A 144,179-nucleotide genomic window follows, 5' to 3' on the forward strand; every position below is an offset into this window, starting at 1 on the left:
CCAAAGGTCTTTACAACCAACGTTTGAAGTCTTGTAAGTAGGGGACCCTGAAGCCAATTTGCGCACAGCAAGGTCCCACAAACAGCAATGTGATAATAACCAGATCATCTGTTTTAGTGGTGTTGGTTGAGGGATAAATATTGGCCAGGACACAGAGATAACTCCCCTGTTCTTTGAAATGGTGCCTTGGATCTTTTACATCCACCTGAGATGGCAGACATGGCCTCCGTTTAACATCTCGTCCGAAAGATGGCATCTCTGACAGTGCAGCACTGCTTCAGTACTGCACTGAAGTGTCAGCCACAATCATCTGACTCAGAGGCTAGAGTGCTACCACTGAGCCAAAGCTGACACATAGAAAGGATATTTTCTTGAACCTTGAACATGTCAGACAAATATAAACAAAACACATTCTTAAAAAGCAAGTCTTTGCAAGTCTCAGCTTCTTCCTCTGAGTCAGTTACACTCTTGTCCACTTAGTGAATAAACGGAATTCCTCAAATGTACAATCAGCAAAAAATAAAGTCGATTTTTCACAGACTTAAACGAAAAGCAAACGTAGAAGTAAAACTGGTTGATCTGAAAGATGATGAACCAGTTACTACCAGCGTCAAAAACTATGGGCAGCTCATCTGGATTTTAAAACTACACCCTCATCACTCTTGTTGAGAGATTATGTCACTGTAGACGGGCACGTGCCCGTTTGGAAATACCAATTACGATATAGAATTTTATCCTGCAAAATCTTTTAATTATTTTTTCTTGTGTGGCGTAATAAACTTTTTATTAATAATGAAAGTGACAAAATAATTGCAACACGCCTTCTACCATGGAAAATGCTTGGAACAAGGACATAATTTCTTCAATGTCATAATCCCCACTAAACACAGCTCAATGCCAATAACCAATTTAATGGAAAATCGACTGGTTGAAGGAGAGTTATCGTACCATTCATTTTTCTTTACTGTTAGTCATTCACTTCGGAGAGAAGTCTATTGCTCCGGTTAGATTTGGAGCGCTGTGTCTATAAATTGGAACAGTAGGGTTTGCTTGCACCACTCTTGGAGCAAGGAAATCAGAGCTTCATTTACCAGTATTAACCAGTGAAACTTTTACAGTTAGGAAATAACTACCTGGTCAATTGTTAAACACGAGGCGATTCTTTTTAAACTTTAATGTTAATGTTTCGAAAAACCAGCCTTCCAATGCACAGCTCAAACCTTCCGAGTTCATCTCATCCAGGTCGCCTCCACTTCTCGGGAAAGGTGAAATGGACGAGTTCGGCAGGGTTGTACTGCGTCATTGCATCACCTCAGAATAATTGCAAGGTTACTGAATTAGAACTACAGTGAACAGAGTACCTCTTGGATTAAATGCCGCATCGCCAATTATATATTACTGAGATTATAATTATATTCCTTGTTTTCTTTCTTTGTAGATACGTCAATAAAGGGTTAACGGGGAAATAAAGCCGCCCTCGGCCAGCTGCATGCAATTTTTTTGCACCAGCCATCACCCAGCTGCACAAAAACTAAAATGTAATGAATCTTAATTGTTGGTGACCTTCAGCCTGCAGAGAGTTTTAATTTGGGATTAATTTCCCTTTAACAACTCCTCCAAGTATAATCCACAGCACATCAAATTAATCAGAAAGGGAAGTTTTACGGTCAAAAGGATTCATGTGCATATTCGGTTGAAGTGAGATTCTGACTTTCTGGTAAACAACTGGGATATTAAGGAGACCGTATACATTTACACTGGTCCCTCCAAATTTTGCAATTCAAAACTTATTGGGCTTTTAAAAATTTGCAGAGTATTAAGTTAATAAGATTTTTACACACAGATTATAAAGACTAATGTGCATTTGATCAATGTGTTAACAGATGTAACTGGCAACTAGAATATACATTAAATGGTCATTAATGTGCTGCTGTTGATGCTTTCCAAAAGCAAGCTCCCTAAATGTATAGAAGGGACTGTGCTACAATAACAACAACTTGCATTTATATAGTCTTCCCAAGGCCCTTCACAGGAGCACAACCAGACAATTATGAATGGGTTTGATAAGGTATCTGTAGAGAAGATGTTTCCACTTGTCAGAGAGTCCAAAACTAGGGGCCATAAATATAAGATAGTCACCAATAAATCCAATAAGGAATTCAGGAGAAACTTCTTTACTCAGCAAGTAGCTAGAATGTGGAACCTGCTATTACTTGGAGTAGTTGAGATGAGTAGCATAGGTGCATTTAAAGGGGAAGAGGGAGAAAGGAATAGAAGGATTTGTTAATCGGGTGAGATGAAGTAAGATGGGAGGAGGCCCATGTGGAGCATAAACACCGGCATAGACCTGTTGGGCCAAATGGCCTGTTTCTGTGCTGTAAATTCGATGTCTATGTAATTCTATGACTATGTCTAAAAAAGATGACACAGAGCCAAAGGAGATATTAGGATGGGTGACTAAAAGGTAGGTTTTCAGGAGTGACTTAAAGGAGGTGAGAGAGGTGGAGAGATTAAGGGAAGGAATTCCTGACTTGAGGGCCAAGACGCCTGACAGCACGGTCACCAATGGTGGGCGAAGCGAATGGGGGATGCATAAGAGGCCAGAGTTGAAGGAACTCAGAATTCTTGGAGAGTTGTAGGGCTGGAGGAGGTCATAAGGATCGGGAGGGGCGAGGCCATGGAGGGATCATGGAGTGATTTCAACATGATGATGAAAATTTTAAAATCAAGGAGTTGGTGGACTGGGAGCCATGTAGGTTAGCAAGCACAGGGGCGATAAGTGAGGGGGCTTGGTGCTGGTTAGGATATGGGCAGCAGAGTTTTGGATCAGCTCAAGTTTATGGAGGGTGGAAGTTTGGAAGCTGGCCAGCAGAGCATTGGAATAGTCCAGACTGGAGGTAACAAAAACATGGATGAATGCTAGTCAATCTCTTAAGTTTGAAGCACAGGTTTTTGGTTGAAAACCATTTTAGGTATTTATATTTCAGAGAATACTTTTCACAGCCTGTATACTCCCACAGTTTCCTTTGATAACACATTTTATCTTTCCCCACTGAGAAGTTTCAGGGCAAATGTCACAAAGATTAAGATCAGAAACATGAGTATAGATTAGTGAAAGCATTCAGACCATTACATTTAACCTGCTTTAAAAAAAATCATATTTAGTATCACTGGTGTTAAGCAAAAATATCCCCTAGCCCCAAAACAGCAGATACTATACCTAAAAGATGGATACAATTTTTAAAAGCGCATTTCGGAACTGTTCCTTTCTGAACAATAAATTACCTGGTTGTTCTGTTGACCTTGTTGACTTTGGGATTCTCCATCTGGAGGGTCATCAGTTTTAATACCAGTCTCTCCTTACTTAATGGTGTGTGTCTTTATTGAACAGTTCTTATTGAAGCCCCTAGGTGGAGCACTATCTGTTCACCATAGTACTTCCCGGGCGGGAGGGATTCCTGCTCCACTGAAGGACACTGCCACTGCCTGTTGGTTGACCACAGTGTAGCATTGATCTTCTCCATTTTATTTCACCCTCTTGCATACGAAACAGATTTGTCGATGTATTGCATACAGAATAGTAATGAGGAAAAAAGTTACCAGTTCACAAACCAAGTTTATCTACGTGGCTGAATTAACTGGTTTAATATGTTTAAAGACTATTTGAACGGAATCCTCAATAGGAATAATTGCTTCTTTGGTAGAAATGCGGAGGAAGTCAAAGTGGGGTACAATTGAATCAGACCATAAGACTGATTGCAAGACAAAGCATAGAAAGAAACATAGGATTAGAGATGGAGGAATAGAGTCACTGGCAAATTGGTACATTACCGTTTTTCAGCTCTTTCAAAGCCGATAGAAATGCTGTCAGCTCCGATATGCAGAGTTACTTATTATTTTGCTTGATTTTTTCCAACCAATGTAAAACATTGAACAGCAAAACGTGCGTCCAAAGATATCACTTTATACTAGCGGATGGCATGGCTCAAGGTAAGATGGATGATATCGCATTTAGTAAGGACAGGAGCATTGTACTCTATTGTTCACAATGCATTATTCTGCTGCTCGGGTACAACGGTGTCTCTTTAAGGCCGCAAATGCTATTAAGTAAATACAGGGTGAGGTTTGAGTTTAATTACAGGTTCAAAGCTGCTGGTTAATTTCAGGTTCCATGTCAATGAGTCGCTTTCTTTTTTTTGAAAGATTCTTTTGTATTTGTAACAAAGTAATATTTGTTGTGTGGCATATGCATGCTAGATACAAAACATTCGCTCATACTTTCTGTGCGATATGATATATAGAAAAGAAAATCGTGCATGTCGTGCACGCTTTGTTCATCCCACTTCAGGCCTCTAATTTTTTCATATACAAGTCTTGTATGGTATGCACTTGATTGGCTGAAATTTCATATTCATAAAGAAAGATGTATTCACATACCATTTCACGACCTCAGGACGTCCCAAAGTGCTTTACAACTAATTAAGTACTTTTGAAGTGTAATCACTCTTGTAATATAGGAAACGGCGGCCAATTTGTGCACAGCAAGGTCCTGCAAACAGCAAATGAGGTACTGACCAAATAATCTGTTTTTAGTGATGTTAGTTGAGAGATAAATAATGGCCAAGACACCGGGCAGAACTCCCCAGCTCTTCTTCGAATAGTGTCATGGGATCTTTTACTTCCATCTGAGAGGGCATCCTTTCCGATAGATGGCAACTCTGAAAGTGCAGCACTTCCTCAGTATTGCACTGAAGTGTCAGTCTCTGGCTTGGGGCTTGAACCCACAACCTTCTGACTTAAAGGTGAGAGTGCTCCCACTGAGGGGGACTTCAATGTCCATCACCAAGAGTGGCTCGGTAGCACCACTACTGATTGAGCTGGCCGAGTCTTGAAGGACATAACTGCCAGACTGGTCCTATGGCAGGTGGTGAGTGATCCAAAACAAGGGAAAAACCTAATTGACCTTGTCCTCACCAATCTACCTGTCGCAGATGCATCTGTCCATGACAGTATTGGTAGGAGTGACCACTGCACAGTCCTTATGGAGACGAAGTCCTGTCTTCACACTGAGGACACCATCCAACATGTGTGGCACTACCATCGTACTAAATGGGATAGATTCAGAACAGATCTAGCAGCTCAAAACTGGGCATCCATGAGGTGCGGTGGGCCATCAGCAGCAGCAGAATTGTATTCCAGCACAATCTGTAACCTTGGCGCAGTATATTCCTCACTCTACCATTACCAACAAGCCAGAGAATCAATTCTGGTTCAATGAGGAGCGTAGAAAAGCACGCCAGGAGCAGCACAAGGTGTACCTAAAAATGAGATGTCAACCTGGTGAAGCTACAACACAAGACTATATGCATGCTAAACAGCAGAAGCAATATGCTACAGGCAGAGCTAAACGATTCCACAACCAATGGATCAGATCAAAGCTCTGCAGTCCTGCCACATCCAATCTTGAATGGTGGTGGACAATTAAACAACTAACAGGGGGAGGCTCCGTGAAAATTCCCAATCTCAATGATGGCAGAGTCCAGCATGTGAGTGCAAAGGACAAGGCTGAAGTGTTTGCAACTATCTTCAGCCAGATTTGCTGAGTGGATGATCCATCTCAGCCTCCACCCGAGATCCCCACCATCACAGAAGCCAGTCTTCAGCCAATTCGATTCACTCCACGTGATATCAAGAAACGGCTGAGTGCACTGGATACAGCAAAGGCTATGGGCCCCGACAACAAGACTTGTGCTCCACAACTAGCCGTGCATCTAGCCAAGCTTTTCCAGTAGGCTACAACACTGGCATCTACCTGACAATGTGAAAAATTGCCCAGGTATGTCCTGTCCACAAAAAGGACAAATCCAATCCGGCCAATTACCACCCCATCAGTCTACCCTCAATTATTAGCAAAGTGATGGAAGATATTGTCAACAGTACTATCAAGCGGCACTTACTCACCAATAACCTGCTCACCGATGCTCAGTTTGGGTTCCACCAGGACCACTCAGCTCTAGACCTCATTACAACCTTGGTCCAAACATGGACAAAAGAGCTGAATTCCAGAGGTGAGGTGAGAGTGACTGCCCTTGACATCAAGGCAGCATTTGACCGCGTGTGGCACCAAGGTGCCCTAGTAAAATTGAAGTCAATGGGAATCAGAGGGAAAACTCTCCAGTGGCTGGAGTCATACCAAGCACAAAGGAAGATGGTAGTGGTTATTGGAGGCCAATCATCTCAGCCCCAGGACATTGCTGCAGGAGTTCCTCAGGGCAGTGTCCTAGGCCCAACCATCTTCAGCTGCTTCATCAATGACCTTCCCTCCATCATAAGGTCAGAAATAGGGATGATTGCACCGTGTTCAGTTCCATTCGTAACCCCTCAGATAATGATGTAGTCCGTGCCCGCATGCAGCAAGACCCGGATAACATCCAGGCTTGGGTTGATAAGTGGCGAGTAACATTCGTGTCAGACAAGTGCCAGGCAATGACCATCTCCAACAAGAGAGTCTTGACATTCAACGGTATTACCATCGCTGAATCCCCCACCATCAACATCCTGTGGGTCACCATTGACCAGAAACTTAACTGGATCAGCCACATAAATACTGTAGCGAGTGATTCACCTCCTGACTCCCCAAAGCCTTTCCATCATATATAAGGCACAAGTCAGGAGTGTGATGGAACACCCTCCACTTCCCTGGATGAATGCAGCTCCAATAACACTCAAGAAGCCATCCAGGACAAAACAGCCCGCTTGATTAGCACCCCATCCACCACCCTAAACATTCACTCCCTTCACTAACGGCGCACCGTGGCTGCACTGTGTACCATCTACAGGATGCACTGCAGCAACTTGCCAAGGCTTCTCCCAAACCAACGACCTCTACCACCTCGAAGGACTAGGACAGCAGGACATGGGAACACGACCACTTGCACGATTCCCTCCAAGTCCCACACCACCCTGACTTGGAAATATATCGCCGTTCCTTCATCGTCGCTGGGTCAAAATCCTGGAACTCCCTGCCTAACAGCACTGAGGGAGAACCTTCACCACAAGGACTGCAGCGGTTCAAGAAGGCGGCTCACCACCACCTTCTCAAGGACAATTAGGGATGGGCAATAAATGCTGGCCTTGCCAGCAACGCCCTTATCCCATGAACGAATAAAAAAAAGGCAGTGACAAGTCACGACCAAAGATGTAGGGAATGCATGAATCATATGCAAGTAAAAAACCACCACTGAGGAACTCCAAGTAGATATAGCAACAATGAGTCAAACATGAACAGTCTGCAAAATCCACCAAAAGGGGAACCAAATCACTCCAAATATTTTTTGAAAATCTTTTCAGCTCCCATCTTGGTTTCTCCAATAAGATGGAGTAACATAGTTAACATAAAAAATGCCCAATGTACAAGAAAATGCTAAAACTGACCTATATATATATTAGCATTTTCTGTGTTTGAAATGCCAATTGCCACATTTTCACTGGAGGACTGTGCCTCTCCGAGAACCATGAGGCCGCAGTTCATGACCTCCCTGACCGCTTAATGGCAGCTAAATAAGGCAGTGGACTACTACTCCCAGAGTGCACCAGGACTCGCTGTTTGTGTATAAAAGCAATAAATAGTGGAATTACATTTTCAACTTTTCCTGAGGTAACTTTGTTAAGATGTAGGTTAGTATCTTCAGTGGGACGTTTATTTAGCAAATGCAGCATGTTATCTGTGTGACAAATGAAAAATTGTCATTTAATTTTTATATTTTGTAATGTAATATATTTTAAATGGTTACAACAGTTTTATTTCCACATCTTAGGATTCAAACAACTAGCAACAAAACAACTTGAGAATTCTGGAAGGACTGTACCATTATTCTAGTTTTGAAAGGTTTTTCTGAATAAAAATCCTCTATACATTTTAAGGAGAACATTTTAGTAACACAAAGTACTAAGATTAAGTACCAAGTACAATAATAGATGAGGAAAGATCCAGGGGATGGGATTATAGTCGACAATTCTAGTTGAAGAACTAACATTGGTACAGGTATGATGGGCCAAATGGCCTCCTTCTATACTGTAATTTCTGTGGTCCTAGGATACAGTTGCAGAGATGTAAGATGCAAATTAGTTTATTTTCTGGAGTTGTGTGTGTTTTTTGACCTTCTCTATAAATTCCATTTCCTAAATTGATGGACAATAAGGATAAAGTACAGCTTCTCCCTGTAGTACTTTGAGATTTATTTATGTAACTGTGGTAGATGAAGGGAACAAGTGTGTTTTTTCCTGGAACAAATCAAAAATACTTACTTCACTGTCTCCAAAGAGATCTCTTACAAACCTCTTTCCAAATCCTTTAAGTGGAGAAATCTACACTGCCCTAATGCAACAGTGTAATCTCTGACCCAATACGAAATCCACTAGTAATTATACCAATAAAATACAACATTTAGTTTACTTTTGACCAACCTATTCATACGAAGATATGACTTCAGATATTCTAATGTCTGATCGGGAGCAATATGGTTTAGGCAACATTTTTTTTTACCATTCCATTTGAAAAAGAAACCTCCAAATAACGTGCACAGTTCTAACAATGGTTTGGATTACACATTCATGTTGGAGCTTAAGTGCTACAATAAAACTTTATACACTGTATAATTCCCCTTGCCCTACTTTGCAAAAAAGCAGAATGTGACTGCAGATCATTTTGTTCTGTTATACTCATTTATTATGAACATTAAAAAAATCATGACAATATAAATCAAATATTTCATTTGCTTAATACATTTATGTTCTGATTCCAGTCTTTTAATCACATTAATCATTTATTGTAGGTCAAAAGTGGCAGTGAATGATAACTGGAGGGTTACTTTTCATTTTGACCACATTTTTCATTTTGAATAGCTACTGGTACATAATTATGAAAAAAAAAATCACTTTTTGCATTAGGCTGCATGATTGACACTAGAATTTTAGTAAAATGTGATGGTGAATGTGTAAATTTTTTGTTGTACATCCACTTGAAATCTAAAATTATACTACTTATAGATTATGTCCATCCTAACTTTTGCAGAAACAATATCTGAGCTTCAGTGAGGTGCTGGAATAGTTTCAGCTATGGCTCAGTTGGTAGCACTGTCGCCTCTGAGTCAGAAGGTTGTGGGTTCAAGAGTGGAAGGCTGTTTCTAGTGGGGTCCTTCAGTACCAGGTCCCTTGCTTTTTTGTGATTATATATTAATGATTTGGACTTGAACGGAGGTGGCTTGATAGTGAGGAGAAAAGCTGTAGACTGCTGGAAGAGATCAATGGACTGGTCAGGTGGGCAGAAAAGTGGCAAATGGAATTCAATCCAGAGAAGTGTGAGGAAATGCATTTGGGGAGGGCAAACAAGGCAAGGGAGTACACAATAAATGGGAGGATACTGAAAGGATATTGCAGCGGTTCAAGAAGGTGGCTCACCACCACCTTCGCAAGGGCAACTAGGGATGGGCAAATAAATGCCAGCCTCGCCAGCGACGCCCACATCCCCTGGACGAATAAAAAAAAAGAGGAAGTAAGGGACCTTGGAGTGCATATCCACAGATCCCTAAAGGTAACAGGACAGATAGATAAGGTGGTTAAGAAGGCATATGGAATACTTTCCTTTATTAGCCGAGGTATAGAATATAAGAGCAGGGAGGTAATGCTGGAACTGCATAAAACACTGGTTAGGCCACAGCTTGAGTACTGTGTACAGTTCTGGTCACCACATTACAGGAAGGATGTAATTGCACTAGAGAGGGTACAGAGGAGATTTACGAGGATGTTGCCAGGACTGGAGAATTTTAGCTATGAGGAAAGATTGGATCGGCTGGAGTTGTTCTCTTTGGAACAGAAGAGGCTGAGGAGTGATTTAATTGAGGTGTACAAAATTATGAGGGGCCTAGAGTTGCTAGGAAGGACCAATTTCCATTAGTAGAGGTCAATAACCAGGGGGCATAGATTTAAAGTGATTGGTAGAAGGATTAGAGGGGGGCTGACGAAAAAAATTTTCACCCAGAAGGTGGTGGGGGTCTGGAACTCACTGCCTGAAAGGGTGGTAGAGGCAGAAGCCCTCAACTCATTTAAAAATAAGTACTTGGATATGCACTTTAAGTGCCGTGACCTACAAGGCTACGGACCAAGTGCTGGAAAGTGGGATTAGGCTGGGTGGCTCATTTTCAGCCGGCGCAGACATGATGGCCTCCTTCTGTGCCATAAATTTTCTATGATTCTAAGTCCCAAGGACTTGAACACATAATGCAGGCTGACACTCCAGTGCAGTGGACGTAAAAGACCCCATAGCACTTTTTGAAGAAGAGCAGGGGAGTTCTCCGCAGTGTCCTGGCCAATATTTATCCCTCAACCAACATCACTAAAACAGATTATCTGGTCATTGTCACATTGCTGTTTGTGGGCCCTTGCTATGCGCAAATTGGCAGCCACGTTTCCTACATTGTAACAGTGACTACACTTCAAAAGTCTGGTTGTAAAGCACTTTGGGACGTCCTGAAAGGCACTATATAAATGCAAGTCTTTATTTCTTTAGTTACAGGTCTGACCATTGTGGTAGCAATTTAAGATGATGAATTAAAAGTACCACAATGTACCAACTTAGTTGTGATTGTTACTAGTGTATTGGTACAATAAATAAACCTGGTGACAACATGGGGTGTGATTTAGATAGTATTCCTTTTATGTAGTTCCATAATGTAACTCCCAACATGAGAAATGGAAGATTCTGAACTATCAGTTTCGGAGAACATATTCAGCAACATCAATTGTTGACTGACTGTAGTTAAGCCAGACTTAGCAGAATGTGGGACGGATGCATTTCAGGCACAAGGACATGAAATAATAATTCCAAATCAATACTGAAAAAATAACTTTAATGTTACAATATAAACCGTCGCAGCACTCCTGAACAAAGAGTCATTGTTAACTTCAAACTTTTGGTTGGAGGAGAAATGCCTTGAACATGTTCTAGAGTGTGGTTGGAAGTCTCAAAAGGTACTTCCAACAGATTAATACTCTGGAGTGCTTTCAAAGTAAGTGCAATTAATTGAAGTGCCACAATTCTGGGGGAATTTATTTTATTTTTTTCTGGAAGCACACATCTGAACAACGTATTTTACAATTAGTTTTAGGAACACACAACATTTGTTGTGCAAATCACTGTCCACAGATTTTTCCTGAAATTCTGGACAATACTTTACAATTTTCTCTGGTGTTCAAAAGCATTCGTGGTACTTTCATTTGTTATTGCTGTGTATATGTAACGTGACTTTAAAGGATACCTTATAGGATCTGAGGCCATAATGTAATGTTAAGGAACACATCACAGGATCGAAAGCCACAATATGACTTCATGGACACAATGTGGGAGTTGAAAATGTGGGAGATGATACCGGGGCTTGAGGGTTAAATTATGAGGACAAGTGGCATAAACTTAACTTGTATTCCCTTGAGTATAGAAGATTGAGGGGTGATCTGTTCGAGGACTTTGAAATGTCAAAAGGATTTGATAGGGCAGATACAGAAACTATTTTGTCTGATGGGGAATCAAGAACGAGGGGACATAATCTTAAAATTAAAGCTCGGCCATTTGGGAGAGAAATCAGGAAGCACTTTTTCACACAAAGTAGACATCTGGAATTCTCTCCCCCAAAAGGCTATTGATGCTGGGACAATTGGAGCTTTCAAGACTGAGATGGATTTTTGTTAGGTAAGGGTATCAAGGGTTAGGGAGTCACGGCGGGTAAATGGAGTTGAGGTACAGATCAGCCATGATCTAACTGAATGGCTCGAGGAGCTGAATGGCCTATTCCTATGAAAATGAAGAAACCAACTTTCATCTAACATTACGGAATCACATACAGTAATACCATACAACTTCCAGGAACAAAATCAGTGCATCCCACTTGATGGGGCCACAGCAAATTACACAGAAATAGTCTTTGCCACCTTTTGAAGATTTCTTAATAAAAATGAACGTTATGCTTGCATTTCTGTTTTAACTTTGCGATGAGCTATGCCCTCATTTCCAACTAGAGATTTCTTGCAGGTCAGCATGAGGAGCAACAACATAGGGAGATGCCAGAGGCTGCAGAAGAAAAGTTTTCGAGCGCTGCTGCGGCTTGAGTCCCTGTAAAATCGATAGCCGAGGTAGCTGATATACAAGTTGATTGGGAGCGAAATGAGTGGAAAAGTCCAAGTGGTTACATCAAGGACAGGAGACAGTGTTGACAGTCCAATGAGTCCAAAGCAGTGGCGGAGTGCTACCCGTTTGCAGAGTGCTGGGTGTGTGACTGACATCATGCGATAGCCGCCTCGTGAGTAATCTTCCCGAAGGTTCCAGCTTAAAGCATTGAAATGTGGGAACTGCCAGGAATACAGGATACCACCCAATAACAAGGCACCTAAACAAGGGGACAGGGAGATGAGTATAAGATTTCATACAATGGCAAACTCATATTACTTTCCCAAAGCGATTAAATTCCATGAAGTTTATCTTCTACACATCAAATATATCTAAAAAGCTGACATAAGTTTGCACACACAATTCCTTGCACAATGATTTCCCAATCTTGTGGGTTGAAGCCTTTGCAAAGTGATAGGGAAATCAACATGGGTCATCCTTTCACACTTTTCAGTGTCCAGTTACACAGTGGTTTTGGCACTGGCGAACACTACGTACTATCCACATGAAAACCGGAGAAAAAAATGTAGACTGACACTCCATTGCAGTACGAAGGGAGTGTTGCATTGTTGGAGGCGCCGTCTTTCGGATGAGATATTAAAGCGAGGTGCCGTCTGCCCTCTCAGGTGGATGTAAAAGATCCCACGGCATTATTTCGAAGAAGAGCAGAGGAGTTATCCCCGGTGTCCTGGCCAATATTTATCCCTCAGCCAACATCACGAAAAACAGATTATTTGGTCAATTTCAAATTGCTGTTTGTGGGAACTTGATGTGTGTAAATTGGCTGCGGTGTTTTCTACATTACAACAATGACTCCACTTCAAGAATACTTAATTGGCTGAAAAGAGCTTTGGGATATCCTGAGGTGGTGAAAAGCGCTATATAAATGCAAGTCTTTCTTTTTGAATTAAATCACAATGCTTAAAAGAACTACAGATGAGACTGCATCATGAATTGTTAAACCTTTTGATTCACAGTATCATTTTTTAGCTAGTCTAAGGTGTTAGAGGATTCTTAACAATGCATGTTGACAGTGCAGCCTTCCCTCATCATTCCCCTTCTATTATGTCACTCTCACTGGCACCTGCAAGAACATCAGATAACACAAACTGGTATTGGTTTGTTGACTTGATCCTCAAAATAAATGTTTCTATGACCACTAAGTGAGCATGCCACATTTTGTAACTATATTACATTTGCTGGTAAGGATAGAAATGTAGGAACAAGTGACAAATGTGGTTCAATCTCAAGGGAGTCATCAGAAGAATCTTTCTACACCAGCACCCACATTGTATCTTCAAAATGTGGTAGAACCTTACCTTTCAGTGTTACAAGGCAGGACTTTACTTTGTTAATACAACAATGAATATTTGTTTTTTCTGCCTGACTTGAACACATCTCTCAAATATAAGTCCGATGTCTCATGTAGTTGGACTATTGCAATAATCTATTTATAAAACCCTCAGTAGGTCGACGTCAATTTCACATTAGACCTGCTATTTGGAATCATAGAATCATGACAGCACAGAAGGAGGCCATTCAGCCCATCGAGCCTGTGCCGGCTCTTTGTAAGATAAATGTATCAGATTTAATCTACTTAAAATGTCAAATATTGAGGAATGATCCAGAATGATAATAAAAAGTGTACTGGAGATATCAATTTGTTTTAAAATACATTTTGACAAAGAAATAAGATAATGATGTTATAGATGTAAATAGTGGAAATAAAAAGAAAAGGACTGGGGCAGTATTATGACATGATATGTACCATTATGTCAGTTAATTCCAATACATGGGTTTGTATTCAATTCCACACTCAGCAAGCTCACAATTGGGCTCATAAGAGTAAGCACAAAGCTGAGGCGAGGTGTTGCTGCCTAGTGAGGGAGGGAAAACTAGATGCAGATTCAGGCTGATCTTTTGTGTTATACCTGGGCAGAGACACAGCGATCCTCTTGAGTGGGGACTGGTGTGTAATGTGGCATGGTGCGGCACAGACTAGGTAAAAATAAAACATGTCATCTGATAAGGGAAATAAAACAAGCATGAACAGAAGATCTAATGGCAGGTTTTAGGAAAATTACATCAACATTTTGTGTCATTTAAGGTGGAATCTCAGCAATACCAATGGGAGGTCCTTAAAAGGCAGAATTATTTTTATCCTCCCTTTTGTCACCAATATTGGAAATTCCCTAAACAGGGATGCACATTTTAATAAAATGGTGACTTGCAGTCCCAAATATATTTTTATAGTGCTCATAGGCCCAGCATTAATAGTTTACTACTACCATTATAAATAGTTATCTCATTTTGTTCTGCAATGAAGACACTTTAAAGGTCTATAATGAAATTAATACCATGCTTTGAAGCAAAGTATTGACCTGTTTCTAATATATTGGAGCTATGACTGATTTGTAGTCATGGAGTTTAAAGTGTTAACTAGTTCTGTGACAAGCTTTAGAAATCTGCTAATTTAGATCTGCAGCAACCTAATTTTCATTTTGTCCTGGTATGATTTCCACTTCCGATGGCCAAACATTTCAGAGGGCACACAAGTCACCTCATAATTTCATGGAGTACTAATGGAGCTCTAGCATATACAGTCTTTAGTCATACTTAACATTTGAAAAAAATGAATGGTAGAAATAGAATACTTGATGAGCAATTATAGAATAGAATTTGATAACTCAGTCATTGTGATTATAATTCTCCTCACTCAAGGGATAAAAATAATATTCTGTAATTACTCTTTGACTATCCTCTTTACAGCTCACAGCATGGAAGTGACAGGATGCACAAGAGTCATTAGCCCTGTTTACATTAGCAGATGGAATGACTATCTGGTCAGTGGGATTGACTGAGCCTGGAGCTGCCCTGTTTACATTACAGTCTCAGAGTAGGGCAGCCCTGATGACAGATTATGAGTTGCATATGCTAGATTCACTTGGAAATGTGTCAAAGGCTACAATATGTCAGATACTTCCAGCAGCATTTAGCTGGCTTCGCTGTTGCTAGGTAGCTCATAGGCCACCATAGTGAGGCCACATGAGGTAGCAGTTTATATAACACTTATTCTGATGTCAAACTATTACAAAGCGCAGGGAAGGAAAATGGTTGTGGTTTCCGAGTGAAGTGATTATACTACAAATGCAATGCTCATAGTGTCGAATGGAGGTGGAATGGGACCAAAATCAGCTGAAATTCAACCTTGATTTTAAACAATTTACATCTGCTGAATTAGAGGCTGTTTAAAATCAGACCCACTTTTTATAACGTTTTTAGCAAGTACTAATTCAGACACACATTTTGAATAGTAGCTGGAGTCATAATCCATGTCCCTACACTCCATTTGTTGGACTGTAACCCCACACATTACCATACTACCTGCCAAAGCCAATTCAAAAGCTGTCTGTTCTGCTAGTTTTAATGGAAACAAAATTTGTTTGAAAAAAAATGTTTTTACACATTATTGCAAGGGAGCTTGTCTAGCTGAGAGCCAGTGGTAAAAATGCTGGCAGCTCCATTCAAAACTGACCATACAATTCAAACAGGGTTCCTGGGGTCACAGCATATACAAGATATGAATTTGCCCCAATCCTGAATCTATGCTGTATTCACTCTGCAAACAAGCATTATAGTTTGAATGTAACTATTGGCAATTCATGCTAAGGCTGGGCAGAAGATCCTTCATCAATGTACTTTAGACAAAGCAATGTTATTTTCCATGACTCTGAAAACTGCTACAACTTTATGTATCATTAATATCTGCAGTAAAACAGTGTTCACTGGAATACTGGTGATCTTAGGCCACCAAGGCTGCACACTGTCTAGTGCTCTTCTGCTGAGCCACCACCCACTATGAGAAAATCTCTTTATCTGATTAACAATTAATGATAAGGGCCATCATGTGTCTACTGGGACCACCTTAGATCAGTTGCTGGGTGGTTTGTGCATTTGTTATAAGCCTTTAATTTGTGCCTCACCCAATTCCCGAGATTTGGTCCAGCAATGATGTGACATTTAACAAGTGGGTCAAGTGCATTCTATGATTTGAATTCTTGCCAGGAAAACATTCATTCATCTGAATAGTTGCAGACATTCATTTTTTTTTCATTTATACCTCAATGGAAGAAACAGGCAGGTTTAGAAACAATCATGTCATGACTATGCGCAGAACAAGCATTTTGACCCTCACAGGAACAGAGGCCCAACGATGTCTGGCATAAACATCCGATTGTGAACTAATTGGTTTAAATTATAAAACAGTTGCCTGTTAGAAATACACTGAACAACTGACCGAGCATTCAGAAGCTACAACCATGCTAACATATATGGGTACGACGGCTCTGCACTATGGAGTGGAGCCACATAAATCTATTCAGTCTTAAAAAATGACTAAATTAATAGAAACTAGGTAACCATTTTCTGTAGTATTGCTTATTTTACTGAAATAAATGTATGCTTATGTGATTCCCAATAGATCACAAGATAGTTATGGATGAGAAAGGCCATTCAGCCAACCTTAGTTCATCCATCCAGAATGACTGTATAAAGTCCTCCCACTGCAGCATCAAATTGGTTCTTAAATGATTCCAGGAGTTTCACTTCCACCGCTCTATCTGGAAGTCCACTCCACTTGATCACTCTCTACATGAAGAAAACACTTTCTAATTTAAGATCTAGCGGCGTTCCTAAATTATTCAACACTACAATGTTTGGCTATTTCTACTTGCCGAGAATTAATGAACATTTGTGCCCAGTTGTGGGAGAAAGAATTCCTTCCTAAACTATTCTTGCCTGGTCTTTCAAAAATGATGATTCATAATTTATACAGGTGATGAGTTTGTAGGAAATCAAACTTACTGTACATTCAGTGCACATCCTTACCTTTCCCAGGAAGCTTTTGTAGGACAGACTGTTGAAAGGACTCACCTGCACTGATGCTACCAGTGGCTGCTGTCCAGCCCATGACTGGGGGAATGGCTCCAACCACCGACCCTACCCAGGTGTTAAGGATGCTCAACCGTTTCATTGGGGTGTAGCAGCATGTGTAGAGGAAAAGGTTAAAGGCTCCCAAAGCTCCAGTCAGTGGGTTAACTCCAAAGGTCAATAGAGCTATGCCAGGCACACTGCAGGCAACTGCAAAGGACACTGCATGGAGAGGACTGAGGGTTTAAAATAAACATAAATCAGCAAATTGCATAAATTATGCTGCTTACGCAATTCTTTAATTTCAACAGGTTTCCAGCAAAAGCACTTGTCAGTTAAAGCTGTTCTACAGTTTCATTGCTGCACTTAAACATCTACATACTAAATAGAAAAGTTGTCTGCTCTCTCCCCACGACCTACCATTCTCTTATAGTCAAGTCACTGAGCCACATTTATGTCAGCAACTTCGGTCTAGTCTGTAATTATGACTATCTGATTCTGCCACACTACTTTGAGTTTATGTTGGGGCAAGTATTATTGCATGTGGATATGGTGGAATTTAACTAATTAATATAACAAGTACTTCTTTTTTTGCAAATTGTGCACCATAAAAATAATTTAAAATAACTTACAAGTTTTCTTTTTAAGCTTCTAAAATTAAATACAGTACACAGTCATTAGCACAAGTCTGCAAGAGCCATCGGAACAGAAAATTTTGGGAGGGTGTTTTACTCAGGCTATTTCATGACCTGCCTGGACGTGACAAATATTGCCACTTGTGAGACTGATTGGATACAAACTCAACAGTGATTAACTGAATTATGGATGCCCCCCAAACGGAGGTATTCATCTTACATCATGTTTGTCTATTTATACCACTTGTAGGTTTTCAGCAAAATATACTTCAATTATACTTATAACCCCAGGATAATCAACAAAAGTTGCGCTGTCTTTGGAAATATGATTCTTATTTCCATTGTTATTTTTCCATTGAAGTGATACAAATAAGGTTTCTGCATGTTCAAGGAATCTTTGGTGGGCTCCCGATGCCTCGGTGAGTTTACAAAGTGACCAGCTGAGCCATATGGGCGAGGAAGATTCTTGGATCAATCCCCGTTCTGTGCTGAGTTAGCTGATTTCAGCTGCCCCAGGTTCCCGTCCCTTATTGCGACTCAGCGACCCCAGGTGAAAGTGGATATGTTTGGGTGTTGGCTGAGTACAGGATGCAGCTCGGCTATGAGCCCCTGCCATCGAACGCCTGTTCACAGTTACCGCCGAGATTCATGCCTGGGTGGAGTACTGGAATGCAACTAACTTTCCGCAAGGGAAAAAAAATAGGTGAGGAAAAATAAAATTAAAAACACCACTGCTCTATTACATCAGTGGCTATGATATAATAGACACTGATTTAACGAAAGACACATTGTCCCAGAATTTGCTCCAAAACAACAGAGCTGAACAGCGCTCAGCATTATTGAACGGCAAATGGAAGAGCAACTTCTGGCGAGTGTGCATGTGCAGTCAAACGCCCAAATCCGGAAGTTATTCTAGGAGATTCCCTGCTCGTTTGAAAGCTGCGTGGGAAGGACAGCTCACCGGTGAAATAAATGGACCAGCGTCAAGTTGCTGCACTGCCCAGCTGGAAACAAACAAATCTGCACAGAATAAGGCACGCTAGGCTTTTTAGGTCTAAACTAACTTTTAATGGCGTGGTAAGTTTTAATGACTGCCAAACAACCTCACTGGCACTGAAAATTAACTTTTAAAAATTCCTTCCGATTTTGATTGTCAGAGATATAAAAACAAATTAATTTTTTTAACTTTTTATTTCTGTCTGTCTCTTTTATCTCTGTCTTTTAATTCAATATTTCTTACTCTCTCTTTATTTCGCTTTCTCTAACTGATTTTACATTGAATTAACTGTTGTAGCTTTCACTTCCTGGTTCTGATTGCACGGCTTGTCAAGGATGCTTCAATCAGATTGGTTGAGGGGACGGAGAGATCCTTTCCCTGTTTACAGATGCCCGGGAGAGGACGCTGCACTTTTTGCAGCTCACCAATGGAGGAAGTTCCCGCACTAAAGCCCGTGGATTGTTTGTGGGCAAGTTTAAATCTAATGAGCGGCGGGTGCGTTCACTCACCGCTCAGAGCAAATTCCGGGCCAAGCTCGATTAGTGACTTTTACAGCACAGTCCCACTGTGGCAAGCGAATTGTTTCCGAGTTCACTACAGGTTTGGAAAACTGATTCATACGAGTGCTCCCAAAACCTGATCCAAGTTCCCTTGGAATCAGTGGTGTAAATCCCCTAGAAATTGCAACGTTGTAATGTTTGCATGATGACGTGGGGCATGATTTTGACCCCGAGCCATTAAGGGGATGGGGCGGGGGTGTCAAATTGCGGACGAGAAACCCGGAAGTACGGGTTTCCCGGATGTTCTTACGATTTTGACGTAAGGACGTCTTTTTTTTTGTTGGTTTGCCGTCCGACTGGCTGGCCTGATTGACAGGCTGGTCTCAGTCGGACGGGAGACCAGCCTGGGAGAGGACGTGTTCAGGTAAGTCTTTCTTTGTACGGATAGGGGGGGAAGGCATGGGGGGACATGGGTGGGCATAGGTTGACACGGGAATCGTCAGTCATGGGGGGAGGGATTGGGGTCAGTCACGGGCAGGGGGTGGCGGGGTCATCGTGGGTGTCCATGATCGTGGTTGGGGGGGGGGATTGGGGATCCGCGATCGAGGTTTGGGGGAGTCCGCGATCGTTGGGTGGGGGGGGGGGGGGTGGTGGCTGCAGGTAGGCTTATTGGGCCTGGGGAAGCACTCCTGCTCCTCCCGGCCCACAAGCTGTGCCAGAACGGCACCCGTTAGACTTGGGCCTTCTCGCCTCCTTTCACGAGGTGTAAAAGAGAAAAATGAGAAGGTCCGGGAAACCCGGCAAACACCCCCCACCACCCCGGGTTCAAATCAGAAACTATAGGAAAATGGAGGGCCGAAGCCTCCTTGAAAGGTCCTTAAGGCCCGAACCACCTCCTGGGAGCGGGTTGGTCGCCCGTCCCTCACCCCGCCCCGGTAAAAAACAGAAATGGGCGGGTTGGAGGCAGGTCTGAAATGGTTGAAATTTTCAAAGCTCCCCCACCCTCAACCCACCCGTTTTTCACAGTTAAAATCATGCCCATGATATTTGGAGTACAAAGACCCTGATAGTAATGTAAGTAAGCTGGTCGAAAGTTACTAGAGCAAAAAAAAATATTTTCATGAAAGTAGATAGGAGGAGCTGGATCAAATGATCACATCATCCATTCACCCCTTCTTCTTCACTTCCTGACCCTGAACTACACAAGACTGTGTATACACTGCAGCCTGTAGTTCAAGTGCGAATCCATCAGGTGCCAGGAATTCCACTTCTGAATCTGGAGCTCAATGTGACCTCAAATTGTTTCAATGCGACACTAAAGTTGGTGTGTTAAGGCACCTTAAAAACATAGTCGGATGCTGGATACCAAGTGCACCTTATGTACCTTAAAAATAAGTACAGAATCATATGACTTTTATCATGTAAATCAACTTATGAGTCATATGCAGGCTTGTTACTCAGTCATCACATATTGTCTACGTAACATACTATTTAAATGCATTATTTCCCTACATTAGAACAGCGACTACACTTCAAAAAAAAATATTTCATTGGCTCTGAAGTGCTTTGGGATGTGTTGAGGTCAGAAAAGATGCTATATAAATGTATGTTCTTTCTTTTATTCCATTTTAGGCTGTCCTTTAAGCGCAGCAAAATGTACACACAGGGATTTATGATTGCAACAGTGCTGCAGTTTATGATGGTAAACTAAGTTGATACATCTTCATTTTTAATTTCACTATGGTAGATGTTACTACTAAGTGCTGACCACACACATTCCACACAATGCAAGGGAAATTTAGTATTACACAGACAAGGAATAAAAATTAAGGAAGATTTTGAGAAATTATATGAAACTGAATAGATCAGTTTGAAACTAAAGAAACTATTTTGAGGGAATTCCAAGAAGCTGCCTGCTATCACACACTGTCCAAAGATTGAGGCACAAATCTCGAATCATTTTTTCTGACGGTCTGGTCCTTTCATTGTAAAACAAGTAGTTGAACACGAAAGTAACAGAGTGTGAGGCTAATGAAACAAAGAAATAGAGGCTGCAGAGCTCTCTTGTGTGGTAAATGTTGATGACAGTATCTTTTACAAAAGTTTCTTGGGGGCAGATGGTGTTGGTTCACAATTGCATAGCGTGAACAGGTTCTGGTGCACAGCCAGGCATGATTTCCTATCCATCATCCCGGACCTAGCCAGGAACATTGTGGAGTTTCACCAGCCTGTCAGTCAGGATGGCAAGCAACTTTCAGCAAGTGAAGGATGGGCACAGAGTGTTGTGATGAAAGAGACTCAGTTCATTCAGGGCAGCCACTTATCCTTTATCCTGCAAGATTCTACAAATCACAGCAGGGGAAATGTTAACTTTTAAACTAGCAGACAGTCAAGTAACACTTCAACCCACTTAATTACAGATTTTTACACCTGTAAGCACTTTGCGGCAGGGCCTGCTGCACTGCAGTACTTTTACAGTTTGCCTTTTCAAAAGTAAAGAATCTTACAACACCAGGTTATAGTCCAACAATTTTATTTGAAAATCACAAGCTTTCGGAGGCTTTCTCCTTCGTCAGGTGAATGTGGAAATCCTTGAACGTTTCGTATTTATATTCAGAGAACAATACCTGGTGATTACAGATAATCTTTCCAACTGCCCATTGTCAAGGCAATCAAAGCGTTCAGACAGAGAGGTGTTACCAACAGGACCACCGAATATACAAACGGCCAGAACACAAAACAGAGAGAGAGAGGGAGAAACATCCGAAAGGAAGAGAAAGACAGAAAATGACCCGTTGTATTAAAAACAGATAACTTTTATTCGCTGGTGGGGTTACGTGTAGCGTGACATGAACCCAAGATCTCGGTTGAGGCCATCCTCATGGGTGCGGAACCTGGCTATCAATTTCTGCTCGACGATTTTGAGTTGTCGTGTGTCTCGAAGGCCGCCTTGGAGAACGCTTACCCGAAGATCGGTGGCTGAATGTCCTTGACTGCTGAAGTGTTCCCCGACTGGGAGGGAACCCTCCTGTCTGGCGATTGTTGCGCAGTGTCCGTTCATCTGTTGTCGCAATGTCTGCATGGTCTCGCCAATGTACCATGCTCCGGGGCATCCTTTCCTGCAACGTATGAGGTAGACAACGTTGGCCGAGTCACAGGAATATGAACCATGTACCTGGTGGGTGGTGCCTTCTCGTGTGATGTTGGTATCTGTGTCGATGATCTGGCATGTCTTGCAGAGGTTGCCGTGGCAGGGTTGTGTGGTGTCGTGGACGCTGTTCTCCTGAAAGCTGGGTCATTTGCTGCGAACGATGGTCTGTTTGAGGTTGGGTGGCTGTTTGAAGGCGAGTAGTGGAGGTGTGGGGATGGCCTTAGCGTGGTCTACCTCATACGTTGCAGGAAAGGATGCCCCGGAGCATGGTACATTGGCGAGACGATGCAGACACTGCGGCAACGGATGAACGGACACCGCGCAACAATCACCAGACAGGAGGGTTCCCTCCCAGTCGGGGAACACTTCAGCAGTCATGGACATTCAGCCACCGATCTTCGGGTAAGCGTTCTCCAAGGCGGCCTTTGAGACACACGACAACGCAAAATCGTTGAGCAGAAATTGCTAGCCAAGTTCCGCACCCATGAGGATGGCCTCAACCGGGATCTTGGGTTCATGTCACACTACACGTAACCCCACCAGCGAATAAAAGTTATCTGTTTTTAATACAACAGGTCATTTTCTGTCTTTCTCTTCCTTTCGGATGTTTCTCCCTCTCTCTCTCTGTTTTGTGTTCTGGCCATTTGTATATTTGGTGGTCCTGTAGGTAACACCTCTCTGTCTGAACACTTTGATTGCCTTGACAACGGGCAGTTGGAAAGATTATCTGTAATCACCAGGTATTGTTCTCTGAATATAAATGCGAAACGTTCAAGGATTTCCACATTTACCTGACGAAGGAGAAAGCCTCCGAAAGCTTGTGATTTTCAAATAAAATTGTTGGACTATAACCTGGTGTTGTAAGATTCTTTACATTTGTCAACCCCAGTCCATCACCGGCATCTCCACATCATGCCTTTTCAAAAGGTATTTGTTTTCCGACAAACCATAATTGAGGTTTAGTTTCTAGATTAGAAACTATTAAACATGTTTGAAAGATCTGTTTACATTGTGATAAAACGTTAAAATTTAACGTGACAAGTTTACAATTTCACTGTAAGGGAGAGCCACAGGGATGGGATGGCGTAGGGAAAGAAATCTCATGTAAAAAGTCAATCCGAGCCATTGCTACGCATCTCCTAGGGGGCCAGCAAGAGCATCATAGTTTCGGGTGCAGATAGCTTGCTCACTCTTTTGGCTGGGGAACGCAGCGAGATATTGAAGGAACCTATGGTGCAGGGGGAGGGAAAGTCTAAAAAAGTTACAAGTTTTGAATAGCTCATCCTGTTTGAAATTAAATTTTTTGTTAGTTAGATCTGAAGTCACTGGGGCATTTGATGCACTTGCGGTAATTGCTGACGGCTTACTTGTTCTGCCAAACCACACGTAATACTATCAGAGGAGCGACAGAAACTAGATGGATCTGAATATATTTTCATAACCATTTACTAATTACAGTAAAAAAGCAATTCCATACATTCACACATGATTTTTTTTTACGCAGTTTGGCCATCAACACTTTCAACTGTCAATCCACACTTAGGGTCGACTTCCAACAGTCTGCAATACTGCTGTCATATCATATGGATAATTTGGTAAAAGGAACATGAACTGAAATGATTTGCTGAGTCCTGCATGTGTTGATTAACACTCAAAGCAGGGCTAAGCACTGTGCAATTACAGTTTTTAGTGAGGTCTGCAAAGGCTCATTTTTAAATGCCTTCCATCCCATCCATCTGTGCTGCAATCATGATGTCTGTAATTGAGACAGATAACTGGAGTAATGTGTGTAGGGGATAATATTTTCTACAAATAGGAATGGATGTGAAATAGAAGTCTTTGATTACATAGAAGGCGTGTCTGACGCCAGGCAGATGTGGAAAGATTTAAATGCAAAAATATCGCTTAAGATGAAAAGTGTAACAAAGTTAGGGACAGAATGGTCAACTGAATGCTTCACCCCACCATAAATCCCAAATAAAACTGTCTTCAAGACCCAGCACCAGCTCCTATCCTCAGAAGAATCTCTCTTCTACCTTATCCGCAAAGGATTCTTGTACTAATTTTCTCTTCAATTAAATACTTCATGCAAATATAATCGGAATAGCTTTAGATTCCATAGACAATTGACTGATCAGAATAAAAATAATCAGCACAGACTTCATAAACAAAGTGCTATTCGAGAAATATGACAAGTTACTGTGGGATGGAATTCAACTTGAAAGTGGAGGAATTGTTTGCAGCAAACATTAACAAACAACATTTTTAACAGCTTCATAAATTATCAATTTTTTTCAAGAGGTTTGATCTGTTCTCTTCAATAAATCATTCTCAAGCGTTAAAACAATGGGTTATGAAATGTGCCCTTATGGGAATAATGAGCACATTTCTCTCAGTTTGTATAATAAATTCCTATTTATTTTGCTTTTACAATCATAGAAGCACAGAAGGAGGCCATTCGGCCTGTCATGCTTGTGCCGGCTCTTTGAAAAAGCTTTCCAATTTAATCCCATACCCCAGCTTTTTCCCCATAACCCTGCAAATTCATCCTCTTCACGTACATGTCTAATTGACTTTTGAAAGTCCCAATGGAATCTGCTTCCACCACCCTTTCAGGTAGTGCATTCCAGACCTTAACAAACCTCTGTGTGAAAACATTTCTCCTCATTTCCCCTCTAATTCTTTTGCCAATTATTTTAAATTTATGACCTATGATTACCGACACACTTGCCAGAGGAAATAGTTTCTCCCTACTTGCTTTATCAAAACCCCTCATACTTTTGAATACCTCCATTAGGTCATCCCTTAACCTTCTCTGCTCTCAGGAGAACAATCTCAGCTTCTCTAATCTCTCCACATAACTGAAGTCCCTCATCCCTGGCATTGTGGTAAACCTCCTCTGAACCCTCTCCAAGGCCTTGAGATTCTTCCTGGAGTGTGGTGCCCAGAATTGTAGACAATACTCCAGCTGAGGCCTAACCAGTGATTTGTAAAGGTTTAGCATGACTTCCTTGTTTTTGTATTCAATGCCCCTATTTACAAAGCCAAGTATCCTATATGTTTTCTTAACCGCCTTATCAACTTGCTCTGTTACCTTCAAGGATTTGTGAATATGTATCCCCAGGTCCCATTGCTCTTGCATTCCTCTCAAAATGGTACCATTTAGATTATACTGCCTCTCCTTGTTGTTCCTCCCAAAATGCACCACTTCACATTTATCCCCATTAAATTGCATATGCCGTGTGTCTGCCCATTTCACCAGTCTGTCTATGTCCTCCTGAAGTCTGCTACTATCCTCCTCACTATTTACTACGTTACCAAGTTTTGTATCGTCCGCAAACTTCAAAATTGTACTCCCTATACCAAGTCCAGGTCATTTATATATATAAAAAAAGCAATGGTCCTAATACCATCCCCTGGGAGACCCCACTGCATACTTCTCTCCAGTCAGAAAAACATCCGTTCACCACTACTGTCTGCCTCCTATCCCTTAGCCAATTACGTATCCAAGTTACCACCGTCCCTTTAATGCCATGTGCTTCTATTTTCTAAATAAGTCTGTGATGTGGTACTTTATCAAATGCCTTTTGAAAGTCCTTATATACAACATCTACTGCACTACCTTCATCAACCCTCTCTGATACTTCATCAAAGAACTCAATCAGGTTAGTCAGACATGATTTGCCTTTAACAAATCTGTTCTGGCTGTTCGTTAGTAACCCATGCTTCTCCAAGTTAGAATTAATTTTATTCTTGACAATGGTCTTTAGTAGTTCTACCACCACTGACATTAGACTGACTGGCCTGTAATTACCAGGTTTATCCCTCTCCCCTTTTTTGAAAAGGGGTGTAACATTTGCAATCCTTCAGTCCTCTGGCACCACTCCCATATCCAAGGAGAATTAAAAGATTGTGGTCAGAACTTCTGCTATCTCCACCCTTGCTTTCCTCAGCATCCTAGGATGGACCAGGTGACTTGTTAACTTTTGAGTGATGCCAATCTATTTAGCACCTCCTTTCTATCTATTTTTATTCTATTCAATATCTCTACTCCCCACCTCCTCTACTGCGACATTAAGTTCATCCTCTTCTTTTGTGAGGACAGATGCAAAGTATTCATTCAGTACCTCAGTCATGCCCTCTGCCTCCACAAGAGGATTTCCTTCTTGGTCCCTAATCGGCCCCTCCATTCCTTTAACTATCTTTTTACTTTTTTCTCTTTATAAAAGATTTTTGGGTTCCCTTTTATGTAACCCATTAATCTTTTCTCATAGTCTCTCTTTGCCCTTCTTCTCTTTTTTCAATTTCCCCCTGCACTTAATGTTGACTTTCTTCCAAAGAAGTATATGCAGATGCTGCATTAAGTATTTAGTTGAACAATAAGAGTACTTGAGGACAACATGGTGGTGCATCACATTGAATGTGGGAAAGAAAGAACTTGTATTTATATAGCGCCTTTCACATCTCAGGATGCCTCATTGTGCTTCACAACCAATTAAATAATCTTTGACGTGTAGTCACTGTTGTAATGTAGAGAAACATGGCAGCCAATTTATGCACAGCACAGTCCCACAAACAGTAATAGATAAAAGATCAGATAATCTGCTTTGGTAATGTTGCTTGAGAGATAAATAATGGCCAGGACACAGGACACAGAGCTCTGCTGCTTTTCTTTGAGTACTATCATGGGATCTTTTACATCCACCTGAGAGAGAAGATGGGGCCTCGATTTAACATCTCAGCCAAATGATGGCAACTCTGACAATGCAGCGCTCCCTCGGTAGTGCACTAAAGTGTCAGCTTAAATTATGTGTTCAAGTCTCTGGGGTGGGCTTGAACTCAAAACCTTCTGACTTAGAGGCAGGTGTGAGTTTCTGATTTGAGTTGTGCTTTCAACGAGAGGCAATGAGCAAAGGCCAGGTATTTTTTCCAAAAGAAGTCAAATAACCAGAGGGAGAGTCACACAGCGTTGTTCCAGGACCAAGTATGGTGTGTACTAAAAAGACTTGCATTTATATAACTCCTTTTATGACCTATGAATGTCCCAAAGTGCTTTAAAGCCAGTCACTGTTGTTATGTAGGCAAACATGGCAGCCCATTTGCATGCAACAAAGTTCCACAAAATGACCAGTCTGTCTTTTTTTTGCATGATGGTTGAAGGATAAATATTGGCCTGATCTTTTATGCCTACCTGAACAGGTAGATGGGACCTCAGTTTAACAGTTGCAATCCCTCACTACTCCACTGAAGTGCCAGCCTAGATTATATGCTCAAGACCTGAAAGTGGGGCTTGAACTCATGACCTTGTGATTCAGAGGTCAGAGTGCTATCACTGAGCCAAGCTGACACTTATTATAAGATAACCCAGAATGGGAAAAGCTGGGAATACGAGTACCCGACCAAAAAGAAAATAATTGGAATTGGTATGGTAGGAATTGCACTCCTATTTAGAGACAGATCCAGCCACATATTCAAATATCGAAAGGTGGTGGCAAGGAAAATCCCAATCAGGTACAGTGGCCACATTCGAAGCATTAGGAAACTCCCCGAATAATTACTTACAGCTTTGGTCAACTATACACACCTTCTCAATGGAACACAGAAGAAGCTATTTGAAAAGTATTTGGATTAGGCAGTCATGAATTATAGGTTTCCTATTTAAACTTTCAAGTTAACAATGACTGAAGAAATCACTATTACATCTTCATTGCTAGTGAAATATATCTAAATTGGCTTTGAAATATAACTTCACTAATTCCAACTAATGTAAAACCAAAAGTACATCACATTGAGGCTCACTACCAACTCCAGCCCCCAATTTATCTAATATGAATTCAGTATAAGTGGGACAAGTAAAGGGGATACCTTAAAGAAATTGGATTATCTTATCTAGTAACACAAAACTGGATTGCTTTCCTAACTGGGCTTGATTCTGAAATAGTTATAATTAGAATTGAGGAATTTTAGCTTAGAAGTTGTCCCATATTAACCATCAGATTAGACCACTTTCCTCAGCAGGGAGTGAAACAATACAAAATGTAAATTTAGGATTGAAATCAGGAACTTCTTCACAAGAATAATCAACACGTAGAATGGACTTCTGGATAGAGCAGTGGAAACGAAAACCCTGGAACTATTTACATAACAACTGGATTCTGCAATGGGGGAGCATTTTAGGGACTTTCTGGATGGATGAACTAAGGGGTCAAATGGCCTTCCTCATCCATGTTTGTCTTGTGAACCTGGTATGTCTTTGAAACATCCGTTGCTTCTGCTTTTTAAGAGGGTATGCAAATTTTGTTTGACGCATTCCAATAAGCAAGTTTTCTGAAACAGATTGAATGACTGCACGACAGATCATCCAATTATTTCATTTTTCAAGGGGTAGGGGAAGAGGAGGACAAGGGATATTCTGCATCCAGGGTGCTGAAAATTCAAATTTAGAACAAATTCCCCTCCTGTAGGCAGTCAAAGTGGAGGAACAGGTTGTAGCTCAAGAGATCAAACAGACAGCGACATGCTTTTAAAGCAGAATAATGAGGGTAAGTATAGAAGGTAAGATCAATGGAATGTGCCATGGAAACCGTCTAATCATGGAGTACGTGGAAAAGACTCAATGATAACAGCAATAGCTCGGCACTGACTATCAATATATTAATGGCATTTCTCCATTTAAATCTAAATCAGCAAAGTTAAATTAAGTAAAATCTCTTTAATTTTTTTGTGGTTAAGGTTTTTGGATATTTTGGGGTGCATTTACACGACAAGTATAGTATTGGTGTGAAGTGATTTTTGCTTCATATTGATGCTGAACTTCTAAAACGTAAATCCAGAATTAGGGTCTGACTTGACTCTAGAAAATCTCACTCTGCTTCACTCTGGTGTCAGGTCAAGCCCTGACCTTGGATTTAGGCTGCCATTATACTACAACAGTAGAATGGTGTGAAGCAAAACCACTGTGAATTGATGCTACAGTAATAGTGTAAAGGCACCCTTAAATTGAATTAGCTTCAGGATTTAATATTTATCAATCTTTTCATTAGTTTTTTGAGCTCTATGGAAGTAAACACAGGATCAATATTGGCATCTGGCAAATGCGTTGCATTATAAAATCGTACGATTTAAGTCTGTGATTATCCTTGTTGCAAGTTGTCAATTTAAGCTGTGCTGAAAAGGTGAGGCAGGAAGCAGAGGCAAAGGGAAGGAGAGAAAATTGAACAGTGAGCCAATCCCAGCCTGCACTTGCACATTTTATTTTAACTAGTTCGAAAGCGGTATTTGCAAAGACCTGGAAGCAGGGCACATGACCATTTTCTTGGTGCGTCACACAAGTTGAGTTTTTAAAAAAGTACATTAATAGATGCATTGCATTATTCACAATTTTTTTTTAGAATGCATCGCTAATGACATGCAATCTAAACAGCCTAAATTTCAATCTAAATCAAAGGACCCAACATTTAGGCCGAGTTGCAGCAGTAGTGGAAAAGTTTATGGAATAAATAGCACTGGAACCAAAAAGGAAAGCATAGTGTTCACAACAGCGCAGAAAATTTAACATACAGGCTATAGCCAATGAAATTAAAAAACATTTCTCTGAATATACTCTCAACAGCTCTGGTGAGTTGGGTTATTAGAAAGGCATCAGAATAAAAACCTGTATGTATTTATATGAGATGCAGTGTGTAAGTAGAATGAACCTGGCAAGTGTGGTGGTCTGTGTCCAATGGAACCAAAGTAGGAAGGATAAAACTAATAGCCACAGTCTGCACATGATGGGCTCAGTAGGGACAACAATGATCGTAGGTTTGGTGTCTGCAATGGATACTCAGAATAGTACATGGAAGATGCAAGACGATGACGAGGGTGTAGGTGGCATGTTTCATGAGTTTTATCAGTGTGTAATGGGTACAGTAGAAAGGATGAAGCTGACAGGTTTAATTAGTGTGCGATGGGTTCTGTAGCAGGTTTGGACGTTCAATGGACCAGGTAGGAAGCACAATGCCGATAGATTAAATTTGTGTAGCAGAGGAAAGTCAACAACCTTCTCCTTCCAGTGTGGGAGGCAAAATACTCTCCTTGACAAGTTAGGGTTAAAAATTGGTTTAAAAAGTCTGCTTTGGAGAAATTTGATGTTTAATATTTTTGATGTCATTCCACAGAGACCCATCATTTCAAGTCTCATATCTACTTGGCTAGCTAAAGACTTTATCAGAATGTGTCCCCAAAGAGTGCAGAATCCTTTCCAGTTATGAATGCCATTAGGGTCCTATCTGGCCATCAGTGAAGTTTCCAGACTTAAATACATAGCAGCAAACAGGATCAATACCAGTTGACCATCACTGGAGGAAGTTTGAGACCTAATATAGCAGGCGTCATTGAGCTGTTACAATACTAGGGCTTTAAGTTGGAGACTTTTTAAATGAACATTTTAACCTAAATAGATGGAATAGCAGGGTGGGGGTGGGGGGGAGGGGGGATAGTACTGTTCCCTACACTTACCTTGTTCTTTTGATACTTTATATTATACATATATATACATGTACATTATACATATGTTATGCATCATCTCAAATAACTGTATCCTGTGAGGTCCTAGGCAACCACCCATTAACCTATGACATCAAAACAAGAGGCGATAAGAAAATGTTTTTACTCCAGATGTTGTCTGAGCACTCTTTAGCCTGTAATTCACTCCAAACACTACCCCCTTTCTCGGTTAAATAAAGTAAATTACATTTAAATACTCAGAAAGAACATGCTACGGAAATTGAGTAACAAATGCCGAGAGTGTTACTTTAATTGTCTGCAAGAAAATCTAGCAACTAATAGGACATTCACAAATAACCTGAACATCTGTGTGTGCATTCTCCATGGTGTTGCATTATTTACAAAAATTGTCATTTCTCAGCCAACAGAATGTGGCATTTGGGAAGAAAAATTTTACATTAAGCAGGATAGGCTGCATTTATTTTGAGAGACATTGTAAAAATTTAGTAAGAATCCAAAGAGTAATGAATTTGTACCTTTAACATCAGTGCAAGCCTTAATCTGCATGCTTTAAATACTGAACAAGTATAAGTTGTCAGAGATAAAGAAAACATTCAAGAACTTTTAAACACTGCGCATGAGAAAATTAAGATTTAGAATAGCTGTCATGAATTACAACTGTCTGTCAGTTCTTTGACTTTAAGATAAGCAAAATTGTAAACCATAGGTTTGTGTTGAATAGGACATTAGTAAGAGAAGTATACAATGGTATAGTTCCATCAAATTAACTCAGCTTGACCTTTGGAAGAAGATGCTTGCAGCGGTGAAGACGGCTCCATTAGGAGTCCATCTCTCTTCTCAGCTCCTCACCAAAGCAGATGGAGGCTCCATTTAGCAAAATGCACCGTGACTCCAAGTTTATAGACGAGCATCTGGGATGTTTCCTCACTCGGTGTGAGGTATAACACAGTCAAATCTATCAAGTGCCCAAGCTTGCAATTAATGAGTTGGAAACCTGCATTGTACACCTCTAGACGCAAGGCCCCCCGGCCTCACAAAAAAAATGAGAGAATGCCTTGAGGTGTGAAGGGTCAACAGCATGTGCGCAAGATTAATGTAAGAATCCAAGGTCCTGATATGATTGGAATTCTGCATCATAATGCTTTAAACATTAACACTTTTATATCTATGAAACATGAAGCACAATAGAGGGCCGAACAAGTAAAACATTACAGAGCACTGTGCTAATTGTGTATGAGGATACAGATCAAAATAGAAATGTACATTCAGCTAATGCACAGCAAGAATTCTGTTAAGAATCATGTAACTCTTGCATCTGATACTTTCTCTTTAGGGCAGGGTCTCTTCAACCACTTTGATAACATCGGCCAGTTTACATTTTAACATAATAACGGTTTTTCACAAACTATTTATTTGACTGTTTCCCCATTATGAGAGACCCCCAAAACCATTACTTTCATTTGAATCAAATCAGAAATGGCTTTTACAAAGAGATAACTCAGTAACAAACTGAAACAAATGAGTAAATTAAAGTTACGACAGCAAGATTTTATATTATCCACAACTGCTAAGTTCCCACATGTAAAAATATCCAAAAAAAAGTGATCATAAATAGAATTTAAAAACATGGAACACAGTGGTTTGCTGACCTATGTTGTTGGTCCATTTCATAAAGTCCCTTTATTGGAATGCATGTGAAACGTACTTTCACTGGCCAGTTCTGGTTTTATAGATGATCTCAGTGTGGGAGCTGGGTCTGGTCATTGCGTTACCTTGGAGTATTAGTATTTTGTTAAATTATTTTTGAACTATTTTTAAATTTTGCTATAATTGTGCCAATTCCATCCTTAAATTGGTTCAATGGCTATAGATTGTCATTATTTGAGCAAAAAGTAAACTGAAATCAGTGCAGAGAATATTTAAGTTAATATCAGCAGAACTGATATTTTATCAAATGTTAATCAAGGTCTGAGCTGGTGAAAGGGTTAATGCAAGCAAGACAATTGTGTTTTTGCAGAAAATAGAGGGTCTATTTAGAAAATACTTGCTGGAAGAGAGAAACACTCACAAACTATGCTCACAGAGTGATGGCACTTAGGTGCAGGTAGTTGACAGAAAAATGTAGGACCCCAAAGGGGTACTGTTGAAGCTTAACCAGCTAAAAACCACATTGCTTGCTAACAAAGAGCACAAATAAGTTTTCCACTGCTTGTCCAGCTAAAACCATTGTGCACTAGCTTTTAGTGATGTTTATTAGGACATGTGCTTTCAGGGTTATCTGGAGGCGAGTATGAAGAATCTTAGAACTTAGTGACTGTTCTACTCCTCTATGCCCCTTCAATGATTAATCATCACTTTTTGTATTGTGGATCTCCCTAGGCGCAGGTATGGAATTACTTAATCTACCGCAGTTTCAATTTCCCATCAAGTGCGTTATCTTAAAGCCATCTTGATCCCAAATTGACATGACCTAATTCATCCCTAATGAGGATAGTCACTTACTGGTCATGAGACAACAACTGACAAGTGTGGGGGTTACTAGTGGACAGTAGATGCTAGAAGTAGTATGGTGAGCAGCACAATTTATCATAACATGTGTGAATATGCAGAAAATATAAAATTAAAAGAAACAAAAAGCTTCAGTGGTTAAAATTAGTGCAGATTAATTTGAAAACTTTGCAACAGTTCTTAAAATATGTAAATGGAAGAGCTACTGTTGTCAGTCTTTTACACAAAAAATTACCAATAGGAACACAGTAACAGAAGTAGGCCATTCAATTAGATCATGGTCGATCTGTACAACGACTCTATATCTCTTGATACCCTTACTCAACAAAGATCTATTGATTGCCCCAGTTTCCACAGCCTTTTGGGGGAAGAGATTCCAAGTTCTCGAGTGGAAAAACACTTCCCGATTTCACTCCTATGTGGCCCAGCTGTAATTATAAGATTATACTGTCTTGTTCTGAAATCCCCAAGCAATGGATATATTCGATATCTACCATATCGAATCGCTTTATCATTTTAAACCTCTTGACCATCTAAACTTAAGGGAATACAAACCAAGTCCATGCAACCTGTCCTCATAATTTAACCCTTTAAGTCCTGGTATTATTGTGGTGAATCTGCCATGTATCCACTCCAAGGCAAACATATCCTTCCTGATGTGCGATGCCCAAAACTGAACGCAGTACTCCCGATGGGATCTGACCAAGGCTCTGTACAACCCAAGCATAACTTCCTCTCCTTTGTATTCCAACCCCTTTGAGATAAAGGCCAACATTCCATTAGCCTTTTTGATTACTTTTTGTACCTATGCACTAGCTTTCAGTGATGTGCACATGGACACCTAAATCTCTTTGCTGTTCCACAGCTCCTAGTCTCTCACCATTACCATTAAGAACATATTCTGATTTAGAATAGCTTGAGCATCCTTTTATTAAAGCAGTGAGTGCTGACAACATAAAGGATATCATTTGTGGACAGTAGATGCTAGAAGTAGTATGGTGATTTACTGCGCCCAATGGTGTGAAGAGGTTGAGCATATTCAGCTGAAGCACGCTGCGATTCTTTCCCTCCCTAGCCCTCTATTAGCCTGACTGAGGTTCAGTAACTCAGCGCAGATCAGAAACCAAACCTCGTATCTTCCTAGTTTATACTGCTTAGTATTACACTGTGCAGTTAACTTGAGCCATGTGCTAACAAACATTTCCAAGTCTACAAATTAAAGAAAACTGTTGAAATTCTCAAAAGTATCAAGTACAATGCTGAATGGAGACCAACCTAATCTGTCCTCTGACCAGGGGTCTGTTCTTCGTCCTGTTCATGTTCGAGTCAAATGGCACCTCGAAGAACTATGAGCAATTACAACAGAACAGTGTATTAGACATTCAGGTCACAATGTAAATCTAATGAAGCTAATGAAAGTCTGACAGAGTTGATCAAAATGTTCTGACCAGATCAACGTTCAAAGCACAGCAAAAAGTTAAACCTGAAATGATGCAGAGTAATAAGTATATAGAGAAGCTCCATCATACTACAGAATGTTTTCTCAAACGGTTTATCCTCTGACTTACAACGGCAACTTTTCCATTGATCTACCATGAGGACCACAAGAATACCAAAATTACAATTTTGATTTACATGTTCCAATACTGCAGTGAATGCAACCTAAATAAAATGGTATCTGAATCTACCAGTTATATAATTTTGTAAAAAGTTTAACTTTTTAAAAAATACAGTACAGGGCAGGTAGATAAGGTGATTAAGGCGGCATACGGGATATTAGCCTTTATTAGCCGAGGTATAGAATATAAGAGCTGGGCTGTTATGCTGGAGCTGTGTAAAACACTAGTTAGGTCACAGCTAGATTACTGCACCACATTACAGGAAAGGTGTGATTGCACTAGAGAGGGTACAGAGGAGATTTACGAGGATATTGCCAGGACTGGAGAATTTTAGCTATGAGGAAAGATTGGATAGGCTGGGGTTGTTTTCTTTGGAACAGAGGAGGCGCAGGGGAGATTTAATGGAGATGCATAAAATTATGAGTGGCCTAGATAGAGTGGATAAAAAGGACTTATTTCCCAAAGCAGAGGGGTCACTAACAAGGGGGCATAGATTAAAAGTAATTGGTAGAAGGATTAGAGGGGAGCTGAGGAAAATATTTTTCACCCAGAGGGTGGTGGGGGTCTGGAACTCGCTGCCTGAAAGGGTGGTAGAGGCAGGAAGCCTCACTGCATTCAAAAAGTGCTTGGATGTGCACTTGAAGTGCCCTAACCTACAAGGCTACGGACCAAAAGCTGGAAAGTGGGATTAGGCTGGATGGCTCTTTTTTGGCCGGAACAGACACAATGGGCCGAATGGCCTCCTACTGTGCTATAAATTTCTATGATTCTATACTATTCCAAAGTGAACATCCTTCAACGGGAAAGGAAGAACATCGTTTGCTCTCCCCACTCCACCAAGATCGCTGTTTAAAAAAAAGTTATCATTTGCTGGGCACTGCATAGTAGACCAATTGAGGTTCTTCTGTGGTCGGATGGGTCTGAATTGGACTTAGGCCGGTATAAAGCATTGCCTGCTATTGGAACTGTGCCAGGATATGCATCAGCCATGTTTATCTCATGAAGGAAAACTGCACAGAAACATGAAACATAATTCTCCATGGGTAAAAATAACATAAGATTGATGATATTTAGTCCAAGGTAGAAAGTTGGTGGAGCACTTTGAACAGAAAATTCTCCCCCCACACTACCCTTCTCCTTTAAGAAAACAACTTATTCCTGTAAAGTAGATCATATTCTTTGATGGTTTGCATAAAATGAATACATCTCAGTTCAAACCTAGTCACAAATCGACACAAGACTAAATACAAGTATATAGGAGATTGTTAATTGTATCCATGTGATTTATATCAATTAGTGTTAATTGTATTCAGGTGGTGGGTATTAATTGGAGACTCTCTTATCCATTCACAGGAGGGAGCTTATCTAGTGGGTGCCCATGTGTAATGGGGATCTGAGAATAAAGGCTTGGAAGCAACTGAAGACCAGGCTCTAGTAATCTATCCTTCACCACCTGGCTATCCAATTTATCAGTGATAATTCTTCAAATATTGAATTTGAGCCATTGTAAGGTAAAGTCCATTGACACAGTTGCTTTTACGTTATTCTGAAACTGAACAACAGTACAACTGAATTACTGTAACAGCAATTCTCATGAAACATAATGAAACAGAGTGGAGTCACCCTGAATTAAACACGCACCTGAAACCAAGCTGGATTTGTGCCAGACTAAAGCTGCCTTTAAACCACGAGAAGACCTGTGCTGGTAGCATCTATTCCCAGGTCTCATGCAGCCAGCTACAACTCAAAGGTAAACTTGCTGCAAGTTGCTAACTTCAGCGGCCTGTCCAGCAAGTTTGCTTTCGGGCTGCAGGCAGTTGTGAGAGTCTTGGGAGAGGCACGAGCATGGATCCCATCTCAATAGAAAAGTAGGTTTTCTGATTATGAATTCTTATCAATTCGGAAATCCTGACATCCTTCACCAAAAGAAAAATCCACCAAAAATAATTTCTTAAAAAGTATAAGCAGACTGAATTAGAACACATCTGCTTTTCAGACTGAAACCATATACTCTGCTCTGCTGGTGACTGTGCTTAACTTTTGCACAGTCCTTTTAAGCCCTTCGTGGCATGACAGTGGTGATTTACAAGATGCATGCCATATCAGCAACAGTGTACAGTTTTTAAAAGGATCCTGAAAGACAGGCTAAACTCGAGTTCCAGGCAAAGCCATTTGGATCATGTGCATTGGATATTCAATAGTTTCAGATTACTCGATCTCACATTGCTCTTAATGTTAGATTTAGCTGAAATAAAATGTATTGCCTATTAACCAATGCACTTTTATAAATATTCACTCTGTATATTCAATTTGGTTCTGATCATAAAATGTTTTCTAAATGTAAGTTTTCCTGGATTGATCAAAAATCTACTTTCGAGGAAGACTGAACATATTATAGCAGGATTCACACTATTCGAAGTGCACATGAACATACATATATTATGGCTGAACTGTGCTTATGCTGGCTGGTTCTTCTACTTCAAAGTCCAAATATTAGAGGTAAATCCCCTACAAAAGGACACTCACTTTGACAGCTGACCTAGTACAAGGTACAAAACAGACTTAAGAGCTGTTGTGCGGTGTATGTGTATGTAATTGACCCGGAACACTGTACAATCGCTGATTGGGTTGCAGCTATTCTACTGACACCAGGTGCAAGTCTACAGAGTACTTTGTTTTAGACACTGCTGCAAGCCACACCTCCTAGCTTTCTTTGCCCTGTTCCGTTTATGCCAGACAGCTAATGAATCAAAGTACTTCTAGCGCACATTGTTTTGGGTACAGCTAGAACAGAATTTTGCTTCTTTGAAGCCTCATTCAAGGACAAGGACTTTGAAGGTATCTTTGTAAGTGTGCAATCCTTCATGTTGGTGTTAGCAGAAGTTAATGTCTCGTTTCTTCCCCCAAAACCTCAATGTATTTTCATCTCATTCATCCAAACATCTGAGTGTTCTCTTCCACAAATACCCAGATGTTGGTTGAGAGGTGTGGAGAAGAACTGCTCTCAACAAGGAGAGAGACGAGAGTGAAAATTAACAAGACAGCTGAAAACTGATCTTTCTTTGATAGAAAAGGACCAAAAGATAAAAGATAAAAGGAACTTTGTCCAAACAAATCCAGCAGGAAGTTCTTTATCATCAGTAATTTCATAAGAGTAAGAATTTTGGCAGACAAGGGTCAATATAACAGTCTGGTACAATTTGAAATACAATAAAATGCATCATCAGCACCCCATTGAAAGCTGCTTAAAAGGAACATACAATTAGACTGTGGTGGGGTCCACTCAGCTAAGACATAATTTATCATTGTTTATTATCTTATTTACAGTATTAAATAGATATTGGATTGTCCTGAAATCCAATCTTGCTTACCATTATAATCTGGCTGAACTACAAGTTATAAATCAGCACTGATGCAAACCAGGAGTGGATTTACATCAGCTGGTACTGGCGGAGGGATATCGTCAGTATATACTGGCAGGAACTTGACTTCCAACCCTCCCCATACAATCCACTCAAATTGCTATTATAGGAGGAAACACAATTGAATTAAGTATGTGTGCATATTACGTACACTTATATGGTGTGCAAATACGGTGGCATGTATGCTATTTAATTCAGAAAAAGCAACAAAAGCAATATTTCATTGGAGCTACACACCAGTGTATTGTGGGCAACTGATCCAAATTACTGTAGCTGACAAAGTGAGGGAGCTGAATTAACAATAATAGATGGCCATTAGACCGCAAGTGTTTCACCATAAATACTACATGGAAATTTAACTTGCTTGCATTTTCAGGCTCTATTTTTCTGGCTGCTATCCCTGATGATCTTCATTGTTTAATTAAAAATATTCAACATATATTTATAGAGCCAAAAAAGTTTATCACAAGTGTAACAGTTGTTTTCAAGGTGAGATGTAATTTATTTACACAAATCAATGAATAATTGCAGAGGAGGGTTATCTTGAAATTATGACCTACATATATTAACATAAGGAAATTTGTGATAATGGGAACTTACAATGGGGTTATTTGCTGTTCATTTATTCAAATAACTTCACATTTGTCCTAACATGATGCACTATTACATGTCAGTGTCCTTGTATACTTAATGTTGACAAACCCAGTGAACCCTGATGTAATTATTAACCACAGTTCTCTTGCACTATTTAAATAGGTAGATGTGGAACAAGAGTATCTTTATGGACAGTCCCAACAAAAAAGTAATAACATTTAGACATGGCCTTAAATTAAGAGAATGGGGCTATCAATTAGATACTGAATTCAGAGCACCCACCTATTTTTCTGAAGAAAAACTTTGATTAACTGTTCAATGAAACATTTTTTATTTGAATAGTTTTTTTTCCCACCAAACATATCAGAAACTTAAAACAAAATTGAATTAAAAAAATGTGATCTGCTTCTGAAATTGTCCAGCTGTACTTCATAGTAGAATTCTGAGTTAACCTGAAATGAGGTTTGGAGGGGGGATGGAGGCAGGTGGATAGGGAGAGGTAAGATCAAAGGCATGGAATAGCTGGTGGGGAAAATGACAAGTCGACACTTAAGTCAATGGAGAACTAATATATGGTGCCATGAAGTAAGAGGGTGCAAGTTTGATTCCCTCTTCCTAATCTGCTGACTTGTTTAGCTGCTTGTTCCTCATGATAGACAACTGAAGAACAGTATTAACAGTAGCCTAGGCTCCGGTTGCCTGCCCATATTCTTTGCTGCAGGTGTTTATCCCGGCAAGAACTCAGTATGAAAAAAAGGATTTTGTACCTTCAATGAAAGTTTTGAGCAAAAATGAAGGCAACCACTCAGTTCTGAAAATAGATCAAATAGAGCTCACACAATCTAATAAAAACAATATCAAAGAGTCATCTGAGCTTAAAATGCTCTCCTTAAAAATAAAGCAAAAAATCTCTCATTAAAGATAAATCAAAAAGTTACAAACTGCATAAACTAGACCGATCAAGACTTTTGAAGTCCCTTGGGATGTCTTTCCATGTTGAAGGTGCTATATAAATGCAAGTTGTTGTTGCATGACAGTACCCCACTATATCCTCTGCATGTAAAATCAGGACAAATTATTTGTCACGAGGCTGCTGTTTGGATAATAAATTACAATTTGACAAAAGCACTCAATTTTAATCACGTTTCCATCAAACTGATCTTTATGTTCAATATTTTTTAAAAAACAGCATTTCTATATCTGTGAAAAGATCGAAACACATTCTTTTTGACTCCTTGCAGAAGAGCTACAAGCAGTATCTCAATTAAACAGCAGGAAGAAAGAAAACATTTACTAATCCCTTTTTGTTGGATTTTAGAGGACTATGTATCAGAGGCACAGTTGGAGACAGAGACATACTCAGACAGTAAGATGGAAACACAATCGGGACTCAACTTAGGCACATTTTCCTTTAATTTTATTAAAACTTCTGTATGTTGGACTTTTATTATAGTTTACTCAAATCATTGTTGATGGTTTTAAGTCTTTACAGATAATTACCAATGGTTCAATATTCATTGTTTGTGTTCATATATATTTACCAGCCCGTTTAGCACTCTATGCAAATTTGACATGTTCCCCCTCTCCTATTATCCCAGCTGATCTTAAACTGGCAGTCTGAAGTGTAGATCCATTTCCAGTATTTCTGGCTTTTAAATTCCTACATTTTGGTGCCAGACTTGGCTGAGTGGCAGCACTCATCTCTGAGTCAGTAGGTCATGGGTTCAGCCCCACTGCAGACACTTGAGTACATAATCTAGGCTGACACTTCAGTGCAGTACTGAGGGACTGCGACACTGTCAGAGGTGCCGTCTTTCAGATGAGACGTTAAACTGAGGCCATCTGCCCTCTCAGGTGGATGGATAAGAACCCCTGGAACTTTTCGAAGAGAAGCAGGGAGTTCTCCTGGTGTTCTAGCCAACACTTGTCCCTCAGCCAACACCACCAAAAGAGAGATGATCTGGTCATTTATTTGAATGCCATTTGTGGGACCTTGCTGTGCACAAATTGCCGTATTTCCTACATTACAACAGTTACTTACTTCAAAAGTACTTCATTGGCTGTGAAGCGCTGTTAGATATTCTGAGGTTGTGAAAGGCGCTCTATAAAAGCCTTCTTTCTTACCAGGACAGAAAGAGCAGTTTTCTTTCAGAAGGCAAGGTAACTTCTACCATCTTGATAGAATTAAACAATTAACAGGGCTCCTTATTGAATGGACAAAAAGTTGGCTAAGAAGTTACGCAATGCATAAAATCGCGAAAAAACAGCACAAATAAACCTTCCCCCATTAGTTCTTGAAACTCCACTGTTAGGTCATCAGCTGAAATACAAATACGCTAAACCCGCAAGAAGAACACCGCAGTCCTTATGACTTTGTCATTATAACTGTGAGGTCTGTCTGTACATACATTTCTCTCAATGATATCATACACAGAAAATAATGTTTTGATTGAGCTATGCAGTACAGTGCCGCTATAGTAAACTTTATAATGCATTAGTGGACGATTAATCAAATCGATGCTCTGATTGCTGTAGACAGTGACTATTAATCTGTAGTAAAAGCCAGCTTTCGCTTCTGAAGCCCTTTGTTTGTGATGTCATCCATATTAGAGACAACTTGGTGCCATTAACGGTAAACGTACAGCACTTAAGACTGCATTATGTGGGCAATGGAAGAGAAGCAAAATATTTGGTAAGTAATTTATTTTAATATGTTCATATCCTTGCATAAATACACCATTACTTCTGCAATCACATCTACAGTCTTATCCCTTATTTATTTCAATCTGGATTGACAAATGGTGCCTCTTTCAGTCTCCACATTATTTTGTTTCACCTCTTGAATCCTGGATGAGTGCAGCTCCAACAACACTCAAGAAGCTCAACACCATCCAGGACAAAGCAGCCCGCTTAATTGGCACCCCATCCAACACCCTAAATATTCACTCCCTTCACCACCGGAGCACCGTGGTTGCAGTGTGTATCATCTACAGGATGCACTGCAGCAACTTGCCAAGGCTTCTTCGACAGCACCTCCCAAACCTGCGACCTCTACCACCTAGAAGGACAAGGACAGCAGGCACATGGAACAACACCACCTGCACGTTCCCCTCCAAGTCGCACACCATCTTGACTTGGAAATATATCGCCATTCCTTCATCGTCACTGGGTCAAAATCCTGGAACCCCCTACCTAACTGCACTCGGGAAAACTTTCACCACATGGACTGCAGCGGTTCAAGAAGGTGGCTCACCACCGCCTTCTCAAGGGCAATTAGGGATGGGCAATAAATGCTGGCCTTGCCAGCGACGCCCACATCCCATGAACGAATTTAAAAAAAGAGATTATCTGGTCATTTATTTTAATGTCATTTGTGGGCCTTGCTGTGCACAAATTGCCACATTTCCTACATTACAACAGTGACTTACTTCAAAAGTACTTCATTGGCTGTGATGCGCTGTTGGATGTTCTGAGGTTGTGAAATGAGCTCTATAAATGCCTTCTTTCTTACCGGGACAGAAAGAGCAGTTTTCGAAATGCGGGAAAAAAGGAACTTTAAGCAGCCTAAAGCAAAAGGAACTTTGAGTAGATAAAAGCATCCGTGATGCAACAAATCCCTGTCCTCCATTTCAGTATAACACATGCTGGAAAGCTCATTATTGCAGAAGAATATTTTTTGTTACCATATTCGACACAATAAATGTGAAATAACATATCTGTCTTTGGCTGCTGGTTGGCCAACTAATCTTTGCTGTGTTTCTATTATAAATACTGCCAGTGGGAAAATAGATGGTACACATGCTCTGGTTGGGAAAAGACCACTGCAGTCCATCTGGCCAGTTGCAAAGTTTTAAAAAAAACACAATATATTTCTTATATCTCGCAAATGTTTTTCATTTATCTACCTGCGCTGTCTTCTTGGACAGTCTGTTCCACAAAGTTACCATGCACTGTGTAAAGTAGTTTAATCCAAGTAATCTATTCACCTCCCCCTCTTCCGAGCTTGACTTCATGCCCCCTGCTAACAGTGTGGTTATGTCAAACAATTTATTACGGTTAAGTTTATCTGTCCCCATAGAATGTTGAAAACCTTGCTAAGGCTTTCCCAAAGTCCCCTTTTCTCCAGAGAAAACAGTCCCAGCTTCCTTAAGTCTCTCCTCATAGATCAGGCGCCTAATCCTTGGTCTCAGTTTAGTTGTCTCGCTCTTAGCCTCACCAAAACCAGAAAGTTTGCAGTGTGGCTGTGGGAACTAGAATAGTACACAGGGGTGGAGCCAATCCTCTGGCACTATTCCAGTTTTTAACTGATTACCGAAAAAAGCCCATTGGGCGTGAACAATTCCATTAGCCACTTCCTTAAGTACCCAGTACACAGTCTGGGCCGGCTGCCTTGACATCTAAGTGCGCCAAGTCTATCAGTTACCTTTTTATTTGTAATTTCCAATATTCTTTATTTTTCCTTGTCCCTCCCTGGCAATTCCATCTCCATTTTGGGAAGGCAGCCTGTGGTTTCCTCTGTGGCACAAAGGAGTCTTTTAGGATATCTGCCGTCTCTATGTCACCTAATATCAAGTCAGGGGTCTGTCTTACTGTTTCCCTGACCACCTATTTCTAAATGCTGTGCATCTATGCTTAATACAGTCTTTTCACCAAGTTCCAGTCCAGGATAAAAAAAAATGTTGTCAAAAACAATAAGAAGGTTAATTAACAAACTATTACCAGATGTCTAGCTACATGACTGTCATTATGCAGGAATGCAGTTCATGATTGCTAACGGCTCAAGGAAAACTTGGGGAGTTATCTTCTTACATTTACAACTGGATTCCATGACAGCATGAGCATTCAAATTACAAAAGATGTGTTTTTTCCTCCTGCCTTCCAAAATCTCAAGTTCCACAAATGGAATCCACTAAGTGGAGACAAACACTTCTATTAGATACTAAGGCCTAGTGGTTAATTTTCTGGTATCAAAGTGAGGAAAGGGATAGACTATATGAAGAACAATGGCTACAATGCAATGTGATCTTTCATTAACTGATACCGTCACAATCGATGAGAAATGTTACAGAACAATCTATCCATATGATGAAAAAGCTTTTGTCGGTGTGTCCATAACATTGTATGATTTTAATTAACCTCTAATGTTGCTGATTGGTGTCATATAGTTAGCATAAACCAAAGATCAGTCAGATCATTAAACATAAAACCATTTCAACCTGTTTTCTTTGGATGCTTTGGTTTCCCAACCAGTGTTAATCCTCCATCCCATGCACTCTTCACTCCCACTGGGTACTGCAACTCCATTTTCTGCTTCCCTCCCAGTAACTGAAAGCGCCCCAGCCCCTCCTCTTTCCAACCTCATCGGTGCACCCTTAAGCGATTGGAGAGTGCTGTAGCTCTGCTCCCTTCCTCCCAGCCTGACCTGAAAGCAGCAGTCAACTTCCCATACAACTCAGAATACTGTATAACATAAACGGCTCCCTAGGCCAGCCCCCTCAATGCAATAGAAATCTCCCCGTTTAACCTAGCCAGCTCCCCACCCACACAACCCAACCTTGAGCATTGAAGTCAGCTACCTGCCCATCCCAATTCTCAGTGCAACCAACCTCCCTAGACCCACCTGTCTCAAAGTAAGCGGAGTAAACATCGAGTAATTATTTAAATGGCAACATTATTTACTTTTCTATGTTACAATCATATTTATGTTCTTGGTTTATGCTCTCTCCAATCAGGTTTCCAATCCTCCCACAGCACCAAAATGGCCCTAGCCAAAGTCACAAATTTTGGCGGAGCAGGCTCGAGGGGCCGATTGGCCTACTCCTGCTCCTATTTCTTATGTTCTTATGTAAATTTCATCCTCTGTGACTGTGACTACGGTGCATTGTCCCTCCACCACTTAGATGAAGTCTTTTATATGGTCAACCTCCTCTACTGCCTCACTTCCGTTGTCCAGCTTGGTGAGACTGCCCCTGCCCCTCTTACCTAAAATAAGTCTTCAATGAGCAGCAATTTCTTCCAACTAACAAACCTCATACCTTTGCCAACAACTCCATCCCCCTCCCTGGTCCTTGTGTCAGGCTGAATGAGACGGTTCGCAACCTCGCCATCCTATTCAACCCCGAACTGAGCTTCTGCCCAAAGATCCTCTGAATCCCCAAAACTGCCTACTTCTACCTCCATAATATCATCTGCCGCTAAAATCCTCCCCCATGCCTTTGTCACCTCCAGACTCGACTATTCCGATGCTTTCCTGGCCGACCTCCCATCCTCCACCTTAAGTAAACTTCAGCTCATCCAACACTCTGTTGCCCATCTCCCCTGTCCTTGCTGACCAGTGCCTCAAATTTAAAACTCTCGCCCTGGTGTTTAAATTCCTTCATACCTTTGCCGCTCCCCATCTCTAACCTCTTCCAGTCCTAGAACGCCTTCTGCTACTGAACTCTCTGTTCCTCTGACTGTGGCTTCTTATGCATTCCATCTTCCTTTGCCCTACAATTGTTGGCAGTGTCTTCAGCCATCTAGACTCCACAATCTGCAATTCCCTCCCTAAATTCCTCCGCCTCTCCTTTTAAGACCTTCCTTAAAACCCACTTGTTCAACCCTCCTAATACCTCCCTCCTTTGGCTCAGTGTCCATGTTTTTTGGATTATATCTGTGTGAAGTGCTTTGGGACATTTTTCCATGTTAAAGTCGCTGTATAAATGCAAATTGTTGCTGGTGACTCTTGACGACTTAGGGTACTTACAATATAAGTTTTAAGCTTGTTTTATATTTATATACACACAACCACACGATCTATTGTATTTTTATTTAATAATTTATAACATTGGAATAGGTCATGCCTGGCCTCCCTTCTAGCTTCAAGCTCAAACCCTAGACAACTTACTCCTTCCAAGGCACTGGACCAAACTCCATCCTAACTCCAGCTTCAGACACCTTTCTAACTCAGCTCTGATTTGTCCAGTCTCTCCACTCCTGTGCTGACCTCCTCTGCAAATGCAACAAGATGACACATGCCTCAGCCCTCACTTCCAGAGGGACACAGATAATTTCTGAAGTAATCAATTGTTTGAAATCCTGAGTCTGCCTCTAGGTGCCCATGAGAAATGAGAAGGAAAAAAAAGTGCAAGGTGTACAGAAAAAAAGGCAGAAAATGAAAGAAACATGTAAAGACAGAAAATGTGTGAGTGGCATAAAGTAGAGAGGTCACAGAGTCAAGGAGAGATTTACACATAGGGAGAAGTTTCGCAGGGGTCATAGATAAAGGTAGATACAAGAGAATGTGAGAGGAAGAGAGAAGAAAGAATGGAAAACAAAGACAGAATGAAACAGAAAAATGGATCGAGAGAGTAGAAGGACAAACAGATGCAGTTGCAGGAAAAGACACATAAGTTTTAAAACTTTTCTCCATGAGCAATGCCACAGAAGAGCAAGAGAGATTTTCTTCGTGCTTTTATAATGCGATGGCCAAAGGGTTTGCCAAGCATGGATCTTACTTAAAAATGGGTCTTCCCGACAACAATTTTAGCGAGTCCAGGCAGCTTTATATTTGGCTTATAGCCGCCTATGCACTTGGAGAATTCGGCACATTAAAACAGGTTTTGCACAACATAAAAGTGGCGTACAAACCTTCGTATTGCTGGTGTTGTTTAATTAGTGTATGCTGGGCAGCAAGCCAGGAAATGTACAGTACTTAATAATACGTATGCTTACCTCCTTTTGCCACAAACAGTCTGCTTTTTGAAGCAGTAATTAAGATATAGAGAACAAAGATGTTGTTGATAATTACACTGTGCTCCACTGTTTTTCCGTAGTTGAGAATAGATGGAAACTTTTTTCTTCAGTTTCAACAAATTTCTGTTTTTACTTTGAGGATATACAGAGTGTATTCTGTTAATTGTTGGCCTGAAGTACTCACAAGCCTGTAAAAGCTTACAGGACACTCTTTTTGGGCACTGAAATGGTTATCAAACAACTATCTTACACGCATTCATAGAACAGTAAATATGCTTTTGAAAAAAATTTGAGAAACCTAATTGAAGACTAGGGCCCAGAATGCAGATCAAGGTTGAAAGGAGTAAGTCTGAGTATACTTGTAAATTATAGTGTGTTTTACTGTAAACAGACACCAACCCCCCTAAAAAAACACATTAGTCTAATGATACCTTACTTGCCGCTTTGTCTATGTCACACAGCCTCTACTGTGCTCGCGCACTGACTGCATAAAGGTTCAAATATTTCTGAACATTGATGTAGATCATACATAACAAATGACTGCAAATGAGTACAAGGCAGAAATTCGACTGCAAGGTTCTGCTGACCTTTTAAAAATGAACTTTGCCTTTTCAGCTTAAGATGTCATTAAAAATGTTCAATCGAAGTAGCATCTTGTAATTCACTGCAATACACCGTACGTACAAGGTCAATTCCATCATGTGTCTACTGTAGCCATTAAATGTAAAGCCTTACTTGATCATATAGGTTTTCTTTTAAACCGCTAAAGTGTCCTCTCATTGAATTCCGTAGAAACCGCATTCTCAGATTTGCAACACTAACAGTCTAGCCACATAATATGTACCTAAATACCAGATTAATAGCACCCTGCACGCTCATCTTTGCAAACAATAATCTGGTAACTGTTTATTTATCTATTACAATTCAAACTCTTACAATTTACTAACTATTAAGGTCTAACTGTTATAAATATTATCCAAGTTCCTTACAGGAAAGCCATAATGTAAAATAAAAATACAAATGCATTTCTGTTCTACATGATACTTTGGACTCCTCTTGAGTTTATCCAAACAATCAATAAGTTGCACGTGAAACAGTGTGCCATACTCTTTTTTTAAAAAAAGCCAACAAAGAGTATTATTCTTCCATTTTCTAAGTTCTATAAATGCATTAGCCCCAACTACAATGCTTCTGTCCAACATTTCTTTTGAAAGGCACAATGATACAATGCAACACGAAAGGTGATAACATTTTCATTTCTTACACTAATTTGAAAAATAGCTGTTATTATCTTTTGCTGGTCAGACCATGCTGGTGTCTACAACCTGATATTGGTTGTTGGGGATTCTTTATACACCCAAAGCTGGAGCTTTAAACTATTACCACATATGGTAATAAAGGAGACAAAGGATACTTTTCCTTTCATTTCAATGAATGTAAGGATGCAAAGATCTGACAAATCCTATAAATTCTGATTGCCGTACGCTAGGTGTTCAAACCAAAGCAATTTATAATAGAGCAACTGTTGCTGGTCCAGCTTTCGTGTTCTTTCTCAGGATTCACATAATTTAAACCATCATTTTCCTATAATTGTGAATCCAGGAAACTACGACACAGACACTTGCACAAGCACAAGCACAAGCAAATGGAACTCAATACAATGCATTCACCTTCTCTGCCCTTGCACCCAAAAAGCCTGGTGGCTGTAATGAAGACGGAACCCTGCCTTAAACAACCTGTCAAAACACGCAAAACTGAGGATCCATTTAGATGCATCGGGTCATCAGTCTTAGCTAGTATTTGAAACTGTAATTCCGGCTCCGCCTGGAAAATCTTGGAATTTAAGTGATAGTGCATTGTTAATCTTAAACCAGGATAAAAGGGAGTTCCAAATGAAAAAAGAGTGAATTAAATGATCAGGGTGCCATTTATTCTGAAATACAGGGCTGATCATTTACAGGTCAGTTGCCAGTCTGTGGTGGTCAGTATTGACTTTTGGAAAATTAGATCTAACCTACAGCGCCTTTGTGCCTCAAACTGCACTCGCATAATTTACAATAGAAACTGCTGAAATGTTTACTGTTACAAATGTTTTGCTGCAAAAATGCAAAACTGAAGAGGATACAGGAAACATTTATGCTATTCATTTTTTTTTCACAAAAGCATGTACCAGCCTATATTACCAAATATACATTTAATTTGCATCTATTTATTCAATGCATTGAACGGCCCAATTTCAAAACATTTTCCCCTCTAAATATTCCTCTTACAGTAGAACTCTGATGTGCCAAGAAAATTAATTTGGAATAAATGACAAGTATTGTTCCAATGCACAATTCCAAGATCATTTACAGGAAAATAATAAACAAATGCCGTACAGATATTTACCTGAATTTGACAGGGCCTTATGAGAGGTTAAGAGTTACATTATTTTTATGCTGCAGACCTCAGTATAAATATTTTTGTTTTACAAATAATACAGTGCTAGGCTACTCAATATTACTTGACCCAAAATAACAGGCTTTAAACACCCTCTGTGTTATGAAAGGTAAAGAAATTGTAGAATTCTCCAAGCAGATCTCAACAGGCCTCTCTATGTGCAGTCACTTGAAATGCTGTAGGCTCCACAGAAAGTCTATCATGTGTGTTGACCTGTCCCTCTCAATTATGTGATAATTGTACACATTAAAAAAAAATCTTTTTGGAGACAGACTGTGAAAGTTATGGTGTACGGAGAAGAAATTGTTTCTATGCTGTAAAGCTGAATGAACCATTTGCTTCTGTTTCAAAGCTGTTTAAACACATACATTAAAATGCAGATAGGGTTAGATGAAGAGGGGTGGGAGAAGGCTCATGCATAACATAAACATCGGCACAGGCTAGTTGGGCTGAATGGCCTGTTTCTGTGCTGTAAATTCTATGTAATTCTATGTAAAATATTACTTTGTATAGTACATTATTTACCTGTCACACCAAAATGAACCAACATCATCTGAATGAAAGCTCTCCTCGTAATACCATCCAGGCAATTACCTAATCAATGAATGCATTCTTGTCATAGTACATCATGCAGCTTATACCTTGTACTTATTTACGGTTTAGTATTGGGAGATCATTAAGTAAAATGAGTTGCTACATTCTTCTCTTCCTCATCCCCATGAGTTCTGAGCAAAATAAAAATGTTTTGCCAGAATTATGTGGCCCATTCAAAAATTCACTCTGAAATTGATACCCCATTTATACAACAGCGCGGTTACAATATAAATGAGGCAGTGTGCATAACTGTCAGAGGCACAGAGTGCCTCATGAGGTGGTCTTGCTTTAGGAGATTGAGCACTGCCAGCAGCTAATATAAACGCCCACTACTGATAGACCTTGCTACTGGGGTCATGATTGTGATTTGTGATTTTCACATTGTTGGCCCATATATCTGGGAAGTTCTGTGGCTAGAAATGTAAAGTCATAAATGCAACATTTGCGCAATTATGCACGTGTAAATCTCATGCGTGTGTCACCATTGCCAGGCTCTGAAGACACCCTTCAGCACAAACAGTGCAAATTTGGAATACAGGCAGCTGCTGCAGGACCCATTTCCATTAGAGGGTGCGATGTAAATGGGCATTAAAGCAACGTGCAGTTAACAGCTGACATTTTCCTCTGTGCAATTTAACAGTTCAGTTAATACTTAGCTTTCTTTTATCTGCCTCAAGGGCATTTAGCTGCTTTTATATTGGTCTTCTAATTCAGATTCCAGGATACTGGTGTTGTGAGCCAGCTTCCAGCATTTATGCATTGTTCTGCAGACTAGCAGAAGACTTGTAGACCCAGATAAGGTCACCCGTCTATCCAAAACTGATTTAATTGCATAAACACCATGAGCTGGTTCCTGGATGATGGACTCCAAATTCTGAATTAAAAGACCAACCAATAAAAGGCCCTTTACAGTCTATTATTTTAGCTCAAATAATGTACCAGCAAATGGTTTGGTATTGCAATGCAATTAGTCAGATATGCTCTCAAAAGCCAATAAATGCTCACCAACTGTTATGCATACAGAGTACTTTTTTTGACACTTTTTTTGTAATTAGTTGAATCTACATCCTATATGTGAATTTTCCTGTTAATCTATTGAAAAGTCTATCAGTAAAGATTGGTGGCAGTACCTGGGTCAAAGAACAATGACAGGAAATTGCTTTTGGTAGTAGTCAAAGTACAGAATTTACAGAAGACCACAGCACATACAGTAAACATAAAGAATCGTTCTTCACATACCACAATCAGCAACCATTTTTAAGACCTGGTGGCTACTTATCTCAGTCTCAGTTTATTTGTTAATCGCATTATTGTGAAAAGCAAGTACAGAAAAAGCATATGGGTTTTGCTCATTAAATGTCTTTGTTGCCTTGCAGTTATGCAGACTGGAGTCTGAATACAGGTAACTATCCATATCAATTTTGTTTTGGTTCAGGACTCAAAAGTATGTGGGCATAGTACGTACTAGAGTTACAGACATAGACAGTGCTTACTTAAAACTGGATATACTAAATTTTGCAGTTACTGTACTTACCGGTTTACTCTGATATGATTTTAGAAGGACTGCACGCTGGCATCACTGAGTTATAGTGCCAGCTCAATGTATGCATCCTTAAACATATGCACAGAGTTCTGCCTGCTAGTGTCCAGCCTGCTTGTGTCCAAATGCCAGCGGCCTTTTCTAATGTTAACAGATGTTAGCAATTGATTGTTCTGTCGGCTCTTTGTTACTATGAAAATGTTAAGAGATCTCGTGGACGACTTGGGCACTTTCGAATCTTTAAATAAGAAACATTGGTTTTCTAATATTGCAGTTATATTGTAGGAAGCTCCTCAAAGTGGTCTTATACCAGTCATTGGTTTGGCTGAACAAATACTGTACATTCGCAAGGCTCAGAACTAGGTCCCTTGCTTTTTGTACTATATATCAATGATTTAGACTTAAATCTAGGGGGCATGATTAAGAAGTTTGCAGATGATACAAAAATTGGCCGTGTGGTTGATAGTGAGGAAGAAAGCTGTACACTGCAGGAAGATATCAATGGACTGGTCAGGTGGGCAGAAAAGTGGCAAATGGAATTCAATCTGGAGAAGTGTGAGGTAACGCATTTGGGGAGGTCAAACAAGGCAAGGGAGTACACAATAAATGGCAGGTGTAGAGGAAGAGAGGGACCTAGGAGTGCATGTCCACAGATCCCTAAAGGCAGCAGGACAGGTAGATAAGGTGGTTAAGGAGGCATATGGAATACTTTGCTTTATTAGCCAAGGCATAGAATATAAGAGCAGAGAGGCTATGCTGGAATTGTATAAAGCACTAGTTAGGCCACAGCTGGAGTACTGTGTTAGTTCTGGTCACCACAATACAGGAAGGATGTAATTGCACTAGAGAGGAGATTTACAAGGATGTTGCCAGGACTGGAGAATTTTAGCTGTGATGAAAGACTGGATAGGCTGGGGTTGTTTTCTTTGGAACAGAGGAGGCTGAGGAGCAATTTAATTGAGGTGTATAAAATTATGAGGGGCCTAGATAGAGTGGACCGGAAGGACCTATTTCCCTTAGCAGAGAGGTCATTAACCAGGAGGCATAGATTTAAAGTAATTGGGAGAAGGATTAGAGGGGAGCTGAGGAAACATTTTTTCACCCAGAGGGTGGTGGGGGTCTGGAACTCACTGCCTGAAAGGGTGGTAGAGGCAGAAACCCTCATTACATTTAAAAGGTACTTGGATCTGCACTTGAAGTGCCGTAACCTACAAGGCTGGACCAAGTGCTGGAAAGTGGGATTAGGCTGGGTAGCTTTATTTCGACCAACACAGACACGATGGGCCGAATGTCCTCCTTCTGTGCCGTAAATTTTCTATGTTTACATCATCGTGAAACAATCGTTTGCAGCAATGCAGTATAACTGTGCTAGAATGATTTGTCACTTCTGCACAAATGTTGTAGATCTGAGAAATATCTGGTAAGAGAGCAAGTTGGCCCAGACTAAATCATCTTCTCACCTGAAAGAGGATGTGTGGAGGCACGAACAAACAGGGTTGAGAATATAAAGGGCAAGAATATATACACAATAAATAACTGTCACTACTTCTGTTGCCAGTTTGTATGCTGAAGCAGTAGCTGGTTTCATTAAATGCAAAACAATTCAAAGCGTTCTTCCCAAATATATCAAAATTAAGTCTTTAAAATGAGTTAATGCAGTTCGAACAGTTAACATAGTCGAGAGCTTAATGGCTGAATTTTTGCTTTTCTCGTAATTCTAGAGTAGACTTCAACAAACAGAGGTCGAAGTAAAGCTGCTGTAAGTTGCTATATCATACTGTCGCACTCACATCAAAAGACTACTTTCAACTCATAAGTCAGTATTCATTCATTGACATTATATGTTTAAAATCCTGGTTACTAATCATTTTAGATTGTTGTAATCCATTTCTGTATTTAATACGAAAAGATCTCTTTGGTATGAACAGATATTTTTAATAAAAACTTCCATAAAATCTTAAGATCCCTGATGGACAGCAGTTATTCCATTTTAAAGACAAGTTGTTGACAACTCTGCTCTGATCCAAAAAGCTGGCTACAATCTCATCTGGCAGCAAGATCTGACAAGCAGTGAAGGAAGAGCCATGGTGGGCAGATAGGAATCTATGTATAGTCTACAGCAGACAATATCAGAGTGGCAGATACAATTTCCACTGGAATCTTAATTCTTTGCAAGTGTTATGTTGTCGTTTGCAAAGTTAGTGAAACATGAAAGAAGCTTTTTTTTTGTAGTAAGAACCAGAGAAAAATGGCAGTGATACATATATTGGTAGAGTTTGTAAAAGAAGTGTTTTCAGCTATGCTTTCCACCATTGTTGAAACCAGTGCTGCCTTTTCAGTGCCATTTACATGTTATTCTAATGACAACTGCAGCACTCAAAGAGCAAGTGAAGATTTGCCATTCTTAACTCTGCTGGCAGGAGCGAGACCTACCCAAGGATATAGTCTCAGGGTGGATCTGTATTGCTTTGGCTTCAATAACGCAGAGTTGGCACAACACTCCACAATCGACTCAATGTCATGCCGTGCAACAATGCTGCCTTTACACTCCCCTCCAATCACAAGGCTAACGCCTCAGGATAAAAAGGGACTGGTAGGTAAATACAATTTGAATGTTGATATAACAGTTTCTCCAGCTTCCTCCAAAACTCAGGGCACCACACACAATGTGGCACATGAGATTCAACTGGTACATGCCTGTGCAAACATGGTGGCATTCCATAAGGTCAACGTGCTCAATGCAACATTATTAAGTCTTCCACAAAATAATTTTAGGGTACACATTTAATATACAAGAGACACGTGCAGTGATACATTTTGGTAGGAAGAATGAGGAGACGCAATATACACTAAATGGTACAATTTTAAAAGGGGTACAGGAACAGAGACCTGGGGGTGTAAGTACACAAATCTTTGAAGGTGGCAGGACAAGTTGAGAAGGCTGTTAAAAAAGCATATGGGATTCTGGGCTTTATTAATAGAGGAATACAGTACAAAAGCAAGGAAGTTATACTTAACCTTTATAAAACACTGGTTAGGCCTCAGCTGGAGTAGTGTGCTCAATTCTGGGTGCCACACTTTAGGATGTCAAGGCCTTAGAGAGGGTGCAGAAGAGATTTACTGGAATGGTACTGGGGATGAGGGACTTCAGTTATGTGGAGAGATTGGAGAAGCTGGGTTGTTCTCCTTAGGGCAGAGAAGGTTAAGAAGAGATTTGATAGAGGTGTTCAAAACCATGAACAGTTTTGATAGAGTAAATAAGGAGAAACTGTTTCCAGTGGTGGAAGGGTCGATAACCAGAGGACACAGATTTATGGTGATTGGCAAAAGAACCAGAGGCGACATAAGGAAACATTTTTTTACGCAGAGTTATGATGATCTGGAATGCATTGCCTGAAAGGGTGGTGGAAGCAGATTCAATAGTAACTTTCAAAAGGGAATTGGATAAATACTTGAAGGGAAAAAGCAGGGGAGTGGTATTAATTGGATAGCTCTTTCAAAGAGCTGGCACAGGCATGATGGGCCGAATGGCGGCCTCCTGTGCTATAGCATACTATGATATTATGATACATTGTTTCATAGTTTTAAAAAAAATTACATTGGTTCAAGTCCCACTCCAGGGATTTGAGCACATAATCCAGGCTGACACTTCAATGCAGTACTGAGGGTATGCTGCATTGTCAGAAGTGCTATCTTTCAGATGAGACGTTAAACCAAGGCCCAGACTGCCCTCTCATGTGGATGTAAAAAATCCCATGACACTATCCGAAGAAGAGCAGGGGAGCTCACCCTGGTGTCCTGGCCAATATTTATCCTTCAACCAACACCACTAAAACAGATTATCTGATCATTATCACATTGCTGTATGTGGGACGTTGCTATGTGCAAATTGGCTGCCGCACTTTCTACATTACAACAGTGACTACAATTCATAAGTACTTCATTGGCTGTAAAGCGTTTTGGGACGTTCTGAGGTCATGAAAGACGCTATAAAAATGCAATTCTTTCTTTTTCTTTATTTTGTACTGACATTTTTGAAAATTGTTGTTGCTAGTTTTCACCCATTGACACCACATCTAGAAGCTGTTCTGCTTGCTCACGGTTTTGACCACTATTCAATTGCATTCCTTTCTCCTCCCCCCCCTACTTTTCAGACTTGCTTACTTTCTCTCTAACAAACTGGACATTGCAGAGCAGCTTTTCTCTTTGAACGTTGTTCAATATCTATGCGTACTGCAGCTCTAAACACATTTGAAGTGGGACACACCAGCCCAACGATTCAGTTAGGGATTAAGTTTTGACCCATTACCTGCTCCAAAGAAGCATTTGGTACCGAGAACTCTGGATATTGTCTCTCACTAAGCACTTAAAAATAAATTGATAAACAAGAACAACGTTCAAAGAGAAAAATCTTCCTGTGACTTCAACCAGTCCATTGGAACAGTAAGCAAAAAGTACAAAAGGGGCGAATGGGCCAAAATACCTGTAATTACGTAAAAGCGGAAGATAAAAGGAAATGGAGCGTTTTAAAATGTCTAAAATTACATGTGTGGGGGAAATCTGACAAAAAGGAACGATAGTGGTGTCACATGAAATATCAGTATTTGCTCTGATTAAAACTATTTGGGGTCCTTATAACTATTCTTTTGTTACACTTTGCTTGACAGGGCTGCATTCTATGGAAATAAGGAGTCAAGTCCCAAGTGAGGACATCTTGTGCAGAACACAGGAAGAAAGAGTGGAGATGCCCAGGTGCAATATTCAAACTGGATCTTTTAGGATGATTCAAAACACTTCAGGGAGTACTTAGTTTCATTGCAAGGCAATTTAGTTTACTTTTCTTTAAGAGTTTTATATTTCTTCTCCACCTCTCTTTTTATAGAGTCTCTGTGCTACACACCATTCCATGACTTGACAGGGAAAGCAACCTGTAACCAGATCCTTGCAAATGCTACTACATAACCTGTTGCAAGGAGGAGCACAAGATACACTGCATGCAACTCGCCCTCTAATTTTCCCAACCTCTCTGTGGGGAAGTGCCTCCCTCCCCTCAAGGCTTCATTATATCACAGCAGAAATCAGGAACTCACTGCGAGGGCAATCGGGGGCATAATTTGGAGCACAATGCATTGGAGTGTCAATGCCACCACTCTGCCGACAGCTTTTCATTTTTATTCAGCTGGTATGCGGGATGATGCTTATTAAGGGAAATATTAATTTTTTTTTTTAGGCGCTCCAATGAGCAGGTAAGACGCAATAGCTAACTTATCCTGCACGAGTTGTGGCACAGACCTGCTTCCCAAACACCCCTTTTCCCCTGTGTGACTGAAAATACTCTCCTGCATACGGTGCCTTTTTAACTTCTATTTCTGAGGGATGAGCTTTCTTTCTGCCTTTTCCTGTGCCCGCAGGCATGAATGGCACCACCTCCATCCAGGTTTCCCACCTCCTATGATGTAATCTAAGAGGGGCCATTTTTTGCAAGCTTTCCCTGCATCAGGTTCTGCTTGACTGCCACTACGGATTGGGGCAATAGGCTAGGGCTGCACTTTCCATTTAGTTTGTAACTGCAGAGGGAATGCTACATCAGAATGTCTGTACACAGGCTACCTCTGACCAGCATAATAAGCTTTCTTCAGTGGCCTAATGAGTAAAGGCACCATCCACTAAGCCATATAGTCCAGAAGGTCCCAGGTTTGATTCTTAATCTGTGCTGAGTTAGTTGTTCTTAGTCAAGGCAGCAGTAAGGTTGTTACAAATTGTCTGTGTCCCTGGGTAAGGGGCGTTGTATTAAAAAAGTCAACCGGGGTTCCTGCTCCTGAAAGGGGCTATGGCAATTTCAGACAGAAAACCTGAAGTCAGCTCTGACCACACGAGGCAAGCAGTGTGCTAAATGATTTGCGGGGTTTCACAGTTCAGAGACCTGGATAGTACAGCTGATGGGGGATGGAGGTGGTGCAGCTGCCCAATCGTGCCTGAGGGTGCAGGAAAAAGCTCATCCCTCACAAACTGAAGTTAAAAAGGCACCATATGCAGGAGAGTATTTTCAGTCACACAGGGGAAAAGGGGTGTTTGGGAAGCAGGTCTGCACCACAACTCATGCAGGATAAGTGAGCTTTATGCGTCTTACCTGCTCATTCAAGCACCTAAAAAAAAATGGCAGGGACCAATCCCGACAACTGAATGGATAGGCCCAAGGTGCACGTGATATTGAGCCTCGGATTAGACAGTTACAAAATAAAAAGGGCAAAGTGATTGCATATATAAGACAAGGAAGAATATAATAAAGTTCATCCCTCGAGTACATTAGCTCACCCATCATGGCATCTAATTGCAGTTTAAACACTTCAATGTTTTTTGCCTTTTTTTCTTGGTAAACTGTTCCAATCATTTAGCACTCCTTCAATCAAGAAGCTTTTTCCAGATATGTATTGTAAATTCACTCTTTGCTAGTTTCCATTTATTACCTCTGATCCTTTCTCGTAGTCCATCCTCTGAACAATTCGGATCAATCTTGCTGTTCTTTTTGGTAACCTTCCAATGTGACAGAGGGAACAAAACTGAACCAAGTTAATGCGTGCTTCCTATGGGATCTTGGCTCAATCTCCTCACCTCGGAGGAAACTCTATCAAGAACTACTTTTTGTGGCAAACTGATGCAGCTATCACAATATGATTCTAATTAAATTCAGAGCTGAGTGGGTTGCTACCATTAGATGTGATGTACTTTGGAAGCATTCTGCAAGTCACAGGATGCATATGAAATTTTTGTCACCTAATTTTTATTACTGTTAAGAACAAATCCTGATTATCCACAATTTCTCCAGCAAATAAAAACTAATTAAGTTGCCTGCCTTTTATTAAGTACACTCCGTACATTCAGTGCAAGGATTCTCCCCACCATGTTTCTGTTATTTTTTAATCCAGGCAGAACTCCAAGTCAAAATGTTTTAATTAACAACTTTTTGCTGGAGGTAACAAATGTAGCCAAACCAGGGTTCACATGCCAAACCTTATTTATCTTTTTTTCCCCCAAGGCATATCAAGCTCTGCTTACAGTAGCTCATTGGCAGTTAGAGATGATTTTTTTAACACAACGCAAAATGTTACCAGAAAATGTTAGAAAATGACAGTAAACAAAGATGCTAAAAAAATGATTGAAATAATGCAGGTTGACCATATGTAACAAGAATTTATTGAACCAGTCTTTTAGGTTAAGTTCCTTTACATTCCCAGTGGATGCTGAATTATAGTCAGTTGTAGACCAGCAAACAACCACAATTACAGAAATTTGTTTCAACATTACACACTTAATTCCCACACCATATGCACGTTTTTGGGAAATAGCAAACAAACTAGCAGGAAATAATTCTGTTTTGTTGTAAATCACTTTTTAATCTGTAGTCAATGCCGGAAAGCAAGGTGAGCAGAGCAGATAACCGCAAATGCTCTTAGCTCATACAAAAGATTTGTGGTGCTGAAGTAAACACCCAACATTAATGTGTTACCAGCTAAAGTAATTATCAAAATCGGTCACCAACAGCCATGCGTTTCAAAGAACATTTCAAAATCACGATCATCTGGGTGAGAAAGCATTTAGCATTTTGGGGAACTTCAAATACAGTGAAGCCTTGGCCTGCAGATTCAAGGAAACAGCTCTAATCCTTTGAGCTTTCAACTATGTATTCCTATTCAGATGGTTGGCCCAAACCTTCATATTTTATTAGGGACTTGCCGAACACACACAAACATTTATAGGATCACACAATATACCCTCTGTGCGTCTCCAGGCAGACAGCCAATCAGCTCGGGGGTACCCAGAGCCTAGGCACCTGTTGATTTTATCGATAACAGATGCAATTCTGTTTCCCACATCAGATGCTGAGGAAACAATCTCTGTAAAAACCTGAATGCTGTTAGAGAAAGACCGAATAGAACATATGAGGGGACTAAATGTCTGCATGTTTATCTTCACCCATCAGGAAAATAATTACACCGTGACTGGTTAATGGTATCTTTTCATTGTATAATATGGAAACATTATTCAAATTGTAACAATGGGTGACATTTTCACAATACCCAACTTTAACAGTTCCATTTAGCTTTCGGGTAAGAGTCATTAATATAGTCGTACAATGCAATAAAAAACGCACTTCAGAGTACGTTCAGCTGTCACACTGGGGGTAATAATATGCTGGCTGAATTATTACTGGTAGAAAGTACTGAAAACTTTACATAACATCACGTCCCTTCACTGTCGGTTGTAAATAAGTATCTGCCCTGAAGCCTAAGAAAAAAACAAAGGACTGTTTCCAAAGCAAACCTGTGGCTAAGTTCTTTTATCCTCATTACATCATTGATACTTCATTTGAACCGTAAATATTTATAACACTAGTCATTTCCCGCAACGTTGCTCGAAACACGGAGTTCTTCTGGGGCGGGACACGGTCCGTCGATCACTGGGGTTAGGTTCTCCAACCCTCAAATATGTGACCTCACGTAAATAAGTTGCCTAAGGGATGGAGAGTATGCATTGATGGCTAACCCAGGAGAATACAAGATCATTCATCTGTTGGTTATGCAGCACAATCTTCCCACTTAATTTCCACAGGTGGGAAGCTGGCTGACCAGCACCATTAGGGGCCAAGCTCCGGCTGAGGCCTACATTCCCTCTTTCTCTGTTGCCACTCCCCCTCCCAAAAAAAAGGACCTCTCTGCTTTCTATCTTCCTCCTCAACAGAGTCTCCACCTCTAGGCTAGGGAAGTGTAGTAACAAGGTTAAGGATGGCACCTGGTGCAGTGCTGGGGTAGGGAGTGATGCAAGCCTGTCTAGAGCATAAGTACTTGGAGCGGAGTAGCATTTAATGAAAGCTGGGAACCCCAAACCCATGCTGGGAGTGAGGAGGCTGGGGCTGCTGCTGGGAGCAGGGATTAAGTAGACACGTGGTCCAGGAGGTAACTGGTGAGGCAGCAGGGCAAGCTGGCAGCCAATAGACACTGATCTCAGATTTGAAGGCTCCCTAAAGCATAACTGCAGTTCCGATTTAGTGGTCCTGTGGAACCCACAGACCAACACATCATTTGCTTAGAATATTTTTAAATTAAGACTGTTGTGCTCATTCATAAATGTGGCAAGCTGGTGATGGCATGTTGCCAGCACAACACAATTTATAAGGTTTAATTTCTCATCAGCTTAAAAAGCTCTGTGACACTCACGATTTCTCAGTGGGAAAGATAACTCACTCTCTTAATTCGAAAGTAAATTCTTTACATTTGTCATGTTCCCCATTTCTTGATTGTGAAGCATCTCTCCCACAGGGAAACAATTAACTAGTTTTACAGAATAAATTATCTTAAAACGCAACAATTTCCAGACCTTTCAGCCCTAGCTAGCTGTCTTGAGTTCAGAACCCAAGCGTCACTAACATTTGCAATGAGACTTCTTGAGAAGAATTTTACCCACGTTAACCAGAACAACTGTGGGAAAGGAGGGATGAGCCTTTCCACGTTGTGCGGCTAGTCATCAGAGATAACATGACGACGTGTGTGTGTTTGTTTGTTTGTTTGTTTGTTTTGGGGGGGGTGGGAGGAGGAGGAAGAGAAGGCGGGGTTATTCCTGAAATACAACCAGCATTTTGTTACTGAAGTTTTACTTTCTAGGGTTCAAAATACAAAATGGATTCATAGTTGGAAAAAAAAACTCATTACATCTCTTTGGATATCATAATGAACAGCTGCGGGCTCATTTAAACAAAAAAACATGGAGTAGCCCATGAGCTATCCTCATGCTATAGTTGTAAACAATTTTACAACACCAAGTTATAGTCCAGCAATTTTATTTGAAATTCACAAGCTTTCGGAGGCTTCCTCCTTCCTCAGGTGAATGTGGAAATGAAATCCTCGAACTTTCGAGGATTTCATTTCCACATTCACCTGAGGAAGGAGGAAGCCTCCGAAAGCTTGTGAATTTCAAATAAAATTGCTGGACTATAACTTGGTGTTGTAAAATTGTTTACAATTGTCAACCCCAGTCCATCACCGGCATCTCCACATCATGCTATAGTTAATTGGCACGTGAGTCAAGCAGTAGTATAAATTTACCATATATCCACATTGGTGCTAGATAACATTGTAAAGGACATAAACTTTAATTACAATAGAAAATAATCGCTTTTACTGCTAGCATCGCACAGTTTATTTTGCAGTGATAACTTCAGAGTCAAGGACGATCAATACATACATTCCAGCAGAAAAATTATTCTTGGAACATTACAGCCCGAAAATTTAAGAAAAAAAATCCATGTACATTGCTTCCTCTGCTCCCATTTATAGATTAGATGACTAAAGACATTTGCTTGTTCCAATCAATGTAATTCTCACGTACAATATTCAACATCACAATTATACTTATCTTCCAAGATGAAAAGCAATGCAAATTTTTAAGCTGCAAACACATTGTACCTAAAGCATTTATCAGTTTATTCACAGTATTATGGAACAGCAGCTGGTTCAAGCTTTAACACCAAATCATTGAGCATTTATTGTTACATAAAGTCTGTTGAAATAAAATACTTCAAACATTACTTTGCCCTGTCAGCTACTAGAAAGGATTAGACTTTTCCTTCTTTTAAGTATATTTTACCATTTTGGGCCAGTTCCTTACTAAGCTAGAAAGGTTATTACAACTTAATATGGCAGATACTGACACAAACTGTCAGCAAAACCCAACATGTTGCAAGGGGCACCATCGTTACTATTCAAATACCACACTGAACAGAGCAGAAGTCTTACAGCAGAAGTCTTACAAGTGCTCTCCAGTGTCCACAAAAGTTATGATATATTCCTGCTGTAAGTTATCCCCACATAACTGGGGTAAATCAAACACACAAAAAAAGGGCAGCACACCCATCCACACACAGAAAGGAGAACAAGGGACATGGAAAGTGCCAACAGGTCTCAGTACTGAAATGCCAGTCAAGTCTTTGAATTTTTTGTGCTGTTTTATAAATTTTGTGTATTAACATCTCCAGTCCTACATTCTTATATAACCCAATATAAAACGCTATCAAATGTATGGCCTAGCTGTGCACTGGTTTTGGTACGGCAACAATGTTGTGTGCCCAATTTCCCCAATGACTTGGCCTGATCTTGGCTAAGCCATCAGGGTGAACCAGAGGAAAGGCGAGGCACTTCCAGACACTAAATTTTACATATCCACATTAATGTGTTCCACAGCAGCACCTGCTAACAATATGTACTTATCTTGTGCCTGTAAATATTTTGCAGATAAAACATGTTCACTGAATATAATGGTGCACATTCTGTGCAACAAATGATGCTAAATATATAAATACAATCACAGTGATTACATGCCCGCATATCTTTCAAAAGCATGCTCAGAACAGCAAAACTAGTTTTAATAATTCCTTTTCTTGTATCGCTTGCCAAGCAATATGCATGTGTGTTCTCAGGTCTGTCCCATTCCAAGTGTTTGTGGGCAATCAGTCACTAAAGAATAGGCCTGCATTCTTGTGCAAGACCTTAAAAAGAAATAAATTAATATTTTGAATGTGTCAGTGTCTACATTTCGATTTCAATAAGAAAATAACTGTACTTCATGTGTCATTCATGTTCCTGAATAATTAGTCTTGGCCAGACTAACAACCAGTTTCAACCAGCATGGTGACACACAGTGCAGGATCAGGTTGCCTGGCTGCCCATAACAGACACTCAGCTGTGGAAGGGCGTGACATGAGGAGAAAAAAATATAAGGATGGATTAACTACATAAAAAACAAGTTTCCTCAATGGTGCATACAGTTCTGAGGTAAGTAAGTAAGTTGACAGAAGGCTTCACAGTCGAACATAAAATAACTACTTCTGTGCACAATTAGGCTAGACTGTCCACTTTTGACATTTCAGCTGATTAAACAAAAAAAAAATTTCAGCTGATGCCGACACACTGGGACTTCAAAATATTGTGTATTTATTTAAATTTATACTGAAACAGGCATGCAATTTAAATTAGCTATGGTGGAAACTTCGATTTAGAAGAAAACATCGTGCTGTACAAGAGCTCCGTGATGACTCAATTTTTACATGGTCTGCAGACATGCAAGCCATTAAAATGGCCACTGTGTGTCAGTTCATGCATAAAATAAAACATTTAATTTTGTTTAAATTGTGGAATATTGCTGTGTGAAGCAAGGGAATTTACTATGTCAATTCAGGAGTAATGGTGAGATGGAGATAGGAGAAAGATAAACGTAAGAAAATGTTCACAAAAATATGTTGGACAGATCAGCGAACATCAAGAGTTTCTCAGGGTGGATTGATTTCCACCCCCCTAATTATGAGGGAAAACATACACCATTCATACTCCCTTCTAACCAAATGTCTCCTACACAGGATGCTACAAAATGGTTTCAATTTCTTTTGCCTGTGTAGTGCTTCAGCAGTGATTCTGATCAATAAAAACTTTTCAACTTTGCGGAGTGATTTTGGCAGAAGAAATGCAGCTTCAACAAACTATTACCTCACCTTTCTGAGCATTGGTCAGATTTTTCGTAAACAGATGAAATACAGCTACCAAGGTTCAGTAGGTGGTGTTTAAGTTCCTGTTCGTGTAACAACAGGCTGAAGGAACTCAATGGGATAATTTTACAGCTTTTTGCACTGAATATAACCTGTCACTTGATGAATTTCACTCCAAAACATTAACGAGACACGCCATGGCCAATTGCAATCAACACACATGTAGCACTTTCAAAGTTGTTCCCTAAAAAGGACCAACTGAATAAAACACTTGAATTGCTATAGGAGTGTTTCAAAGAGGAATCTAACATATTGGCAGACGGTGAACAAACAGTAACAGCTGCCCAGTTAGCTGAAGTATCCATTTCGACAAGCGACCATTTTCCACTAGAGTTAGTGTTAATTCAGCCATACGCCAAAGACTCAAATAGAGAATTTACATGCAATTGGGCACTATAGCCAAGATCCGAAGTATGCATGCTGAGCAACATAATGAAAATAAAGACATCATAAAAGCATTTAGTAAATACTATCTCCGAACATGTTTATGAAGTGGAAGAAAGAGATTGAGGAGGAGAATATTACATCACCAACTTTCCGCTACTCTGTCTTCTCGAATCCAACATGGACTTTTTTTCAAAAAGATTATACACGAGTTTGAATGATTTCTTGGATTCAGAAACCTGGATTTAATGCGATCTCGGCTGATTTGTCCCTTAAATCTTTGATCAAACATTTGCAGTACAATACAAGTGTTGTTCTTGCTGTCCTTTTGAGTTTCTTATATAAACACGATTCTATACAAACCAGCTCCAACCTTTCACAGGCCTCCATTTATGTAAACACACAACTTGCAATTTTCTTCACAGATTAAAAAATGCATTTTAACCCACTTCACATACTCTCAATCAGAAAGGCACAAACATACATATTTGTAGAATCATGCTGCTTCACTAATGCATGAAATCAATCATTTGTCTTTTTAATGGGCAATGTGGCTCAGTGTTGTGGATTCCAGCCCTGAAGCAATAGATGTGTTAATACCACAACCCACAAAGAGTCAGTCTCTATGGAGAAACATGTTTCTGTGATTTAAAATGTAATATAATGGCAACCTATCATTCTATTTTACTCAAGGCTCACTGTCAGAACAGCAAAAGATTATTATGTGAACCTTACCGGACTTTGCCTCTGGTTTCGATACATGTTAGCAGTAATTGGTGGATAGAATAAAACTCCTCGCGTTGCACACTTTAGAAGAGTTGCTGCTGCCAAACCTAACTGGCTTCAAGAAATTTTGTTTGGATCAGCATTCCTATTACAGATTTTAAAAAACTGCTCTGTAGTTCTACTACATTCATTCTGCAAAGTTAACCAAAACAGAAAATATATTTCACAAAAACCTATATATTTTTTAAATGCATACAATGCATTTAATGTGTCAAGTATTACAAGAAAATAATGGATTATTGGGAACATTTCAAGCGGATTAAAAATTTTACACGTTAATATAGCATCTTCAATGTAGAAAAGGTCCCAAAGCGCTTTATGGAAGCATGAGGAAAATGGACACTGAGCCTGAGAAGGAGAGATTGGAAGGGAGTAACCAAATGCTTGGCCGAAGAGTAGAGGCAGAGCGGTTTAGAGAGAAAAGCTCCAAAAGAGTGGGGCCGAGGTGACTGAAAGCATGACCATGAATTCTAGAGCAAAAGTGTGATGCACAACAGGCTACTGGCAGAGGAATGGAGCGTTGGTGGGTGGTGTAGGGCTGGAGGTGGTTACAGAGATTGGGTGGAGGGGCGGCCACATAAATTTTAAACATTAAGGAGCTGAAGGACCGGATACCGATGTAGGTCAGCGAAGACCGGGTGTGACATTTGTGTGGGATAGAATACAGGCGGTACAGTTTTGGATGAACTGGAATTTATGGAGGGCCGAAGATGGGAGGTTGGCAAAGAGAGCATTGTGGTAATCGGTTCTGGAGATGACAAAGATATATGAGGCTTTCAGCGTCAGATGAGCTGAGGGAGGAGCTGAAGTAGCAGTGGAGGCGGATGATGTTAGAGGCAGGAGAAGATGCTCTTTGTGCTGGAGAAATTCAACTCAGCATCAAACAGGAAGCTGAGGTTGTAAACAGTCTGAGACAGTGTTTGGGGAGGGAATGCAGTTAGTGGTGAGGGAGCAGAGTTTGTGCTGGGGGATGACGATAATAGCATTGGTCTTCCCAATGTTCAACTGGGGGAAATTCAGACTCATTCAAGAATGGATGTCAGACAAGTAGATGACAGTACAGAAATAGTGGGTGGGAGGTGGCGAGAGAGAGGTAAGAGAGGTCGAGCCAGGTGGCATCATTCTATCCCACACAAAGTCCCACTCAAATGTCACGCCCCGTCTTCGCTGACGTACATTGGCATCCGGTCCTTCAACTCCTTAATGTTTAAAAATTTCTGTGCCTGCCCCTCCCCCCAATTTCTGTAACCTCCTCCAGCTGGGTAGATGTGGAAGCTGGCTCCATGTGGGCAGCTTATAGATAAGGAAGAGGGGGAAAATGATGGATCCTTGGGGGACCCCGCAGTGGTGGAATGAGAAGCCATTACTGAAGATGCTCTGCTACGACTGAACGGGTAAGAGGGAAACCACAGCAATCTCTCAGAGCTGATCAACGGAGGAAGGAGTAGTCGGAGGATAATTAGCTAGGACTTCAGAGGGGTCGAGGAGGGATAATGCACCATGATCACAGTTATAGATAATGTAATTATTGACTTTGACTAGGGCTGTTTTGGTGCTGTGGTTGGGAAGGAAGCTGGCTTGAGGTATTTAAACAGGAAGTTGCAGGAGAGATGGGCAGAGATGCAAGGCAACAACACTTTCAAGGAGTTTGGAGGTGGGGATGCAGTTCGCGAGGACAGAAGGGTCATGGTGGGTTTTTGAGCAGTGGATTGATGACAGATATTTTGAGTGGGATAGGGGGACAGCACACAAGGAGAGGGAAACCAAGACGAAGATATCTAAGTTCTGGCTCACTAATGTCCTTTAGGGAAGGAAACCTATATCCTTACCCGGTCTGGCCTATATGTGACTCCAGACCCTCAACAATGTGGTTGATTCTTAACTGCCCTCTGAAATGGCCGAGCAAGCCACTCAGTTGTAAAATCTTGCGAAAAAAAGTCATAATAAGAATAAAACCGGATGGACCACCCGGCATCGGACCACTAGGCACCGGACACGACAAAGGCAAACCAAGTCCAGTCGACTCTGCAAAGTCCTCCTCACTAACATCTGGGGACTTGTGCCAAAATTGGAAGAGCTGTCCCACAGACTAGTCAAGCAACAGCCTGACATAGCTATACTATGAGTATGAAAAGAAACTCGCAAGGGATATCAAAAACAATACGAGGAACTTTTATAGTTATATTAGGAAAAAGAGGGTGGTCAGGAGCAGTGTTGGCCCCTTAAAAACTGAAAGTGGGGATATTGTCATTGACAATGGGGAAACGGTGGACATGTTGAACAATTACTTTGCGTGAGTATTTACAGTCGAAAAAGAGGATAGCATGCCGGAAATCCCAAGAAAACTTATATTGAATCGGGGACAGGGACTCGATAAAATTAACATAAGTAAAGCAACAGTAATGAAGAAAATAACAGCACCAAAGAATGACAAATCCCCAGGACCAGATGGTTTCCATCCCAGGGTTTTAAAGGAAGTAGGTGAGCACATTGCGGATGCCCTAACTATAATCTTTCAAAGTTCTCTAGATTCAGGAACTGTCCCTCTAGATCGGAAAATTGCACGTCACTCCGCTTTTTAAGAAAGGAGAGGGAAACCGGGGAATTATAGACCAGTTAGCCTAACATCTGTTGTGGGGAAAACGCTGGAGTCTATAATTAAGGATAGGGTGACTGAACACCTCGAGAATTTTCAGTTAATCAGAGAGAGCCAGCATGGATTTGTGAAAGGTAGGTCGTGCCTGACAAACTTGATTGAATTTTTTGAAGCGGTGACTAAAGTAGTGGACAGGGGAATGTCAATGGATGTTATTTATATGAACTTCCAGAAGGCATTTGATAAGGTCCCACACAAGAAACTGTTAGCTAAGATAGAAGCCCATGGAATCGAGGGAAAAGTACGGACTTTGTGAGGAAGTTGGCTGAGCGAAAGGCGACAGAGAGTAGGGATAATGGGAAGGTACTCACATTGGCAGGATGTGACGAGTGGAGTCCTGCAGGGATCTGTCTTGGGGCCTCAATTATTCAAAATATTTATTACCGACTGAGATGAAGGCATAGAAAGTCTCATATCTAAGTTTGCCGATGACACAAAGATTGGTGGCATTGTAAGCAGTGTAGATGAAAACATAAAATTACAAAACGATATTGATAGATTAGGTGAATGGGCAAAACTGTGGCAAATGGAATTCAATGTAGACAAATGTGAGGTCATCCACTTTGGATCAAAAAAGGATAGAACAGGGTACTTTCTAAATGGTAAAAAGTTAAAAACAGTGGATGTCCAAAGGGAATTAGGGGTTCAGGTACATAGATTATTGAAGTGTCATGAACAGGTGCAGAAAATAATCAAGGCGGCAAATGGAATGTTGGCCTTTATATCTAGAGGACTAGAGTACAAGGGGGCAGAAGTTATGCTGCAGCAATACAAAACCCTGGTTAGACCGCACCTGGAGCACTGTGAGCAGTTCTGGGCACCGCACCTTCAGAAGAACATATTGGCCTTGGAGGTAGTGCAGCGTAGGTTTACTAGAATGATACCCGGACTTCAAGGGTTAAGTTACGAGGCAAGATTAAACAAATTGGGGTTGTATTCTCCAGAGTTTCGAAGGTTAAGGGGTGATCTGATCGAAGTTTATAAGATATTATGGGGAACGGATAGGGTGGATAGAGAGAAACTATTTCCGCTGGTTGGGGATTCTAGGAGTAGGGGGCACAGTCTAAAAATTAGAGCCAGACCTTTCAGGAGTGAGATTAGAAAACATTTCTACACACAAAGGGTTGCAGAAGTTTGGAACTCTCTTCCGCAAACGGCAATTGATACCAGCTCAATTGCTAAATTTAAATCTGAGATAGATAGCTTTTTGGCAACCAAAGGTATTATGGGATATGGGCCAAAGGCAGGTACATGGATTTAGATCACAGATCAGCCATGATCTTATCAAATGGCGGAGCAGGCACGAGGGGCTGAATGGCCTACTCCCGTTCCTATGTTCCTATACTCACAGAATCACATCTTTCAACCAACGTCCCAGACTCTTCCATCACCATCCCTGAGTATGTCCTGTCCCACCGGCATGACAGACCCACCAGAGGTGGCGGAACAGTGATATACAGTCAGGAGGGAGTGGCCCTGGGAATCCTCAACATTGGTTGTGGACCCCATGAAATCTCATGGCATCAGGTCAAATATGGGCAAGGAAACCTCCTGATTACCACCTACCGCCCTCCCTCAGCTGATGAATCAGTCCTCCTCCATGTTGAAAACTACTTGGAGGAAGCACTGAGGGTAGCAAGGGCACAGAATGCACTCTGAGTGGGGGACTTCAACGTCCATCACCAAGAGCGGTTTGGTAGCGCCACGACTGACCGAGCTGGCCGAGTCCTGAAGGACATAGTTTCCAGACCGGGCCTGCGGCAGGTGGTGAGCGAACCAACACGAGGGAAAACTTACTTGACCTCGTCCTCACCAATCTACCTGTTGCAAATACATCTGTCCATGACAGTATTGGGAGGAGTGACCACCGCACAGTCCTCGTGGAGACGAAGGCCTGTCTTCGCACTGAGGATAGCATCCCACGTGTTGTGTGGCACTATCACTGTGCTAAATGGGATAGATTCAGAACAGATCGAGCAGCTCAAAACTGGGCATCCATGAGGCGCTGTGGGCCATCAGCAGCAGCAGAATTGTATTCCAGCACAATCTGTATTCTCATGGCCTGGCATAGTTCTCACTCTACCATTACCAACAAGCCAGGGGATCAGCACCGGTTAAATGAGGAGTGCAGAAGAGCATGCCAGGAGCAGCACCAGGCGTACCTAAAAATGAGGTGCCAACCTGGTGAAGCTACAACATAGGACTACTTGCATGCTAAACAGCGGAAGCAACATGCTATAGACAGAGCTAAGCGATTCCACAACCAACGGATCAGATCAAAGCTCTGCAGTCCTGCCACATCCAGTCGTGAATGGTGGTGAACAATTAAATAACTAATGGGAGGAGGAGGCTCTGTAAACATCCCCATCCTCAATGATGGCGGAGTCCAGCACGTGAGTGCAAAAGACAAGGCTGAAGCGTTTGCAACCATCTTCAGCCAGAAGTGCCGAGTGGATGATCCATCTCGGCCTCCTCCCGATATCCCCACCATCACAGAAGCCAGTCTTCAGCCAATTCGATTCACTCCACGTGATATTAAGAAACGGCTGAGTGCACTCGATACAGCAAAGGCTATGGGCCCCAACAACATCCCGGCTGCAGTGCTGAAGACTTGTGCTCCAGAACTAGCTGCACCTCCAGCCAAGCTGTTCCAGTACAGCTACAACACTGGCATCTACCCGACAATGTGGAAAATTGCCCAGGTATGTCCTGTCCACAAAAAGCAGGACTAATCCAATCCGGCCAATTACCGCCCCATCAGCCTACTCTGAATCATCAGCAAAGTGATGGAAGGTATCGTCTACAGTGCTATCAAGTGGCACTTACTCACCAATAACCTGCTCACCGATGCTCAGTTTGGGTTCCGCCAGGACTACTCGGCTCCAGACCTCATTACAGCCTTGGTCCAAACATGGACAAAAGAGCTGAATTCCAGAGGTGAGGTGAGAGTGACTGCCCTTGACATCAAGGCAGCATTTGACCGAGTGTGGCACTAAGCAGCCCTAGTAAAATTGAAGTCAATGGGAACCAGGGGAAAACTCTCCAGTGGCTGGAGTCATACTTAGCACAAAGGAAGATGGTAGTGGTTGTTGGAGGCCAATCATCTCAGCCCCAGGACATTGCTGCAGGAGTTCCTCAGGGCAGTGTCCCAGGCCCAACCATCTTCAGCTGCTTCATCAATGACCTTCCCTCCATCATAAGGTCAGAAATGGGGATGTTTGCTGATGATTGCACAGTGTTCAATTCCATTCGCAACCCCTCAGATAATGAAGCAGTCTGTGCCCTCATGCAGCAAGACCTGGACAACATCCAGGCTTGGGCTGATAAGTGGCAAGTAACATTCACATCAGAGAAGTGCCAGGCAATGACCATCTCAAACAAGAGAGAGTCTAACCACCTCCCCTTGACATTCAACGGCATTACCATCGCCGAATCCCCCACCATCAACATCCTGGGGGTCACCATTGATCAGAAACTTAACTGGACCAGCCACTTAGATAGTGTGGCTACAAGAGCAAGTCAGGGGCTGGGTATTCTGCGGCGAGTGACTCACCCCCTGACTCCCCAAAGCCTTTCCACCTTCTACAAGGCACAAGTCAGGAGTATGATGGAATACTCTCCACTTGCCTGGACGAGTGCAGCTCCAACAACACTCAAGAAGCTCAACACCATCCAGGACAAAGCAGCCCACTTAATTGGCAACCCATCCACCACCCTAAACATTCACTCCCTTCACCACCGGCGCACAGTGGCTGCAGTATGTACCATCCACAGGATGCACTGCAGCATCTCGCCAAGGCTTCTTCGACACCACCTCCCAAACCCACGACCTCTACCACCTCGAAGGACAAGAGCAGCAGGCACATGGGAACGACACCATCTGCACGTCCCCCTCCAAGTCACACACCATTCCGACTTGGAATTGTATTGCCGTTCCTTCATCATCGCTGGGTCAAAATCCTGGAACTCCCTTTCTAACAGCACTGTGGGAGAACCTTCACCATACGGACTGCAGCGGTTCAAGAAGGAGGCTCACCACCACCTTCTCAAGAGCAATTAGGGATGGGCAATAAATGCTGGCCTCACTCGCTACACCCACATCCCATGAACGAATAAAAAAAAAGTATACATTAGAAGTGTGTACTTGATTCAAAGTAATGTCCGATCAAGTTATGCACATATCTGCACTGGATTGGATCATTTCGGGTTTTACATTTTTTTTGCATAACACTAACACAACACAACATTTAATGAAGCTATACAGTACATGCTGCCAGCTAACTGCCATTCTGATTTGAAGAAGAAGTATTTTTGACAAAACTCCAATTTAATGAGGCAGAGTCAAAATCTATTATTAAGTCTCGTATCTGATGTAGGGCTGCAGTGTTGTCGAGTTGCTTCCAGCAGAGAGCGCTGTTCTTTCAACTAATCACCTGATCAAGATATGAGGCCCAACAAAACAACATTTTCAGTTGACAGGATTTCCCTTAGAGGAGCGCCAAGGGTCATTGAGTTGTCCTTTCAAATTAACATATCCCCCAACTCACCATGAGCAATGCCACAGGAGATGCACTCTATTGGTCAATTTTTCAGATTAGCTAATCCATCTTCCGATTGCAAAATTTCCTGGTTAGACATTGTCTTGGCTCAACAGTCATGGGTAGGGCTTCATGTGGCTTTACTCATGGGTTATGCAAGGCCCCGAGCACGATTTCTGCTCCGCAATACGAGTTACACCCTAACCCTCTGGAGCAGCCATTCACTAACCCCACTACAATGCTAATTGGGGATCTGGTATGCCTGGCTGCTCGAGACTGCTATGTTCTGTATTACTATTCCTTGCATCAGTTAACTGTCTCGATAACGTTTTACAGACAATTTTATTTTTTTACTATGGTGATTCGCAAAACTCTGCCCTCAGTGAAATTAAATAAATTTGTGCCTTGTTTTTCAATTGATCTTTCCATGTATGTGGATGTAGCACTCTCTCTCCAGGACGCAACATTTTTAGAACTCTTCTTACCCTGTTTAAAACCTTGACAGAATTGCCTACTTTATCATCATTTCTAGTATGGCTCATCTACAATCCAAACCAGTGTTGCCTACTTGATTATACTTGCAGTGACTACAGCACGTACTGCCAGAAAAGAAATTACCCATAAAGATTTAAAACAGTGCACACATTACATTAATCATTCAGTTAATGCAGATTCTTTCAATTCATTTTCCACCCAGTTACTGTATACTTAGATAAGAGTCACGCACACTGATTAAACAGATTCCACAAGTGCAATTTACAACAAACTTTCTCCATACTTAATCATTGCATTTGGAAGAAGCAAACCAATCAAAGCATTTTAAAACACCTATGCCATCAGGGGCCAAGAAGCAGCACAAGTTATTGATCTAAGTGCCCACACACATACATTAAGCATCTGATCTAGCAAAGCAAGCACCAATTTTTCTACATGAGACTTTGAGTAATAGTTAATGTTTCTACTTATTAAAGACACTATATTATTTCAGGAAAAAGTATCACTTAACCATTAAAATGCAGAAAGTCTCAAGGCACTACTATTTTAAGAATGCTTTTAAAAAATATTCATTGAAAAACAATTGTGTTTCCGTGTCGCAACATATTCGACCAGAGGATCTCACTGATTAGCTTTAAACACGTGAAACCCAATTAGTAATTTGCATGTAATTAGCATATGCTTAACAAAATCATTGCCCTTCCCAACAAACACATTTATATTTGTTTCTAGATGGGTTTGCAAATATTGGAGGTGACAAACAAGATTTAGTAACTGGTGCACTGAATTCTTATAGCTGGTACAACACACTGGTTGCCATTCTCAAACATATGGCAAATGATGCATGAAGAAATTGCCCTTGACCGTATACATTAGCACCACTCATATAATAGATTAATTATGTATTCAAAATGTGTTAAGAGAGTGCATTTAATATGATTAGTGAGGCTGTCAGAATTACTTAAAATTGACCTGTGCTTTCAAAATTGCTGCAAATTGTCTATGTACAGATTAACTCAATGGGTTGGACGCATGGTTTCCTAACACAAAAGCAACACACGAAAATAACCATAGCATGTTCAATAAAACCAGTAACATGACATTTCATTTGAGCACACAAATAGGGAGAAAAAAATCTAAAGAGAAAGGTCAGTCAATAATCTGAAGAATAGTTTGACATTTTGTCGCTGCCTTTATCTCTGTGACTGCAAGAAAGACAACCAGAATATCATCTTTTATGTCTTCTAATGGCAGAACTGTTTTATGTCCCTTTGTCTGGAGGCGCTTCCTGAGAGTGGAGTGAACCACCTGTCTGTATGTGTATGTTCTTACTAGGAAAATCAGGTCTGCGATGCCATTTCTTTGTTCGGGGGAAAGACAATGGCCAGTCAATGTGTTTTTTTGAGGATGGGGAACAGAAAATAACCACACAGCAGACCGCTTTGAATGCAAATGAAACTTACCACAAATACCCAATTTATTTAATCTGCTGTTAAACATTACCAAAAAAAAAGCCATCATTTTACAAAAGAACATCTCTTAGAGGCAAATGTTAAACCAACTACTTCTACATAGGCCTAAAAGTGAATCTGAGATTACATTTAAAATACAACATTAGCATTGCACATTACATTTGTATAAATACTGCACATAAGTCATTGAACAGCTTCAGACAATCCCAGCTTCACAGGGATTTTTTTTTGTGTTGTTATTCTTTCCAATCCTGGTATTACATAGCATTTCTTAGAATTGCACAAAATCTCGTCAAAACAAGCACCCTTGCAAAATATCTTGATACATTGGGAACACTAAAGCCATTTTCCTCAGCCCCCGGAAACAAACTTTTTAACCTCACCACCAACTCCAATCCCCTTCTCAGCCACAGTCTCAAGCTGAACCAGACTGTTTGCAACCTCATTGCGGGTGGGTCGTAAAAATAGTTGGTTTTTGGATTGGGAGCGGGACCGCATCCCGGCTCCAACACGCCCACTTCCGGGTTTAATCCAGGTGCGTCAGGATGCGCACGCGGTAAGGAACCCAGAAGTCCCATCCCGACTTAAAGCCGGAGAGCCGATACTCAAAGGGGGCAATGTACCTCATTGCAATAGTTGAGGCACTTAATTTTTTGTGTATTACAAATGTCAAATGAATTTAACCCTCCCTACCTGTTCGGATTTCCCATTACTTCTGATTCACTTCAGGTGAAGGCAGGCGAGAAGGGCCAGATCCATGAGGTGAGTGCCTTTATTGCACTGTTTATGGTCTGAGGAAGAGCACGAGTGCTTCATCCAGGCCCAAGCTCATCTGGCCCGATCGGAAGCTCACGATCGATTGGCCGACCCCCACCCCACTAATGGTGGACCCTCCCAGATGGTGGATGGCCCCCCCCACAATGTCCAATCCCCACTCCGAGACTCCTCCCGACCTTGTCTCGACGGCCTCCGATCTTCTGGCGACAGCCTCCGATCTTCTGGCAACCTGATCACCTCCCAGCCTGCAATGTCCACCGCGGCCCACATTCTCTCCCTCCCTCCTCTCCGATTCCCGTCCGCCAGCCAGCCAATCAGGCTGGCTGCTTGGCACGAAAGCCAGAAGTCAAATTTATTGCCCTCATTAAGGTCGCAATCGTAGATTGTGACCCGCCAACTTAACTTCCGGGTTTTGCATCCGATTATCATCTTCCTCACATCCCACCATCCCCCCATCCCCCCCCACCCTTCTGCCTCCATGTTAAAATCATGCCCTCCATGTCTCTTCACATTAAAACTCATTATGAGTTCTTGGGAAGAAAAGGCTCTGGATTTAAAAGTTGTTTTTCAGACCAAGTTACTGTTGCATAAAGCTCCAGTTTTGAAGAAAAACTAAAACATCATTTTTATATAAAAACAAACATATTTTTGTAAAATATTTGCAGGACACATATTCAAAACTGAAGTTTATGTCATTGTTTAGGTTGAGCCATAGATCAAGGAAAAAGTCCTGAAAGAACGACCAGTGTATCTTTTAAAATTCCGTTCTTGTGCTCTAATATGTACTGGAGTGGTCAATTGAACAGTGAGGTCCAAGTAGTACTAAAATAAAATTATTATTTGAAATTAAATTTTGCCACTTTCAATTTTTATTCCTTAAAAACTGAATGGTGAAATTGCTATTTTAATGCAGCATATGTTTCCTGAGAAATTTGGTTTCAATAAAAATAACTACAAAAATGAATCTGTAGTTACACAGCTTTAAATTTACAGTTTTATTCCACAAGTTTCAACTGGCAGATTGGACAAGTGTTAACTTAAAGGCACTTGCAAATTTTTACACATCAGAAAGAAGTCTGGTCAATGCAGTTTGCAAATTGGAATTACAAAGGAAAGAGAATAAAATATTTTAAGTGCATGTCAGAACGGAAAAACACATTCAGAAAACATGAGAAAAAGCATCTACAAATGTTTGCTTCATGTTCTTTTAATATTTTAATTTGCTGCAAGCTCTGTGCAGACTGGACATGACAGCATCTGTGATGAATTAAGTAATGCTTGGTTTAATCCCATTAAATAAACTGCAGAACCTCCTGCCAACTCCCTTATCTGCCTCTTCACATCCATCCTTGAGGTGCTTCATCATGAGACTTTAACCTGAAATGTTTGGGTTCTTCATCAAATAGGTCTGACCCTGAAAGGGACTGTACTCAATTCCAACTGAAAACTTTCAGCAGAAATACTGACATATTTACACCCTCATTATTAGCCTTATAAACGGCACTTGATCTCCTTACATAGTACGGTATCATATTAACAGAGGGTTTGAACATAGAGCTGACTTAAGAGCAATTGAGATTTAACAATGAAAATATGTCAACTGAAATTGCTCTCATGAGGAATTCATTGCCACAAACTTCCAAAATATTCTGCATTATAAACTATTAGGACACTTGCATTTAAGAGTAACCTGTAAAATATAATGCAATTAATCATTTTTAAACTATTAAAGTAACCAAACACAACAATTTGTTTCAAACCAATCATCTGCTCTAAACCGGAATTTAGTCTGAAAGAAATGAATGTGGGAAAGGCATGGCAAACTTGCTCCAAAATAGAAAGTGTTACACTACAATATTGCCATGGAAAAATGAGAGTTGTTTTTGGCATGTATGGAGTTTGGGAAAGGAAGTTCCTGCACTGTTTTTTTGGTGTTTTAGGACTGAGGTTGTCTTGCTAAAACTGCTGATGAACAGCTTAATTGCAATAATTTGATCTGGACTATTTCAAAAGTGTTATGTATGATACTTCATCTCAAGATTTGCCTCTTTATGCACTGATGTTGAGTGAACACAGACACAGGACCACAGAACCAGCAGGACTATGTGGAACAAAGTGTAAATTAATTGGTGAGTAACCTATATCAGGATTAGCTTAGGAATTATGATAATAGAACTAACCATCAGCACACCCCATTGGCCAGGCATGTACATTAGAGCTGTACATTTTCCACTTCATTTTTGGTCACATTTCACAACCTTTGCACATTCAGAAAAGATACATTTCATAGGTTATACAATATTTTTTTTAAAAACAGAATATAATACCTACAAAATATAGCTTTTTAACTGTTCCAATAAAAGCCTCATTCACAGCTTCTGGACTGGAGATAGAGAAGCACAGACAAGGCCTGGGCTGCGATCGTTCTGTTTCCCTCAGAGCCACTCGTGGAAGGCAGCATCTCTGTGCTTATACCATGGAAATTTTCTAATTTCTTTTAGCAGCTTGAGAATCTCAAGAGATCAGGAGTGCACAAAATTCAGTCGGAATTAAATACTGGATTTCGCTTGAAAGCACACTTAATTCTTCACGAAAAACTGAGCTGATCCTGGAGGATAGTGACCATGCCCAAAATATTCTGTTCCCAATGCCTGGAAAGAGCTGCAGCAACTCAGCTAGTGATTAATGCACCCAAGACAGAAGAGGGAAAAAACAATACGATAAACTCTAAAATTAAAGAGATTAACACCAGACCAAGTGCCCTGACTCACTCACACCCTTGCTCAGATCCTGTTTGAAAAACACTCTGATTGGATGCTAATGAATTTTACAGGATGTTTCTGGTTTAAAAGATTCCATGAAAAAAAACCCACCCTAATTAGCTTCTTGGCCCATTACTGGAATAAAGCTGATATTAGGACACCAGAATTCATAGTTTCCAGCAAAATTTCATATTGCTATTGTGATGCAGCCACAAGTCTTGAGTCAATCTCCTTCTTCGCAATATTATTAAAACATACCAGTTGTTATATTTGGAACAGAGGGATTAGATTAAAACTAAGACATTGTAAATATGTTGTTCTCCTCCCTTTCAAAACCCTCCCTACCTTCACCCCACGATTGCCAGCTGTGCCTTCAGTCATCTTGGCCTGTGTAATTGCTTCCCTAAATCCATTCGCCTCTCTCTCCTCCTTTAAGGCCCTCCTTAAAACCCACTTTTTGGTCACCCCTCTGAATAACTCCTATGGCTCAGTGTCCACTTTTGTCTGATTATGCATTGGTGAAGCATCTTGGGTCGTTTTTCTACATTAAAGAAACTATATGGATGAAAGTTGTTGTTGGTGGAAACATGTATTTGCATTTAACCACCTTAGGACTTATTAGCACTGCACAATAATTGACAAGGGTGGAGAAGAGATGATGCCAAGGATTACTCCAATGAACATTAAGCGTGTGGTGACCTACTGAGAGCAATCACCTGAATATTTTTGTTTCTGAATTTTCTAAGTGAGTTCTTTAAAACAGCAGTCACTGCTGTTTTGTTGCATGTCAACTTGCTAAATCCAAAAAAAACAAAAATAGTTCACAAAAAGTGTTCACTGCCTTAAGTTGAAGCAGCTCAAATGTAATGATTTACCACAAACTTCTTTTGGCCTATTTCTGTAAAAAAAAATGTAATTTTGTTCCAACAGTTGAGTACTGACATTAAATTGAGGGAACTGACATGGAACAGTTACTGAAACAACATGTGAGAGAGATCATTACATCTGTAGAGATAGCATAGTCATTAATCGACAGTACTTTAATAATCCTGTCACTGCAACTGTGTGGAATTCCAATTATGGTCTTACAATGTAATTTCTCCAAGACAGTGTCTCAGTGATGTCATCACCATTTGTTTGCACTAAATATATTTTTAAAATGGCACAAGGGTTAAAAAATGAACCAATGTTAAACTGAATCATATTTTTAAAAAGGTAGGATTCATCTTTAGTTTCTGTCGGAATACTGCACCAAATTTTGCATCAAAAAATGGAAGCACAAGTGTTTAGAATCATAGAAAGTTACGGCGCAGAAGGAGGCTATTCGGCCCATTGTGTCCATGCTGGCCGAAAAAGAGCTATCCAGCTTAATCCCACTTTCCAGCACTTGGTCTGTAGACCTGTAGGTTACAGCACTTCAAGTGCACATCCAAGTACTTTTTAAAATGAGTTGAGGGCTTCTGCCTCTACCACCATTTCAGGCAGTGAGTTCCAGACCCCCAACACCCTCTGGGTGAAAGAATTTCTCCTCAGCTCCCCTCTATTCCTTCTACCAATTACTTTAAATCTATGCCCCCTGATCACTGACCCCTCTGCTAGGGGAAATAGGTCTTCCCTATCCATTCTACCTAGTCCCGTCAAAATTTTACATGCCACAATTAAATTTCCTCTCGGCCTCCTTTGTTCCAAAGAAAACAACCCCAGCCTATCCAATCTTTTCTCATAGCTAAAATTCTCGTAAATCTCCTTATACCATCTCTAGTGCAATCACATCTTTCCTGTAATGTGGTGACCAGAATAGTGTGCAGTACTCAAGCTGTGGCCTAACCAATGTTTTATACAGTTCTAGCATAACCTCCCTGCTCTTATATTCTATGCCTCAGCCAATAAAGGAAAGTATCCCGTTTGCCTTTTAAACCACCTTATCTACCTGTCCTGTTACCTTCAGGGATCTGTGGACATGCACTCCAAGGTCCCTTTGTTCCTCTAAACCTCTCAGTATCCTCCCATTTATTGTGTGCTCCCTTGCCTTGTTTGCCCTCCCCAAATGCATTACCTCACACTTCTCTGGATTGAATTCCATTTGCCACTTTTCTGCACACCTGACCTCCCAGTCCATTGATATCTTCCTGCAGTTGACAGCTTTCCTCCTCACTATCAACCACACGGCCAATTTTTGTATCATCTGCAAACTTCTTGATCAAGCCCCCCACATTCAAGTCCAAATTCATTAATATATATTCAAGTACCTCAGAAGCAAATGAACTGTAAATCTTAGTTCCACATTTTTTTTTTTGAGTCCCCCTCAACTAGAACAAAGGACACCCAAAACATACTGTCATACACATCTGTTCACACGAAGCAACTTCAATAGCTCAACGCTGCATGCATGTTTTAATTGCTCAGAACAAGAAACTCTGGGATTTGAGGTTATATAAACATTATAATTATGAACATCACAGAGGAGACATATGTGATGCATTCATTGTGCGTGGATCTGGGCAATACACGCGATAGACACACTGCATACTTCACAGATACAAGCAGGATATTTGATGAACAGTATTGCTGCCAGTTTGAGAATGGTTTCATTGTTACAATTCCTATTTGCTGGATAAAAAATTATTCCAGAATTATTTAAGTGGTAGTTCATCATTGCAAAAAATATATTCTGATGCTACAAAAATCACTAGTTGATATGTATTCAGCTAAGCATGTATAGGGAATTCATAACTCTGCCAAGATGTCTTTTTCACTGATACAATTTATAAATTAACTGCTCAGAAAGCTAAAGGTTCAACTAATAGGCTGTTACATCACACAACTTGTGTTGATTTAAAATAGTTTTGGCTTTGCACGAATGCAAACTGTGTACTGTAATTCTAATATTAGTAACCTGGGACACATTTAGGCAAGTGGTGAGAGACCACCACCAAGAAAGTCTTGCACCATTTAAATGTAACTGTAGCCCAGTGTGAAGCAAAGCTTAAGCTGACAAGTGACCGGTGACCGGTGACCGGTGACCGCCTGGTAACATTTTAAAAGTTAATTTTAATCTTTCCAGTGTTAGCTGAGAGCTGACAGGACAGATGGCTCTTTGCTAAGATTAATATTTAAGTAACATTTGTATGCCAGTAAGTAGAACTCTGAACAAATACATAAGTATGCTTGGTACAATGTACAGATGTCTTTGGCCAGAAAATACTGCAGGATCACCAGTACAACTTGTGCCTGCTGGGCTCACCTCATCTGAAACAGGCACTGTTTTTAAACTGGCACCTACAGGATAGCAATGTCATTGGATACTGATTTCAAAAGAACTAAGTTTGTTTCTTAAAAGTTTCCAGGCCAACATTTATCCTCAGCCTACTCCATCAAAATAGATAAACTAGTCATTTGTCTCATTACTGTTTGTGGGACCTTGCTGTGTGCAAATTGGTTGCCGCATTTATCTACATTTCAACAGTGACTACACTTCAAAAGTACTTCATTGGCTGTGAAGCACTTTGGAATGTCCCGAGGACATGATAGGTGCTGTATAAATGCGAGTTTGTTTGTTCGTTCATTATCTGAACCTTGAGATTCTTCTACCTCCCTCAATCTATTATTTATTTATTTGATTATTGCGCTGCTGTCTGTGGATGGTTAAGGCTGTGACATCAGACCTGAAGGTATTTGGATTACATGACAGAATCTGTAGTTATCACCTGGTTACTTTTGACTGTATACTATAAAAAAAATTCACCACCTTGCAAGTATTGTTTTTTTTCTTAATAAACAGAAGGCTCCATGTAATTTGGACTGTAAACACAACAGGATAAATAATATGGGTTAAAAAAACTATTGGCTAAACTGAATAACTTTATGCCACTTTCCTTCTATTAGCAAGAGCAGTCACAATAAGATGTAAAATAATTTAGGGTGTTCAATTTCTATTTATTTGAAAAATATATTCACTGATCAATTATTGCTCAACTAGACTCAATAGTACAACTAACAGCAAAATGCTGCAGCCTGCGTACAGATTATATAAAATGGTAGATTAGTTACCGTTGTGCTCTTCTAACCTATTGTAGTAAAAGAGCTCCATCACGGTTTTACAGAGCCCATAGTGAAGGTAGTATGGAACAAAAGCTCGGATGGTTGAACCTCCATTTGGAAATACATCAACCCATTATGGAGTGGACACTTGTAGTACTGAACAAACAAGAATTTAAGATACACTTTAAACACTACAAACAACAATTCAAATACAAAACTAGGTCAGCCCACAAATACTCAAAGCACTTGAAAGTTCCACGGACTTTAAATCCCAGGACACTGAAGATGCCAAGAAAGCACTTTCTAAATGGGCTACATTTAATCAGTACATCACTTTCTAATGTTTACACAGTAGGTAAAAGCGATTCTTAGCAGGCTGTACTACAATCAAAAGCTTCAGATTGTTGCCAACTGCCATCCTCACAAATGAAGAATTTATTTTTTTGCAATTTAACTTTTTGCCAAATAAACAAATTACCCCAAACCTGGATCCCTACTGATGTGAAACCAACAAGCCAAGCCAATAAGCTAGGCATGGTTAATAGTGGAGCACAGCTCCTGCCAACCAACACAATAAGTGCTATTTATTCTTCTATAAAAAGTGTTTTGTTGCACTACTTACAAGGCAGACTTCCTTTTCGAACATAAAACATATTCATCGTCTTGTATTACTCTACATTAAACTAGAAATCATATCCGCCATAAATATCTGACACCAACATCAGCTGCTTCAGTTTCTGGTACTGTAGCCAATTATCTGACTGCACTTAGTCAATAGAACCATATAAACACAACAACTAAAATACTTAAAATTGTCTTTCTGCTCTGAACTCCTGCTAAGTTATATTGTTCAGATCAAACAGCTGAAGTGAGCTTTTAAATTTAATGTCAGCTACTTCTACATGGCTTGTTATTTGACTCACTGGTAAGATTTATAGCTATTACTCAAGCGCGAACACTAAAGGATGTAAAGGTTTCTCATTAGCCCATGCCAACTTTGGTCATTCTATATTTTTTTAAAAATTAGAAAGTCTTTTGAAACTTATTGCACTTATGTATTGCTGCTGAACAAATTAGTGCTGCTTAGCCTCCACTCTCAATGATGTAAGCGATACTGCCAGTTAATAAGCGCTTTCCATTCTTGTAGCACAGCATGAACTTGGTTGCTAAATGGGCCGATTTTACAGTGAAGGATAAAACCACGTGCTGGGTTTGAACAACCCAATGATAATTTCTGACCTTGGTTTTCCAAAGCAAACATTTTGCCTTTGATAGTTGATGATCAGTTTTTTGTTTTAAAAAGGTACAAGATCTTACAATGCAATTAGTAGCCATGTGCATGATTGTTTGAACTCCCTGATGGTTTCAAGTCATATTTATTTGTAGGGCAATATATAAAAGTACTTTGCACGTTTGGGTCTTCAAAAATTAACATTGACATGTTTCATTTACGTTCATTTCCAAAAATCAAACTGCATTTTCCACACAGGCAGCTGAGATATAAATCTTCCCCATGAAAAGCTTTGTAAAAATGTATGGGTTTCCCCTCTGCCCCATCTCTTCAAGGGCACTCCATACTGTCTTACAATAAGATTCGGTGATTACAAGCTAATGATCAGTTACCAGAATGAAATGCTTACAAAGCAAAAAAAAGATATACTATGATAGATGTAGTTTAGGTTAAAAATTGAAACAAGCAACAGCAATTTTTCTTTTTAAACCATTGCTTGAAAGCACTGATGTACATGTAATTAATTGATTTGCTTTTACCTTTTCTTAAGCTGCTTTTTTTTTAGTTCAGACTCCAGGAGGCTGAGGTCGTAAGCTGGCTTCCTCACCCTGACAGCAGACTTGTAGGCCCAGTCTTTCATTGGTACCCAAGTCTGCCACTGGGATAAGAGGACAGCGCAAATGGCTGGCTTATTGATGCCAGTCTCCTGAAATCCAGTTGCTCCACGCCAGTCTCTGAGTCTGAAATAAAGCAGCGGCAATATAAAAGTGCTTTAAACAATAACTTGCATTTATATAGCACCTTTAATGTAGAAAAATATCCCAAGGTGCTTCACAGAAGTGTGGGAAGTCGACTCAAAGGAGGAGATATTAGAAGGGGTGATCAAAAGCTTGGTCAAAAGTTGAGTTTTAAGGAGTCTGCAAGGAAAAGAGGAAGTGGATCGGCAACTGTGTTTAGGGAGTCAATTTCAGATAATGAAAACTAGGCAAGCAATGCTACTGCCTAAATACTTTATAAATAGCGATCTTTGTTACTCTGCACTGCAACTAGAAAGAAAGAATTTTCTCTCCACTAGCACCTTTCATGACGTCCAGACGTCCCAAATCATTTTACAACCAATGAAGTACTTTTTGAAGTGTAGTTATTGTTGTAATGTAGAAAAATAGTTTGATTTTAAAACATGATTCCTTCAAAGGTATTTTAAGAGTACTTAAGTAAGGAAGACAAGATAAATCAAAATATAATACTGGTATAAGTTAAAAGCAGCTCTATTGAACAGCAACATCATTCTGTTGAAGGAGATATTTTATAGAGGCTAAAAGAGAGATTTTCCAATACATTGGGTGGACTAAGAAGAAGAATCTGCAGTTTTCAATCATAACCTAGAGTGGCTAGGATGCACTGTATTAATGGATTTGGCTGCATGATTATGTCCAGCTATGGCAGTATGTTTTGATGGAATAGATGATGCACTGTATACAAACTTAGAAGTACAGGAGACAGAAACATGTCTGTTGTCGACTGGTTACTTTAAGTTCTTGCCATTTCACAAGCCCAATATGCAGACGTTTACAACATGAGGGATGTTTCTGGTGCATCTCAATAAGATAATAGGAGCTGCAGCATAAAATTTTTAATCTGAATATCAGAAACACACACAATAGCAATTTGGGTTGAGAAGTTTCTTGCAGTAAAATTTTACTTGCTAATTTAGTGTCTCCTACCACGGTGTCCCTCTTTCAACATTATGGGAAGAGTTTGGTCACGAAGTTCACCATGGTTATGCATGTCAGTGTGGGATTAGCGAACAAGTGGTCAGGGATCAGTCATAACAGTCTCCTCCAAATCCTGAGTGTTTTATTTTTACAGTTTTCCCCACCCCAAAACTGGCAGCATTGAGTATTTACTATAACATGGCAATGCATTTCACAGCACAGCCAAGTCTAGGTGAAACACAGCAATATCAGAGGAAAGACTGATTTTTCCTTTTGACCTGCTTTTGATGGTGGATAGTGATTGTGAAAGAAATAAACAAATAACATGTTTTTATATAACACCTTTCATAACCCCAGGGCGTCCCAAAGCACTTCACTGTCCATAAAGCACTTTTGAAGTGTAGTCACTGTTGTAATGTAGGCAAATACAGCAGACAATTTGTACACAAGGTCTTTCAAATAGCAATGAGATAAATGATCAGATAGTGGTTTTTAAATGATGTAGGTCAAGAGAGAACTGTTAGCCAAGACACCAGGAAAACTCTTCTGGTCATCTTCGAATAATGCCATAAGATCTTTTACATTCATCCGAGAGAGCAGATGGGGCTTCAGTTTAACGTCTCAGCCAAAAGGTGCCACCTCCAACAGTGCAGCAATCCCTCAGTACTGCACTTATGTGCTCAAGTGTCTGGTGTGGGGCTTGATCCCACGACCTTAACTCAGAGGCAAGAGTGCTACCATTGCGCCATGGTATAAGTGAAATGGGAAGAACGAATGTTGTGGCACTATCAATCGACAATATCCTTTTTTGAACATTGCTAAGAACTTGGAACAACTTAAACAATATGAGGCTAAATTTAAAGCAAATGACAGGGTTTCAGGTAGAGTTGCTGGATCAGTCCATGAAAGCTAGTTTGACAAGTCAAAGACAACAATTGTACTTTTAAGTAGAACTCAGACAAACCTGAAAAAGATGGCTTAAACGATAGTTTTTCCTTTGTTCTTTTCCTTAACTACTTTTTCTCATTTTGATCATTCTGGAATGCTTTTGTTCCCAGTGTGATGATTATTTGTGAACCAAGACCTTGGCAAGAGATCCATCACTTCTACATACAGCTGCTCAGATCAATCACACAGGTATCCATGTAATCCTAAAATTATGATTCAGCCAAGAACCAGTCACTAATGTAAACTACTTGTATCAATTCAAACTTACCTGTCTTACTTTAAAACAAAAGATCTGTGGGTATATTAAACAGTATTTATTATAGGCGTCAAGCTTTGATCTTGCCCGATTCACAAGCTAATTCGAACTAAGTAAAAATTATGGCTGATGTGCTTGGGGCAATTATGCTAAATTGGATCCCTGCGGGACTATCCTATTATTTATACATTCAGTCTAAGGTAAACTGTTTGCTGTGACTCTGTCAAATAAATTTACACTGATCATGTTCTCTTGGAATTTAGCCAATTGAATTGAGAAAAAAAATACCCACTCCACCACCATCTTTTGACTGATGATTGTTTGTCTGCTGAGAGCCAAAGGAGATGCAATATTTTGTTTCTAATCACAAAGGAGGCAGTTTTTCCTTGTTGCTCAGGGTAACTACAGGATAACCGACAGCCAGTAATTCAATCAAATGGCTTGACTGACATTATAGAAAAAAAATTCAGCAGTTCATGATTGTTAGCTGAGCAGTGAAATTCAATTGCTGCCTAAAATTCAGTGCTAGGCATTTATCATATGATTACATATGGTTTAAATTCTTATTTTAAATGATAGTTTTTGACTTTTACGCCCTAATTCAGTCCGGGTGAAGTGGTAATAAAGGCCTCAGTGTTATACTTCAATGTTGATATAGGTGAAGATATGTAATCAAGTGAATTTAATGTGCCTTCAGCTCCCATATTATTATAAGGTTTTATTTGGAGATGTCTAAAGATAATTTCTGTGTTGCACGATTGTAAGATAATTTTTTGTATTCATATATTTTATGTACAAATTGGGCATTTCAGATCAAGTTGTGACTCGAACGGCAACATAAAAGTAGTTTATTCTTTACCCCATTCCGGATTGAAGTAAATGAGCAGACAAGAACTTATGGCATTGGTATGATGGAAATTGGGTAAGATTAATTTCTTGGAAGCTTCATTATAAGAGTAAATAACAACACAGGCACTAAATGGATAATTGCAGAAATGTATGCTATGCGTCAACAAAATAGTATTACCCTGTTTTAGGTTTGCAGTAAAATTAATTCTTATTTACACGCTTTACTGGCCTTCATGAGCTTACTCTCCAGTTTATATTATTTTATAGTTTATCAAATAAAACCTTATCTATTACTAATTAAAAACATGCACTGTGCCAGTTCACAAAATGTAAATGACATTAATATCTTCATCTGTAGTTCTAAAGCAACATCATGAAACCACCAAGGAATGTTTTGACATGTCGCTATCACAATCACTTCATCAACTAAGAGATGAAAGAAAGCGTCACTGCTTAAGGCAACCTGTCTGGCTAAAACCAAGCAGACTTCACAGAGGCCGATCAGGTATTTATACTCCACTTCTGTGGAATGTTGCTCTCTAGCATGTGCTCAAATTGAGTAAGGTCTGTCCAAATGACTCCTCATGGCTTGAAAAACATAATCTATATTTGTAGCTCTGTGGTCCTGCTGGTAACCATTGCTTTTCCAACAGCTGAAAAAATAACACTAGGAAAGTCAAATGCATAATTGCCAGAGTATTTCCTGTGGCAAGATAAACAAAGTGGTAATATCATTGGGGGGAAAAAAAACAAGTTTTACCTTTCTTCACAGTGATACTTGCAATGCATTTAGAGCAAGAAAATGCAACATGCCCAGCTGCAGGTCTTGACCCAAAGCATAAGTATATAATGGAAATGTTTGTTAAGCCTACATAAGTAACCTCCATTTGCAATGGAGAACATTACACTCAGTTACATGCAGTTCATGCATCTTCAGTAACAGATCAGAAGTCTTCAGTAAAATTGCAATCTATATTGGTGTAGAACTAGCACTTCCATGAAACATTTTCAGATTACAATTAATTTGTACAATTTTAACTCTTACTAGAACTGCCATGTTGTGAACTCCCAGTGTAAACAGCAAAGCTCTGGTTTGTCACCTAACATCAGGAAAAGCAAAATCATTACAGTGCTGGTGTAAGCTGGTTACTGCAAAACAGTCGAATGAGCTAATAAGTGGCAAACTCAAGTTCTAGAATGATTTCTATTATCCCTTAATTAAAAAAAAGCATAAACTTTGAACTGCTTTACTCAGCTACAGTGGTTGAACAATTTAGATTTAATTGATAAGTAAATATGAGAGAAAGCAAACATCAAACTATCATTAGCACTTGGACTATGGTGTAGCACATGTTTCAAGGGCAATTGGCAAATAATAAGCTATGCTCACATTGAAGTAACATCATTTGATAAAGTAAAGTAATTTAGTAGCAAAGCTATAGCAAAATTGAGAAAAACAATATCCAAATTCCTATATTACCCCTTTTAACTTTTTTTTTTAATTCGTTCATGGGATGTGGGCATCGCTGGCGAGGCCAGCATTTATTGCCCATCCCTAATTGCCCTAGAGAAGGTGGTGGTGAGCCGCCTTCTTGAACCGCTGCAGTCCGTGTGGTGAAGGTTCTCCCACAGTGCTACCATATTTCAAATTAAGTAAATTACTGCATTTTTTAATTTGCTTATAAAACAACATCTTATTAAATTCTATAATCATACCAATTCTCTAAACTGTAGACATTTGCAAGACTTTTGAATAAAACTGCTGCATTCCTCAAAAAGTATTGCCAGAGACACTGAAGTTAACTTTGTTGAGTGAAGAAATAGATTTTGGCAAAAAAGCTATTGTGCTGAACGTATTTTGAAGGTGAAGAAAGGCTGGTAGCGGTCATGACCATCACTCTTCAAATCTTCCACGGCAGAAGAACTTGTGCATGCTGAGATACACCCATGTATCAGCCAATGTGTGTTGCTATGGTGAAGTGGAACTGGAAATTCATGTCAGATTTTTAAATGTCAGTGTCATCTTTTGGCATTTTTTTCATCATTTTGCAACAGAAAAAGATTTGGGAACAAGTTACTCTTAATGTTAGATTTTTAAAGCAAAGTGTATTCATGCAAGTTTTTTTTAAAAAGAAGAGGCCCCTATACTAAAGGTGGTTAATATGCTAACAGAGTTATTTTCTCTAAAGGCTGTAAATAATAAGCAAATTAGCTTGTCTTGGTTATTGATAAACACCTCACATCTACTGTGTTGGGAAGTTGATGGTTCCAGGTGTTCAGCAGGGAGTCTGGCAGACCTTCCCTTCCAGCTGTGAACAGAGGAAGATAAAACATGGAGACACAGACATAGGCAGTCTGCTAGGTTTTTAAAAAGAGAAAGCTTCAATGACTTTCAGGGACTAAAAAGGTTAGAAATGCTGGAGGGATAGTTAGAAGTCCTTTTTTTTTTGAGTCAAGTAAGATGACTCACTAATGTGCGGAAGGGTGGCATGTTCTTTATTTTGTACTTTTACATAATGATAAGTTGTATTGATTAAATCAAGTAAGTTTGATAAGAACTGCTGCTCTGTATGTTCACCTGTAAAATAAAGCAACATATTGTTTTGTATCAAGCTTTGTGTAACCAAGTGTTTAATCTCTCCAAAGGTGGACTGTGCAAAGAAGTATACATGCAAATGACATGAATATCCAGTTCAGTTCACAAGGGATTATCACCTCTCTTCCCCCCCCCCCCCCCCCCCCACCAAGGTTACACTCTCATACAAGTAGATATCGGACAGTGCGAGTCAATTCCCATAAAAGTAATACGTTCAAACTGCTTATTGGAGCATCTGATGCCACTGAACCCAAGAAGGTATCTACAGCAGATCATAAACATGTAATAGTCAGCTGGGTTCAGTTGGTGCCACTATTGTCTTGGTGTCAGAAGGTCATGGGTTCAAGTTCCACTCGAGGACTGGAGCAAAAAATCTAGGTTGACTTCAGTACAGCACTGAGGGAGTGCTGTACTGTCTGAGGTGTCATCTTTCAGATGAGTTGTTTAACCGAGATCGTGTCTGCTTATTCAGTGGACGCAAAACATCCCATGGCATCATTCAAAGATCATCAGGGAGTTCGGTGTCCTAGTCAACATTCAACCCTCGCCTAACAGCACCAAAGCAAGTTCATTGGTCATTTATCTCATTTGCTGTTTGTGGGACTTTGCAGCGCACAAATTGGCTGTTGCATTGGACCACATCGCAACAGTGACTAACTTCAAAAGTACCTCATCAGCTGTGAAGCACTTTGGGACATCCCAAAGATTTGGAAGATGCTATATAAACACAAGTTCTTTCTTCATGCCAATGTTTTTCTTAAACATTGATTATCTGGGATCGAAAACTTGCATTACAATATAATTTGGTCTCATTGGTCAAGGCTACTAGCCTTCAGCAGACAGAAAGGTACCAGTTATGAACAAAAATAAACCACTGCTTCAAAGTCCACATGTGAAATCCATAGACATGCAATGTTGATACGAGCACATTCCTCATCAGTATACAGTATCGTGAGTACAATTGGTTCAATAATTAAAATAACCTGGTGCATAATGCCCGTTAAGCAACTTTAAAAAATTAAACTCTTCCTGACCTATTGCTTATAACACAATTTAGTGCACTTACCAATATATTTAAATTCTGGCAGAATTTCAAAGGCTTTTCAATTATTTTCTTTGCCACTTTTACATCAACAGCAGGACTACTTTCAATGAGATTATCTTTATTACAAATCATGTGGCATTGAAGATTTTGCTTTGCTAGTGGAGAAGGTCCAATGCTTTTAACAGTCACTAGTAAAACGTTTCCTACCCAGGGAAGGTGGTGAAACTCACATCCCTACACAAATGTGCTCTGCTATTGGCCTGGTTTGTGTTAAAATGAATAACTCACCTGGTTAATGGAGTTGGCAGCACAGGAAGCAAGGCCTGTTCCAATGGAGGCGAGAAAGAAACAGCTAAGGTCAAAGGGTACAGGTGCCATTGCAAATCCAGCAGACGCAGTTGTTGCAACTAAAGCTGAAAGAAACAAGAAACAGGAAGAAAGGAAATCACCTATAATTTCAGAAAATCTCATTATAGTGCACTTTTCTGGTCACATTTTAAGAAGTTTCTGTCTTCGATAATAGTTGGAAAAATCAGTCAAACATCCTTTATGCCACTTTCAGTGGCTATATCAGTTTAATGCTAATTGTACATCTCCTTTGCCTTATACATGGGCCAAGAATGTGGCTGGAATGGGTTTCGAGACAGCATGGAGAGATTTTCATTTTAAAAACGAAGAGGTCAGGATTGGAGAGGCTGCAGTCTGGAGGATTCAGTGCTGATCCATTTTTTAAAAATTATTTGTTGATGTATTCACAAGATCAATAAAGTAATAAATCCCCTCTGTACATCAACCCTACAATGTGTAAAAGTGTATTCTGTACATATTTTAAGTGTTGATAGTTACCATGACACCACCAGAAAAAAATAACAAATAACGCTGACAAAAAAAAGGAAACAATCCAAAACACCCAATGCTGGAGTAAAAAAGTACATTTTAAAAATTAAAATTTTTTAATTTGAGACAACTAAATATACTCCCAACAGCATGTCCCACTTTTATGGACTTCAGAAATGGTTATAAATATGAATGGTATTTTCGTAATTAATAGAATTAAAATCAGGTTGCATGAGATTTGCTTAAATTGAACCCAGTGATTAAGATTGAGGGAGCTTGATTGAATCTTTACTTCTATCAGCATACTTTTCAGTGCTGTATCCATTTTGTAGTCAGCTATTCAAGCTGGCCTCATACTCAACAGTGTTTGGTAATTACCCTGGCCAATGGGTCGGGTGCGAAAGCAATGCCCGGGTGTTTTGCCATGTTCCCATCTTCCACGGTCCGCCTTCCATCATCTAAATCAAAGCTTCTTCCATTCGTGCATGAAACAAATGGCAAATGCTATAGGAGAAAAGGGTCAGAGGAATTTTGAGGCAAGAGTGAAGAAAAGGGCAGTAGCGTTATATCATGTAGAGTACAATGATGTTATCAGGACCTGATCTGCACTATCAACCTGAGGCTTGAGCAGGGGTGGGTGGGGGGGGGTGCAGTGTTGGCTTCCCCATTAGGTAAAACCTGCCGGGAGCCAATCCTGGGCCAGAAGGTAAGTTTAAAATGTATTTTTCAGGTTCTCTTGTGGGCCAGGAGGGGCAGGAGTTCTCGTGGGCCAGGAGGGGCAGGAGTGCTCCTCTGGGCCTCACAAGGATGTTTTGGGCCTCCCTCGAGCCGGGCTACCCCCTCCCCCCTACTGATCGCGGCCCCGACCTCTCAGGCTCCCTCCCACCACCCCCTCCCGATCGCAGCCCTGAGCTTCCCCCCCACTAACTGCCAGGGACCATCCCCAAGGCTCCTCAGCTGCCACCTCCTGCTGTAGATCGGCAGGGCCTCTACGCCCCCAGGCTTACCATGTGCTACCATGCTCCCCCGCACCCTCCCCGCCTTCCCATTAATATCAGGGCCAACGGTTGTGTTGTATGTTGGAACATTTTTTCATCTACAGCACAGTACAATTCACAGCTATACTGCTTAAATACTATCTTCAAGTGCCTACCTTAAAAAAAAATCGATTGGATAATATCTGACCTTACAAGATGACTGGAACCAATGTACAGTCCTGGAAATGGAAGAGACAGATCTTGCGACAACTCAACCAGTATGTCAGGACATTGTGACAAGAGAAAACTGCCTATATATAAAATTTATTACTGCCTTGCCAAGAATCATTCTGGTTTTTGGTAAACCCTTCTCCCTATCTATTCCCTCACTTTTTTACCATATCTGTCAGCTACTCAACTTGTACCAGCTGTATCGGCACAAACCATCCAAGATACAAAGTTAGCTCACCACCTGAAATTATGGCTGTGGTCATATTGCTGCGGCTGAGTCTGACATATTTGGTTCCAAAGCAAAATTTATCATGCCTCTTCTATGAATTACTTCCTATTATAAATACAGTAACAGCAATGCACAGAATACAACGAACAGTTTCCAGCTATAATACACATGAACAAAACAAAAATCTACCTTGTAACAATTGGGTATGTTGCTCAAATGTTTGGGACTAAATTACACAAACTAGGCAGTCCTGCATCAGTTTGAGGCCATAATGTCCGTAAGTGGCTGAAGCTTGTGTACACATCAGCTCAAGTCAACTAGGGACCTCCTACACCTCTGAAATTCATCCCACAGCCATCTGTTACTTTGCATAATACTCACATTTTCTCTCAAACCTGCCTGTGTTTCTACAAATGTAATCATGTCACATCAAAGTGACTGACTGCACTGATGAATACACAAAACAATACATCAAAAAACACTGTTGAGGCAATATCTCACAGTATAGAGAAATGGAAAGTCACAGGTAAAATTATTTGCATATTCTGATGTACGAGGGTGTAGATTAGTAGTGTATTTTCAGGTAATATAGAATTGACATTTATTGCTTCCAGTAATGTTAAACATATTAAAAGTTTGGGCTAGTACATTCTGTTTTTCCTGGTTATCTTTTAGTCTCCCCTCTCCTGCCTCCAGCACCATGCAGTATTGCCTAAGAGTGCAGACGAGCAGTCTTGCTCCCAGATCTCTGCTTATGTCATCTTTTAAATCAGGCAGTAGAAACTGTGGAAGAACCAGTAAGCAATGAAACTCCCTGGAAATTATCCTCTCTTGCTCTGGCAAAGTACCTTCCCCAAAAGTGCCTTTGTGGGAAACTATAAGGACCCACCTGAGTTTACCCACTCCATTTCACAGCATGTTAGCATGCTCATCACTGGTGAGTACCAGGCTGCCGATAAAACTTTTTAAAATGACTGTCTTAATCATTTCCTCTCCTGGATTTTTGCCAATACCAGATAACAACAAATTACTGGACTCCAAATATCTTGTTGCAGTACAGTTTAATCACTTGATAAATTACTAAATTCCCTACTCTTGTTTAATTACACAACATACAGATGTTGGTATCCTTTTTCTGCCAGGCTTATAGAATAAGGTAGCTGTTGGCTCATTACAAGTATCAGATGTCATCTAATACCATAATTTTTAGTAGTGGTTGCTCATTAGTTTCTAGGTTCATGATGCATATACTCATGATGGGTTCCCTTTATGTAGAGTTTAAATATAGCTATGACATATGGGCACTGAGGTTCTGAACATACTTGCATGGTGCGTAACAACCAAAATTATTTTTTTGTAACTGAATATCTGGTTAGGAGACCAACAGGAGTTGAGGCTTCAGGACCGGGAGAGTTACCTAAAAGAGTTAAATGTTTTCAAGATTGTTTAAAATTAAAGTGCAGTTTTTGGTTTTGGTTAGCCACACGTGTGACACATGCAGAAACATGTCACCATATTTAACAATCTCCAAACCAAACCAGTCCTGTAGAATTTCTGTTTACCCGATATGGAATGCAAATGTATCAGGACACACCTAAACTTACCCAAGTCAGGAGTGTTTAGGCACAGAGATAAAGTTAGGGAGCACTCCAACGCCACCCACCACCCACCCACCCACCCGCCCCGCCAAAGTGTGTACGGGGTACTGTTGGAATTTAATCAGCTAAAATCACACATCTTAATAATACAGAACAATGATAATCTTCCCATTGCTTATCCAGCCAGGACCACTAATTTTGAATCTTTGTTAAGTGAGCAGGAGGTAGCAGGGGTTCCTTACGCGCAGAACAATGAGCAGCACAACTCACCAGAAAATGTATGAGTGCACTACCACCATCCTTTGGCCACAGCAGTGGACACACACCATACCCATCAAATAATAGTTCCACCAATTAGAGGTGCCTAGTTTCAGTAGAAGTTGCTTGCCTTTATGCAACCCAACACAGTAGGCACCAAATCCTGGACATTTGAGCATGTGTTCTCAAATACAGCCTTCAGGTAACACCTTCAGTGGCTGTTATCCCAAGTCTCAGAGTTCCCTCATCAATTATATATGTATCTTCAGTGCATTGTACTGAAGTCAATACTCGAGAGGATTCTGCTGTTCTGTTTCATTGTTCTTCGGCTATAATAATCTGGAGGAAGGGAACACTACTTTTCCTTCTTCCAGCTCAATAATTTCAAAATTTGAAGACTGCCGATGGTCTTCCGCTTTCCGTTATCCACAAGTGGGTCCCTTCTGTTAAAGTGGGTATGAGGTCTTCTCTAATTATATATGCAAAGTTAAAAATTAAAGCATTTTGATTTTGTGCCAACTATGGGCTATGTGCAAGACTCGATTAACAATAAGATTATCTGTTGAGCAAACAGCAGAAAATAGACAGATTAGAGTGCTAGTTTTGAAACAAATTAACAAAAATGACTAACAAAAGTCACATCATGAAACTGGCCTTTTCCATTAACATTCCTGAACATGGTGAAATTAATTTCTGTGCTGTTATTGAAGTGGTCAGTAGCAGTTGGGTAGTTAATTAAATGTCAAATTTAGAATTGCTTTGTTCATTTGTTACAATAATTTTGCCTACACAACTGATCTGTATAAAAGGCAAGTGGAGAACAAATGGCTTGTTTAGTTGCCACCACTGACCTTGCAAGATGCATTTCATCCCATAAATGCAGCTGCAATGGCAATTAAATTGTTTTAATGGATCCTTTTAGTTAATTATTCTAAGTGGTCAATTAACAGAAGCAACAAACACTTTCTTTAGTGCCATAATGAATGAAACTTACAAAACAATCCTGTCCCATGTCATGGAAATGAATTGCATGGCATTCTTTGATTCAAACTACAGCAGTGAATAAAGGAACAATTTTTTTTAAAATTGCACTCAAAGGATATAAAGAATACAGTAAGTGGAACCCTCTTAAATGGCATCTGTGTTATGGAAAACAAATGTTCCTTATATCCAGATGTTATGTTCTGTTTAAGCAAACACCATGGAATGTAAGGGAAAAGAATTGGTGCCTGGACAAATATTACCTTCAAATGAACATTTTCAATCCCAGGATACTCACTGACTGCAGTCTGGTATTTTACATAGATTCAAGCCAAAGAAATGAATTCCGCCACTGAACAGATCAGTCCCTTCACAGTTTATGGGTCCTAATACAGAAATCAAATTTGATTTAAAGCATATTAAAATGAAAAATGTAACCAGGCTACTATCTTTCATTCCTCTCCCAAAAATACCGATCCACACTTGGCTTTCAGATGAAATGATAAACCGAGGCCTCGTCTGCCCTCTCAGGTGGACGTAAAAGATCCCATTGCACTATTTTGAAGAAGAGCAGGGGAGTTCTCCTGGTGTCATGGGCAATATTTATCCCTCAACCAACATCACTAAAACAGATTATCTGGTCATACATCTCATTGCTGACTGTGGGACCTTGCAGTGTGTAAATTGGCTGCCACATTTCTGTACATTACAACAGTGACTATACTTAAAAAGTACTTTATTGGCTTTAAAGTGCTTTGGGACATCCTGAGGTCATGGAATAAATATAAATGACCATTTGATTCCCCCTCATCGGGCCAGTGTACTCTAGATGCTGCCGGAGATTAAAAAAGTGTCCAGCACTGGAAGTATCTCTAATTTCTGCTGGCATAGAGCATTGTGTTGCAAGATTCACATTTAAATCCTATAAGGGTAAAAGTAGGAACTCTTTTTTTAAAAAAATATAGAAGCCTATTGCATAGTTCATGTAACAGTAAAGAGTGTTTTTACCTCTGTTTTAAAAAAATATTTATCACTAATTTGGCTTAGTGGTCGCACTCTCACCTCTGAGCGTAAAGGCTATGGGATTCAAGCCCCACTCCAGGACTTAAGCACATAATCTAGGCTGACACTTCAGTGCAGAACTGAGGGAGTGCTGCTTGTCAGAGGGGCAGTCTTTTGGATGAATTGTTACACTGAGGCCCCACCTGTCTGTTCAGGTGGATCTGTGGTACCTTGCCAACATTTATCCCTCAATCGACATCTCCAAAAACAGACTATCTGGTCATTTATCTCATTGCTGCATGTAGGACCTTGCTGAGCACAAACTGACTGTCATGTTTGCTTACATAACAGTCACTACACTTCCAAAAGCAAATCATTGGTTGTGAATCGCTTTGGGACGTTCTGAGGATGAGAAAGGCACTATATGAATGCAAGTTAGTTTGTTCTTTTCTTTTAGAACTCTCTTTTCCTGTCAGCTGACCTTATTATCTCAGTCAGCCATGCTGTAAAAATCCCATCTCTTCCAGTTACAAGACCTGGAGCTATAGAGAAAAATCCAACAGACATAGTAACAACAAGAACAGAGGCACCAACTTCTCTGGAGAAAACGCTGAAAAGACAGTTCACATAACAGAAAGAATATTGGTAAAGGTCTGAAACACCCTTAAGGCTTACAGCTTCATCCAGCACATTCCCAAACATTAGGGATGCTATGCACAACAGTATGTTATATGGGACAATGCAGTTTATTTCATGCAGCCATCAATATTTCATGGTTTCAGAATGTTAAGAGTAACAGACAATTTTATTTTTGCCTTGACAACAATTGTGTATTTTAAAATTGTGTGATGGGGTAGCACAAGCCTTTGATCTCTACTCTTGAGGTTATGCTAAGACATCAACATTCTTAATACACTAGTAACACCTCATTGTAGCCTAGATTTCTCTGTAATTTGACCCAGCCTTTAATGATATACGCCATATAATGAAAGACTTGTGTAGTCTTAAAAGCATGCTCTGCAACAGCTTTTTAAAGCTAGTTCTTCTTCATACAGCAAATGCTCCAGAAATTACAAAAAAACCACAGAAAAAGTGACAAAAAACAAAACAGATAGCAAAACTTTAAGAACCGGGTGGACCAGAAGGTGACAGAGATAGTCAGGGAAAAACTCACTGGACATGTTTGAGAAACAGTTTAACCCAAAATACAAACAGTATCTATTCAGATAAAAAATATCATTTTTTGGTTATATTACATAATTTCACCAACAATTGAAATATTCAATCAAATCTTCTCACTAGGTGTTCATGTAACTATTGCAGTGCCAAATTACATTTGTTGCGAGTGACAATCAAGATCATCCTCTTACATTTTTTGAAATTAAGTCTGTAACTTCTCTACCTTCCCCCCCCTTTCAAATTTCTCCTGGGTACAGTTACAGTGATTGCTGGCAGCCTTTTAGTAACGAGCCCAAATGGACATTCTTCACACGTGAGCTTAGATAGTGGGGGGCTACAAGTTTATCCAACATCCGCATATGTGCACTTTCTTGCAGAGGTGACTGGACAATGATCAGGAGCAGGGTCCCTGGTTGGTGTTTACTCTCTTCAGCTAGGGGATATTGAGGCCAACTATTCCATCCCCAACACCCTGGATGAGATCTGCTCAGTACAGATTTGGGATTGCAGCAGTCAATTTCCAGCCTATGTGGTGCATTTATCCACTGTGGATGCCCCCTGGCCTCTGACACAAGGGCAGATTTTTGGGCAATTCCACACTAATAGCACAGGTACAGAACATGTATAGGAGGAAATCAGAACATTGGGGGAGCATTCATTAGATGTGTGTTGCACCCGATTCCTTCTGCCTGTGTTTTTCTATCTGGCTGCATTAGGTGCATACAGTTTATGTCGTAGCTTCATTAAGGACCCAGAAACCATGCAAAAGCATTTAAATCAATACCTGATGCAACTTTCCAGCTTTTTGCACTGGATTGCTCTTTTCCCCTACAATACCCATGTTGAATGAATATAATGGAGTTCTTCGAGAAGAACAGGCTTTGAATTTTGTTTTTTGCTACAAAGTTCATAATTTTTTAGTACTGCATTGTTTTTATTAGATTTTTTCAATACTTCTGAAATGCTTTTTAAGATCAATTTATGGATTTTTTTTTGGGGGGGGTGGTGAGAAGCACAATTTACTTACTCATTATGGCAGGTTTGGCTTTAAGTGTCCCAAAATAAAAAGTCTATTGTTGTCTGTTAAGTCACTGAAAAGACGACTGTTAAGTGAAGCATTCACACGACTTCAGCAGAACAGGAACTGATGTAAAATGAAAGCACATGAAAATTAGTCCTTCCACTACTGGTTTTTTGAGGAAGCCACAAGGCATCTTTGTGTTCCTGGCAGGCAGCAAGTGAAGCTAAAGTTTATGATAGGAATTGGTCTGGGTGTACCCCAAATACACTTTTTTTATAGCTAAAGTGGTACCAGGCCATAGCATATAATTCAGTCTGACATCTCAGTGCAATACTAAGTATGCTGCACTGTTGGAGGTGCCATCTTTCAGATGAGGTGTTAGAATAAGGCACCATCTGCGTTTAGGTGGGCATAGACGGTCCCACGGCACAACACAAAGATGAGGAGCTTCTCCTTATGTCCTGGCCAACATTTACCCCTTACAACCAAAAACAGCATAAATGGTCATTTACCATTTGTAGGTTTTTGCTCTACGCAAATTGGCTGCCAACATAAGTGACTACGCTTTAAAAGAAAGTCCTTGAATATGAAATGGTTTGGTACGTCCTGAGGAGGTAATAAGGTATGCCAGGAAGATCAGCAGTCGTCCAAGCGACACATCCTATTTTTCTGCAAACCCTACCTGCAGGCCTTGGCATATCTACTTAAGAATAGCTGCCTCCTCAGACTCTGGATCAACAGTGATCCCATTGAAGAGATTTGCCATTTGCTGCACAGACACCTGCAGCCAATCTGCAATACAAGCACAGCACTGCCAATGGTTTAGAAGATCGCGTCACCTTTGTCCTTCATGCCTTAGGCTTACTGCAAGGATGCTGCACTGTTGTCCAATGGGGAAGGTACTGTGGTACGCTAAAGTGAGCAATTCCTCTCACATTCACCTCAAGCAGAATAATGCCCACTTCACCATCCATCACTTGTCCCCAAACTCACCGTCATGCTTCCACTTGGGTATTCCTCTTAATTTTTACTTGGCACTTCTTTCCCCCTCTCTGTCTCAAGCCTTGCAAAAGGCTGGCGATGGCTTAAAATACCTCCTGAACCTTTCTAACATCTGTAAGAATTTTTTTGCCCCTACACGGCCATTTAACTAAATTTCATCTACACAATTTTCTAAGAACCCCATTAATCTGGCTCCATACACGAGGCCAAAGCTGCAATGCAAATTTTGAACAATTATTGAAGTAAGCTGACCTAGAAAAATTGCATGAGGTCGGTACACTATACTTCTGGCTAGATTTGTACTAGAATTTAGTTATTCTGGACCAAACTTTGCTGTGATCTGAAAATGTATCTATAATGTTTATATCCAGAAAGTGCCCCGGAATCATGTTGTATTTATACTGCATGTTTTTGGCCTCCTGGAGATCTCACACCTCAGGGCTTTATTGCACTTGGTAAGTCTACTGAATTATACTGCCAGCTTTCTGTTGACATGTGCCCAAAACCACTTTGCACTAATGAAAATGTGGCAATATAAATGTAGTTTGTTTGTAGAGACTGAAACCAACTCCTTACAGCACTGTTCTCCATATTACTGGACGTAGAAGCAGACATCATACTGTACCTGTGAGTTTAATTTTAGACAGTCTTGCATAGATCCCTGGTAGATCCGATAGTTGCAATTTCACCTCCTTCCACTGTTTGGCTTCCCTGATATGTTGGGCAGTCACTTTATCCTCAGCTACCTCAGCCATTGCTGTTTTCTCTGTCGTGCTGTCATCACCCTCTTGAAGACTGGACGGATGTGGCGTAATTGCAGGAATTTGCTGCACTGATCGTATAACAGCTTCATCATTGATCAAAGGCTGTTTCTCTGGAAAAGGTGATGCTGATGGTTCAGCTTTGGGTTTTGCACGTTGGTATAGCCCCTTACCAACTTTGGTTACATACTGCATGAGAAAGGAATAATGAAGTAAGTCTTACTTTCGGCACCTAAACATCTTTTATTGTTTTATGCTTATATATTAGACTAAACATGAGTAAATTAAATTTACAATGGATTGTTAAGAGCCAATTGACTTTTCGAATTAAAAAAAATTCTACTCAATCTAAGTATTCAGTTTTCAGTGACTGTAATTTGATCCCAAATTACATATAGGATTTAAGTTACTCTTTAGCCATTGACCTTTAAGTAAAGCAACATATAAAATGCTGAGCACACATATTGGAGGTTACATTCAACACTATAATTATTCAGCCAATGGACCCGTTTTATATTCCATTTTTGAAACAAAGTCTATTATTTTTAATACAAGTGTCACATCCACTGCATGTTGCGAGCTGCTTGAACCCTCTCAGTCCTTCTAGGAAACCAGAACTGAAGAGAACTGCAGAATCTCAAAGTGGCCAATTTTACTTGTTGTGTACTGATAGAATTGAGTCTATTACAACGAGAATAGCCTAATGCATATAGTGAATCAGAATAATGGGGAGAAAAATTACTAGGCCTTATAAAAAAAATCTTGATTTTAATCTGAGCTTTTGGGGAAAATAACTTTTTTAAAAAAAAACAGCATCTAAATCAATTAAATGCATTGTCAGCTCTACAGTTCTCTTCATTCAAGAACTAGAATACAAATCGCTCGAGCGTATTGCAGCTAGAATGACACACTTATACAAACCTGAATCCTCCAAAGAAGCTGCAATTTACAATTAGTGGACTTGACGACATCTCCAGGTTGCTCCATTAATTACACATTATGGTGAGAATTATAAAGAATTGTGTATTATAAAAGCAGCATGTCCTGAAAGTTTGATCTAAAACTCCTTGAAATAGGATAGTACAACATTCAGAGGTTTTTATTATATAACTGAGTAATAAAATGGGAAGATTAGAGAATAAAAGTAAACAAAGCGAAGCTACTTTGTGTACAGTTTGAACAGCCATCGAATGTCAAGATCAGTGTGTGAATTTGGAATGTGTATATGGCTTCAGCGAGTAGCCCAATTTATATTTTCACTGGGCAACCCAGCTAGTACCACAATTGGTACATTCTTTGGCATGTACCTGCAGCAGATGATTACAACATCAAGGATGTTGCTAAGAAGCTGATGAGTGGAAACATGTACTTAGATGCACCAAAAAGTGTTGAATTTAGACCGTTCACAACAAACTGATTGAGTCACCAGCATGTTCATGTCAGCACCCAACTCAAATTCAAATGAGAAACAACAACATTACTGACGGTGCAATGCACCACAAAAAGAAAATGTAACAGCATAACTTGTGTTGCAGATAACTGGGAGTGGTGATACTTAGACAGAGCTTCCTCTTACCAAATTTGCTTTAGAGTAGCCAGGATCTAAAGTTAAGTGCATTGAAATATACTGTTTGTTTTTAAATCTTGTGGTCATCAAAATGAGTGATGACAGTGCTGAGGAATGCAATGCTTCTCCACTTTTGGCACCGTGCATCAGTTTCAAGCACTCCCAAGTCAGGTAATAACACGGGGCAGATACAGAGTAAAGCTCCCTCTACTGTGCCCCATCAGTGTGCGGCAATTCCATTCTCTAAAGAGCAACTCCACTGCACCAGTGAGATTTTTTTTTCTACTTTCCACACCAGTTATTCATCTGGCCTCTTTCAGTGAGATTGCCAATTTAATGGTAATTAGTGCTGAATTATGGACAATTTTGTCCACTGTGAGAACCTGATTACGAATACCCACTCATTCTACGTACACCCTCACATTTGGCAGACAGGAAATTTTTTCATGTCAGTCCATGTTGGATTTAATCCCAGGACTCTAAAGAAGCAAAAATACAGTGTGGTAACTCACTGAGACACCATTCCCCCAGCAAATCTGCATTTCAACAATGAGAGTGAACGTCCTGAAGAAAGTATGCAACAATGGACTACGGATGAACACATTTCAGATCGAAACACAGGCTATCAACATTCCAAAAACAACCATTTACATTATTGGTGATCCAAGTTTCATATTCCACAATTATTTGTCCTCTTAAAGCTTACTAAACAGTCAATTTATCAGCAAATTTCATATGAAGACTAGAGCACACATAGGAGATGAAACAAATTTATGTAAAATATATACTTCTGCTAATTGTTATCTACTTTGCTTCAAATTTAGATTGAATTGATAGTTGTATGCATGATCAAATTGTAGACAGATTTGCAAATTGCCTATTTTTGTCTGCAGTTAATAAAAACGTGAAACCAATCATTAATTTTCTTGGCAAACTGGTTATGTGCTTATTAGAATTGACCTGCACTCAAAAGAACTTTTCCATGTTTCCTTTTGTAAAATACCACTGGCAAAGAAAACACACAGTGCGTCAGACTGAAATAATATAATGGAATTATATAGCCATCTGTGTGAATGAGGCTCACAAAGTTATACCAAATCACTTAATGTAAAGTAACAGAAAACAATAGGCTATTCAAGCCCTTAGAACCACAGCATTAAAACCAGTGGCTTATAATAGAGCATCTGCAGCATTAGGCGAGACAAAGATGGTGTACAAACAGAAAATAGGAGATTTGCCTTTAACAAAATTGACCAATATGTGCTTGTATGTAAAAGTGAAAACTTATGTTTAACCTTTCGTAGTCTGCAATAGCATTTCTGAAACGGCTCTGCCAAATGATTATTCATGTCAAAGATTGCAGTTGGTTACTGAGGCAAATAAAAGTAGGCTGCTATTCAGATCAATTTCCAAGGAACAGAATGAGCTTGGATCAGGAAATGGTCTTAAAATCATTTACTTTTTCACTACAGTCATTAATTCCAAGGAATAAACTGCTTCTCAACCATATGCATTCCAGTGGAGGACCCTATGATGCACAACACAGTAAGTTTCTTATATTTACAGCAGAAGTTACTGAATAGTAGTAAGGTATCTCACTCAGCAAATTGTTGCTCCTTTCCATTAGGCTTTGGAGTGAAACTGAACAACATTTTTTAAAAACTTGCTGTTATCAGGAATTTAATCCTCTTTAAGGACTAGATTTCATTGGGTGGCCAAGTCATTGAGTGGAAAAAACAGCCCGTAACAAACTGGGGAAACCGTTTGCCTGCAGCAAACTTGTTCTTGGAATGGGATTTACTCAAAATTTTAACTTGAGAATTCAGACATTTGAAACCATCATGAAAGGTGCACCACTTCTTGCTGAAATTCACAATGATCATCTTGCTGACAGGTCACTGAAAATACACTGGCAATTTATTTGAATTCGATTTTTCACTCAATAGTCAATGTCCAGGTAATTATAATGCATGGTCAAAAATATATTCAGTGTTTTCACCTGCAGGAGCAAATCTTATTTAAGAATGAAGAGTTATTAGGCCCAACTATTGTGTCCCTTTTTGGTAGAGCAACTCGACAAAATGACTACATTAGCCTACAAAACAACAATGACTACACTTCACAAGAACTTCAATGTCGGTGAAGCGCTTTGGGACACCCTGAGAATATGAAAGGTGTTTTATAATTGCAAGTTCTTTCTTTCCACACTGGCCAGTCTAGTAAATCTAATGAGCAGATTTTATTTCCTGCAGAACAAATTCAATTATTTAACCCAAAACTACACGTCTGCACAAGCAGAAAAAAATAAGAATTTATAAGGGACGCACAATCTGCAGCCTTCTGTATATACTCACAGAAGATTAGAAATGATTGTGCCAATTTGAGACAAAGTAGGGGTGGGGTTCCCTTCGACATGGGCCATATTGTCCCTCGGATTTTGCTCCAAGCTGGTTTCCCCCCGGTGAAACAATGTCACCAAAGAAGTTGGAACCAACAGCAGCACCATATCAGTCCAATCCTATCAGCTTGGCTGTCAACTCTTCCTCCACTCTGTTGCCGTAGCACTGTCCCTCCTGACTCCTGGCCAATCTTTCATTACTGATTTAAAATTAGAGACAGCCCAGCAGGGGAGGTACAGGAAGAAATTGAAAAATCTGCAGGGGGAGATCCAGGGCAGAAATCAGGAGGGAGATCAGTCATTCGAATATCTCAAGATGGAGGAGTAGAGCAACAGCAGATAGGAACACGCTGGTTGAAATGAGAAACAATAAAGAAAAAAATGTATTTGTGGATGTCAGTCAAGATGAAGTGTGAGAATTTGGTAGGTAGAGGCTTTTCTTGGATTTGTTTCAGGTTTTTAGTGGGGTCATCTTGTATGTGGACCACCGTATACGCAAGTATGTACAGCACATTTACTGCTCAGCTAAGGAGACAAATTGGTTAATGATAATCATTAAAAAAAGATATTCGTATTGGTAGACGCATAAAATTATAAATGTGGCCATGACATTTCTATGTCTGAGTCCTTCTTGATTTTCCAGCAAAAGCAACATGTAAAGTTTTGGCTGTACCACCAGGAGTTTGTGTGTGCGTGGAGATTTCCATTATCACAACCATCACGGAAAGTATCCATTAAATAGCAGCTCCACACAATTAGTCCACTAAATCGCCAAAGTATTGGTCTTTGCCGAATTTTTCAGAACACAAATGAAAGCAAAGTCTTAAAATCAGTTTTAAACACAACACCAAAGTATGTTTATTTTTATTAAGAAACTACAAAAGATTCTTCAGTCCTCAAAGGGTTTACATTTTTTTCAAATATGAACATGTTATATGATCAAAATAATAATTAAAAATAATTGCTTGCATAAAAATAATAGCGCAAACTAAAATACAGGTTACATAATGTAGGTGGGTTCATTTACTTCAAATCTAAATATAGCCTTGTTGTGGTAAAACATGAGCTTCTTAATAATGTGAAGCTCAAAGTACTTGCTTAAAGCCACAGGTGAAAAACACAAACTATTACTCTACAGCACATTTTCTAACAATGCACAGGTCAAGACAAGATAGCACCAGTTTCGTGTTTATGCTTTGAACAGAGCAGCTGTTTCTCAATCCTCCCTCTTAATTCTCTCAATATATTTTGCCTCTTCTCTGGACTCATCTCCCACTGATCTAACAACTTAAGAGACAAAATCTTGACTTAAAGGTACCAGAAATATTTTTCATATTTGCTAGTAAGCCCATTGAGCATTTTATTATGGAATGAGTGAGCTGAAAGCAGCTTCTTTTTAAGAAGTTTTCAGAAAGGCAGGACACCCCTTCCATACAGCTAACCAAGCAAGCTATCAAGAAGCATGTTCTTTTTCCTCTCAAGTCCTTGAACGTTTTGTCACGGCCAAAATCTATGCCCTTCTTTCCCGTAACTACATTTGAATCTCTCCAATCAGGTTTCCGCCTATGACCAAAGTCACAAACAACATTTTCTGTGACTATGACCTTGATGCATTATGTCTCCTTGAACTGTGTGCAGTCTTTGACACAGTCGACCACTGCATCCTCCTCCACCGTTGTCCAGCTTGGGAAGACTGCCAATCGCTTGGTTCCACTCTAACCTATCCAAATCATAGCCAAAGCATCTCCAGCAACAGCTTCTCGTCCTATCCCCACACCATTACTTCCAGGGCTCCCAAAGAATCTTCCCGAGGCCACCTCCTCATCCACATCGTCACACTATCCCCTTGGCAACATCATTCAAAGACACAGAGTCAGCTTCCACGTGTATGCTGACAACACCCAACTCCACCACATCTTTTGACCTCCACTGCCTCTGTATTGTCAGACTGCTTGTCTGACATCCAGGCTTGGATGAGTCGTAATATCCTCCTGTTAAACATTGGGACGACCTAGTCTTCAGCCTCTGCCACAAACCTTTACCAACAACTCCACCCCCCTCCCCAGCCATTATCTCAGGCTGAACCAGACTTTTCATAACCATGGCGTCCTATCTGACCCTATGATGAGCTTATGACCCCATATCCTCTCCATCACAAAGACCGCCTATATCGCCAACCTCCACCCTTCCTCAGCACATCTGTCCCTGAAACCTTCATCCACGCCTTTGTCGCCTTCAGACTTGGCAATTCCATTGCTCTCTAGGCCAACTTCCCATCTTCCATCTTCCGTAAACTTCAGTTCATCCTAAACTCCGCTAATGTATCCAAGTCCCACTTGCCCATTGTCCATGTCATCACTGACCCACGTTGGCTTAAATTTAAAATTCTCATCTGAGTTTAATTCCACTTGTGGCCTCGCCCCTCCCTATCTCTGTAACCTCCTCCAGCCCTATAACTATTCGCCCCCCAAACTCTCAATTTATCTGACTCTGTCCTTATGCATCATTCCCTCCCTTTGCCATACCATTGGCAGCTGTGCCTTCAGCTGCCTTAGCCCCAAGCTCTGGAATTTCCTTCCGAAACCCATCCGCTTCTCTACCTCCCTCTTCTCTCAAGATCCTCCTTAAAAACCACCTCTTTTTCCAAGCGTTTTGTCACACCTAATATTTTCTTCTTTGATTGGCATCCATTTTCATGATTACGTTTCTGTGAAGTGCTTTGGGATATTTTTCTATGTTCAAGGTGCTATATACATTCAAGTTGTTGCTTGAGCAATGCAGGAGTAGACTGGCATCCTCTCCATTGTCTGATTTCCCCTTTATCCCTGGGACAATCTGGTTGAGATTTGATGAACTAACTAAATTTACTCCAACTCCCAGATCAAGTTTCAGAACTTATGGACACACAGTTTCTAGTAACTGATAAGAAATTACTTAAAGATTTGGTGGAAATCCAAAGTTTGTTTATTTCCTCTTCCCATCTCAATCCTAAATTATCAAATTAATCCAAATGTCATAGCTGCCTATATTTCATTAGACATCAGATTTCTTTTGAAGACCTACATACCAGGAACTTTGCTCATCAGGGTTGCACTATTAAGCAAGTGACTTCTTTTCATTAGTCATGTTTATTTTGGAAAACTGTTACTGTGGGAGAGAAAGAAAGGACTTGCATTTATTTAGTTTCTTTCATGTTCCAAAATGTTTCAGAGGCAAAGAATTACTTTATATGCATGGATATGTGGCCTGACATGGCAGCCAATTTCTGCATAACAAGGTCCCACAAACAGTAGATGAGATCAATGACCAGTTAATCTTTTTGGTAGTGTTGGGTGAGAGAGAAATGCTGGCCGGGGCACTGAGAGAACTCTGTGTTCTTCTTCAAATAGTGCCATAGGATCTTTTATGTCCAGGCAGGCAGATGGAACCTTGTTTTAATGTTTCACCCAAAGCACAAGACCTCTGATAATGCATCACTCCCTCAGTACTGAATTGGAGAGTCACCCTAGATTATGTGCTCAAGGATGGAGGGACTTGAACCTACAATTGTCTGACTTAGAGACAGGAGAGCTACCAATTAAGCCAAGCTGACACTTAAAAAGTCTAATCATATACTTAGAATTACCAACTTAACTACCCAGCAGAATACGTGCCTTGTAATAACTAACAATTTCATTAAACAGATTATCAAGGAGGAGACTACACTTGCAAGTTGGAGAGTGCTGCTAAAATTTGCAATCATTATGTTACTTTTTGTGTCTAAATAGAAAGGGATTAACTGCCAGTGCTTCAAGTTTGGTTTCTGATCAGGTAGCCAGTTTGCTGACTGTGTCTAAAATCTTTACATTTATATTCATTCAGTCACCAAAATATCTTTTTTTTTAAAAACTTTCATGGCTTGGTCAGTCCCAGTTGTCACGAGCCAGTTGCATGTAATGGCCAACCAAAAAAATGGTGGTAGAGTAGAACTGGCACAAAAGCATGAAGTCGATGGATGTAAAAATTACACCACCGCTGTAACTACCAACTGCCCAGTTAGGATCTATAGCAAGAGCAGTCCAATCAGCATTTTCAGCTGTGGCTGAAATACAATTCTTCGAATACTTTGTACAGCGTCTGCTCACGCACTCAATCACATCATGAAAGATGTAGAACAATACAAGTAGGCAACCACAATAAAATGGTCAGTTTTACTTCTCTTCTGACCTAGCTAGCTAATATTTTAAATGTAAACTAAATCATTTAAGTTCAAAGCAGAAGACCTGGTACACAACTCAGCTATTAAACAATAAACCCTCCTGAAGCCTAGCAAAGGAAATAGCAAATCCTCCTGGAACCCGGCAAAGGAGCAAATAGGAAGCGACAGTGCTGCTGCCAAAGGAACAAACGTGCAGTATACTATCAGCCTCTGTAGCAGTAAAAAGGGCCTGGAATAGAAGCGCTGTTCAGATTTGTGAGACAAAGGGGCACTGCCAGTAACCGTGCAAAAGACAAAGTATAAGAGGGAGGGGGAAGCAAGAGAGGATGAATGGCAATGAGAGAAAGAAAGGGGGAATAATAAAGAAAGGAAGAGAGAAATGCAGAAATAGGGAACAGGGATGAGAACAGTTGGAAACAATGCATGTTAAAATCCCATCGATAGACTAGGTTTCAAAATTTCTTGCATGGTATACTTGTACTAGTTGCAGCTACAGTCAGAATTTCTGAAAGCCTACTGGTATACTTGATTGACAGGGCCCCAGTGCTCCCTGATTCTGTGACACAGAAATTGTCCCCTGTTACAGTTACCTGGCCGGTACTACGGGTTCCTGATCTTCAGTTATGATTGGGCCGTGTGCAGCACAAGTGTAAAGACTAGGGTGGTTTCACAGCCGCAGAGCACTGTGGGTAAAATTAACAGTTAACGAGCAGTAATTTTTGGTAAAAGTTCCTCCCCTAATATCAACATATGGTTAAATAGTTGTTAAAATCTATTGTTACTTCAAAAGGTAGCTGCTCCAAATCTCATTTTCAAATTCTGCTGCAGTCTCTGCTTTAGCTCCTGCTCTATTCTCCATCAGGCTGTAATTTTACAGTTCAAGAGCTGTCTTCTAAGCTTGTGCTGTTGTGTTTTAATCTAAAATTTGCTGTTGCAGTTTTCTTAAGATAATGAAATATATGCAGACCACTTGGTAACATACAGCAGAATCTACATTCTGTTGCTGCAGAATTCTAGGGACTCTTGTCTGTTGATAAGTTATCACTCTTTGTCACTATACAGTTTCTTTTTCTAGGTCTTGAGGTGTTGGCTACACCTAATTTATAGAAGAGTCACATTCATTGGCACAGGAACCACAACAGTTTCTGCGTTCCAATTTATGACCTATGGAAAAGGCTGAGTGCAGGGAAGAAAACAGAGATTGGAATCAAGTGGCCAGGAATGAAACAGGCAAATAAAAAGCTTCTGAGATTGCTCTGTATTGAAAGCAACTGAATATTTTTCTGTGTTAGTACTAAAATTGTGAACACAACTTAAATATTAAAGTTATGAGGAATTAATCCAGAGAGGAACAGTGAAAAGTGTCAGGCACATTGGTCAGCAACAATCAAGATAACAGAGAACTGTTGAGATTTTTTTCTATGCACAAACCCTTTCCTACAAGCAGTGGAGAACCAGTTTGATACTACCGCAGAATGGAAAAATTCCAAGGGAAAAGGGAACTTTATTAAAAAAAGAACATTGTTTGTGATCTGCCTATAAATGTAATGTTAAAATAGCTCAACTTTACAAACAATATCCGAGGATCTCTTGCTTTCTGGACCTCTGTAGAGAAACCCTTGGACAAATGAACCCTGAAAAAGGAGGTACTTTAAAATCATAAGTAAGGAGGGAGCAAGTCCACTGAAACCTGCCCTGTATGATTTTCATTGGCTTGCTAAAAAAAACGATGATTGTTCTGAGAGACCTAAAATATCTCAGACTGAAGGTAACACTTTACCGATCCAAGATTGGAAGAGATATGGTGTGAATTTTCCACAGAGAAGTTACTTGCTCCTTTCTCCTGAAGGCTGCTGTCTTTAGAGTACTGCTTTATTTCTACCTTTGGGAAAACTGCATTTCCTCACTTTCTGACCAGGTGCTTGTTACAACTAGGACTTGCTCATACTTGTCAATTATTGGTCAGGCAACACATTACCATCCAGTGCTATAGGAATCCTACAAATATCACAATTAAAATGTATAAAGTTGTTTGGAAACTGGGTGAGACATTAAACTGTCCATACTTACCTCCCACTTGCTTTATCCCCATCTACAATCACCTTTGTTCATACATGGACTAATTGTGCTCAAGAAAACTGGGAACCATCAAACACTCAAGATGCTTTTACTAACCTGGCATTTGGAAAGGGTAAAATGTCGAAATGTGAGCCATTCATGATTGCCTGATCTGTAATGATGGACAATGACCTTTGGAAATTGCTTTATGATCATTACTTTTTGAAGAGTCTCGAAAACACACATACCCAACCGACCTAGAGAGAAGGGAGAAAGAAAGCAAACTGTTAAAACTGCGGGAAATTAAGCTTTAATAAGACTTAAAATATGCAATCTTTTTATTTGTAAGATTCTACTCGAGAATATGGAGTTACATTTTTACTCAAGTTCAGTGAATACATAGTGCTCAAATATGCATAGTTTTCACCATGTAATATTTCACACAGCCTCACTGTTTCCTTTGGTCAGTCACACTTTAGGTATGCCATGAACTGTAGACAGTAGAGAACATTTATCAGCTGCTTTCACATTGGGTTAAGTGGGGTTCTAGGGTGCTGGCTCCTGATGTGTAGGACTCACCACAGCTGGCAGTAACCCCAATGTTAATGTGACAGATTTGCTAATGCCGACAGCCAGAAGAATCTGGTAAAAACAGGTCTTCCCAGCCGCTGGCCATAAGAATTCAGCAAGTTTACTTTGGGCCAAGTGCCAGCTGCAAGAGGCTCAAGTGTTGGCAGGCAGCAGCCCACTAAAGCCAATATAAAAGCAGAAACATCTCCACTGCCTCTCCATGTGTGTTACCAGTCTGGATTGGATTCTCGCTAACTTTTAGGTAATTCTCAAAGTTAATAAGCTTTCTATAATTACAGTAATTTTAGGACCTTCATCCTAATTTATAGCTATTTTTAACTTCAGAATCCCTGATTAATCTGTTTCATCTATTTTATACATTAAACAAACAGCCTTGGGCTAAATGTATTTATTAGTGCATAGCAGCCACTTAATCAAGTACACCTGGAGATTCCTGTGTATCGCTGTTATACCAAATATTCCGAGATACAAGTTAAACTTCCATGAGTTCTCTATTATAATGAATCTTCTATGTTGCAATATAATTTCTGAACTGATATCATGTAGTAAAATAACATTTGTAATATGAAACATTATGTACTTGCAGAATCTTATCAGTTTAATGTAGATTTCATCATTAGTCAATTGATTGTGTCATTACATGCCGCATATCCTAAGTCACTCAAATTTCTTAATATTCAGATGATTGACATAGCATTGCATGAAAACAATGAAATGGTTTACTCTAGCTGTTTTGCAACAGGCATTATATTGCATAGTCAACTCAAAAGAACCTAGAACTTGTTACTAAATAATCAGACCCAGATGCTTGAGCCATAAATGTTCCATTAAGATATCATCATAAAGCAGCACATTATTCAACATCAACACTAAATTCTTTTCCTCCAACAAAAAAGTGTTTCCATGTTGACTTTTTCCCACTGTTCCCATGATTCCACAAGTATTCACAAACGACTATACTGGTTACACATATTGACACTCAACCTCACCTCTTATAAAAAGTCATGTGGTCATAAGTGACTCATCTTGTAGCTTCATCATTTATTGAATATACAGGAGCCATTTATTGCCTTGTAAGCTCACCATTTCAGACACACAAACCATTTAATGCAGACTTTTTTTCTGCATTTGACTCAGTGACATCACACAGTAGGATAGGTTGCAATCATTCAAACAGACCACCTCAATTCAAAGTGCAACATTAAAATTGGAACATTCATTCACTCACTTTTTCCAGTCCTCTGGACAAACTAACTACAGGCAAATTTTTTCATCTGCAAAAGGCCCATCGTCTTGTAAAACTGTTCCCCATTCTCAGTGTTGAATCAATGAATACGAAGATAAATGGCATCTAGCAAGAAAAATATTCTGGAACATAATGAAAAAGAATTCTAGAACGTAACTGTTACAAGTTTAGGTCTTGCTTTCGATATGCTCTCAAGTACAGCGGTGCTAGTCATTCCTGAGCTAGCCTGAGTGTCTTACGGTTAGGGATGTGCCTGTACTGTCCAATATCTAATTATACAATAGTGTAACCCAGGGATGTAACAATAATTTTCCCTTGTGATTTGAACAGAATATTCATGTCTTTCACATGTGCCACTTCACTCATTGCAATGGCGGACCGAGAATATATTTGGTAAGACAAGGCCAAATACGAATTGTTAAGTTGCTTTGTTTCACAGCAAGTGAATCAGCACAATTTGTCTTCATGTAATAATACAAAATAATGAGATCATTACACTTCCCGATATCAGTAGGTCGTCCCACTTGACTTAAAATAACTTGCAGCTGTCTGCTTTCATTCTAACCTTCTGCACCTGGCAAAAGCTTGCTCTCACACCTTTCCCTTTCAAAAAAAATCAGTGAATATTTCTGCCTCTCTTTTTATCTGGCTGTGTTCATAACCTGAGGGGAGGTTCTATTACAGACTAGTTATGCAGTCTAGTCAGTTGGCAGCAAGTTTTAGGCACCAATGTAAGCTCAGTTAAAGTTCAAGACACATCCCCCTTCGATGTGTGAAGTTATCAGATTTGTGATAAGTAGATTATAGCCTTGCAGCTCATTGCCACCTACTGAATATTCTTTAATGCACTGAGTTGCACACATATTCATCTGCGACAAAAAAAATCAAGGATTAGCAGCCCCAGCCCATGAACACTAATTGATAGAATTACTTTTCTACAAATCAAATATCAAGATACCAAGACAGGTGGTGAAATTTTAAACTGATGTCTCAATAAAACTGTAACAACAAACATGCATACCTTAAAACTACCTAATTCTTGACCACTGGGGTTTCGAGGAAAAACTAAATTTTTGGCTATTTTGACTTAAAATGTTAATTGAATGTTAAACAGAACCCTTTTGCTTAAGATTGTTAAATTGTAAGAAGCATAATTTCATAAAGGATGACCATATAATTGTGGCATTCCTATCCACATTAGGTATCAAATATTGCAAATAATTGCATGGTTTTAAGAACTGGCCAGAAAATAGATGGTTATAATTTGGTCTTGTGTAAAAATAAATATAATGTGACCAGCAGAAAAAAAATACTATTTTGATAGCAGCAATTTAATTCAATGCATGACAACATAATCCATCTTCCATTTCAGGCATTTCCCTTACCCAAGAAAATAAGAAAACATTAATTCAAGTAACCAATTAAGATGTTTACACCTAATTTCCTTTAACAGAAAACGCACAAAATCATTAGACCACTGATGCATTACTTTAATGTCCTGCACATTTATCACAAAAAAAATCACTTAAACAACAATTTGCTCAATTTTCCAGAACAGTGATGCACTTGCTTTAATGCAAACGCATCAAAAAAGATTTCAAAGGGGATTTGTCTTCAATCTCACACATGCAGCAGATCAATTTTGTCATTATTCATGCTCCACACAAATATTTAGCAGAAGCTCTCTGCAAATACAGTACTTAATTCTGAGTGCCTATGTAGCCTTTTGGCATCAATTACACTGGGACACTGGAAAACCTGGCATTCAAAAGGGATATGGGAAATGAAAGGGCTCTCCTGCCATGATTCATCTGTTAGCAATACAATATTTATACAGCAACTTTAGCTCAAATGATTCCGACCCAGCAACTATGGAAAAATTGGTTTTAGAAGGTGAAATCTAACACATTGCTGTCTATCGCTACAATGCTTGGGAGCTGAGCCAGTACAGAATGCTGCAGTTGCAAGTTCCCATTTTGCTGCTGTCTAACCCCATTTCCTTGGCAGCATATTACATTGGGACAGGAACAATATCCTTGGTTATCCCCTTTGCCTGATTTCAGAAAAGAAAGAGCATGCATTTATAAAACGCCTTTATCACATTCTCAGAATGTCTCAAAGCACTTCACAGCTAATGAATTTATATCTGAAGTGTAGTCACTGAGCGTTAGCAAATGCTAATTTTGCACAAGGCAAAGTCCCACAAGCAACAAAAGGGACGAATGATTTGTTAATTTGTTTTTGGCTGAGTTGTTGAGGGATGAGTGTTGGCCAGGACATCAGGAGAAATGCCCTGCCCTTCTTCAAATAGTGCCAAAGAATATTTTACATGCACCTGAAAGGCCAGGCAGGATCTCAGCTTAATGTCTCATCCAAAAAACAACAAAAGAGAAAGAGATGTGATCAGTCATTTCAAGGTGTGCCATTGGCAGGGCTTCTAGAGGTCAAATACAATTCTGACAGAAAAAAAAACTAATAATAAAACAAAGTGACATATTTTGACCCAAATTAAATAATAGCCATTTTAAATTGAGCTGAAATTTTACATTCTGCCTTTATTTATATATTCCCTTACATTTCTCCCATTTTTCACCATGGGGATCTTGCCCTCCTCCGACTTTTTATAAGGCAGGTGAGGGAACCACAGATTTTATGCAAAGGTTTATTTCTATTTTAAGATATTTTAGGAGGTAGCCCAATATGATGTCAGATGGCAGTATTGGATGAGCTCAAGATTCTCTGGTGAGGCATGAACTCAGCCAATAGCAAGCAATTTTACTTCCTCCTAATATTCGCCTCAGTGACATTCATTCTACCAACCACTTCTGACCAACCCTGCTAATATTATGTGTTTATCATCTAACATTTTGGTTTCTTTTACGTCCACACATCAGCACTTTCTGCTGCACGGTCTCTCTCCTTCCCTTCAAAATCACCTCACTACTCAATTGATTACTTCATTTAATGTCTCATTTTCAGATAAAAGGAAATGGCTGAAATAAAGATGAATTACATTGCCTAGGATTCACCTTAAATTTCCAGCACCAAAGCAGAACTTTTATTTTAAGTCATAAATTACACCATTATATCCAAACTAATATGCTCGCTTGTCATGTCAAAAGCCAAGTTATAGCAATCAGCTGCTTCTAGGACAGTTTGACAGAACAATTGTGGTGTAGCTCACAATATTCCACAGCCACTATCAATAGCAGATCTCGATTTGTTTTGGACTGAATTTTTTTTTGTTTACTGTAGCCTCAAAGCTCTCAGTCTTAGTTTTTCTGTGACATACTTAATTGAAAGCAAATCCAATATAAAATTAATCATTGGGCAGCTGGACATCACAAAAATGAGTCACTAAAATAACAGCAAATTAGAAGCCACACTATTAGATACACATTGACTCACAGTTATCTTCAACCATTGTCTAGACATCCAGTACAGTACAGACCATCAAAAGTGCCAAAACAGCTGCACTTTCCAGCAGTTAGCATAGAGGAATTAACGGGATGGATTCAGACTACAAACTCTATATTTTTGATAACATTAAAGAATCACTGCAGCGTACCAACACTAAAACACAGCCCAGATAACACATACATTATGACATAATGTACCAACTCGAACCCACTCACCCTGTCCCCCATGATTTTGATATATTTGTCTTTTGCCGCTCTGCAGGTTTCCTTGAAGCATGAGATTAATTTAATGCAAGTGGTGCTAAATTGTGTGTTAAGAACTTACACTATCAGTAACTGAGTTGAAACTGCCCAAACCCATTTCAAGTTATAGCCTTATAGTCATCCCATCAATTTGGTCTGAACTTAAATTGCCATTCCGTTGGTGAAAGGACAGTGTGATAATCCACTGTACCTCACTATCTCCCTACATCAGCACTGTTATATGCCGTTATTATTTAGTAGCAGGACTCTGGATAATTCACTTCACATTACTATCCTGGGAAAGCTTTTTGGAAACTAAACATTGAAAATGTTTCCTTCACCTAATCCATGTTTTTGTTACAAAATAAACGTAACAGCTGGGTACATGTCACGAACAAGCCGATTGGACACAAAATCAATTCAGATTATCCCACATTCAAATATAGACACACAAGAAAATATGCAACTTTCATATGCAACTTAGGCTGCATCATTCTGTTGGTCTCTTTGGATTAATAGGATGCAGCCTTTTGTGTCATTAAGTGCCCACAAGAAAAAGAAAATCCTGATTTTAATTTGGCTGTGTCGTTGGGGAAAGTTCTCCTAGAGGTAGTAAGAGGGTGAAAGTGTAACCCCCTGCAATGGGCCACGCCACACTTATCTCATCACAGGTCAGAGTATTCATTAATCCAATAATAGCTCACTGTCCTTAAAATGTAAAGATTGAAAGACATTGAAAATAATTTAAATTGCTAATCAAAAGAAAATTGGAACAATCAACCTGGACTACTTTCTTCCTTCTCCCGGGGCAGGGATTTCAGAATACCACTGGCACAGACCTAATAGCTGTTCACTGATTCAGTCCACCAGGAAAGGAGAATGGGATAGACAGCTCAAAAATCATCTCACCCACTCTATCTCCTACCAAAAAAAATGAATAAAAACTTAACTTCATGACATTACCAGGGTTGGTGATGTACAATGAGGTACAGGATCTAGAATATTTTTATTAATGGTCATTGTTATAAAATGCTTTATTATAAAATCAATATTCAAGAAATGAATATAGGCCTGCAATTTCCCAAAGGGAAAGGAAAATACCCCCCAAAAATTGGATGGAAACTGGTCACATTTCTAAGCAGAAAGATCAAGAATAGTACTGACAGATCCCAGCCAGCAGATCACATTCATAGGAAACACTGAACTGAAAGAAGATGTGAAAAACTTACTCTAAATGCAATTTTAGTTCCTTCAGTTCACATAAAGGTGTTATCACATTTCCTGGAAATGATTGCGAGGAGTTCAATTTGACAATGCACAAAATTATTCTCATAAAATGCTCTTTGTGATTCAGTGTATAAGACACATAGAAATACCATGTGATATTCTTCCCTTTTCTGGACTATTCCAAAAGAACTAACTTGCATTAATACAGTGCCTTTCACCTCAGAATGTTGAAAAGTACTTCACAGCCATTTTTAAAGTATAGTCACTGTAGGCAAATGCAGCAGCCAATGTGCACACAGCAAGGCCCCACAAATAACAATATAAATGACCAATTAAATGTTTTTTTAGTGGTTAGTGGAGAACCAAATGTTGGCCAGAATAACGGAAATCTCCACTACTCCTCTTTGAGTAGTGCCATGGGATCTTTTAAACCCACCTGAGAGGATGGAAAGGGTCTAGGTTTAATGTCTCATCCAAAAGACGTCATCTCTGACAATACAGTACTTCCTCAGTACTCCACTGAATGTCAGCAAAGATTATGTGCAAACAGTATTTAAAATGTGCTATTTCAAAATGAATGTTAATTGAAAGCACCTGATGCTATAATACCTCAAAGTTTACAATACATTATTCTACTGTAGAAATCATACAGTAATATAAGCTTCTAAGTTCGATTTGAGAAATAGTTCATATTCCCAACCCAATGCATTTGAACCAGAAGAGATACAGTGCCTTGTGAAATTACAGTACTTTAAATCTTACTATTTCAGATGTTCCTTTGAACCCCTTTTTTAAAGAGGCAAGTAAAACAACAGCATTAAAAACTTTCCTTAATAACACTGGGTGAAATATTAGATGGGTTCTCCAAATTTTAAAAGTAAGCAAATATCATATGCTATAGAAAATGTCTAGGCATTCGATTTTAAAAAAAATTAGTTTGTGAACATTGTTTAAAAGGAAAGTGTATTTTACTAAATTATCATAATCCTCAATGCTATAGATACATGTACTGTTATCAACATGTCAGTCACCCTGCTCATGGTTTTATACAGGGCTTAAAACTGTTGGTTGGAAGCAGCATCCAAGAATAACTACTTTATGATTGCTAGTACACCCATTTTATATGGCATCTTCCCCTTTGTGATCTCATGAAGTTCTGCTCCAATAATGTTATGAATAGGAATTCTCATTATGCATATAATTCTCATCATCATATGAGAATCATACCACAAGGTTGGCCAATATACTAAAAAATTGTCTACATAAATGCAAGTCAATGCAGTTCAAGAGCAAATCATTTAATAAAATGGAGTGCACTACGCTACATTGATCTGACAAGACTATATACATTATCACTGGCTGAATGTGGCATTCCCTGGGTCATTATTGTGGAAGACAGAAGCAGAGATAAAAAGAGAAACTTGGTGTTCCCCTGACAATTTTAATCATTCAAAAATCTGGCCATTTCCAAGATTACCTCAGAGTCTAACTTTTAAATGCAGTTATCTGCTATATATTTAGGAGCAATGCTTTGAACTTTTGGACAAAAATGGAAAACAGATTTAACCGTCAGGCACTTAAAAGGAAAATATATAGCAGTTATTAACGCACATTCTGGTTATTCGTTACTAATAATTGATGGAACAAAAACAGGAGCCTGTTAATGCTACCCAGAGCTTAATTCCCTTTGAAGAGAAAATGTGCAATGAATACAGAAACCCCCATTTTGAAAGAAACCCCTAGGAGAAGCGTGGCAATAAGTTGTTTTTAACAATGATATATTTAAATTGATGGGAAAACTAATCATATCGGTCATTTTCAATTCAATCCACCAGGAGACCTTCACTCCAGGGCATATTTACTTTAACTCTTGCGTTGTGTCGTTTGAGCGCGGTGTCGTTGTTTAGGAAAAGCCCAGGATCTTCATGTTAATATTTAAGATGAAAGATCCGGCGGTTCGAACCGAACATTTCCTAACGATTGCAGTCTCGGCTTTCCCAATTCAAGGTTGACAAGGTCAACCGGAAGGGAAGGAAATAACACGATTGTTTTGTTACCCTTCGCTCTTTTTTTTTTCTCCAGTCAACTTGTAATCATTTCTCAACTTGTTAGCCAGACACATACCTAGCGAGAGCCGACATGATGTACTGTACATGGTCTCTTTATATAAGAGACGCCCGTTTGCCGGCTCTTCTCCCCTCACATGCTGCACGCCGCCATCTTGTACTGCTTCCTGACCCCGGTCCACCATAACTTCCGGGTCTCCGTTTCCGGGCGTGGGAGAAGCTCAGGGAGTGGTTGACATCGGGTTGTCGGGGCAACAGAGTCGAGGTGCCCGGGCCCTGAGTCTGCTTCTGGCTTAAAATGCCGCATATTCCAGCCTGGACTGAGTCAGAGCTGCAGGTGAGAGGTTACTCACTATTGTTATGCCCCACACCCCTTCTTCAGGGAGGAAACCACCCACCATAACAGGAGGTCTGAACACAACGGCAACTTGTATTTATATCGCGCCTTTAACGTAGTAAAACGTCCCACAGGAGCGATTATCAAACAAAATTTGACACACAAGGAGATATTAGAACAGGTGACCAAAAGCTTGGTCAAAAGAGGTAGGTTTTAAGCGTCTTGAAGGAGGAGGGAGAGGCTGAGAGGTTTCGGGAAGGATTTCTAGAGCTTAGGGCCGAGGCAGCAGAAGGCAGGGCCGCCAACGGTTGAGCCATTAAAATTGAGGATGCGCAAGAGGCCAGAATTGGAGGAGTACAGGGATCTGAGGGTTGTAGGGCTGGAGGAGGTTACAGAGTTAGGGAGGAGCGAGGCTATGGAGGGAATTGAAAAAAGGATGAGAATTTTAAAATTGAGGCATTGCTGGACTGGGAGCCAACGTAGATCAGCGAGCACGGGCGATGGGTGAACGGGACTTGGTGAGTAAACTGATATCCTATTATAGATATAGCACAGGTCTGGCTACCCATTGTATGGGCCTATTTTGATGGACCAATAAGGATTGCCCTAGGGTAACCAAACAAGAATCAGCACAACAAGTGGCCCCTTTAGGGCACCACTAATATAGGAAAGAAACACATGGTCCAATCAAACTAAAAGAAACTCAACATAAGCAACAAAATCCCAACAAAAGAAATGGGGACCTTTCCAACTAAATCAGAATGTTGTTATCAGCGTCTACAAGACACTCTACGCTGCGGTGCCCACCAGTCACAGGGCCTTTGAAGTGAGCACGTTCCCTGTGCTCCAGGGTATCCTGGGCATAAACCAATACACAAAAGGAAAGCCCTGCCTGGTGATCTTCAAGAACCCGCAATAAAAAATACAAAATGCTGCAAACACGCAGCATCTGTCAAAAGAAAAGGCAGGTTAAGATGTTTCAGCTGTGGGACCCCATCAACAACATTCGGATTTGGTTTTTCAGGAAGGGTTTCCTGATATGGAATTACCTCTTGTGGCAACCAGATGTACCCATGTTGGAGGTGGGGGGGAGATTCCATTTGGGTTGCCTACTTTAAGAACCTATTCTCAGGAACTGAGCCAGTTTAGAAATTTATCGTTGAGGGCATATCACCAAAGTTGGTAGGTCATCTGCCCTTAGCAATCATAAACACAGGAAAATACCAGATACTTGGCTTCCAGCAGCAAATACAATTTTAATCCCATAAACTTGGTTCCTATGTTTTCCTATAGTATAATCTCTAATATTCTGGAGATTGTACAAATTTGAGTGTGTAGCCACTCAAAACATCTTAATCTGCCCTTTCTCTTTACAGATACTGACTGAACTGCTATGTATTTCTAGCATTTTCTGCTTTTATTCAGATTTTCAATTTTTTTCCTTTTTTATTTTGCACAACCTGCATTTATAAATGGCTAATTCAATAAATCAAGTGTCATTGATGTGATTGGATTTGCAACTTTTACATGTTATACAATAAATGCAAAAAAAAATAAAATTAGCAACAGCACTTCAAAGAAAACACACAAAACATGCTTGTAAACAGTTATTTTAGCACCCACCAAGGCGAAATATTTGAGAATAAGTTTGGGATTAGGTTATACTTAACCATTTTAAAAAAAATACTTTTTCATCATAGAGAAAGTTGATAATTGTTTGTGTGTTACAAAGTGGAATTTATAACATTCCAACTCAATGTGTTACAGCATTGATCAAATGCAGAATGTAAACTAGGAACATATAAATGTACTAAAATGGACAGGAACAATGGTCCATCAAGCCTGTCGTGTCCCTAGTGGTACAATCTGTAGACACCATTAAACCCATCCCATTCCGTCCGCACTCCCCACGTGCCTCCCTCAGCACACATTCTTCTGGGAAGAGGCAAAAAAAAGGAAGCTGTAAGCCAATTTAGGAAAAAATCTTTGGGAATTTTCTCCCCGACTCCTCCTTCCTGATAATCAAACGAGCTACAGGAGAACACGGTGACTGTTAACTGCCTACCTTCATAACTCAAGATGCCTTTCACTTGTAGGACCTCATCAAGCTCTCTTTTGAACCCTTACAGCAAATCCACATGCACTGGTAACTATTTCCAGAAGTCAACGATTCTCTGCAAAAAGAAGAAATTCCTAGCATCTAACCTAACTCTATGCTTTTGTAACTTGTACTGATGTCCTGTATATAGTATATAAACAGTTTTGTTTTTTTAAGAGTTTTCTCATTGGCGTTTTACTGGCATCTTCATCACCATGTGTTACTGCCTAAATGGCAAGTGTTAGAGCAATTTACAGCAATAAGGTTGTCATGGGTAGGGCATGTATGCCGTTTGACTGGAATTCGGTATTGTTGGAAGATGATGGGATGGGCTACAGCTGGAAAAAAGCACCTGGAAGACCACAGTTGAGCTGTTGGGGTCGTGCACACTAAGAAACGATAGCACTTTCGGTAGTGGCACTGTCTTTTGGTAGTGGGGACAGGGGTCTCTGGGAATATGTCAATATTTGCAGAGGGATCCCTCATAAAGAATGACTTATTTAATACTTGTTACTTGATAGCTCCTTTTTCAAAATTAAGTATCGTTCAGGATGATCACACAAACCTAATATGGTGAAAGCAAATGTAATAACACATTAAAATGTTTCATAACCAGTGTTTATTACAAATGAATGTTATATTGTTATAATGTTTAAACAAAGTAATTGTAATTGATCACTGGAGATGACCTCAATAAACCATGAGAGTTAAGTTCAAGTGGTTTATGATTGCCCTCTGAAGCCCAAGATTAGATTACTGTACAATGAAAAACTTTTATTATTTCTTTCTATTGTTTTTGAATCTCCCTCTCTAAACAATGAATCGTTGGTGACAACAAGGGGGACCTGGATTAGAGGAATTACTGGGAATGAACATATGAAAGGGCTGAACAAACATCAGTAGAGGTGCAGTCATCAACAGTGGTCTGAGTCTGTTTGAATTGTGTGTACTTCCCCACATTGTAATCTGTGCTCTCTGTACTTTATTGGCTGTGCTTTTCCCCCCTCCCTGCCCCCAACTCCACACAGTTTTCTATGTTTCTCAGGTCAGCAGATTACTTGCCCATGTATATGTGGGAGTTATTCAAAGTTAAGCAAGATTGTCTCTTTGCTCAATGCCCATACATGTACATTTTCAAAAGCACCAGACAGTGAACAGGAGCTGACTTTTTAAAATTTCCCTCCCAAGCCCAGGTGCACTGAGGCCTAATGTTGTACACTTAATACTGCCCTAGCTGAGATCAGCTATGGGCCAGAGATTGAACATGGGACCTTCCTTATCTGGATGATTCAGTTCAATACTAAGCAGTAAATTTAGTGACCACATCAACGTGGGAGCACTGCCTCTATAACCGTTTGATAGTGACACTCATATTTCAAGCACTGACCTACAATAGTCAAACGCTTCAGTAAATTAATAGCTTCCTCATTGCTAAAACTTATGATATAAACAAGCACTAGACATCCATCAAATGACTGGTAGAAGCGTAGCTCAAGGTTGTATTTTAGTGAGATACTAGGTCACTCGCTTTGTTGTGTATATATTACATCAAAATTATTAAAACATTAACCCAGCAAACCGTTAGTCAGGAGCATAATACTGCTGGCTCATATCCAGTGGGGAGGAATTTAATCTTCTAATTCTGGGAACAAAACCAATTTTTTTGCTACGGTACAGCATATTTGTAACTAGTATATACAACATAATGTATATTTAATATCTTGTAATTACTATCTTCCAATGTGTACTTTGGTTTTATGTGCAAGTGAGGAAGATTAAAATTTACACAGGGGAGTGATTTTTCTGTGACAGATTTTCAGGTTTAAAACATTTAGGAACATTTCATTAATCACGGTGACTAAATGTAGGTCTTTTAGAAAGATCAGCAATTCCCCAGGAAGCAATGATGACTTTTGATACTAGTCGTATCTGTATGACAAAGTGGCAGTGTTGCTGAGGAGAAAAACAGTGATGGCCTTGGAATGAGAAACAGCATAATTTGGGAGAAAGTTAAGCATGACCTTTGAAAAGATATCAGCACTCTTGGGGACACAGGTGAAGAATAAGCTACAGAAGGGAAGAAGCACTTTGAGGAAAAGAAGCAAAGCACAGCCTCAGGAGGTGAACCAGCACTGTTGGGTAGTGAGATGTCAACCCCAAAGAAAGAAATCTATAGGAGGAATAGGCAAGGAGGAACAACATGGTTTGGAAAGGCAATAGGGTATAGGGATAAGTCTGAATGTAATTGTTGAAGCAGCTTGTGCTCAGTCTGATTAAATCAATGTTTCTGTAGTTATTTATTAAACCATTTCTGCAGAGTATAACAGATTCGGAGGTGACACCAATTGGTAATCAATGTTTCATTTATTAATAGTCAAATCAAACATGTAAAGGTATTAAATATTTATACAACAAAGATCAAAACAATATTACCCTGTTTGATCTCTGGGCAGAGGTCGTAATTAAGTTGGCAACGAGGTCATTTCGAGGTAATCGCCTGATAGTCAGGTGTTTTTCTGACTGTGGTGTCGTCTTTGGACAGCTAGGCATTCTTTCCACAGCTGGTCATCTTCACTGATTCTGATCAGCAGAGCAATAGTGATAGGGCATTCTATAGTTAGGGGAACAGACTGGCATTTCTGCAGCCAGAGACATGATTCCAGGATGGTATGTTGCCTCCCTGGTGCCAGGGTCAAGGATGTCACTGAGCGGCTGCAGAACATTCTGGAGGGGGAGGGTGAACAGCCAGGGGTCGCAGTCCACATCTGTACCAACAACATAGGTAGAGAGATGAAGTCCTGCAGGCTGATTTTAAGGAGTTAGGAAAGAGATTAACAAGCAGGACCTCAAAGGTAGTAATCTCCGGATTACTCCCAGTGTCACACGCTAGCGCATATAGACATAGGAGGATATAGCAGATGAATGCGTGGCTGGAGAGATGGTGCAGGAGGGAGGGCTTTAGATTTCTGAGGCACTGGGACCTGTGCAGGCCGGATGGGTTGCACCTCAACGGAGCTGGGAGCAATGTCCTTGCGGGGAGGTTCGCTAGTGCTGTTGGGGGGGGGTTAAACTAATTTGTCAGGGGGATGTGTACCAGGGTGTAGCATTGGAAAGGAGAAACAGGGGGCACAAAGGATTGGGAGAGAAAGATAACAGCACTGTTGGATGGAGAGATGTCAACCCCAGAGACTAAGAAATAGTACGGTATTCGGTGCGATCAGATTAAAAGAGATTACAAGAAAGTGTAAGATTGATTTACAGTGCATGTGTGTAAACGCATGAAGCATGATAAACAAGGTTGTTGAGCAAATAGCCACATGGGAATATGATGTCATGGCGATAACGGATACGTGGCTCAAAAAAGGGTAGGATTGGGTACTAAATATTCCTGGAAAGATAGGAAAGGAAAGAAAGGAGGGGGATGGCAGTATTGATTAAGGAGAATATTGCAGTGCTGGAGAGAGAGGATGACCTGGCGGGGTCAAGGACAGAATCTATTTGGTTAGAGTTAAGAAATAACAGAGGTGCCTTTACACTAGTGGGCGTATTCTATAGGCCACCAACTAATGGGAAGGATATAGAGGAGCAAATTTGCAGGGAAATTACAGAGAGGTGCAAGAGCCATAGAGTAATGATAAAGGGGGACTTCAACTATCTTAATATAGACTGGGATAGTTATAATATAAGGGGCAAAGAGGGAGAGGAATTTTTGAAGTGTGTTCAGGAGAACTTTCTTGACCAGTACATTTCCAGCCCAATGAGGAAGGAGGCATTGCTGGATTTGGTTCTGGGGAATGAGGCGGGCAAAGTGGAGCAAGTGTCAGTGGGGGAACATTTAAGGAACAGCGATCATAGTATCATAAGGTTTAGAATAGCTATGGAAAAGGACATGGACCATTCTAAAGTAAAAATACTCAGTTGGAGGAGGGCCAATTTCAGTGAGATGAGAACAGATCTGGCCTGGGTAAATTGGAATCAAAGATTTGCAGGCAAAACTGAAATTGAACAATGGGCAGCCTTCAAGGAGGAGATAGTTCAGGTACAGTCTAGGTACATTCCCACGAGGGAGAAAGGTAGGGCTAGTAAAGCCAGAGGTCCCTGGATGACAAAAGAGATAGAGAGTAAGATGAAGCAGAAAAAAAGGGTGTACGGCAGATGTCAGGTTATAACACAAGTGAGAACCAGGCTGAATATAGAAAGTTCAGAGGGGAAGTGAAAAAGGAAATAAGAGGAGCAAAGAGAGAGAATGAGAATAGACTGGCGGCCAACATAAAAGGGAATCCAGAAGACTTCTATGGGCATGTAAACAGTAAACGGGTAGTAAGAGGAGGGTAGGGGCCGATTAGGGACCAAAAAGGAGACCTATTCATGGAGGCAGAGGGCATGGCCGAGGTACTAAATGAGTACTTTGCATCTGCCTTTACCAAGGAAGAAGATGCTGCCAGAGTTTCAGTAAAGGAAGATGTAAGTGAGATACTGGTTGGGCTAAAAATTGATAAAAGAGGAGGTACTAGAAAGGCTGGCTGTACTTAAAGTAGATAAGTCACCTGGTCCGAATGAGATGCATCCTAGGTTGCTGAGGGAAGTATGGGTAGAAATTGCAGAGATACTGGCCATAATCTTCCAAACATCCTTAGATACGAGGGTGGTGCCAGAGGACTGGAGAATTGCAAATGTTATACCCTTGTTCAAAAAAGGATGTAAGGATAAACCCAGCAACTATAGGCCAGTCAGTTTAACCTCGGTGGTGGGGAAACTTTTAGAAACGATAATCTGGGACAGAATTAGCAGTCACTTGGACAAGTGTGGATTGATTAGGGAAAGCCAGCACGGATTTGTTAAAGGCAAATCGTGGTTAACCAACTTGATAGCGTTTTTTGATGAGGTAACAGAGAGGGTAGATGAGGGCAATGCAGTTGATGTGATGTATATGGACTTTCAAAAGGTGTTCGATAAAGTGCTGCATCAAGATTGAAGCCCATGGGAAAAAAAGGGCCAGTAGCAACATGGATACAGAATTGGCTAAGTAACACGAAACAGAGAGTGGTGAACGGTTGTATTTCGGACTGGAGGGAGGTGTACCCCCAGGGGTCAGTACTAGGACCACTGCTTTTCTTGATATATATTAATGACTCGGACTTGGGTGTACAGGGCACAATTTCCAAATTTGCAGATGACACAAAACTTGGAAGGGTAGTAAACAGTGAGGAGGATAGTGATAGACCTCGAGGATATAGACAGGCTGGTGACATGGGTGGCAGATGAAATTTAACGCAGAAAAATACGAGGTGATACATTTCGGTAGGAAGAATGAGGAGAGTTAATATAAACTGAAGGGCACAATTCTAGAAGGGGTACAGGAACAGAGAGACCTGGGGGTGTATGTACACAAATCATTGAAGGTGATAGGGCAGGTTGAGAAAGCGGTTAAAAAGCATACGGAATCCTGGGCTTTATAAATAGAGGCATAGAGCACAAAAGCAAGGAAGTCATGATGAACCTTTATAAAACACTGGTTCGGGCACAACTGGAGTATTGTGTCCAGTTCTGGGCACCGCACTTTAGGAAGGATGTGAAGGTCTTAGAAAGGGTGCAGAAGAGATTTACTAGAATGATTTCAGGGATGAGGAACTTTAGTTACGTGGATAGACTGGAGAAGTTGGGATTGTTCTCCTTAGAACAGAGAAGGTTGAGAGGAGATTTGATAAAGGTATTCAAAATCATGAAGGGTCCAGCCAGAGTAGATAGAGAGAAACTGTTCCCATTGGCAGAAGGGTCAAGAACCAGAGGATGTAGGTTTAACGTGATTGGCAAAAGAACCAAAGGTGACATGAGGAAAAGCTTTTTTACACAGCGAGTTGTTAGGATCTGGAATGCACTGCCAGAGGGTGTGGTCGAGGCAGATTCAATCATGGCCTTCAAAAGGGAACTGGATAAATACTTGAATGGAAAAAAATTGCAGGGCTACAGGGATAGGGCGGGGATGTGGAATTAGCTGGATTGCTCTTGCATAGAGCTGGAAAGGATTCGATGGGCCGGATGGCCTCCTTCCATGCTGTAACCTTTTGATGATTCTTCTACCCTGAGCTCAAAAGATGTTAGGTTTTTATCCCCCCCCCCGCCCAACCCCTTGGCAGGAAACTCCCACCATATATGGAACAACACTCATAAAACCCTTATCGGTTAACGAAGTTCATTTTCAAAGAATACCAGATGGTCAGCATGTTTTACCATGATACCTTTTTGCAAGGTTGTTTTTCAAAGAATTCAAGGTGGTCCATTCGCTCTAACGTTACATATTTAACCACTAGATCCTTTTCCAGGTACCACTGTCTAATTATTTCGTCAAGGTCCTGGTCTTATTGCTCTTTTTGGGTTATCGTTCCACTTTTTGTATCATTGTGCCACTTTTATCATATAGCTGCTCCGTCTATCAAGGAGGGTGACATGGGTCAGTCACTAGTCAAAGGTTAACAGTTTACAATTCAGCAAAATAAGCCGCACACTCAGCAAAATACGCAGCACAGCCAGCACTGTATGGTGGTTAGTAGCTTTAAGTAAAAGATGTCAATTTCTCCCTAGTTCCAAAATTCTTTCAAGAGAAACTTAACTGCATTAAGATTGAGTGTTGAATGTTGTTGGAATTCTTTCCCCTACTTCTAATGTTCTCTCCTTTCTTCCTCCTGCATACCCAAGTGAAGGAGGGGACAATTCAGGCAGGGTTCCTACTCCTATTGCTGACTCCAGAATGTTGTATGAATGTAAGTTGAGGACAGGATTGAGCTCAGTTATGCTGCCCCCCCATGATTGAATAGAGCACCAAAACCATGCCCAGGTACACACATGAGGACTACTCACTTGAGCCATATTCACTGCCTTCAGGAGAGGAGGTACAAAAATTTGAGAATAAAAAAACACTCAAATACATAGTCAGAAAATATAAAATATTGTTTTAAATGTATTAGAAGTATTCAAAAGGTGTTAAACCTGAGTTCCTATCTGCTGTCATTAGGGCTAAATTAAATTGCAGCTTTAAATATGGTCAATATATATATTTACACCATTAGCCTAAATATAAAGAGGCACTTAATTTAGGGAACAAGAAGAGCAGTGTTTCAATCCACTACCATGATATTGTTTGCAAGTGAGCTGAGGATGTGCTTTGATGTAATTTACATCATCACTATGTGTAGGTCGACAAATAATTGTTTGCAAATAATGGTTTCATGAAGAGAGTGCTGCTTTAACAAAATTACAGGAACAGTTTTGGTAACATCAGTGAACACACAACTGAGCAACGATCTTTGCCGTGTGACTCTAGTGGAGAACACTCTCTGCCCCATGAGATTAGATCACAATAGTCTTCAATTGCTTTCTCGCATTACTGACAGGAGACCTCATTCTGCTGAAGTCAATTTAGCAGCCAGTTGTAAAACTGATTTTACATCTCACACATTTGGCTTTCAGCCATTCACATTTATAATTTTACCTGAAAGGTATAATAAACCCCTAGGTGGTCAGGCCACAGATAATCCTAATGATCAAAACATCTGAGTATTCATATTTTTAGGCTGATTAATTACTTCAACCACAGGAGCAATAACATTTGAGTGAGACCTAATTAGGAAACTCCAGACATATTTGCAAATGACTGACAAACTTCCAAAGTCTATTTTGTTGTCACAATTTGCCAGCATTTTTAATTATAAATGACTGAAGCTGTATATGTTCACCTGAGGAATTAATGCAAGATTGATGACTGAAGAAGATAAAATCTATCGGTTCTCAGTCTGCGATAAAATTGAATTGCGAACCTGTGATTCAGCAAAATGCACAAAGAGAAGTGAAGAAAACAGGATTACAGTTAGGAAAAATCCCTGCCAAACTTGTGGAGGTCCTTCATTTACTTAAAATTACAGTTTCAAGGGGAACAATAGGAAGTGTTAAAATGGCCTAAAAGAGGTTATGGCAGTCTATGCTGTTAAAATTATCTAGAGCTTATCTTAGTAAACAAAAATATTATGTGCCAACATAATTTGCAATTTAGATCAGGGAGAACTTACTGTTTCCCTCCATGTTCTCGCTGGCACAGCTAACCCACATCCAGCTGGATTAGATCCATCCGTCTGTCTTTGTACCCACCCAGAGATTTCAGGTATTATTAATGGAACTTCATTTTTGAATGCTTTAAGTGAATGTTGGTGATATATGGTGCAATTGCAAGGTATTCTGCACATATTTTTTCATATATTCAAAAGCGGTATAATACAGACAAAGCAAAGAACACCCCTGTTTCTTTCACCTTCTCATTGGCATTAATGTGTTGAAAGGGACAGAATCCCAATGTGTACAGATATTGTCAGTGCAAAGGTTAATTGGGTAACTACAGTGTGTTGCTCATCAACAGTGATGTTACCACTTATGCCTGTACCTAGAAGGACAAACATCAACAACCACTGTTCTGTGATACACCATCATGTTTTGGCAATGTCACAAAGGTGGGAATACAGTGAGTTTCTCCTCCACCACCCCCCCCCTCCAATGAGACAGATTTACTTGCTTCATTCCCAATACCATTATCAACTCAACTGAGAATAGCACTTTGTTTAACAGTTCTAAAACAATGTATATGTATGATCAGTGGTGACAATAAGTATAGCAAGGGATAAATCAGTGAAGCAACCCATTGTTCTCATCTGACATAGGCCATACGATCCATTGAGCTTGCTCTGTCATTTTGTGAATTCCCAGCCCTTTCTCCATTTTCCTTAATATCCTTACTACCCAACTAGAAAATATTCCTTTTATCTTAACTTGCTACCTCCTACGACCATTATCTGGTCATTTATCACATTGCTGTCTTTGGGACCTTGCTGTACACACATTGGCTGCTCCGTTTCCCTACTTTACAACAGTGACTATACTTTAACAAGTAATTAATTGGCTGTGAACTGCTTTGGGACGTCCTGAAGTCATGAAGGGCACTATATCTGTGCAAGTTTTTTCTTTAGGTAGTATTAGATAAAAGAAGGAATGCCAGGGTGACCAACAGTCAGCAGAGCCGGATTGCCTGATCCCAACCATATCTGCAGGCACTGGCATACCTACCTGCTGTGACTGTGGGAAACTGGCATCACAGCAGAAAATCAGATGCAAAGTTGTGTCATTTGCTGCAAGGAAACCAGCAGCCAACATGCACAGCCAGTGACAGTAACAGTAACAGTCAGCTACAAACTCAAATCTCTTTGACCTTTGGGATTGGCGCCCTGGAGTGGCAAATGAGCCATTCTACTCGCAACTACCTCATGCAGCACCATCTCTACTTCATCAGCCATCAAACAGAGGATTGGTTGCTGGGCAGCTCTGGCACTTGCCTGCAGACTCCATTTTGTGTTTCCACATTAATTTTCCTTTCACTTTTTTGTCTGTCCCTTCTTTCCTCTCTCCCTCTTCTGTGTTGGCAAAGCCTGCCAATGGGTTGAAATGCCTTTGGAGCCTTTCCAAAGGCTCGTAAAATTTTTTCCCCATACTACCACTTATCTTTAAGTGTCTGCATCCTCTTAAATTTCACTTGAAGCATAATTTTTCAACCCCCCATTGAGGCCTAGGGACTCAGAATAATTTATGTTAATGAGCTGACCATGGCAAATTGTGTACAATCAGCATATTACATTTTTAACCAGCTTTGCAAATGCCATTTTCCAATATATAGGCAAGAAGCCCACTTTTAGCAAGAACATTTCTTGCACCCTCCATCAAGCAGGTATTTAAGTTTTCATTAGGAGCCATTTGCAGGATTTTGTTATTTTTGCACTCAGACAGTAAGCTCCACTCTTTACCTTAGGTTCTATTTTTGTGAATGTCTGCAACTCTGGTTGAAGAACAAAGAATCATGACATGAGGATGGTACAGTGCGCATTTTTAAAATTAGTAACAAAAATTTGAATAACTATCATCAATGCCCATTTTTAAAACTGATTTGCTTATTTCATGCCTTCCTGTAGATTGAAATAAGATGTAACGGGGATGTCTATGGTGCAGTGCAGCTTTAACAGCCACATGGTCCAGACAGAAGCTTTAAAAGAAACACTAACTAACCATTGATCTGATCTAAGATATGTCAAAACAAATAATCAAAATAGCTAAGTGTTTTAAAGCAACAATAATGCCTAGAATGTCAGGCTTGCAAGACTGAGGTTTCTGACTGTCAGTTTCCAAGTTGGGAACATGGGATACTGAGTTCCCAAAGTCTTTTCAGTAATGATGATTGCAGAAGAATTTAAATAATTGAAAGATTATCCTCTTCAAATTCAGCAATGAGCAATTAATGAACATTAGATACCACTGTCACTATCAGTTACAGTTTAGATTGTTCTAAAGCATAACAATAATTGTTCTGTTCTTCACCCATCCCAACAGGATGATGATGCCCCTTCAAAACACAAAACTCCCATGCGAAGTGTAAACAGTAGTTGTCGATTGGTGGCTTTGGGTGTAGTTAGTTTCCTGACATCTGGACCCACAAGTATTGATAAAAGAATACCAAAACAGGTATTCAGGCATACAGGGACTGCTTTTAGTCTTTTAACAAAGAAAGTCAGTTTAGCTTAGATTTACAACACTGCCCTCAGGCATCACTATTAAATGACAACCACTGTTTAACAGTAACCTGTTCAGAGTTACAAAAAAAAACTTTGAGATTTGGCAATCAGCCAGACCTTACAGGGAACAATATTTGTACCATGGCACAATAATTCATCATTTTCCAAGACTTCATGTTCTTACTGATCCAATACAGCCTTGAACACATTTACAGTTCACTCAGGCAATTAATATAGCTTTGCTTGGCTGGAAGCAGTGGAAAATAATGTGAGGCATCAAACCTGAATTGAATTACTTGTTTGAGTGGTGGAAGAGTTTGTTTTCTCCTGACTTTATCACTCCATAATTTAACATTATTTTACATTTGCTGTCAGTCATAAACCACTCTAGGGTTTGTGTAATTTCTTCCAAAAATATTGTAACAGCATTATTAAGAGCACTGATATTGTCAAAGGATATTGTTTCAGGGCAGAACATTTGTTTATGAATTTATGTGCTTACCATATTAAGGAACAACAGTACTGGTAAATGGAATATTTTCCTTTGATGCACAGTGCTAACAACAAGGACTTTTGTTCCCTATTTTCTACTTACTGCCTCAGAGGATAATAAAAACAATATAAAAGCTATTCTGATATAAATCATCCAGTATTGATGCTAGCACACTATCAATACTGTATTCAAATCCCTTTTGATACTTACTTGACCTTCATACTGGTTTCATTTAATTAGAAATATGGTAAGATTGAAGACTGGTATTCACTACCTGGCAACATTTGCACCTCTCCACAGTCTCTTCAAATGAAGTCATTACACTGCTGCTTATGACAGTATTCCATGCCATAACGTTTGTTGATTGGAAGTGTACAAAGTTGGAGAATTCCGAGGCAAACTCCAATGAAATGAAAGTAAAGATAAAGGGGTAGAAATTGGGCCACATTGCGCCCATCTTCTGAGCAGAAAACGGGAGCAAGAATGACCGATTTGGTAGGGTTATTCCCTGGGCCCCAAGGACGCCTGAAATATGCCCAATGCCATATGGACCTCAGACGATTTTCAAGCATCCTGGGCGGCCACCTTTAACGTACATTAGGCCCTTTGAGTTTGTTAATGAGGGGCTAAACACCCGTTTAAGGAGCTAGCAGTGAAATTAGTTGGCACTCACTTTGAGGCCACACGTAGAACCAAAAAACTAAGTAGATTTTTAAAAACTTACCTTTATGTGGAGCCGGGGGAGCAGGAGTGCTTATCCCAGCTCCACAGCACTCCTGATGGCCGCTGCCGGCCCACGATCACCCCCTCCCCCCCCACTTCCCAGGTCCTAACTGGCACCCGCTGCTGGGGAAGTAGCCGGCCCAGCTTCGTGTTTGTCTAACCGGCGAGCTGCTTCTGGACACCAGATTGCCACCCACAGCTCGCCGGTAATATGCTGATGAGGCCCAAAACCCAATTTTGGGTGAGCCTTAGGCATCCGGCTTCTGGCGCGCTCCCAGCACAGTGCCTATTTCAGGCCTAAAAATGGGCCAAAAATGAATTTCCAGCCCAAAAAGACTTGCATTAAAGTAGCACTTTATCACATCTCTCCTAGACATGTCAAAGCTCTTCATGTACAATGAACTACTTTCAAGTGTAATGACTGCCATTATGTAGGCAAATGTGGCAGCCATTTTTGTGCAGAGCAAGATCTCATAAACACAATGAGATGAATCAATAGTTGATCTGTTTTTGGTGGTAGTTACTAGGTGGTAGGTGCTATGGTAGGTAGCACAGGAGGAGCCCATTCGGCCTATCGTGCCTGTGCTGGCTCTTTGAAAGAGCTATCCAATTAGTCCCATAGCCCTGTAAATTTTTTCCTTTCAAGTATTTATCCAATTCTCAGTTGAGAGGGAAATTTTGTTCCTCACACCAGGAGAAGTTCCTACTCTTCCAATAGTGCCATCTTTTGTATCCACCTGAAACAGGTAGACAGTGCCTCAGTTTAACATTTTATCTGAAGGGTGACATCTTCAACAATGCAGCACTCCTTTGGTGTTGTACTGGAGTGTCAGTATAGATGATATGCTCAACTCCCGGAGAGAGGCTTGAACCCACAGTCTTCGGACAGGCATTGAATACCAGTCTCCAATCTTCCCATATTTATAGCTATTTGAAACCAGCATAAAGATTATTCATGGCAAAAATACGTCAAGTATCAAAAGAGATTTGAATACGTTAGATCCGAGTGGTACCAACTGAGCCATACTGATGCAGCAGTATAAATAGACAACGTATGGAAGACTATTATTAATTATATCAGTAGGCCAATTGCAAATATAAACGTCCTACTATATCATGTTGCATGAGTCAGAAAAGGCAAGATTCTCTCCATTGTCTTAAAAGTTCAATTTTTATTATGGAACTCTTTAGATTTTAAAATTAGTGTCAAACTGAAGATTTGTTTTGCTGTGGACCTTAGTCCATGGCTAAAGTTATCCAAGCTTTATTAAACTTTGAATTCAAGCATAGCCATGAGGAGGAAAGGAAGTCATCACCTCTGTCTGGATTGGAATCTAAACCAGGTCCCAGATGTGAGAGGACTATGTTCTAAAATAATATACCACTGTCACATTTTGGAATTGTTAATGAGCCTTACCCACAATAACTGGGGGGGGGGGGGGGGGGGTGGCATTAAGCAGTTCGTTATTTCATCTCTGATGACCTAATAAAACAGCTACACTTATCATGATGGAGATAATTCCATTCATATGAGCCAATCATGAGATGTCTGCTGAGATTATGCTCTTGGAAGAAGGGTGGTTGGATAGTCTGATGAGGCCCAAGACCCAATTTCGGGTGAGCGTCGGGCCTCCAGCTTCTGTTGGTTTAGTTAATAGGCCTACTGGCAAATCCCTGAAGGGAGAAGGAATGATTCCATTTATATCAGATAGCAACACAGTTTAGAAACTAAAATGTGTTTTAGTGTTTTGCAAGGGTTAGTATAATCATATATAAAACCAAGTGTTTTCCAACAAGCTCATTTTTATTGTCAGTTCGCACAATTTACAATCCTGATTGAGCACCACAATACTATAAGCCCCATGCTTTGCTGTCATGTCATGAGCAGCAAATGAAAAAACTCAGCAATCATTAGATCCAATGCAATAGCTAAACTCAAATGGGAAAGCTGGGAACAAGGGGATGGGATGGGGGTGGGAACTGTATATATATTATATGAAAAATAGATGAGATTCTATTCCAGGCTTCAAGATTCACAGTTTGGAATCTAAACTGGAAGAACTTTGGATAACATTCCCAGCAATCTGCTATTTGCTATTTCACAACGACTGTTTGTTCCTATAGAAAGCTGCTATTTTAATTAAAACCTATTTCTTTTTACTGATTTTATCAATGTATTGCTTTGTACATATAGAACAGAAAGGTATAGAAGTTTCAGACTTCTACTCTGATGTACATTTTCTAGAGGTGAGTTTTATCAGCATTTTACTGCATTGGAGCCTCGATTTTCCACTGAAATGAGGGGACCCCTGCTAGATAATGTAAATTGGCAGGTAAGCGAGCTTCCACTGCACAATCTGTAGAATGCAAATGCTGCAAATCTGAATAATGCAAATACTACATTTTAAATTTCTAATGTTGAAAGTTTTGTCTCAGAACACAGAATACAAATCAGGAAAAGATTTGCATTTTGAAGATGAGTACATTTAAGAGGGTAAAGGATATTTCTACTGGAGATCTTAAATACTTTATTGTACTTTGCAATAGTGATTTAGGTAAAATTTCACAGGAAATCTGTTAACAGATCTCACATTTCATTAGATTATCAAGGCACTCGTCTTGTGGCCTGGTGCCCTGTCCCTACTGATCTCACAACCCAAACACCCCAACTCCCACTGTCCCCTGACCCTGCCTCAACTCTTGCAAAAATTTGCAAGGATGGTTGAGTGTGCAGATACATAGAAATAGATAGGAATACACAGAGGTTACAATGTGGAAACAGGCTATACAGTCCAACCAATCCATGTCAACTTTTACCCTCCACACGAATCCTAATCACATGTACCCATTTTGTTCCCATATCCCCTAACCAATCTAATCTTGGATGTTGATATAGTTTCTACCTCAACCACTAACTGTGGAAGTGAATTCCACAGCTTCATAATTCTCTGTAAAGAAGTTTCTCTTGCTTACTCTCCAAAATGTCTTACATTTAATCTTGTATCTATGGCTCCTCATCCTGGACTGCTCGGGGGTAACTTTAATTATGGTCGATGGTGTAAAATGAGTGATATCGAATTGGCCGCCCATTATACATCCCACCCCATTTTCACTTCCATTCAGTTCAATGGAAAGGAAAATCAAGTGTACATAATGGGTGGCTAATTCAACATCACCCGTTTTACACCATCGACCATAATTAAAATTACCCCCATAATTGATGGAAACTGATAATGGGGCACAGATAATTGAAGTCTTATTGTACATGTCATTGGAGTGTGGGTGGATCATTTTCCATTGTTATGGGGCACAGCCCCACATTTTCTAGAATTGTTCTGTTTCTCATTCTGAATAATAGTAAAATTATTCAGGAAAGGAAGTTCCACTAGAGTGCAACTGGAAGTATTTTTTTTAGATTTCTAATCATCTAAATTTGTTTTCCTTGCCAGTATTAATCATAATGTACATGACTCTGCCTATCATTAGCAAACTGTAGCTGGAGCTCATTCGAACCAATTCCTGTAACTTATTTTAAGCATCAGCTAGCTTTTTGTATTGTTAAAGGCAATGTTCTGTGTAATTTGAATATCTGTACATAAGAGGATGCCTCATGTAATTTTAGATACAGATTTAGGCTGTCCACCATACACTTTGATTGGTTCAATAGATTATTCTGATTGATAATTAACTGCAGTGAAATAAAAGCTGATAATTTAATGTAGTGTATTATGATTAGTGGTTGATCTTGAGTGGTATGTTTTGAGACATCTTTTCACCAACCAGAATAATAACTATGAAACAAATTAAATACCATACACCACAGTGGTGCAATGGACAAAATTAAAGCACTGGACTGTCAAGGAGCAGACTTAATTTCAGCTCCTATTTTCAACGGGTATTCCATCCGCCTTTGTATTCAAATTACTGAATCCAGTTTACACCTTGAGTCGCAGAATAGCCATAATTCTCTCGAAGAAAGATTTTTGCTGTCTTAGCCCTTGTTGTATGCTGACTTACACGGTCCTATATCTACTGGTATGATAGCATAACCCAGGGATTTGGCAATAAGTGACCTGATCTATATATTCATGTCTTTTGCATGTGTACTAACTGCAATCTCTCCGAAGAGCAGGCACTTGGTAAGGCAAGGTTTGATATGAATCATTAAACTGCTTTATCTCAGAGAGTAAACATAGAAGCAATAGTTATGATCAGATTTAATTAGTTCCATCTAATTGACTAGCTGCCTTTTAAAAAAAAATGTAGGAATACATTTTGTTTAAAAAGGAAACCCAATGTTAAAAGTAACCTTTATTTTCAAATCATTTCTGTGGCAAAATGGTCAAAAAAATCTTAACGTGACACCAATTGACCCAGAAAAAAATCAAGAATGTAACTTTGAAAATAAAAAAATGCTGGAAACACTCACCAGGCCAGACTGCATCTGTGGAGAGAACAGACAAGGACCTGGAATTTCCTTTGGTGTAACTACTACATAATAGCGGTGTCGTGCTGATTTTTTCCTGAGGAAATTCATGTGTAACTGATCTACGCCGGTTTTACATTGAAATACCACTACGTGCAACTTTCCTTGATTGGTTGCACCGCATTTGAGGTACATCTGCCAGGAAGCCTCATTTACATAGCTCCGCCTCTATGCAAAAGACCAGCTCACAGCAGTTTCTTACATTCATGCAAATAATGCATTAGTGTAGATTTACATTCAAGAATTTAGATGCTGCATGCCTCAAAGTCACCTGATATAAGCGTAACTGAGATTTCTGGAGTTGGATGCCGATTTTCTGGTGATCCTTTTTGAATTTTTGTTACTGAGACCTGCACTGTACTTAAAGTACTGTCAGTCTCAGCACACCCTAAATGATTTGGACCATTGCCACCGCCCATGTGTTCAGACGGTCTAAACAATTGGAATAGCCTTCCCAATGGACAAACCCATGTTCTGCATAATAATGGAAGAGGAAGAGAAGCTGCAGAGGTGTGAAGCACCATGAAAGAAGACAGCAGCCCACTCGCTATTATCCCTATTAGTGACACTGTATGTGCACTTGTTTTACACTGGTTTTTCCGTTCCAGCACAGGCAAATGAGCTTTGCAAATAATTTAGGTGTACGTTCCCAACAAGATCGACATAAAAATCAACCTAAATTTTGGCGTGATTTCTGTGATCCAGGAAATTTGGGGCCAAGATGTTTTGGGTTTGGACCCTTTCTCAGAACCTGGAGGAAGACTTCTGAAGAAGGGTCCATACATGAAACATCTATTCTCTTTATTGATGCTGCCTAACCTGCTGAGTGTTTCCAGCATGTTATGTTTTTTGTTTCAGATTGCCAGCATCTGCAGTATTTTGCTTTTTGTGCATCTTTAAATAGCTGCTTTAAATATTTGGTGTAAATTAACTCAGCCTATTCTTCCAAATGCATCAAATCTTGATCTGAACAACATTAACTAAAATATAACTTTAAAATATCTTCAATTTTTGAACCTCAGAGATTTCTTTTTCAGTAGGCTTCTCTTTGAAGAAGTGCCTGTCACTTGAGTAATTATTAGCTATAGAAGGTAAACAGTCATAAATTTCTCTCTCAGTTTAAAATTCATGAAAACCTAAGGTGTAAAGCAAATTTATTGATAGCTTTTTATATCCTTAGCTGGCAAGAGTATAGACCACAGGCTAAAAACATCAGTGTTTATGCAACAGAAGGTTTCTTATCCTTGTGAAAATATATATTGGAGGCAATGTGCTTGCACTTGAATGGATGGATTCAGGTGTAATCTGAAATATCGGTGACCTCTCATTTCATTTAACAGTTTAAATATTTATTTTAAAATTCAATAACTCTGTTCTAATTTCTCCAAACCACTTGCAATGAGTACTTTGTTTAACTGACAAAAATATCTTTTAAAAAACCCATGCAGGAAAACATTAAGTATGCCTATCTTTCTCTGAGGTAAATGGTTTAGCCCACTTAACCATATACCTGTTAATTTGACCCCATTTAAGTGGGGAGGTTTCTCAAAAGTTGGAATTATACTACACACTGCATTGTTCAGCCCCAGAGATAACAAGGCATGATATACAATTTTCACACTGCTACTTTCATTCTGTATGGGCATTACAGACTATGCTCACTTTAAACTTTTAACAGCTATTTTTCCTTGACCTCTTTACAATATTTCATGATAAGCAACAACCATTCCTCTATCAAACCACAATACCACTGTTGAACAGGAGACCTGAAATAACTAATGAAATAAAAATGGTCAGCACTAAAAAATGAAGCTACAAATGATGGAAATCTAAAACAAATATTGAGAATCCTGCAAATGCACAGCAGATCAGGATCTAAATGGACCTACTGTGTAAAATTAAAAGTCACTACACTCAGCTACAAGATGTGGCGAAACCAATGGTTTTCCATTGCTTTGAGTGGACATAATATTTTCAATAACTTTAAGTTTTTAAAGTTTACCTAAATATTTCTCTCAGGCTCTATACCAAAAATTTACTCCTGTAGTGGAGCTTCTGCTGAGTATGACTTTATATGTATTATATCTGTCAATGTAGCATTATCTAAGGTTGAACGTAAACCCTTGTTACCTCGGCTGCCCTTTAGGCGTCCAAGGCCCACCTCCTGCAATTTTCAGGCAGGCCTGTAAATGGACGAACAGCATGCCTACCTGTTTCAGGCGGGAGACCCCAATTGCAATTTTGAAATACAAATAGGCAGAGCGTGCGCCACACGCACTCTGCCCATTTGTACCAGGCAGTGAGCAGCCTAATCACGATCTTTGAAGGGACGCTTTACAGAAGGGCTCTTAACCTTTTTTCATTTATTTTTGTGGGGAGCAGGAGTGGTCTTTCTGGCCTCACAAAAATACTCGCAGCCTGCTGCCAGCCCGCTCTGGGATTGGCTTCCCTCTCCAGGCCAGACTTGCCAGCCAGCTCAGTGTAGGAGCCAGTAATTCCTTACCATCACACAAGCGGCAAGAAATCGCCCGCGTGTTGTCTACTACTCGCCAAATAGTTCAGACCGCCTGATCCTGGTTTTAGGTGAGTGGAACGACCATTCCACCGACTTCACGCCCATTTTAGGCAGAAGTTGAAATTTCCCCCTTGGAGTCTCTAGTCCTCTTGATAGAAGAATTGGTGAACTGGGAGTACATTTATTGATATATAGCCCATGTACCCTTTAAAGTTTGAGAACAAAGGAAATTCAAAATTTGTCTTTCAAAATCAAATACAGCTAACAATCATCCAAAAGCTTAAAGGCAAAAAAGCTCCAAGGATTACTCCCTAGAATTTCCAACAGTATTGTTGGCCAGGGGCTGCAAAAAACTACTGAGTTTATTCCGTATTGCTAACACTCAGGCAAAAGTAACTTTTGAACTGAAGTGACCTGGAGTTCAGTCACTGGTCTGAGCTGGCCGGAACCGGTTTGAATTAGCTACGCTTCTAAGAGACAAAGGGGCTGTGATGAGACACCAGTCCTTATTTAGAAAAGGAGTAATGAGGTGATGCTACCTAACCCCTTGGAACGGAGCCAATCGGGGATGACACCGACCACTCGAGCAAATCTAAGCCAGCAGGAGAAAGTCAACACCACTCGAAGAGATAAGACTTGGGAATAAGAATGAAGAATTGCAGGCTTGGTGCCAGTGTGCGAAACTCCGAAGACTAACCATCGCAGAAGTGGAAGACCCTACGTCAGGGACGTGGAGACGACGTCGAGAGAGAGAACGGAACGCCTGGCCAGCGTCAGCTCTCCTTTCCGGGTAATATAATATCCTTTCTATTCTGTGACCACTCAGGGAGTGTCAGAGAAACCTAGTGGGTGTGCGTTTAAATCCTAGTTTGGGTATAAAACTGTATAACTTGCTGTAAACTGCATGCCTATATCTAACCAGACGTATAAGCTATATGTACATGATCTAACAACGTTAATAAAGCGAATTAAGAATAAAGAGAGAATTGACTCATCTCCTCTTTGTACTAAGCCAATAACCGTAACCGGTGACCTCCGGTCTACAGTATCCACCTGATAGGTCTTTGAGACAAATTTATTCGTCACTTGGTTTCCAAAGTCCATTTGACTTAACTAACTATTCATTTGCAAGTAAATAAGGTTGGAATTAAAAAATTAGCAATATTAATGCCTTCCTGACTCATCTAACAAATGATTATCTTACTCGGCGATTTTCAGAATAAAACCATTTCAGATAACTTGGCCACTGGGCCAGATGTTGGGCACTGAGTACCCTCAAAGCAGTAACAGTCTGCCATAGATCTGAAGTGAATGCAAATTATCAATGTAATAATTTATTCAGTCAGTCACCCCATAAAAGACAGAATGACCCCTTGTGGCATTTTCAGCCACATAGGTGGAATATGGATTTGATTCACAGTAAACTCACTTAAACTGACCAAAGAAAAAACATACGTATAGAAAATAAAAAAAATTCCTATGAAATGAAACTTTCTATTTGTCATAAGGACCTCCATATTTTCCATGATGTCATGACATCACTATTTGGAATATCACCTTGATTGGCCATAATTCTGCCTTCCATCTGCTTCCATTTTCTGATCTAAGATTAAACATTTATTTTTATAGGTATTTCTGTTTATTCCCAACACAAGAAAACACTTGGAGGACCCACTGAATATTTTGATGCTTATGTGTTACGATGTTGGGGCCTACCCATTAGATAAATGTTGCAGTCAGTAGGTCCATGACATGTTTCCTTTGTCCTATTCCACTCCATCTGGGTGTGTCAAAGCCTGTTTTGCTCAACATAGAATTATCGGTGGGAGTTCAGAGAAATCTTGAAGCAATGCACTTATGGGCTGCAAAGTAAGCAACTTATGGGCACTGGAAGGAGTGTCATTATAATTCAGGTAAGTGTTAGAAAGGTTATATAGAACTTTTCATGTCATCAGTCTGTCTCAAAGCACTTCACACCTGATAGATTACTTTTGATGTGTGGTCACTGTTATAATCAAAGCCAAAGGTGACAGACAATTTGTATGTAACAAGGCCCCACAAACAGCAGTGAGATAAATGACCAGTTAATCTGTTTTGGTCGTGTTGGCTGAGGGATAAATGTTGACCAGGACACCAGGAAAATTCCCCTGCTTTACTTCTAATAGTCCCATAAGATCTTTTTACATCTACCTGAACAGGCAGACAGTGCCTTGGTTTAATGTCTCATCTGAAAAATGGCACTCTCGTAGTACTACACTGAAATGTGGATTACATGCACGAGTACTGCAGTGGGGCTTGAACTAATGACCTTCTAACTCAGACCCTAAGCGAAGCTGGCACTGAGCTTTTCTTTTAGCACAAGGTACATATATAATACAGGTCTTCACCCAGCTATGTACAGTGGGGGGGAGGGGGGGAAGCATGAATTAGGCTGAAAATAATCATGGTTGATGATAATCATAGCATTCACATTTTTTTTAGAACATTAATTTGTTTTTACAGAAATGGCCTTTAAATGGCATTAAAATTCCCTTAGTTGTTTAAATATGCATTAGGGTACTTGCAAGCTGTTTCAGATTTTATGCTTTTGCATATATGAGGCTTCCATGGTATGTTATTTGACAGGTCACTTTCTTATTTCTGTTGATGGCAATTCAGGGTTAATATCCATTGCTCATCACACAGTGGATGTTGATATTTGTTTTGTTTTTAAATGATGGATTTTATTTTAGTTATTTCCTCTCTTCCCTCTTTGCTCTTTCCAGAATTCACTGGCTGAGGAATCATGTGTGAATATCTTGACTCTTATGACCCTGTGGCACCATTTACTGGAGCCCCAACTATGGGCACTGTCCTGTCATACCACCCCATAATTGCTGGTGATATTAAGTCAAAGTTATCATCTATGGGAAAATAATTTAACGTGGAAAGTATTTGTCCAATTAAATATTTTGTAAAATTGTTGCTATTTTTCCATAATTCAAAATACACATTCTTTCTGTAATAACAGTTGTAAATGTTATGTAAAATATCAAAGTAAAATTCAAGAAATACAAAGAATCATAGAACATTTTTGCATTTGCAATATACTGTGAAAAAAATTAAATATTTTGACCAATATTTTAAATTTTGGTGCAAAATGCTCTCTCCTAGAGTCTCCAAGAGGCAATAGTTTTAAGCAACTCATTATGACATCTTTTGAATAAGTTTGATTATGCACCAAATTAACCTTCCTGAAAAGTTCCATTCACCATACTGTGCAATTTGAGTTTTGAAAGGAAAATCTCTTGGGTAAATAATATGGAGG

At 40.0% G+C, this 144,179-nt stretch overlaps 1 protein-coding gene across 2 annotated transcripts; it reads right to left on the reverse strand.

Moving 5' to 3' along the window:
• Positions 1-10,886: 10,886 nt before the first annotated feature.
• cox10 (cytochrome c oxidase assembly factor heme A:farnesyltransferase COX10) lies at positions 10,887-119,787 on the reverse strand. Of its 2 annotated transcripts, XM_068004284.1 has the most exons (8): positions 119,678-119,787; positions 110,945-111,084; positions 100,471-100,795; positions 90,819-90,943; positions 34,721-34,791; positions 17,150-17,382; positions 14,149-14,215; positions 12,145-12,437 (listed from the first exon to the last, which is right to left on the reverse strand). In XM_068004284.1, exons 1-8 carry the CDS (start codon positions 119,706-119,708, stop codon positions 12,242-12,244), a joined length of 1,188 nt encoding a protein of 395 aa, XP_067860385.1. In that variant the 5' UTR covers positions 119,709-119,787; the 3' UTR covers positions 12,145-12,241. The 2 variants fall into 2 exon arrangements, with proteins under 2 accessions (XP_067860384.1, XP_067860385.1); XM_068004283.1 differs by lacking the exon at positions 14,149-14,215 and having other exon boundaries at positions 10,887-12,437.
• Positions 119,788-144,179: the final 24,392 nt, after the last annotated feature.

This window comes from Heptranchias perlo, chromosome 23 (genome assembly GCF_035084215.1).
Source record: "Heptranchias perlo isolate sHepPer1 chromosome 23, sHepPer1.hap1, whole genome shotgun sequence".
NCBI lineage: Eukaryota > Metazoa > Chordata > Chondrichthyes > Hexanchiformes > Hexanchidae > Heptranchias > Heptranchias perlo.

Bases quoted from the DNA above. Each gene is read 5' to 3' on its own strand.
- cox10 (XM_068004283.1), bottom strand. From the start codon at position 119,708: ATGTACAGTACATCATGTCGGCTCTCGCTAG. The intron at 111,085-119,677 runs GTATGTGTCTGG...CCTTCTCTCTAG, and splicing joins ATCATGTCGGCTCTCGCTAG to GTCGGTTGGGTATGTGTGTT. The intron at 90,944-100,470 runs GTACAGTATGAT...TGTTTCTTTCAG, and splicing joins GTCTAAAATTAAACTCACAG to CTTTAGTTGCAACAACTGCG.